General features: G+C 38.3%; 1 protein-coding gene across 1 annotated transcript; it reads left to right on the top strand.

Annotated features, from left to right (window-relative positions):
* The first annotated feature begins 314 nt into the window (after positions 1 to 314).
* LOC140172442 (uncharacterized) lies at positions 315 to 83224 on the top strand. The gene is made up of 13 exons (XM_072195590.1): positions 315 to 410; positions 6138 to 7198; positions 7941 to 8001; positions 9035 to 9252; positions 9865 to 10327; positions 11888 to 12058; positions 13343 to 13406; positions 14253 to 14384; positions 19573 to 19743; positions 19779 to 19927; positions 20638 to 20855; positions 22493 to 22681; positions 78922 to 83224. The coding sequence occupies exons 3-13, from the start codon at positions 7994 to 7996 to the stop codon at positions 78975 to 78977; spliced, it is 1839 nt and encodes a 612-aa protein (XP_072051691.1). The 5' UTR covers positions 315 to 410; positions 6138 to 7198; positions 7941 to 7993; the 3' UTR covers positions 78978 to 83224.
* The last annotated feature ends 31924 nt before the right edge of the window (positions 83225 to 115148 follow it).

Raw genomic sequence — 115148 nt, 5'->3', positions numbered from 1 at the left:
CCCACAAACCTAAAAAACAAAAACAAAAACAGGGCCTGAAAAAAAATTGATAGAGCGCCATCTATTGGTATTAAATACCAGACGCCAACATGCACACGGACGCGTACACATACATATTTTTTTTTATTAACCTAGGTGGTCAAAAGGTATCAAAAATACTATAATTCTAAAGTTATAGTTTCATTTTGATCAAAAAGTGAACATGTTAGCTACCGAATGTAATTTTATGCAAAAATACAATGTATTAAGCTAAATTATTTAGAAAATATTTCCCTAAAAATTAGGCAAACCACCTAGGTTAACCAAATTTTTGCCAAAAAAATTACCATATTGCAGCATGGCGGATCATTATGAGAACCGAGCGCTGCAGCGGCTGTCAGCTTTGCAAGATGAATTACGCTATCTAGAAAGTAAGAATTTAATAATTGTACATTGAACATGATTCTTGACATTACAGAGAACAAAGTTTTCAAACAATTGGTAGCATTTTGTGTTACTGTTGCGTGTATTAATGTTTTTCTTGTACACTCTATTCATTGTATTGTCTTGATAATCATAAGCTTACTCACACAGTCACATTCTGCATTCATCATGCATGCATTACCCGGGGGCCACTGCCATTAGGCATTACAAGGTGGACACCATGCTTGTGTACAAAAAACGCGCTAAAAGGGCAGTTTTTCACGGGCGGGCGATGTACGCGCGTACTGTGCAAAGGGTGTCAGAATTGCCAAAATCGGGAAAAAAGGGTACTTTTTTATTATTGTATCCCACTCCCAGGCAAACCTTAGCTTAAGGTCCGTTCATACTACCACCGCATTTGCGATGCGGTGCTTTGCGATCGCAAAGCAACGCATCGCAAATGCGGTGGTAGTATGAACAGACCTTAAGTTAAAGCCTCCATTCCTCCGCGATACGGAAAACGGGAAAAAATCACGGAAATTGGAATTTGAGCACGGAAAATCGAAAATGAAAAATTCTGAAAAAGTAAGCTTAAAATTGACAGAAAAATAGGAATTTTCTTGAAAAAATATTTAAAACTATCCAAAAATTTGTCAAACATGAAATAGCTGAACTAAAAATACAATTTCTAAGCATAACAACTCACTTTAAATCACCCAATACAACCCCTTGTCTCAGTACATTTGCGCTGCGCTGTTGATGTTGCATCACATGGTTGGAAAATAACTGGGCCAGGTCGATCATGACAGCTCATGACCGCAAACACTACACTGTACATGTACATTGTACATGTGCTGTACTGGTTTACTGTGCAAGCGTACCGTGCTTTACGTATGACCTCCTCGTGGCGCATATAATTAGCAGTGATATACTTCAATGGCGATGTTGAAGGTCGGCTTCAGTAAGGTAGGACAAATAACTAACAGGTTCGTCATCATGTTGTCATTTTGCTTTGTAAGGTGTTTTTAAAGGGGGTAACCCTATTGGTTTTGGATATGGATTGTCTTTAAAATTACATAATAATATCAAATATCTCCCCCTTTATGCTGCTTTGTGAAAAAACGAGAGCATTTTCAGCGTAAATGTGAATAAATAGCCAAATTTGCAATCCAATACCTTGTATACGTGAATTGCATTATGGGTAGGCATGCAACAACAACAATTCCCGTTCGTATGACGAATGCTGACATGCTGCAATGCCCGGCCCGTATTGAACGGAAAATATTTTTTTGTTTTTGTTTTTTCGCACCGTTTCAGAAAAAAAGGAAACAAAATATATTTCCCCTGCAATATGTACATTTCAAATGAATATAAAAAAGTTTGGGTTAAAAATGTAGAGGAAAAAACCTTCCGATACCGGGTTTTGAACCGGGTACCTCTAGGGTAAAAGAACGGCGCGCTAGCCAATTGAGCTATTTCACCAACTGAAATTATCAAGGAATTGTTTTAATTATATACGGCGGACCGTCTCCTCAGCACTTAGCGTAGTCTCGAGCCAGACTGTATGTGGCTATCGACGAGGATCGACGAGTGTCAGACCGACGCAAACTGGCTGTGTAGGAGACTACACTTAGCGTAGTTCGCTTTTTCTCTTCCCATGATCCAAGTAATTTTTATTGTTTACAAACTGGTATACCTGTAAAACCGCTGTGATTCATGATTTCTCGAAATACATCGACTTGGAGCGTCAAATTTCAGGATAGTAATGAGAAAAATAGTATCTATTATGTGATACCAAAACCTCATCAACAATGAAAAAAATCGGGGGATGATGCTGTCGATCGGGTTACGGACCTTTAATAGGATTTATGAGTAAAACGGAAAATCACGGAAAATGGCAAAATTGCAAAACGGAATTTTGATTTTGTAAAACGGAGAAATGGAGGCTTTACCTTAAGTTAACACATTTGCTAGTCAGCGAAATTCGCCTAGACCGGGGGCGGGGCCCAAACACAATGCATATTGTGTCGGTGAAGGAAACCTACATTTAATATGTTTTCTATACTTCACTTGACCCAAATATATGATTTTTTTATGGTGATGAGCCACTCGCACATAGAATTTTAGAGGATTTTGATAGCAGTTCCATTAAAAAAAGCTGCTATCGCCATGAGACTAAGATCTAGAAACACCCCTAAATGCTGTTTTGGGGAATTTTGCTAGCAGAATCTTTTTGATGAAAGTCAATCTTTGACAAGATGTAACTTTGTTACGGAAAGTGCTATGACAAAAATGTTTTCAGTTTTGGCTTTCTTTACTCAAGGGCTTTAATTTGATATGTAAAATGATGCAGTTTGATGGCAAAATTCACCTAGCATACGTACCGTATACTTTTACAACAGCTTGGATGCGTGTAAAGGGTATATATTTTACTATTCATGAAAATAAAACATTTGAGACATAACCGGGTCGTAATCAATCGTGTTTTGTGCCGGTGACCCGGTTCGGTGACAATCCCGACTTCTGTTTACATTCTATGATTCTATTTTTAACCCAGCGAGGCAGCGACTCTGGGAGAGTTGTCGCAATTGAGCAATAGCGGGACCCCTGATAAATTAGTGATAATCCCCATACAGGAGAAGGTAGGCCTACTACGCACACTGTCTCTGTATATTTCTGCGCGATATTGACCTGGGAACTTAGGCTAACATACGGTGGTTCTCCACGACATAAACGGGAATTCATCCAGCAAAGGCTTACTTGAAAAGGGTATGATTTCAGACTTGATTTAAAAATACTTGTTTAGGGTGGGGAAAACAGGACAAAATACTTGTTCATACATGTAACGGCGCGCGTGATTGGTCGAGAGCCGGGCATAAACAGCGTTTATGCCCGGTGTCCCGGATGTGTGATCGCCGGGTAGGAAAAATGAAGGAAAATCATGACTTTTATTAATGTTACTTGTAATTTTTTGTTATTATTTTGATGAAATAAGAATTACAAAATGTTCTTGTATGTATGAACGGGGTTCATTCATATATTTTCATGACTAAACTGTTGTTTATGCCCTCGGGCCGCAGACGATGAAAAATAAAATTGGGATCTTGTTGGCGCATCTTTTTTTGATGCAGTAAAAAGCCCACATTGTGCAGCGAGTGGGAAAAAGAGGTCAAATTGACCTCCAAAATGAGGCTAAGTCCATTTTCAAAAAATCAGAAAAATATGAAGATCAAGAGATCCCAAGCTAATTTTTTCAGTTCTTGCAGAGAATTACCTCTTCTTTGATGAAATCCTATTCGGAGAGTCAGGTGACGTTGGCGCGCAATAATACAGGCGTGCAAAAATGTGCAAAAAATTTTGACCTTTGACCTCTGTTAACTCTGTGCACCAACGAAATCCCAAAACATTTTTGCTGAAAAATGAAACTTGCCATGGAGGTCTTTAATTTCAAATTTGTTCGGACTTGGGATCTTGATGGCGCAGCCCGTTATGATGCTTTGAAGTTTGCACGAGGGCGCTTTTCATCAAATCATTGGATTTGCTGATTTTGTGCGCCATCAAGATCCCAATTTTTGTTCTTGGTTTTTGTAATGTAACCATTTGGTACTTTAAAAAAATGCAAAATGCAGGTTGGGATGATGATGGCGCACGATGTTATGCACCTCCAAAGTTTACCATTTGCAAGTAAGGCTCAGAGAGGCTGAAATTTCAAGAATTTTTAAAGCTGAACGAGGGCGCTGTGCACGCTCATATTTTACATGTGAGTTGTTGGTGCTAATATGTACCAAAATTATTTTTTAGAGAAAATCCTATTTTTTTTTGTATCACAACCCCCCTGATTTGGGTACATACATTGTAATAAGGGAGACTGGTTCTTAAAAACACAAAACATCGTGCATTATAGGCAATTTTACTCAAAAGATAATATTGCAGTATACATGTATCATCCAAATTTCAACATTAATAGAATAAATAACATCCGTTGCTATCCAACCAAAAAACAAGCAACATACTCTAGCATCAAATGCGCAACTAGCGTGTGCAAATTCGAAGCTTAGTACTCCATATTTAGAAAATGACAGAAGTAATTTTTTGGGATTAAAAAATATTATCCCATTTTGCCAAATGAAACATGGTCGTGTGTCTTGAGCTCGCCACCAAAAAAAGGTGGCGACGTTACATTTTGCCAAAGTCGACTCAAAACAAATGATGATATCTCTGTCAAGCAAGAAGGTAGGCCCTATTGTCATGCTTGTGGTCTCATTTTATTGCTAAATAAAAACCCTGTAAAAAGAAATACTTGAAGTTTTTTAATACTGACACTGTGCTTCATAGAATTCAGAATGGGCAGGGTGGCGGTGGTGGGGGATGTGGTACACACAAACTCTATGGAATTGGTATTTTTAGTGCGTAATCTGCTTCTGTAAAGGCTGTAAATTGGATTTGGGCTCTATTTAGCATCTAAAACACTCATGGCCTTACAGCTAAACAATTCTACTAATTGTTTTTAATAATTTATGATTGATATCGTCTAGAAAATACCAACTTTTCCATACAAAACTACCCGTTGTCATATTAAACACTGTAGTAAGTAATGCAGATGTCTTCAAAATCTAAAAGTTACTGTAAAATTTTAATTACTTATCCTATCATAGTCAAAGTATAGATTTTCTGAAGGGAAATTTGACGAGGAATCTAAATTATATGGACATATTTTTTCTGTATGGGTTAGGAGGAAAATGTTTAGGTTCAAAATATGTTGAATTGTAAAAAAATCTAACATACTTTGGGACACCCTATATTCCTAGATTACCAAACTGCTGTGATTTTGGTTTCTTCCAAAGTCAGTTGGCTCTCCATATCCTCTAACCAAATGAATGTTGTTTACTTCCAGTTTATTACTGTAAGTTGGTAATAAGCAATGCATTGAGTGACCAATTTTTATCAAAATCTTTTTATTCCACTCTATATAACTTGCAGGTCACCCTGTATAATGAGTTGAAATGTATATATTTGAATTGCTTATGCCGTCACCGTCAGCTTTCCAAAAATGTATACATTTGCTAGTTTAGGGTTGATGATTGTCGAGATAATCTAATTAGAAACCCGGTTGGTGTAAAAATGCATAATATTTGTCATGTAACGCTAAGGGTGGCGAGTTCAGGACACACAGCCACATAGCTAAATCCCAATCCTTTAGTTAGTCCTACACTGTAACTAGCAATTAAAGTCAAATTTTAATATTTGGCCAATTTTTGGAAATAGGGTCAAGAACATGCGCTTTTAGGGTGTTTTTTGTATGCTGTGACAATCAAGCCCAAAGACAAATGTCAGTTTATGCATTCTAATTTTAGAAAAAGACATGTTTCATTCTAAAAAAAAGTGAAAATTAGAGCAAGATTTTGGCATATACTCGAGATCTGTGATTTTAGTGACTCCATTGTCAGAAAACATGCCGAAAATGCATGTTTTTGGTTCTTTTTTCAAAATATTAGTAAAATAGTGAACTTTTTCTCTTATCTCAAGATTTCCGATTAAATGAATGAATAGGATTGAACTATGTTTCATTTGGCAGAACTTGATAATATTTTTTTTAATCCCAAAAAATTTGTGCTGTATTTTTCTGGAATGGGGAGTAGAGACTACAAATGTGAGGGCATCCATGAGCAAATTCGTAGCTAGTCATTAGTGTTTCAACCATGTTCTTGTAATTTGTGTTATTTTGTTTCTTTCAGATCTTATTGATACTCACAAGGAGCGGGATTCATACGCTGACCGTAATTTTGAGAGAGAAAGTCGTCGTTTGGGAAGAGAAGGAAGAGGTGGTGGAAGTGGATCATACCGTGGTGCTCGCGATCGCGCACATCCATACGGGCAAAGAGATGAGTTTGGGTCACGCAACCAATCGCAGTATTCATGGCGCAGTGATAGATCAGGAGGCTCTAGCAGTTTTAACCGTGGGGGTGATTCTTTTTCCGAAAGTCGTTTCAATGATAATCTTGGGTCTCTTAGGGGAAGGTCATCTATGTTAGAGTCATCATCTTATGGTGGTCAGAGGAGTAATTACGGTTTGGGTAGCGGATTTGGTAGAAGCAATCTTGATAGTCTTGAGGATTCCCTCTATGGTGGTAGCAGTGATCTGGGCAGGTTTGGTGGCAGAAGCGATCGTAGTAGTCGTAGTTTCTCTTCTGGGTTAGGAAGCAGTAGTTACAGCAGCTCCAGGCAATCATCTCGTTCATTTGATTCCCTTTCGTCCCGCTTGTCCGATGAGCGTTCTTCTAGAAGGGAGGATCAGCCTACCGCTTTTCAAGTTCAGATTCGTCTCGTCGATTCGGCAGTACTAGAGATTCGCCACCAAGAAGGCGCGATAGGCAGCGATCACCACCTACAAGGATTCACCAATCACGAAACAGGATCATCAATGATACATCTCGGGACCGCCGTCGTAGTTCTGGCTCAATAGCTGAAAGGAGGTCTAGGGAGACTTATTCCAGCAGGGGTAGCAGCAGCAGAAGTTACTCAAGCCGAGGATCACGGGGTAGTTACTCCAGCCGTGGAAGCAGTTATTCCAACAGGTCAAGGGGGTATGTCCGAGGCCGAGGAAGATCTGGCTACAATGACTATCGTAGCAGTAGTTACACGCGTGGTAGATCCAGGGGTTATATACGTGGGCGTTATGCAAGAGGACGCGCATACTACGGCGGCAGAGGTGGCTACCGAGGACGTGGGTATTTTCGGGGACGTGGATACAACCGTGGACGAAACTTTTACAGAACCTACCCAAGTCGTCATTCTTGTGAGTATTAATGTGAAATATTAACAAATCTTAGAAAAAAATAACTGAATTTGTTCATCAGAATGACCTGCAGGGAAATGAGGGAATAATCACAGATAATATTCATGTAGCATTAAAAAGTTAAAATTTACAATATTTCAATAAACACAAGGAAAACAAGTTTTTGGACAGTACATGTGGACGTCAAGATTATAAATTAACGTAACAGGTGGATTTCAGAAAATATTGTGAGGTTTATAGTACTAAGGAAAATGTGACACTTCAGCCCATAGTAGAAATCGTAAAACGTTTTGAAATTAAAACCATAAATTATGATAAATTGCCTATAGATCAGGGGTTTTCAATTACACGTGCTCAATGGCCATAAAGGGCCAAATATATTTCAAATGTGCTTGCTTGAGGGCCAAATGCAGTTTGCATTTCTGACATTTTCTTATTTTGGAGCAATTTCTAGGTCACACACAATTAGTTAGCAGGCTGGAATAGGCCTGTTTGAATCACTGACTTGAAAGTAAGGCTCTCACCAATTCGCGGTACCCGAGTTCCTGTCCACCCGGGTCAAAATTCCAGTTATAGGTTAACCGAAAAGAAGTTCATGGTAGTGCATTACGACTGCTCAATGACAGAAGTGTATTTAAGCACAATATACTATGTGTAACCAGGAATCCCATCAGAAAATTCAATTGTGTAACCCCTGTTTTATATTGCATTCATCAAATTTCTATTGTATTTTTTTCGTTAGATTCTGCACGATTCCGTCATGACGAAGCGGAAGAAGATACTTCCGTGTCCTTCATGGAGAGGTGAGTTATTATTACGATTCATGTCATTTGGTCATGCAGTGACTTTCCAAATGATAGAAGTGGCAAGACATTTACCTACAGTGTATACTTATAATTAGTTTTGGTCAACATTTTAAGCCAGTTAATTAAGTTAAGTGCTTGACCATCTGTAAAAGCTCCCAATAAGTAATGCTTGGTATGTTTCTCATGTTATGAGAACAGGCAAATTTAAGTCGATGCTAAAACTAGCTAGCTTAAAATTGAGAAATTGAACTTTCAGCTAAACTGTTATTGTTAATCAAGAAGGACCAATTTCTCCATCAATGAGTTGAAAGGAATAATGGGTATATTATTCATTTGTGCAGTAGCAGTACATTTTAAAATTTCTAAGAAGGAATGGAATGTTACAAACTTAGATTGGAATGGTCGTATTGTTTGATTTCCAAGTATAAAACAGCATATATTCTTACTCAAGGAAGTTACGTGCATGGTCTGTACAGGAGGAACTTGAAGTGTTCCTGTCATCATGCAATGATTACGGTACACTTGCTGAGGAGGAAGAAGAATAGAATGGCCTAAAGATCAGCTGATAGTTAAGTTAGCTAGAATCCATGCCAGTATTAATTTGGAATTTAGGGAAATCTTGAAAGAAATTTTTGCTCAAAAACAAAAATTCAGTTTTCAAGGTCCTTTCCAACTGTGTGTAAATCATGAAAGCATTTCTACTTGCTAGTTCTAAAAGTGAGTTAAGGCACAAAATCATCAAAATGGAGCTAGTGTCAGTTTCTGCTACACAGGGGCTATCGACACCATCTGTGCAAGTTTCATAGTGAAATAATGCACCAGCATGGTAGAGCATTGAATCGGCAAGGACAAAACCACCTACTTGCATTTAAACTACATGGTCATAAAACTCTTCTTTGCCATATCTCGAAATGCACTCAATATGACTTCACTGCCTTTGAGAACTAGGATCTTCAGTTGCTAGCTTTGTAGATTTGTCAATGTTTGCAGGTTGTAATGAAATGCTTGTTTACCATCTTGTTTTCAATAGGCGCATCAAGCATGTAATGGACCACACCCCATACTCATTGGTCAAGCGAACCCACACCAAGAAACCAATGGTGAAGATGACTACCAGGCAGAAGGCTTTGGCTGCTGCCAGGCACCGTGTGCTGAACAGGCAGAGAGCCAAGATTGAAATCGTCCAGAGAAATAAGGAGGAGGAGAAGAAGGAGGTCAGCGATGGAAAGGAGGTGAAAGATCCGAAAGGTAAGAAGGAGGGTTCTTTGGGGGTTAATTTATCAATACCATGGTAGGCAGACTCTTTAACCTGTTCATGATGTCATATTACTTCAAAGTGGTTGAAATTTGTAGAAATTCACCTGTTAAGGTATCAGAAAAATGAGACAACAAAAAATTAAGACGAAAGGTCAATTTATAGTATTTGTGTGAGGTTTTTTGGGTTTTTTTTTCATCACTTAGTTGGGCATTATCTATGTGTAAGTAAACTTTGCATAAGAAATATGACAAGAAATTGGACTTGCATTCATTTAAAAAATAACAATCAAATCAAAATTAAATTAATTCTTTTGTGGCACACAAGTTTTCGGAAAAAAAAAACCAGGCTGTTCAAGTAACCAAGATATAAGGTAGGCAACATTGTCACCTGGCAATATTTTGGAACATGTTTAGATGTTGAAAGAGATAGTTTGTGTATTTAAGGATGAGGTGTAGGCTACTGAAAACTTCCCACAAATCAGGTACGTGTCAAAAGCCTAGTATGTTAGCTGTGTTGTTGTTATTTGTCTGTCTCGCAGGGTGTACTGTTTTGTTGGTTGCCATGGCAACATGAACTTGACTCTTTCTGTTGCATTTTTTCAGCAAAGACAGGTGGTAGGCCACAGATGCGTGGCTCAATGGTGAAACTGCGCGGTGTTCGATATCATCTCGTGGTCTCACGCTATAGCAAGTCGCTCAACCGCATTCCAACTAAGAAAAAAACGGGAGACGATGAAGCCGGTAAAGAGGCAGCCGAGAAGGAAAGCAAGGAGAAAGCAAAAGACGAGGCTTCTGAAGGCGCAGAGAAAGACAACAGCACTACGGAGGATAAGGTTGAGGAAAGCAATGAGGATAAATCGGGAGAACCAAAGGAAACAAAAGAAGGAGACGCTGCCGCGGATACAGCAGCAGCAAAAGAAACGACGGATGATACAGGAGCAGATGGATCAGCGGGTGGATCGGCTGAAAAATCGGCCGATACAGAGGAGGATCAACCCGAATCAACAATGCCTGAGCTTAAAGCTAAAATTGAACCCAAGATTTCAACAAGTCAAATTACGGCCAGGTGGGTTCAAGGTATTCATTCCCTGGCTCCTTTTTGCTAGCCAGGACGTATTTGCAACCTTGCACAATACACAAAAGGACCAATAAAAGGAGAAGGTAAAACCAGCAAAATCTATGAAAAAAAAAGTTGATAGGATGCAGCCAATTTGGCACAAAGCCAAACGTAAGGAGATGTAAGAATCCATGAAAAAGTGGAAGCAGCCATAAAAAAAAATGCAAAGAAATGCAAATGGACCAGGCAAATCAAATTATGTATTTCATGGACCATAAAGTCCTATGAATATGGACCCAGCTATAATAATCACATTGGTGAGCAGGGAAAAGAAAGAAAATGCCTGTTTATAATATATGGAGCCCAGCTATAAAATTGCATTCTGGGAGAGTTCCAAACCATTATTAAAAATGGAGATGTGTATTGGACTGCATGTATCCACACTATTGGCTTATATTTACGAGCCAGATCTAGTGATCAACTTAAATCCACTCCCAGCTACTAAGCTGCCTAGAAGAGCGCAAAGAAAGAGCGCCACCAACAACCTCTAAATTGAAATAAGAATTATGGCTGTACTGCTTGTTGCTGAATTGGGTAGAGAGAAATATAAGGTAGCGACGAAAGGACTTCAGAATATTTTGAGTATAAGAGAAAGTGACACAGCAGAAATTTTCTAAACGTATACGTCAAGTTTGCGGCGCGGAGATTCAACTTATTTTGCATGAGGACATGTCAACAGCTAGATGAAATCCAAAATGCAAAAAACAACCACCTGCTATACAAAAATCGAATATCATGTAATTTCATTGTAATTCATGTAATTTAAACTTCAACACAACAAAAATAACTAGTTGTGAAAATAGAGTTGATTCTCAACCAATCAAAGCGCTGCGAACCTGTGAAATAACTTGTTTTTGTATTTGCAAGTAATTTCACAGAATAATTATTTCTTTTTTTTAAATTATTGTCCACAATGTCACTTCACATTTTGCAATTATTTAGCATACACATAATCATTTCACATTTAAACCATTCTGGTATTCTTTGGTTCTTCTCACGTTCGGTAGTGACATCATTCTTTTTTCGCAGTTGCGCTGCAAGCATGCCAACAAACCACCCTTGTTCTTTCGATCTGCTCAATTATCTTTACATGCATGATTCAATATTCGATCAGTGAAATATGCACCTACATCACTACTGAACATGAAGTCGAACCAATGTATAGTTAGTAGTATCTTGCACAAAAACGATTAATGTACGTGCGCCGCATCAAATTGTGTAACAACTAAAAACATTCTTATATTTGCACAAAACAAAACATAGTTTTGAACAATTGGGAGTAGCCCTACGTTCCACTCAAGTTTTATTTCATCCTGTTAAGCAATTCACTTCCATGAATCCTGACACCACCCGTAACCTTTGACATAGCCCCAAATAGGAACCATTAACTTTGACCTCTATCAATGGAATTAAGTGAATGAGTTGGACAGTTTGAGCCCTTATACCTTTCATATATGCATAAATGACGGGAATTGACACATTGCCTTTGATTTGCTTTCTATGAAATAGTCGTCTGCGCTTGCGGAGTATCCATACCAGTATTGCCGCCAAGTACAAGAAGGAGAACAAAGGTGCCGAGGCCAAGCGTTATTGCATGTCCTACAACCGCTTTGGACGCTGTACCCGTGGAGAGAACTGTCATTTCATTCACGACCCAGAGAAGGTTGCTGTGTGCACCAGGTGAGATAGAACTGAAGTAAAATTGAAAGAATGGGGATAGAAATTAATATATATGAAGAGCTTTGTTTCAAAACCCCTTACATCCACTTGAGCAATTTTGAGAACACATAACAAAATCATTAAAAAATCATTGATATAAGGGGGTTTGCAATAAAAGTATTTTTGGTGGGATGCTCATCCTACCCAAGCATCCTGCCAAACACTGCTTTTGTTGCAAATCCCCATATATTAATGATTTTTTTGATGATTTATTTATGCTTTCTCAAAATTGCTCAAGTGGATGTAAGGGGTTTTGAAACAAAGCTCTTCATATGTGAAAGCAAATTCTGTCCGTCAATGTAGGACACACATGGGAAAGCTGTGTGTAACAATTGAAGCACAGGGACCAGTTCTTTGATGAGCTGTAACTAGGTCTCAAATAGAATAAAAACACATTATAAATAATGTTCACAGTTAGACATGCAAAGTAAGTCAGCACTACAGTAATAACAGTTCACGGTACTTTAAGGTGAATAACATTCAATCATGATAACTGAAAACAGTTTTGGCGTGTCAAAAATTTGACATTATTCTCTGGACAAAAGGTTGAGTCAGAAGTGCTAGAATGATATGTAAAGATTTTGATTTAATTTTCTGACACTAGTCAGTTAAAAACCCAACTACAAAAATGAACATGCAAGGCATTTGGGTTACTCACACTGATCTAAAATTGTTACCCGCAAGAGGGGCAAGTATGTTTCAAAAAATGTACCTGACCAATAGCAATGCTACATAATCACAAATAATTGATTTCCTCTAGCTTGCTCAAGCTTTTCCTCTGGGTAGAAAGAAACTAGACTTCTGAGACTCCTGACCGGCACTCTTACCAACTGAGCTATTGAGAAAGCTTGAGCTATCAAAGAAACAACTTAATAACTATTGTAACTATAATAAAGATTGGTGTTAATCCCCCCACTTTTCTCAAAAAAAAATAAAGATTTTTATACCACTGGAAACCTGGATACATAATGTTTATGTACCAAAAATTTCTTGCAGATTAATTCGTTTAGCAAAAATATCGTCAAATTTGAATTTCGTTTTGGTATACCAGAACGAAATTTACAACAGTAGCCTATGGAGCAGTGTAATACACATAATCATGCATAACTCACAAATGCAAAATCGGAATCAACTGAAATTTTCGTGGATATCTACTGAAAATGTCTTAAAAAGGATGCTAGGATCACGAAATCCTTAAGATACTGAAATTGCTTATAATCATAAAATGTTTGTAATTTCTTTCAGGTTCCTGAGAGGTACATGTAAAGGGGATGCATGCCCATTCTCCCACAAGGTTTCCAAAGACAAGGTAAGGACCTGACACCTGCCTCAGAAAAGTAACAGCTAAGAAAGCTGGCATTACCCTGCCTTCAAATAATGAATTACCAAAAATAATTTTTTTCTGAAAATATGTGATTGCAAACTCAGAATCAATTTTCCCGTGCCTAATTCGCTGTCGTAGTGCACGTTAGAATATGACCAATGCTAGGTCAACTGGATTATGCTTTCTTTGTTACGAACCACTGATCGAAATGATCACAACACAAAGCCTATGGCATATCAAAATTCGGAACATGTGTATGAGCCCAGGCTTGGAGCAGTAACCAGTGGTTACTAACTTGCACTACGACAGCGAATACTGTTACAGATTCATGTGATGATTTAAAATCCATACTTCAGAGATGCCACTTCTCCTGATTTATCAGGAATTCCTGATTTTTGCCATTTTTAGACATCAATTCAGGATTTTTTGGGCAATGTGTGAGTGGCTATGCTTTGCAACTTCCTGATTTTTTTCAACAAGCAAGTGGCATCTCTGATATTTGTGTAACAATCAAACCAAGTACTCATGGAAAAAGGTTTTGGAATAATTAACGGCAGTGTTTTATGAAAGGGCATGAGCCACCTTGTGGAGCACACACACCATTGTGATTTATAGTGTACTTCGCCAACCCATAGGCCTCAGTACACTTTACAGAACACTGCTAATCACTATGGTCCAATATGGACCTTATTGAACCATTTACCAGTTTAGTAAAAAAATCCTATAGGCCTTTGAAGTTTGAATAATAGTTTTACAGTATTTATACTGTACAAATCATTAGGTGTGCAAAGTAACTAATTGGTGATGAGTGATTTTTTTTTCTTTCCAAAGATGCCGGTGTGCTCGTACTTCATGCGTGGGGTATGTAACCGTGACAACTGCCCGTACTCTCATGTTAAGGTCAGCAACCGTGCCGATATCTGCCGGGATTTCCTGAGAGGATACTGCCCCTATGGCAGTGAGGTGAGTAAGGGAAAAATACAAGTGTTGACTGTGTTGAGCCAAATGGACTAAGTTTGGTGACTACGGGGTGTCTCACAATGATAATTAATACTTGAACATGGTATGAAAACATCATGGTATCAATAAAACGGTGGAAAAAAAAGGTGCTGGGATATATCCTGTGCTGTGCACTGACACAAGCACACTTTCCAAGAATTTACTGACCGCTGTACCCCAAGACACAGGTCATATAAACCATTTGGTAATAGCAATCATGGACTTGCAGCTAAATAGTGCACACCCTATACACACCACAATAAACCATCACAGCCAGGATCAGCTCCCTGAGTTCTTATACGGGTAACCGAGACCAGAAGTACTTCCTTATGCAGGGGAATCTCTAGTCCGAGGTTGCACAGACTGATATTCTTCAATATATTGGACGTCGATGTATCGGAACTGAGAAGATATACACTTGAAAATTCAGGGTTTTTGGAGCCCACGCTACTGCAGTTTTTAATCAATGTTTTCTGTGACTTTTGCTTTAAAATATAAATCAAGAATGGTGAATTCCTAAAGTACACATTCTAAACTGCAATCCAAATACTATTTGGCACATTTTCCATCTTTCATTATCGCAAAATTACAAGAAAAACGTTCCCAATGCGTCAATGCGGACCTGATGACAAGATGGCGACTTTTTGGCGAAATTTGAACTGGCTGTACCAAAGAAAATCATCCAAACGCCATGGAAAGTATGTGAAATTTTTTAAAAATCAATTGTGAAATATTAATCTTGACAATATATGGAATCGATGCATACCAAAAACAGTTAAGCATATATCGTAGTAAGTAAGTTATTAAGCTTTCTTCTTGGGTCTCATTGCCAACCAAATCTGTATTTTACACTGCTCCAGACTTCATACAGAGTGGAGAAGGCCAGAGGAAATCAGTTAGGGAATCTCAAGTTAATTATTTTCCATGAACAAACAGGGATTGTGCAGAAATTCAATTGTGTACAAATATCTCAGTTATTCGGCAAAGAAAGGATATTGTTATTGTTATTGTTATTGTTATTCAAATTGTGTGGATGGCAGCTATCACATACAGATGAGGGGGTATTAGTTTGGGACACCTTGTAACAGTTAACATATAAACATATAGTTCTTTTTGTACAATTCCAAGAAAAATGAAGGTGTTAAACTAAAATATTTTTAGAGATGTTTCACCACTACACTATTGGTTTCATCAGAATTCTGACTGTTTCCTTTTATAGACGACAGGAACCCTCGCAGAGGGCATAATATCAGAGTGAATAGGCCCCATGTCCTTGATTACAAACCACTACATGTAGTGTAGTGGTGAAACATCACTAAAAATGTGAGTTTATTACATATTCCAAATGAACTTGTTCATAGACACCTTGTAACAGTTGCAGTCTCTTGTTAATGTGTCTTCAGGTCGATAGTCTGAAGGGTCATTGGTGTGAAAACCCAGTAACTTAGTTATAAACCCTACTCTTTACACAAACTTATAACTTAAGCCCTAATCCTAACCTTAAACCTGACCCTTAACATAACCCTGACTAACTATGACCCTAATCCAAGACTAACTTTATCTGTAACACGAACCCTAACCTTTATCCCTACCCCTAATCCAAATCTAAAATGCCCTACTTAAGCCCTAATCCTAACCTTAAACCTGACCCTTAACCTAACCATGACTAACTATGACCCTAATCCAAGCCTAACTTTATCTATAACACGAACCCTAACCTTTATCCCTACCCCTAATCCAAATCTAAAATGCCCTACTTAAGCCCTAATCCTAACCTTAAACCTGACCCTTAACATAACCCTGACTAACTATGACCCTAATCCAAGCCTAACTTTATCTGTAACACGAACCCTAACCTTTATCCCTACCCCTAATCCAAATCTAAAATGCCCTACTTAAGCCCTAATCCTAACCTTAAACCTGACCCTTAACATAACCCTGACTAACTATGACCCTAATCCAAGCCTAACTTTATCTATAACACGAACCCTAACCTTTATCCCTACCCCTAATCCAAATCTAAAATGCCCTACTTAAGCCCTAATCCTAACCTTAAACCTGACCCTTAACCTAACCATGACTAACTATGACCCTAATCCAAGCCTAACTTTATCTGTAACACGAACCCTAACCTTTATCCCTACCCCTAATCCAAATCTAAAATGCCCTACTTAAGCCCTAATCCTAACCTTAAACCTGACCCTTAACATAACCCTGACTAACTATGACCCTAATCCAAGCCTAACTTTATCTGTAACACGAACCCTAACCTTTATCCCTACCCCTAATCCAAATCTAAAATGCCCTACTTAAGCCCTAATCCTAACCTTAAACCTGACCCTTAACATAACCCTGACTAACTATGACCCTAATCCAAGCCTAACTTTATCTATAACACGAACCCTAACCTTTATCCCTACCCCTAATCCAAATCTAAAATGCCCTACTTAAGCCCTAATCCTAACCTTAAACCTGACCCTTAACCTAACCATGACTAACTATGACCCTAATCCAAGCCTAACTTTATCTGTAACACGAACCCTAACCTTTATCCCTACCCCTAATCCAAATCTAAAATGCCGTTAACCCTAATTTACACCCTGTTCGTAGTAATGAGTACTGACCCTTTGGACTAGTGGGCAGTTCCAATTAATGTAACCATTCTTGAAATAATAATGATAATAAAGAAGGGATTTTATAGGATTTAAGAAATAAAGGGTAATGCATTATCCTTTATCACAAAAATAATGTGTCGAGACAGTAAAACGTAAATAATGGGTGAGGCGCAGCCGAACCCATTATTTAAACGTTTTACTGCCGAGGACACATTATTTATGTAAAGGATAATGCTGCACCTTTATTTCTATTCTATTACCACAAAATAGTGCGATTTAAAGAGAAAATATCACATTTTTTGCCCAAATATCTCAAGTTGTTTACCTCAAGGTGGAGAGCCTACGCGTAGCCAAAGCGTAAGTGATAGCGAGTATTGCAGAACGCGTAACCAAGCGTAATGCTTTGCGTAGAATGCGTAACAACGCTAATATACTGCATCGCGCTTTGCTGTGCGCTGTGATGCGAGAAGAACATAAAGTTCATTGCCCTGGCCACTTTATTGCTAAATGGGCTTTCACGTGACGCGTTTCAACAAATCACAGTGCGCGATTTTGAATAATGGGTCGTGGAGGTAATAGAATTAAAAATCAAGGGTCCACCTCTGACAAGTACCATGTTTCACGATAAATGTAATAAATGTAATAATTGAAAGTGGAGGGAAGAGTCCTGAACACTGTGGGTACTTGTTTAATAGTCTGTGTAGTTTGAGACACTGTATAGAAGTTGTTTACAAAGAACCAAGATCACCTTGAGAAGTGAAAGTGGCTTCTTGTGGGTGAATGTTTAACTGATCCAAGGACAGTAAACTGGCTGAAAGCCAGCAGACTGGAGAGTGCTCTGTTGGCAGTTTTTTATTCCTCCCTGAACATTGATGGTACATATTGTTTGGATGTTGTTCAGGTTTTGCTTTTGAGATGCTGGAATCTCCTGCCAAAATGACATCATTGTCTCAGGGGGTATTGGAAACTTGCTGAGGTGGACAAAGCCAATTTAATCAGGACTTTACTTTGGTGTTGAAATTTAGTTTGGAATTAGAACTGGTGTGGAAATGAGCTACACCTATCTGAAAATATCACCTCACTTCATAGCAATTTGGTCAAGTTACAGCTCAATAGGTAGTCATGTATTCAAAGTAGAAAAATTATGGAATACTCAGTTGATCAAGGATTTTGCAAACAAAACGATGTTGAATGCGAAAGTTTCTCAATTCTTGTGTTGTTGAAATATAACTGCCAAGCTGCTTTCTCATGTGTAGCTGAACCAACTGCCAAACTGCTCGATCACAAGTCAGGAATATTATGTGTTGCACATCTGGAGACATGGTGTGGATTTTGCTTCAATATTTGACCCGTATATTGATCACCGGAAATGTTACCACAATGGTGTAGGTGGATATGGTGCCATTTTTCAACACCATCCCATCTTGGTTTGCATGGTTCATTGATCGCAAAGGATGGAAAAAAGTAGGGGTGATGTGATCAATGGTGATTGACCGTGATTGTTTTTTGGCAAGAGGTGGGTACGGAAATGTCAGTGTTTCAACACATCTTGAAATGTTGGTGTCATCTATTAAAGGTATCAGCTGAAATGAGAGCTGCATATGTTATTGGATCAGGGGTAATTGGATCAAATTATATCTTGTTGACACAGAGGAGGATGAAACCTTTTTGTTTGAAAACTGTGTGGTGTCAAATACCATCTATGTGAGTGATATAACAAATTGGTGAAATGGGTATGCACAAAAAGCATTCAGGCAAGTTTTATTTTTTGTTTCAAGGAACATCAAATGACTATATTTGACTTGATTATTGGCACGTTCCTAGTTACACACCCTTGGATTAGTCTAACTTATGTCTGTTTAAGGGTACCCATAGTTGATAGTCCACCTTTTAGAAAGGGTGCTGGTCTGGCAGTCGGAAAAGGGTCTGTATAATTTGTGGGCTGATAAAAAGGGTGGGGATTGTTTCAACTAAGAATAAAATCAGCTTAGTTTCTAAAGTGCCAAATACACCTTAGATAAATTGCAGCAGAAAGCATCTGGGACCTCCAGGGGCCCTGAACCCCTGCTACACGTATGAGGGGCTTCACCCTATGAACACACACATGTGTGCTTAGCTCATGTTCCAAAAATGTGTGGGTTCAGAGTAAAGGTACCTTTATAAAAAGGGTGGGGCAAAATTAAAAAGGGTAGGAGTCTGACCCCATTGCAAACTGTGGACTTGTGGTAGTTATATTGGGGTGCTAATTATGTGGAATATGGTAGGTTTTGATTGGAATTGGAAATGATTTTGACCTATAAACATAAATGCATGCCAATAATTGCACTGCTTTCACCACCCATGCTTTGTTTAGGTTCAGGTTATTGTAAGTATTTTGTAACAATAATATGAGGATTTTCATTTCTTTATTCAATCAAACCAAATCTATGGCTTCACACTTTGGTAAATAAAGGATCTCAAAGCAACATAAAATAAATATACAAAGCTATATATAGGTCCACTTATTCAACCACAACTTTGTGTATCTTTTCCAACAGTGCAAAAGACGTCACACAGTTGAATGCTCTGAATTCAACGAAACAGGCGTCTGTCCTCGTGGCACAAGCTGCCCTCTACGCCACTACAAAAGACGACGGGAGACTCGGGAACGGCATGTGGAGAAACGCAGAAGCAGCCATGATGGCGACAAGGAAGATGAAAGTAGAGGCGCCGAGAGATAGTGCGGTAGTAGGGATAGGAGCAGAAGCCGAGGAGAGATCGATCTGGATCTCAGAAAGGAGAGAAATCAAGTGATAAGACTGGTAGTGAGGATAGAGGAGACAGGAGCAAGGCAGCTGAGAGAACGGGGGACAAGAGGAGACACTCTGGGGAGCGGGATAGAGATAGAGACAGGTAGGTTGGAAATAGTGACAGTGTTAGACGCATAATCAGCACGCTCATTCTGAGAGGGCATAAGCTAGGTCAATGAAAATTTTGTCATGGTTGAAAGGTAAACAAGACTGATTTATTACATTTGCATTCCTTCTGTTCTTATTTCACCACCACTTCCAAAAAAAAATCCCACATGATTCCATGACACAATCACCTTTAAAAGTCATACACGCACGCTTTTGTTGGCCGGGCTAGCAAAGGACCTGCGGCTACCGGTCAGTGATCTTGTGCTTGGCATGCGGGGGTGTCTGAAGTTTGAATCCCGTGGTAGCAAGTAACTTCTTTATTCATCTTCTCTCCTTGTTGGTTACTTTCCTTTCTAATAGCCAAAAACCAGGGGCAGTGTTAGGGTTAAGGTACCCATGTTACACCTTGTGTCACTTCCGAGCTCTTTCATATACAGATGCATATTTTGATGTCACTATCAAACTCTTATAAGCGACATGTGGTATAGGATGTGTGCTCGATGTGCATTTCATGTGGTAAAGTTGTTTGAAAATGAATAAGTTCACAGATAAGTGTACGGAGGCAGCCCAAATTTTAAGTGATGCTTTGTGATTTCTTGTACAATAAGAGATATGAAGGCACTTTATATAGTAAAGGTGCTATGAGACTGATTCATAACACCATTTGATAATATATTATAACTAAAATGCAATTAATTTCCACAGACCTTCAAAAGTGAGACGGTCCTCTTCATCCTCATCTAGGACAAGCAGACCAGAAGCTGGTAGCAGCAGCAGGTCTGCCAGATCAAGAACAAGTAGCGCAAGCAAATCAAGCAGCACTAGCAGTAAGAAGCCTGAATCTAAATCTGATACATCAAAGGACAAAGATGCAACTCAGGAGAAGGAGGATGCTTCAGCAGCTATGGAAACTCATGAATCAGGTACAGACTTGGAAACACTACTACCAGGGCTGCATTATCATTTCATTCGCCCTTTGCACGGATCCGCTATCTTGCTACCAAAACAAGGTTCTTCCTGCATATGCATGCGCAAAATTGTGCATTTTTTTGTTTCTCGCGCTCTTCTAGCAACATGCCAGAAGGCTTTTGGAAAGTGTACGCGGCAATTACAGCATGCGTTTGACAGGCGTACACATACACAGCACACACTTTACAGATATAACTTCGTTTTCAGATGACAGTGCGATTGGTGAATAGGCATATTAAAAGACATTTAGGGGGACAGAAATAAGCTAGGAGGGATGACGTGCACCCAGTTGGAGATTCAGAGAGGGCATAAGCCAAATCCTTGAGAAATTTGTCCTGCTCTTGTTCCAATATCAACTCATCATACAATGATTGCAAGTTCAGAATGAGAACCATTCCCATCTGAAATCCATAATGCCCAGAGAGAAAGACTCTGGTTAGAACTGTCATTGGGTATGTGTTGTGTTTCATGGAAGGAAAAACTGTCGTGAATTATTGTTTGTTCAAATCATAAAGGAATGCAAGGCAGTCTAGCCGCTTTCCAGTCACATGACATGTGTATATACTCTCACAAAATATGGGGACATTGCTATTCGGGTACAGGCCGAGAAAAAAAGTTCATTTCCCAGGAAGATGGGCTCAATTTCGCACAGTATTTTGTGCAATCTCATTATTTGGGGAAGCAAAATTACCCCCAAATGCCAAAATTTCTGTTGAAGGTGCTTCTTATCCACATTTTTCCAGTCATATTGAGGGAACAAATCCATTTATCTGGTTCTAACCTCTCAGCATAATCAGCAAACAGCAGAAATCATGTGTTCTCATGTTGCATTGCATCAAGACCTTCCTATAATGTAATGTTTCCATTGGAATTTCACTAGTGTGTGATGCGTAGTTTTCCCTATTTTCCCTTGTACCTTTCTATACTTTTGTGTATAGAGTCTATGCAATAAACCAACTGGAATGGTATAGTTGGCAGCCATGTTGAAGGACAAACACCCAAGGCACATGATGTTGACCTCTAGATCGATTCCACAATCATATATATTATAGTTAATCACTGCCTGTTTTATTATATTATCATGGGAAATTGAATAGAGGGAGATTTATTGATAAGGATGAGTGACATTGTATTGCATACACTCTATAGCGTAGTTATTATTCAAAAAACATCAACAGGTCACCTGAACATTTTTAAACCACTATCTCAAAACCCATAGCCAAAATAATAATCCTAAGGTGGCAAAATAACAGCTTATTTGATGATTTAATGGTGATTATTATTATTATTTGGTGATTCAAGATGCCGTTCTCACAGATTTCGTTTGCTGGGTGCCAATAGGGCTGTGAATGTGGTCCTGGAAGCTGTTCCATATCAGTGCATTTTGCTATTGTGTCAGTTGGACAACTGCTTGGTTACTGACATATGTTTAGAGTAGAGTATTGAGGCAATCCTGTGTGTAATTTTGGTTAATTTTGATGGACAGGATTTTAAGATACGACCTTGTGAAAAATTATAAGTTTCTTTTTTGGCTTAGTGTATTAAGTATATATTGTTATTAACTACCATTATTTTATCTCCCCATTTTCAGATGAACCAGCCCAAGCAGGTGATGAGGGAGTAGAAGTGGATCAGGAAGAAGAAATAGTGGATGCTGAATATGTGGAAGACCTTGGTGATGAAGATGGCATACCGCCCTCGTTCATTGCATTAGACACCATCACAGAATCTGATGATGAGCAGGAAGGGGAAAAGCAAGAGGAACAAACTGAGGAGCAAGGTAGGTGATAATGTTCCTTTATCTGCTAGAATAGAAGGAAAAAATAAAGGTAATTTCCGCGAGGGTTTTATTTTCGCGGATTTTGCGAATGGAGTGTTATCCGCGAAATACCTCACAAATATATGTTTAATATATAGCAAGTAGTTCTATAGGGCAAGATTAAGCAATCGCGAAAATAACAATCGCAAAAATGTCTTTCTCACTCCAATTAACGAAAATAACTACGCAAAAATAACCACTTACCGTAACCACTTGGGTATAAACCCGCCCCCAAGATGGCAGATTTCACTTCAAAAATGGGGGTGGGCTTATAAGCGGTGAAGGGCTAGTGCTTGAATTTAAAAATAAGAACAATCATCCCCCATTTGTATATGCCCAATGTACCAGTAATTTCTATCATCTATGTCAATTTCTTAAAATTATAAGTGTGGAATGTTAATTATCAACTGATATTTTTTTATATATTCCAAATAGAGGTGAAACCATCTAAAAATGGTAAAGTGCCCTACCATAAGGGAGCTTATAAAAACATAAAATTTGGACTTGTACTACTTTTCACAAAATCGCCCCCCCTTGGAAAAAAAGTCCACTTTTTCAAAATCAGCACCCCAAAAAAAAAAAATCCTGCGTACAGGCCTGAATATGAGAACAAAGCATTGATTTGATTTAAGAACTTGGCCAAAATTTAGTACTGGGCTTATACCTGAGTGCACCCTTGTTCCCAGAATGTTTTGAAAAATAGGGGGTGGGCTTATAGTCGAAGGTGGGCTTATACCCCGGGTGGTTACGGTATATGCAGAGCTGCTCATAGCCAGAATATACTTGTTGATGAGGATATTTGGGATAAGATACAGGACTTCCAAACTGTTGGATCCTTTTTTGAAAAAAACAAAATTGGCAAGTGAAATTTTGGGTCATTTTTTGAACATCTTCACCCAAGAATGTAGGATCTATGTCAATTGTTCTTATTAATTCTGACCTTTTGGGGGAACATTGTTCAATAGTCCAAAAAAGTGGATTTTTTGGTGGACAATCAAAGCAGTTGTCTCTTGATAGACATGTTAAGATATTCAGGTGGCTTTTTCTTTTATAACTATCATTTAAAATAATTGTACTTAAATGAGTGATTGTGTGTTACGTTCATAAGGGCCATTCTTCAGTTATATGTGTGACCAAAAAGGTGGGAAATTTGAACTTGTTTCAAGTTCACTTGAGTTTATAACCAGGGTCAGTATTTCGGCATGAATAGAGAATCGATTCTCGCAAAGATTCTCCTAAACATATTAGCGTGAATCCAAGTTGATTCCCGCAAACATTTGTAGTTTACACAGAAGTTGATTTGCGAGAATCAAATGATTCTCGCAAATTTATTCTGCAAGAATCAAGATTGATTCTCGCATTGTGAAACGAAATTCTGACCCTGATAATAGATTGTATCAAACCAGGGATTTCTTGGTCAATGTAGCATTGAATTGGTAATGCCTATTTCCATGGTCATACAGACGAAAGATGAAATTCTGAACTTATTTAGTTCAGAAACAAGTCGGTAACATTTTGGGACATCACAAAGAATATGGTTTTGTGGAAGGACTTCCTCAGCCTAAAAATGAGCTGCTGAAGTGTTTGGGATTTTCTCAGCTCCTGCTTCTGGGCTTATCAGCTTCACAAGTAAAATGTTAAATCTTAGGTTGTAATATTCTTACTGTGTCATTTGACATGTTACTTCTGGTATTAATCATTGGTATAAATATTGACATAAACTTGAATATATCACAAGGTAAAATCTGGACTGTTCCATTTTCACCAGGATTCTAATCTAGATTTTTTGAGCCAATACATTAAAGTAAATGGGGGAGATTCTTAAGGTTCTCATAAAATGCTGTTGCTAGAATTCAAATGGATTCTCGCAAGGTGAAATCTCATTGGATCTTGCTTTTCTCAAATTAAAGTGAAAACAATGTCTTAAAATGAGGTAAATCAAAATTAATACAAAATTTTCTGAAAAGATCATACATCCAGACAGGGAAAAAAGTTCATTTTGGCATCAGCGAGGGCAGCCAGGCATTTCTGCTAAGGTGCGAAGGCAATCACATGCTAAAGACCCAGGGCTAAAGAATACATCCAAAGTTACACAAGTCGTGTTCACACTTGAGTTACACCCGGCGTAAACTTACGCTAACATTGATCAAAATTCCACAAATATTTTCCTTACTCCTACCGCGTGTCCACACCTAGCCTACTCCTAGCACTACATGTACGCCGACTAGTTCCACCAAGTAGTCACTTCTGGTTGGCGTAAACATTGGCTACACTTCCGGTGTTTCTGTGACCTTTATCAGGCCTTTATCAACCACGCGATATGTAATTTCTTAGTTCCGACCAACAAAGGTCAAACTTACTCCGGGTGCCAGGCGTAATCTGCGTTTACATTGCAACTTACACCTGGCGGAAGTCACACCCAGCTCGCTACTCCTGACATTTGTCAGGAGTAAATTGTCGGACGTACGCCTGGCGGAACTTACGCTGACCATCGTTCACACTGCACCTACTCCTGGCAGCACCTACCGCTACTCCTAGCAACTTGCGCCGACCAAGTTCCGCCGGGCGTACGTCCAACAATGTGAACACACTACATTTTGAGGAGCACCAAGGCAAAGGCATGGGGCAAGGTGCCTCTGGTTATTTTTTTCCCTGGCCAGATTAGAAGAGACCTGTATTTTTGAGGTAAAGAAGGGGGCAGAAGGGAGGTTGAACAGTATTATTACTATTTTAAATAGGAAGGAAGACTAGTGGCAAATGGTGGTCATAGACCACAAACCTAGCTGGGCGTGTTGGTATTGTGGAGGTATCTGACCCCTGCAGGATGTTCCAAAAATGTTCCCCTGGTTATGAGGTTCGTTGTCACCGAGTTTGAGTCGCGTACTCCTTACAGATGTCCAGAAAATGTCATTCTAAGATTTGACCCCAGATGACCTTTGACCTGACCCCTCTATGATGTTCCATCACGTTCCCCAGGTCATGAGGTTTGTTGCCAGTGAGTTTGAGCCCCGTACCTCTTACAGATGTCCAGATAATAAATTCTAAGATTTGGACCCAGATGACCTTTGACCTGACCCCTGCAAAGTATTCCAAAATGTTCCCCTTGGCATTAAGCCCCGTACCCCTTACAGATGTTCATAAAATGCATTTCTAAAATTTGACCTCTGCATGACCTTTGACCTGACCCCTGAAAAATGTTCCCCTGGGCATGAGATTTGTTATCACTGAGTTTGAGCCCCATACCTCTTACAGATGTCCAAAAATGAAATTATAAGATTTGACCCCAGATAACCTTTGACCTGACCCCTGCAAAATGTTCCCCTGGTCATTAAGTTTGTTATCAGCGAGTTTGAACCCTGCACCTTACAGATGTCCAGAAAATGCATTTCTAAAATTTTGACCTCTGCATGACCTTTGACCTGACCCCTGCAAAATGTTCCCCTGGTCATGATATTTCTTGTCACTGAGTTTGAGCCCCATACCCCTTACAGATGTCCAGCTATAAATATAATTGTAAGATTTTACCCCTTAATGACCTTTGACCCCAATTCTGTGTGCAAGGTATGGGCAGTGGGTAAAGCCGATGCACATGTGGAAGGGACGTCATTGTGCTATGTAATATGTGGCAGAAGAAGCATTTTGAAGATATTTGGTTATATACCGAAAATGCCCCTTTAATGATCTTTGATCCCAATTCTGTTTGCACCCTATGTGCACTGGATATAGCCGATACATATGTGCAAATTACGTAATTGTAGGGTGCAACATGTAGGAGGAGAAGCATTTTGAAGTTTGTTGCCAGAAGAAGAAGAAGAAGAAGAAGAAGAAAGAACTAGTTGTCCGCAGACAACAAACACAAGACGGCATGAAGGGCAGATGGCTGAATGAACTTTGACCCCAAACTTTGACCTTTTGGGTCGAGGTTATTATAGACATCCCCACCATGCACCATCAATGGTGCATCACTGTAACATGTCATCCGCAATTTTAAACATTTTACCGTGTGTCAGAAATGACCTTAGAAGACCTTTGACCCCTACCCTGGGTCACAAATGTCATTAAATGTATTTCCCTTGTGTTCAGAGTGTCACAAGGAACATTTATATTAATTTTCAGCTTCATCCAAGCATGTTGGTCGATTAAAATTTTTGACCTTTGACCCCTATAACTTGACCCCTGTGTCGCGGATGTGGTTAACTGCACTTGCATTATGCTTAGGATGCCATAAGGAACATTTCTGGTGATTTCCAGCTCAATCGGAACTTGTATATGGATTTTCAACTTTTTGAACTTTGACCTTAAACTTTGACTTTTTGGGTCAAGGCTATTATGGACATCTCACACCATTAATGGTGCATCACTGCAGCATGTAGTGGCTTTATCCGTCTTCCATAGACTGATATACAGCTACTTTCCCGTAGTTTTAAACATTTTTTTTGCAAATTTGACGTTTTGACCTCCTTAATGACCTTTGACCCCAATATAAAAAAAACCTTATATACACCGAAAAAATGCATTGTTACAGTTTAAATAAAAAAAATCTACTATGCTTAGTTATGGAGATAAAAATTCTTAAAGTTATTTAGCTTAAAACCGGAAATGACGTCTAAATGACCTTTGACCAAAAAAATAACAATACCGTTCATACCTCGAGTAACACTAATGCATATATAAAGTTTATGTCACTCTGGTCTGGTTACGCTTTTGAGATAAAAAAAATGAACATATTTGATGATTTTTGGTTTTTGACCGAAGCGACCCTTAATGACCTTTTGACCCAAACTGTAGGCACCCCAAAGACCCTGGTTAGTAGTAATGCATGTGTGCTAATGACAACACTCTGCTATGTAATTTGTAAAAACAGTGATTTTTGAACATTTTTAGCTTTCAGACCGAAATGACCCCCTTAATGACCTTTGACCCCTTATCTGTGAACAATCTATAAACACCGACCAAAGTCAAGTCACATGACTAAAGCATATCACCATCACATGTTATTTGTGGAAGAAGATGCATTTTTGCCATTGTGAGCAGGTCAAAGGTCAAATGGAGTTCAATATCATGTCACATGTGGGGACATGGTCAGTGGTGTTTGTGACCAAGTATGGTCAAAATCGGTCAAAGCATAACAGAGCTAGGGCGAAATGTCATGTGTTGCCAGAAGAAAGAAAGAACTAGAGTCAATAGATTCTGGGTACAAGCCGCCGGCCAGGAATAATATTAATAATGGGTAAATTTTGACCAATTTCAAAATTTGACCTTCGATCCCTAAACTTTGACCATCACCATTGACTTTGTTTTGTCTCACTAAGGTCTATCATATGCAGCACTCAGATTTGCCATACCTCACTGTTTGAAATTTTACACATTTTGACCTTTTGACCCCAAAGTAAGCATTGTACAAAGAGGTCACCATTGACTTTTTGTTTTGTCTCACTAAGGTCTATCATATGCAGTACTTAGATTTACCATACCTCGTTGTTTGAAATTTTACACATTTTGACCTTTTGACCCCAAAGTAAACATTGTACAAAGAGGTCACCATTGACTTTTTGTTTTGTCTCACTAAGGTCTATCATATGCAGTACTCAGATTTGCCATACCTCGTTGTTTGAAATTTTATACATTTTGACCTTTTGACTCCAAAGTAAACATTATACAAATATGTCACCATTGACTTTTTGTTTTGTCTCACTAAGGTCTATCATATGCATCACTAAGATTTGACATATCTTGTTGTTCGAATTTATTTTGTATTGCATACGGGGTTAAAGGTCAAGCAATGGTAAAGGTGTGAACACCCTGAATACCCATGCCAGTACTGACTAACATGCTTTAATGAGAGCTTTAGCGCATTTTGTTTGTAGAAGAGGCACATAGCCAGAAAGAAAGAAAGAAATTAATGGGTCAATTTTGACCAATTTTAAAATTTGACCTTTGACCCCTCTACTTTGACCTTTGGGATCATAAATATTTTAACCTGTTTAGAATGTCGTAAGAATTTATTCCTGTTGAATTTAAACTAGGTTGGACCAATTTTAAATTTGACCTTTGACCCCTATAACTTGATCCCTGGGTCACAAATGTCACTAAATGCATTTTTCTCGTGTTTAGAGTGTCATAAAGTCCCCCAATCCAAGTATGTCGGTGATTTAACCTTTGGCCTCTGTAGCGTGACCTCTTGGTCACGGATGGGGTCAACTGCACTTGTTTTGTGTTTAGGATGTCACAAGGATTATTCCTGGTGAATTTCAGCTCAATCGGAGCTTATTTGTAGATTTTGACTTTTGACCTTGAACTTTGACTTATGGAGTCGAGACTATCACAGACCTCCCCTACCATTAATGTTGCATCAATGTAGCGATAATGGGCCCTATCCGTCTTCCATAGGCTGAGATACAGCCGATTTGGCTAAATTTTAAGCATTTTATCGAGTGCCAAAAAAGACCTTAGATGACCTTTGACCCCAAATCTGTGACTCCCCAGTAGACATCAGTCCAGAGGAGGCTTAAAGGCATTCCTACAATGCACTATGATTGGGAAATTTGATCAATATAACCTAATTTTAAAGGCAAAGTCCCCATTGCCACACACACAAAATGGTAATTTTAAAACTGCAGCCAACGAGCTAATAGTTGAGACTTAGGACTGATATTTGATTTTCTTACAGGAAACATTCTTATTGTCCCACTGTATTAATTTTATTCCTAAGTCTCGATGTTTTGAATGTTAAATAATAGGATGAAAACACCAGATATTTGCACACAATCCCAATGCAAGGCATTATCAACTGTACCATGTGTGTACAAAAGCCAGACATAACAAGGTCAGAAACCCCATTGGGTTGTGGGAATGTCTTTAAACATCCTCTGACATCAGTCAATGGCCATGCATGTGTGCAAGTGACTTCACCTAGCTATTTCACACATAGCAGATATGAATTTTTGAAGTTCTATACACTTTGATCGGAAATGACCCCTTAATGCCCTTTGACCCCTTATCTGTGAACACCCTATATGCACCGACCAAAGTCGAGTCACATGACTTCGCCATGTCACCATCGCATGTTGTTTGTAGAAGAAGATACGTTTTAAAGCGAAATCACGTTTTTGACCATTGTAGCTAGGTCAAAGGTCACAGCCAGGTCAATGTCAAATGGGAGGTTTGGCCTAGCCCAGTGGTCATTTCGGTCAAGTATGGTTGAAATCTGTCAATCCCTGGCGGAGCTAGCTCGTTGTTTGACATTTTACACATTTTGACCTTTTGACCCCAAAGTAAACATTGTACAAGGAGGTCACCATTAACTTTTGTTTTGTCTCACTAAGGTCTATCATATGCAACACTAAGATTTGACATATCTTGTTGTTCAATTTTTTTTTTGTATTGCATACGGGTTAAAGGTCAAGCAATGGTCAAGCTGTGAACACCCTGAATGCCCATGCCAGTACTGAGTAACATGCATTAATAAGGGCTTTAGCGCATTTTAATCAAAGAAAAAGAGGCAGATTGCCAGAAAGAAAGAATTAGCGTAAAACAGAACAAGCCGACTTTGTCGTCGGCTTGTAACCAGTAAGAAACAGAACAAGACGGCAGGTCTGCCGTCTTGTAAAGAAGAATCGGATAGCAAAACAGTACCTAGCTCGGGGGGTTGTAAACCCCCCAGCTAGGTAAAAACCAAGTAGGATTGTTTATGTTAAAGGGAAATATGGATCAAGTTACTAGTATGACTGACACATAAATTAATCAATTTATAAGGCTTAAAATTTATGGGGAAAAATCACATTCCATAAGGAGAATAATTCATGTTGACCAGGTTACCCTGGCAGACAGTTTTATTCATGTTGACCATGCTACCCTGGATGTGTTTGAATTCTACAGATGTGTTCAGATAGTCATTTAAATCTTGAGGATCGGTGTATGTGAGAATTGTGATCCTCAGCAAATCCTCGATTGTGTGACTTCTTTGAATGCTGGAATCAGGCCCGTAACCAGGATTTCATTGCTGGGGGGGGGCAGATTTTGAAAAAGTGGACTTTTTTTCAAAATTTTGACTTTTAAAAAACCAAAAATGGCTAAAAAACCTCTATTTTGCTTCCAAACTTGCAGCCTCTATTTAGTATACTTCTTATATCTCACTTGGGCTAAACATCCATCTTTGAGTGAGCGGTAAACAACAACATGTTTTACACTTGAAAGTTATAAATGAATAATGAAAAAGTTCCCTCATTTGTTTTCAGAATTATGTGACAAGAATTAAATGCAATCAAGGTTGATAGTCAGTAGCCTAAACCATATTAAATATTGTAATAAAACCATGGTCATGGGGTAAGCTCAACAGGTTGGAGCAATCAGATACACTTGAGGATCACTCCAGTATATAGCCAAATCCCCTAGATTTCTTCAGGGATATGAGACCCTGATTTCTTGGAGATAAGGCCAAAAAAATATTGTTGTGTTGCCTGCCCTCAAGTGGAAAAGTTGGGTCGGGCGGTTGGATTTTTTTTTAAGCCATCAGTTTTTTAAAAATCCCCTCAAATATTAAATAATGCTTCTTCAATTAGAGGACATTTGTCAATTTTGACTTCTGGATACTTGTTAGACATATTAGATAATCAATATAAGACTAGTCTTTCTATAAAATATTAATTTTAAGTGAAAAACATTGATGTTTTGATCATCATTCAAAAAAAAAATTGCAACCCTGATTTTTCAGGATTTAGGGTCGGTCAGTTGAGGGCAACACAACAATTTTTGGGGGGGCCTAATTGGGGGACAATCTCTGGGGATTGGAATCCTCAAGACCGCTCACACAGGAGATTTTCTTATGTTTATGCTTGAGAATCGCATAACTTAAGCATAAAGCCTTCCATGTGGATGTGCCTGTTGATATGTTATAAACGGAGAGTGTTGTTGACATATTTATAGGGCAGTATTTAACATGCAGATATTAATCCCTTATGGGGGAAGTGAACTTTTCCTAAGTATGCCCATGTGACTATATGGGGATGAGAGATTGTACATGTGCATGTTGGATGATATGAGCAAGTTGGTGATGGGCTGTTTTATACTTTGAAAGGATGAAGTTAAAATGGGTCATTTCATTTGTTTGTTCACTGATTGTGTTTTCATATAAATATGAATTTTATCAGAGATGCTAATAATAATAATATTTTTAGGATCTTTTAATTTCATCTCCATGTAGGCCTATGTGTTCTTCTATTCTAGATCTCTGTTTCATAGGATTCTGAGCACTAAACGACCCCTCCCTCTCCGCCTCCACCCTCTCCGCCTCCACCTTCAGGTGTTAAAAACATGTGTGTTGTTCATTTTGTTTGTGTTTTAGTCACTTGGATATATAGCCCATTAATGCGCTTTCCGTTCCCCACTTATTATAAATGCTTCACAGCTCACTGATCATTACACATTGAGCGTGGGTCATCACATTTGGGGGGCCACGAGGCACCGACCATGATTGGGGGGGGCACCAGGTCTGATTGGGGGCACAAGCCGTTTTTCGGCAATTTTCCTATGGGATTTAAAAAATTTCAGATTGATGGGGGGCACGTGTCCCCGTGCCCATATGACGCCACGCCACTGTTCTAAACATTCATACTCATAAAGGAGGGCCATCTACAAAGCTGTGAAATGTTTCAGGGGGAAGAGTCTGTGGAAGCTTCAACCTTTTCAACTCAAGTGTGTTCTTGTGAATGTAGGCCTATTATTAGGGATGACCAATGAACCATCAACTTGATTAGAACACTCCCATAGACATGCAGGGAGCTCAACTGTGCACTGCTTGCACAGACATTTCTAAATTGAGCTCATTCTTTTATTTTTCATAATTTTTCTGTAAAAATTGGAGATGTTAATGCCAATTATGTTTTGTAACTATCCTGCAAATTACAGCATCATAACTTATTTGGTTTTTCTGTAAGTGTGAGTCAAAATTGGTCAATCGCCACAGTGCGCTTAATTGCCAGTGGCCCAGTGCAGCACTGCTCAGAATGGCACAAAATAAACAAAAGAAAAAGATCAGGTGAACACCTTGACCTACTGAGCTGTAATTTGGCAGAGTTGTTGTTATTACCTCTATCATACCCTCTGTAAAAAGGAAAAAAAACCGGACAAGTAGATCTCGAGTTAAAAATTAAATCACCAGCTTTCCTTTGGAATTTCCAAACACCTTTCGAATCATGTTAAATAGACACCTTTCTGAACATAAATGTGAAGTTTCATGCTCATTTGTTGTATTATTCACCTGATCTCAACCCTAAACATTTTCTTATATTTATACCATCTGCACTGACTTGCTGCTATACACGCACAGGAGCTGTACTTTTAAAATACGCGCCTACTCAATAATGAGTCTTTCACTCCATTGTTAAAGTACTGTGCTCTCTGTTGCATATGGAGTGACCAGGCCCTGGATGTGATGGTTTTGTAGCACATGACAGTATTCATTCAAGCCTATCAAGGTCTGTTATTAGCCACTTGCTGAATGGCTGGGCATTATCAGCTATCAAAGAGATACCTTATGCTGCTGCCAATCACAATAGAGGTTAAACATTTTGTTAAAACCCCAGAAGTGATATCAGGATAAAGCTGTGCATGTTGGTACTTGATTGTTTGGAATCCTATGTTGAAAATCCTTGTAGTACATTAGTATTTTTCTTATGTGTAGTGTATATTGTTGTGGAAAAAAAGTTCACCTGGACTTTTGATTTTGTGCCACTTTGGCCATTATGGATGATTTTTGGCAAATGTTTTCTAAAAGCATGATTTCAGTGCCTCGGTTTGAAGAAATACTTAATGCTATTGACTAGTAAAGTGCCATTTCATAAGAAACCCTTTGATACTTTCACAATATGCTTGTTTCATGTTTGCATATGGTCATTTTCACAGTAAAGGGTGTAACTTTTGATTTTTAGGGTCAAAATTTCAAACCACTTAAATATGTTTTTGTTTACTGAAATCATGCATAGGAGCAACTTAAATTTCAGTAAAATAATGTTTCAAGGCTTAAACCTTTTGATTTCTAATAAAAATTTGACATTTCCATAACATTTTGGTTAAAATCCAAGAAAAAATGTATTTTACATAAGCTCAGAAAATTATGACATGAAAGCTGGAATACATGTGAAATCCCATTCCAAAGTAAGTCAACAGATATAAGTTACATTTTATACCATGTTTTGCTATGTTTGTAATTGCAGTTTTGAAAATTTTTATCATTAAGTGTCATTTACAATGGAAATTTCCCAACCTTAAACATATTTTTTAAGTTTTAATTGGGTTCCTAAAATAATTTGAATGTCTAACTTCATGTACAAATACTACTTGATAAAAGGAACCTCCCAGCCAAGTTTCACAGAAATTGGAGTTATTTTTTAGAATTGGCAATTCAAGCGATTTGTGTTTCGGAGGCTTCAGTTAACAACACAGGTGATCATAAAAGTAAAATATTTGGCTAACTACTGCAAGTTGACATGAAAAAATAGGTAAAAAATATCACAATTACCTATTGTCATGCTTTGCTTCCAAGTATTGAATTTCAGTTGTGACAAAATTAAATTATCACAGCAAGTCATGTTTTTTGTTTCGAGGCTTCATGTTAACAATGGCTAAACACTGCAGAAGTATTTTTTTGAAAACAACACTGTTGGGATCATCTAAGCTGTTATTTTCTTGTGTGTATTGAATCAATGATTCTATGCGGCAGATATTGTAGATTTATAGCATGTTAACTTTTTCACCCATTTGTTAAGTATGGTGTTTTTTGCATGTGAAGCCTCCGAAACAGGCTTTTTGGGTATCAGTATATTTTTCAAACATTAACCATAACATCAACATTTTTTTAAATTTATGACATTCTGCACATGTCAAGTAACAATTACAATGCAGATATCAGTATGAAACACCAATTTAGATATACATAGATGATAATTAATCTTATTGTTGTTTCGGAGGCTTCATTTGTTTCGGAGGCTTCAACTGTTAACGGAAAGTTTGTATTGGGTCCCATTTTCAAACGGTGATATATATCTCCACGATTTAAAAACAAGTGACTTGAGGATCTACTTTGCTACATTTTGATAAATAGATTGGATGAGCTCTTTTATTTATATTTGCCCAAGCTTGCTGAACAGTTTGTTTGGAGGCTTCAAAAAGTTAACGGAAAAATGGCTCCTTGAAGTCAAGATTTTATAAAAATTTTAAAAGCTTGCAAATCGACTAATTTTTGTTACCCATTTCAAGTTAAGATATCAACTGTTATGAATCAAGAAGAAGTGAAGAAATAACCAAGAATTATGAACCAAAGCTATACCCACAAAGTTTGTTAACAATTGTTAACGGAAAATGAAGCCTCGAAACGACAAATCTCAAGTCCGGTTCTCAAAAATACAGGGCTGTTCACAATTAAATCTAATGTGGCAGTGTTTACTGAACATATGACCGTACTTTCAGGATAAGAAAAATTATCCATGAACTAACTGAAGAAAACACAGGGTTTTACAAAAATGTTACTGTTTTTTACAGTTTTTCAAAATGGCAATATTAGGTACATTTAAGCCTGCTAAAACTGAACGCAGTAACTCCCGAAGATGAGTATGCTACCCAAGGTAGCTGCTAACTAGATGACTTATGTGGCCAAAAATCATGGAATTCTGTGGCTTTATTAGAACACTACGGATCAAAATGTTTAAAATCCAAAGTTACACCCTTTACCGTGAAAATGACCATATATATTAAAATAAAGAAATATAAAAAGGTAAATATATGCTTATACCAATTTTGCTCACATTGCTATATTTAGACTTTGTCAATTTATTTCGTTCAATGACCGGTCAGAATGGGAAACTTTGAAAATTCATAATTCAAAAGTTTTTGACCGATTTTGACCATTTAACCACCAAAATACTTCTGTTGATGAGTTCTTTCCAGAAAACAATCTTTTGTAGCAAAAGGGGCAACATGAAATTATGATGGTCATCCCTACTATTATAGGCCTAAGTGAGTGAATGGATTTATTTCTGCACATAGTGTAGTCAATGGCCTGGCAGCATTTTGTGGTTTTGTCCCACTGAGCCCAGTATTCATACCACAGACAAGACCACCAGGAGCATAACAATGAACTGAAGCAAAATATAGGCCTACTTGGTTACAATTCCACTGATTGTATGTCACTCAGATCTCAAATATATAGAAACCATGAAATTGGATTTGAATTGATATGTAGTCTCCTATCAGTCCTATGTTAAGCTCTCTTGTTTGTTGGGAATGAAAGATGAGCTACAATGTACTGTAAAAGAATATAGCATTTCCCAATTTCCAGATTTATAGGCCTATCCTCAGATACCACCTTAAACAGAGGGGTGGCCTCATAAATGGGCCAGACACTTAAAAAATACTCTGATTTGAACAGAAATGATCTCAAATTGTTTGTTATGTTTTGAAACAATCAAAAAATGAATAGTTATCACCAGCTAGGATGTTTGGTTGAACCTAGAAAACATGACAAAATAGGTTGAATGTGTTGAATTTTGCTTGACCCTAAATGCATTTACATGTAGTGCCACCATTTAATGTTGAAAATGTGTCAGATCTGGTATTAGACACCCACAGTACTTATCATAGGGTGTCATTTAATCTCAAGAGGGGCAGTGATGGTGTCACAGGGGTGGGGGTATGGGGGCATTTCAGAACTGTTGCCCCCTGTAATGAAAATTTCCTCTTTTTGCCGTAATATTTTGCAAAATTTGTTGATTTTGTCCCCCTGAAATTCAGGAGGGTGCAAAGTAGCCCCAACTAAATAAATCAATTTTTTTACGATGCACATCAGTTTGAAAGTTGTAGGCTACATGTAGTATAAATTGGACCCGGGGGGGTCACTCCCATTGTGGCCTGTACACCATCCGCGATAATGAAAATGCGTAAAAAGGGTAGTTTTTCGTGGGAATGCACGATACTGGCGTAACGCGTTTAGGGTGTCAAAACATGAAATATTGGAAAAAGGGTAGCAAAATTGCAATTGCTAAATACGTGAAATGAAATTTAGGTATGAAATTGGATGCAAGGAATAAAATCCCTGTTTAGGGTATCGTTTTAGCCAAGTGTTAAATCCTTGTTTAGGGTGCTTTTCAAAAGTTGATTATCGCGGATGGTGTACAGGCCGCAATGGGAGTGACCCCCCCGGGAAATTGGAGCACTTCTTATCATTGCATTATGGATTGCCTGCCCTTCATTCAACAAACTTTTATACTTCAGAGTCACTTGGTGTGTAATTGAATGTCAGACCACAAAACCACATCATAATCCACTGCAATAGTTGAGTTTACTAGTGTTTTATACTGTCCAAACATTCAGTACCAGTTGGTGAAACAATGCGTTAATAGTACAGTACAAGAAAGGGGCTCACAGAAATTTGTGTCTCAAAATAGAGTTCATCTGTAATGCATTGCACCTGACCAGTACATGACATGTCCACTAGAGATGTTTTAGTTTACATAGTTCTCTTGCATATCAATGAAGATACCTTGCAATCCATGCTTGGTATGTGGGTGACAAATGTAGTGCTATCACCACAAGACACTTTTAGCACAGTCATAGTCTGGACTTTCGACTGCATATCTTGCCGAGAACGCCATGCTGTTGCTAACAAATGTCTTCATACAGTGTATGTCTACACATTGGTTAAGTCCGATTCTTACTCCACATCGCAGCGCGATGTGATTCTGCAATGCTTTTAAAACATCACAGCATCGCGCGATGAAATTAAAATGTAAATTAAAATTTCATTGCGCGATGTTGCTATGTTTTAAAAGCATGTGGGGTCGGCATCTCCTTTTAAGGTTATTCTGCCGACCTTGATTTTCCAGCAGCCAATCACAAGCGCGCACGGCTGCGATATCCCAGCGTGATGCTATAAAGTTGAACAAAATCCAACTCTATCACGGACCAAAATTTCCACCGCGCGATGAGTATTTTCACCGCCGAGCTCGTAAAAACATGACTCAGATTTCAGTTTTATAGCATCGCATCGCGCTGCGATGTGGAGTAAGAATCGGACTTTAGAACTGTTTTAAGAACTATTAAACAATTTATGTTTCGCGTTTTAGTCTTGCCAGCTCATGTACTATTCATTTGAATAAGTATATCACAAAAATAATATGTGACCCGCTCTGACAAAACCAGGAACAAGTCGCATTTTTGACATTTTTGAATAAAAATGTAAGCACTAGACAATAAGCTTTAAAATTATAGCAAAATTATGTAAATATATCAATACTTTTTAAGATATGGCTAATTTTGTAAAAGATATCTTGATATTTTTGGGAAATAGCTATTCTGAGTAATGGGCCAATTAGTTTCCTGCCTTACACAGGATTGAATAGGGATTACCATAGTTAAATTCTTATTTATTGATAAGTCCCACTCAAATACTGTAAAGCTACTTAATTTCGCTAGTTCTTAATTTTGCTAATTCCCAATGACCACCATTTTCATGGGTATTTAATTTCGCTAATCCAGGAATTCATGTTCACAATTCAATGTAAATTTGCCAAATTTATGAATTATTTAATTTCGCAATTTAGGCCTCTAGCTTAAATTAGCGAAATTAAATCCCTAGCTTAAATTAAATCCCTAGCTTAAATTAAATCCCTAGCGAAATTAAGTGGTTTTACAGTACCATGAAATTAAGAATTCCAAAATTTCATTTTTTATGGGAATGTCATCTTTAATGTGTACGCTCCCTTCGTTCGACGAAGGAAAGTGATCATGTGACAAGTGACCCTCGCTGGCTTAAATAATAGCCGGGTGTTAATAGCTTTTCGAGCTTCATTAATTTTCATGAAATGTGTACAGTGCAATGTCTTTGTTCGATCTTTGTTCAGCGTAATGTTTACGCATGCTTAATTAGTTAATCAAGATTAACATATCTTCATCGAATGGAGAAATTTTCTAATGTGAACAGGATCTTAGTCAAGACAATTGTAAAGTTCTTGAAGAGGTTCATTAGGTTTGTAGAAACTCATACCGTAACATGGGGTGGCTTTGGACAATTTTGATGTATTGTCGTAAATATTTTGATAATGATCAGTAGAATTCTGAGTTTCATGTTGGGTTTGGCAAGTACCAATTAGAGGACAGTTCATGCCCATAAGGTCAACTCGAGTTTATTTTATTTTACGATAATTTTTGGGGGGCAAAGTTTGTCCAAAGTCACCCCTGGGTTTGGGGTGACTTTAGACACCATGTAATCAAGTGCATGTCCAAAGTCACCCCGACCTAAATAGTACAGCAATGGAGAGGGTGGAAGTAGTTGTGAGGTGGGTAGGAGCACAGAGGACACTGTTGTGGTAGGGCATGGTCACTGTGGTGTATTTCTAACAAAGTGTCAAATTTTTTTGTATTCATTTGTTATGTCCAAAGTCACCCCAGAAAGGAAGCCAAACCCTGGGGTGACATTGGACACAGCCTGCTTTTAAATTCTTAAGAGTGGCTAGATATCATGACTATCCAGGTAGGTTCTTCATTCATCTGTGTTTACTATCCAACCAACAGGCTTGAGTTTCCACTCTTATGTTCTGGTGGAGTACCAAAAGTTTGACCACCACAAAAATCCTGTATTTTATGGACCCCGCTACAAAGTTCTGAAAAACATATAAGATAACACATTATACTGGAAAACTTAAGTCATTTGTAATGCCCATACATTACCACATAAGAACATACAAAAATATTCTTAGAAATATTAAAAGGTAAAACAGCCTACATGAAATAATAGTTTTTCCCATGTGTGTCCAAAGTCACCCAGTGTCCAAAGTCACCCCATTTTACGGTAATATACATTTCATCTTGTCAAAACCAAAAGTTATTTACTGACCTGACAGTTTCGAACGGACTGCATATATGAAATTCCTTGTGCAAATTGTGATAATACTTATGTTGGTGAAACTGGGCGGCGTTTTGAAACAAGATTGAAAGAGCATAAAAAAGAAACTGAGAAAGTAGCCCATAGTAAAGGAACATTTACTCGTCAAACAAGAAAACAGTCGGCTAGCGAACAGTCCAAATCTGCTATCGCGGACCATCCCGTTCAACAAAATCATGTGATTAACTGGAAAGATGCTCAAGTACTTGAAAAGGAATGTAATTCGGGAGCCCGCCGTATAAGAGAAGCCATCTGGATACGGAAGAGAGCACCGAACACAATGAACAGAGACGAGGGGCCCATTATCTTAGCCACGTATCGACCCACTTCTGGGCGCTGGTGCGCCTCTGTTGGTAAACAGAAGGTGGGAGAAAAACATCACTCTGAAGATGATCATCGTCCAAGATGGTCGAAACTGTCTGGTCAGTAAATAACTTTTGGTTTTGACAAGATGAAATGTATATTATGAACAATTGTGAAGTGTTAATTAATTCACAGACTGACCGACTGGATAAAAAATTAAGCATGGTGAGATGAAAACTGGATGACTGTAGGTTATCTCTGCAATCTGCATGTTACTGATACAAACATTTTTATATCCATAATTCAAAACACGGTTTGTCACATACTCAAGGGGCGATTATTTTTGTGGGCAAATTCTCAGCCCCAGTTTTTCATATTACCATCACTGTGGGTGCCGGGGTATCCAGGATGGGTCTAAACATGGTCACATTATGGAACTGGCTGGTTGAATACTTTCAATCTTGAAATATTTGTGTGCATGACAATTTTCATGCACATGAATATCTGTTCTTTTTCGATCAGTCAGGATACTTTGCTACGACATGGAATAAATGTTGTTGCAACTTTATTACGGTACTGAAATTTGCACCGAACATCAGAACATTGATTTTCAGATTTTCACATTCTACACACAGCTACCACGAAAATCAAAATATGCGAATGTGTTCATCGGTTTATAAAAAATCACGTTTCATTTATTCTTTTGTAATGTTCATTGAGAGAGTGCACAGTTGGGTTCAGTAATGTTTATTGATTTGTACATGGGTGGTAATATATTTTAATTTTTCAACAATGAGGAATTTTTTTCGGGGCTTGGCCCCTTAATGTTTCGGAACATGAACAGTATACATTTAAATTGAACTGTTTTTCAATTTCTATTGTTGTATAAGAGAAGTTTTTATTGAATAACAGGTTTCAATTTTTATCAATCATAAAGAATTTTGATTAAATTTTTAAAAACAATGAAATTGACAATAATTTGCTGTTGCCATCAACAGTGTCTCACAGTATTGTTTTTTGTGACAGTACGTGAGTTGATTTATTCATTTTTTACATTGTCTTCTCAGCATAAAAAATTGCAACGCATCAATTTCGTGTTGAAAATAACTAGGTATAGGCCTACTGCATTAGCACCGAGCCACACAACCTCTCTCAATCTAACCATCAATCAATCAGGGGGGGCCGGCCAAGATTGGCTCAATTTTGACGTTGTCATTGGTTTTACACGTAAACACAAAAATGTCTCAAATTATTCCAAAACTGTACGTATGTAAGTACTGTTTTTATATTTTTTGTATGAATAACGCATATATGTTACGATATATACTGAAAATTTCCCCACGTGTATCAATGAGTTTACGTGGTGTAGTGGTTACGGATCTCGCCCACCACGCATAGGGTCCCGAGATCGATTCCCATCCCCGGCGATGATTAAAAATTTTTCTTCTTCTTTTTTCTTTGAATTTAAAATTATTTATTTTCATGTGAAAATTTATATATTGCACTGGGAAATATATTTTGTGCATTTTTTTTCTGTAAATGTGGCCACCCGCCAATAGAGCTAAAACGGAACTTGGCTCCGGGAAAAAAATAATTAGCGTCCATCGTGCAGGCAGTGTTGCCGTCATATTGTCTGTTTTGTTTACGCTTTTGGCTGTTGCCACATTGAATAATGTAGTCCACCATCGTCTGAATCAATGGTCTTTCACTATCTACATACTGTACTGGCCCACTGAACACGCACATGTTAAATCCTGAATTTTGCCACCAAATCCGAGGACATTGGAAGCGTTTCATATGTTTTTTGTATAATATTTATGACATTTTACTTATTGACACAGGACTGATTGCATTTTTTTGACCCAGGACTGATTTTTATTAGTGTTGGGCGATACTCGATACCGCTGATACCAGTATCAGTATCGGATAGTCGATACCATTTGGTATCGACCATTCTCCGATACGATACTTTTGACAGAATATAAAAAAATGTACTAATGGAAAACAAAAATATTCAAATTGACAACTGTGGCTAGCATCTTAAAATTAAACTTTGAGTCAAAAGTAAGCTTTCGTAAGCTTTAAGATTCATAATCCCATGAAGAGTAAGTTAGTTTGTTAATGTGGTACAGCCACATGTACCCCCCCCCCCCCACACACACACACATCCACCCCTTACCTTTTGGTATCGAAAGTATCGGAGTATCAAAAGCTGGTATCGCCCATCCCTATATTTTGATAAGGGTTACACCAGGAGGGTGAGCGTTCATAGGGACAATGTCGGGAACTACGTCACGCTATTGTTCGACCTAGGCTACATCATTTTTAACAGATGCGTGTTTGTCAACACAGCTTTAGTCTCCTCCACCTTCGCAACACGGTATGTGGAGTGACTGGAATCACACTGACGGCGGAGGAGAATACTAGCTGGTCGGACAGTTTAATTCTATCAAGCATATAATACATGAACAATCACCGTCATTTGATCGATTTACTACCGAATATATTGTATACTCAAAATATAATTTAAAAATTGTAAACCTGTGTACTAAAGTATATCGACACGTGAATAACATCATGTAGAAACAAAATGGCCGCTAATCCGGCTATTGTCTAGACCTAGGCTACATCTTCCGGTTTGGTTACATCATTTCAGATGCCCATTCCGACTATATCCCTGGTTACACATTTTTAGGTTATTTATAACCCATTACTTAAACAAGAGAACAGGGGATGGTCTCAGCTGGCTGCAGGGACGTACCTGTTGGACTGTCAAATTTGATAAAAACATCCACGTTCAAGGTGACTTTTAAGGTTTACAAAGGAGACATACATCAGTGGGTGCATCTTTTGTGATTACTGCAAATCAAAGTGGGCCAATTCTGTTGCCCTGTGGCACACCACAATTTATTTGTTTCCACTCACTATGTCTGTAATATCTCACACATTGCTCCATTCCATCAAGGAAACTGCCAATCCAAGTTACAACAGATGGTCATCAAGCTCCATATAGGGCTAATTTCTATCAACAAGATCAAATGCCTTACTAAATTCATTATAAATCACCAGTTTTGCAGCGTTCATGTGTATAAATGTGTATAAGTAAACTTTCTCTCACAAATGTAAGATTTTAGAATGCTGAATGATATCTCTATACCAAACTAGCAGAGACACGTAAACCCCAGGATGTAAACATGCAAATATCAAGTCATTTTTGGTTTATTTTTATTTATTTATAAAATCTCTGGCACTATGGGAAAGATTGCAACTGAAGCTATCCAAGACCACCTGCCACCCTAAAGCAATCACAACTGGCACTTCACTTTTTCAATTAGACACCAAGACACCAAGAAATCAAAGTGAATTTCAAATGTCCAACTGGCATTTCACTTTTCCAATTAAAACACAGACACTCAGGAGTAGATATTGAGTGAGGGGTGTTCACACAGTGCTCAAATATCTTGAGATGTGTTACAGTATTAGAGATTGCAAGATGTAATGATAATGATAGTGATAGATTTTATTATGTACGAGTTTACCCTAAAGTAAATCAATGGCCAAATGTACTGAGTATAGATTAGTTGACTTCTGACATCAATGCCTGGCAGTATGCGCACGCATCATCACAATTTCCATTGTTTCTTGCCTGGCAGTATGCGCGCAAGCATCATATTTTGTTCAGGGCTTGTGTTTTTAAAAATCCCGCCACATCACAATAAGACTATTGAACTGTGTAATGGTTGCATGGGGTTCACTCAAGCATAAAGATATACCGGTCCCTTGCCTTTGTTGATAAACATTGAGGTCAACTCATCTATACAGGCATGTTACATCCTAAAGCCAAAAGGTATACTGGGAATTCAATAGGGCCTATAAGTTTTCAAGTTGCCTCTCCCTGTCAAAAGCAAAACAAGGGATTTTTTTCTTTGAGAAAATACGTTTATGAAGAAGGGGGTTTGTGATGTTATTCTCAGCAGCATATCCGCACTTTCATCAATCAAGGGGTGGGTAGCAGGGAGGGAAATCAGTGTTGGGGAGGGTAGATTTGGATTGATTGATTGGTAGCCTATTCAAGGGGGACTGCACAACTTAAAGACTCCTGGCAGGTGAGGTACACCCCCCCGCATCTTCAAGAAAGTAAACATAAATATGTTATGCTTTTGGGTCATCTCCACATGTGGAGTCGTCATCCCAAACAAGTTGTCACCAAACTTGGTGTTTCAGTAGATTTAATATCATAAAATCCTAAAACAGTGAAATCTTGAGAATGTGTGTCCACATGAACTTGCCTTTCTTTTTCATTTTAAGATAATATCACATTGATAGATCATGACATCTTTTTCGGTGATTATTGAGGCCACATTGTGAGGTCAACTTAAGGTCACCATTCAGATAAAAAAAGAGATAGAAATACACTTAAATTTTCCCAAGATTATGTCTGTTGATGAAATCAGTGTTCATTCAATTTGTAAATTACTCAGAGAGGAGTGTATACATGGACTTGACATGACTTGCATAAACTATGACCTGTGTTTGAAGACATTATGAAATACACTTGGGCGCATCCTTTATTTTCATAGAAGAGTCACAATGAAGCTCAGCCACAGTCTGTGGCCCTCATGGACTTGGCAAGCGCGTAGTGTGAGTCCAGCTGGATGGCTGGACCAGCACACACTTCATTCTCTGCATAGTATAAAAGCAACTAAAGAAGTGCTTTATAATGAAGCCAGCACACATCCACACTGAAGCACCCACTGACCCACCCCTGCATGCACAGCACAGGAACACGCTGGCGTCCCATATACACCCCCCACACACACACACCCCACACCCCCCCCACAGGCTCTGCGCTGTACTCTGTGATACCTATGATGATCCAAGATACTACACTCGCTTCACTCGTTATTCGAGAGGCGTCATGGTTTGTGAATGGGGCTAGTTCTAACACACCCCAACAGGCCCAACACATGCTGTTGCATGTGCTCCCTAGTTGTGGATTGACCACATGTGTTTGGGGTGCAAGCCTCAGTATCTGTAAAATGATTGCAAAAAGACTATAGATACTATTTTGCTCACCGCTTCACCCCAACAATATTTACAAAAACATATAGGTTGGACTAATTAACAACAACAAGCACCCTTGCCCCAATTTGTGAGAAAATGCCTATAGATATTATTTTCTAGTTCTACATTTTAGTACACTTTGTTTATTTTTCTGTTTGGCCATGGCGGTGGGTAGCAGTAATTCATGCATGAAATTGGGGCCAGAATAACCTTTTTAGAGATGAATAAACATTGATTTTGTTCAAAGTCAATTTAGAGTAATTAATTGTCAAAATATCAGACTAGATATTATGAACAAAAACTGGTGGAATTAAACCTATGCCTTAAATATTAACCCTATTCCGCATGCATGCATCCTATGCGATGCCATGATGCAATCACCCCAAGTCATAGGGGGCCTATACATTTGTATATGTACAAAATCGCTGGCCAGGAAACACCTGTGGCTTCTGGTCGGTGATTGTGTGCTAAGCACACAAGGGGTCTATGGTTCGAATCCTGGGGGTATCAAGTGACTTTTCTCCTTTTTTTGTTTCCGCAGCAAAAAACCATGGGCAGTGACAGGGTTAATGTGTGTGAATGCATTTATATGTCTCTATGTTTGTTGGTTTGAGGGACTGTGGTGTTTAGGTTCAAATTCAAACTCCAAATCACTGGCTGATGTAATATAATATTTGAATATTTATCACAAATTTACCATGTTTACAGGGGGTAAAGGTAATTTGCGATTTCTAAGGATTTTCTGGACAAGAAGGAATCAAAGTGTAGGCTTCTGCAGACTAAACTTGTGCCAAAAATCTGCATCTTTGAGACATAATAAAAATAACTACAGTAAAATTGATAATACTAGAAATTAAACCTGCAAAATTGGCCATGGCTTTTTCTACCTGTTTCATATCCCCCCCCCCCTTTTCCTGGGACCCCATTGGAATTTTCTACACAGGAAGTTAGACTTTATGCAGTAACCGCGGAAACCCGCCCCCCCCCCCCCAATAATTTTGATGGCTATGAAAAAGTGCCATTGCTCCCCAATAATTTGAGCCAGGTGCCATTGCCCCCCCCAATATTTAAAATCTTCCAGAGCCTCTGTTTATGGGTCATCCTGACAATTCGGCATTTTGGTGTCTATTTTGATGTGTGTATAACTTTTCATTGTTTTGTTTTATGTATGTGTGATTTTGCAATTTTTGCCTAATAAATATGAATGAATTGCCCATCAATCAGTCTTCTTTACCCTACCCAGCTTGTAAATCAAATCATGTCACGTTCACAAACTTTTATAGGCATGTTCACACAGAACGCCATTTGGAAAGCAACAAGGTTCTTGAGTAGAAACTTGGTGAAATCAGCAACAGTCTTGAGGATTCCAATCCTTAAAAAGTTTCTCCCCAAATGTTTGGGGATTTGAGTGTTAAGCCCGATCCTGACTACACATCGCAGCACGATGCGATGCTATAAAAACTGTAATCTGAGCCAGTGGTGAAAATTCTCATCGCCCGGTGGAAATTTTGGTCTGCGATCAAGCCTTGAAATAAGCAGACTGGAACCAGGAGCAATTTGTTTTGAACATTGCTCCTGGTTCACTGGGATTTTACAAGAACCAGGAGCAATTTCTGAAGACACAGGAGCAATTTTCAATATTAAATCCTTTTCTGCATATACAATACAGCATACCAGCACGACTGCATCAAGTGCAAAACTGTAACCAGGAGCAATTTATTTTAGAAAATTGGTGGCTTTACGAGGGTAAATTTGCTCCCCGCGCCCGCTTTATATTTCAAGGCTTGTCTGCGATGGAGTTGAACAATGTTCAACTTTTTCGCATCGCACTGCGATATCGCAGCCGTGCACGCTTCTGACTGGCTGCTGGAAAATCAAGGTCGGTAGAATGACCTTAAAAGGAGATGCAGACCCCACATGCTTTTAAAGCATCGCAACATCGCGCAATGATATTAAAATGTATATTTTAATTATCTTGTGCGATGCTACGATGTTTGAAAAGCATCATCGCTCTGCGAAGTGGAGTCAGGATCGGGCTCACTGTCGTGTGAGCAAGCCATTTTTGCGATCCTCAACTGCTGATTTTAACTTATGTCCTTGGATTAATTTTGATTTAATATGGTTCAATTTGGCATGCCACTAGATCTAGGTAAATTCCAAATGTTACGTCATCAGGGCATCGCAAAACTTAAGGGGGTACTACACCCCTCGATATATTTGTGCCTATTTTTGCATTTTTCTCAAAAACTAATAACACAGTGGTAACAAAAGTTATGTATATTATAGGGGCAAGGAATCCAATTACTACATTGGAATTTCAATGACCCAAAACAAATGGTTTGTTATTTATGATAAGAAATAAGGTACCGCTAGGATGTACCTCGTTTCCTATCATACATACTGAACCACTTGACTTGAGTCACTGAAATTTCAGTGTAGTAATTGGATTCCTTGCCCCAATAATATACATAACTTCTATTACCATTGTGTCATTATTTTTGAGAAAATGCAAAAATAGTCGACATTTACCACAGGGTGTAGTACCCCTTAAGGATTCCGTCTTCTGTAGATCGTGTGGACACACAGTCGAGGATTGACTTTAGGAATCGCAATTCTCATGTACGCCAATCCTCGAGGATGCAAAGACTATCTGAGCACATGTACAGTGCTAGTGATGGTCTAAGTCAGACATTGATGGATTAATGTTTGGATGATGTGAAATCATACTGAAAATGAGAATGGGTCTCCCTGGATCATTGTATTCTAGCAAAGGCTGACTGATAATGTTTGATTGGAGGAGGATGGGGCAAGTTTTCAAATCTGGTTGCTATTCTTTCGTGATATTTTTGATTATATTATTAGTTAGGATGTGTGCATGCTTGAGGCATTTTAGTTCTTATCATTCTTTGTAGGGTTGTGGAGAGTTTTCTAGGTCATTACGCATGTTTCCGTTTTTAGCTTCTTTTTGTCCGATTGAATGTATATTTTTGACCTGAGGGACACTGGAATGGGCCTAGGTTTTATTTTTTTCTGGGAAAAGGGCAAACTTGTGTAAAATGCATAATTGGGTTCTACTAAATTGGCGAGTTGATAGTAGGGAGTTACCGCTTATGAGCAAGGACAAACATCTGGCTGACTACACATCTGACCAGACATTTACATTTGTTGATTAATCTATTAGGACACGCATCATCAGCGCTCAGTGCCGTCCACCAATGCTATTTTGTACCATCAAAAATCACATCCCATGGCCCTGCTAACACTGTATCTCACTAGTTCCAAATATAAGGCACGTTCAGACCTGAATTATTACTCGAGTTAAATTTTTTACAACCCGTGATAAAATACCATAAATATTACTCGACTGATTGTCTATACGTAGGTTACCCCGACCTTTTAGCACGACCCGCCGACGTGATTTACCACAACCATTTTGTACCCAGGGTTAATTTCCGGAAGTTGCGTTGAACCTGTTGGGCTAAACCGCGCGGGTAGAGCTCTAAATGATTTTATGTAGAGCTCTAAATGATTTTATGCTCTAAAAACTTTCAAATTAGCATGCCAAACATGTTAACTTATTCCAAAATATGAAGGCGATTGCATAAACATTTGGATGTACGTGTGATGCAAGTTTCATCGCAAATTCTGAAAAATACCACAGAAAAGTCCATTTTTCGTTAGCATATCATCAATTTACGATCTTAAATTCACAAAATATGAAATGAAAAACGGTTTTGTACATAAATACCACGAAAAAGTTATACAGATTGATGTCAAACAAACCAGAGGTAGACACTAGTAGACACTTATCGGCGCAGAGGTAAATAAGTCTGGTTAAGGTTTGGATAGGATGCCCGAGTCCTGTCCAGACAGGCACAACCTCGACCTTTATCACAAGCTTACCTCAACTGGGCACTTTACTCGAGGTAAATACCCCTTTACACGAGTTAAATACCCAACGTCTGAACACGGCTATAGGAAGAAACTGTTCAGTTAAACTTTTTGCTGTCCCTCAAGACATTCTCAACAACACAAACCACAAAACCATGTCCCTGGGATGACACCAGGATAGCCCTAGTTTAGAGCCATGGCAAAATCGTAATCAATCGAGCATCGATAGCCAGTACATGTAGTAAGCAGCCTGAGCATACGCTGATGCGTGGGTTTTGCACTGACGCTGCTCAATGCTTGCACTACACACTCGCAATTTTGATGTTGAGATTGGATGGAACTGGATGCATAGGTTTAGCACTGCTGCAGTGCATTATAGCAGTCTTTATCAAAGCTGTGGACATTCAACCAAGCACTCTATTCATAGCACACAAATGTCACCACAATACTGGAAATGTATAATTGAGGTGGCTCATTAACATTTGCAGGGGGATCCAAGATAACCTATAATTAAAAAAAAAATCAGATGATTGAATATATGTTACGAATCATGGATATAAAGACATTTAATTCTTCATTCTTCATCCATTGGGATCAGAGAGTCAACCCCTCTGTAGGGACTTGTTTTTGAAAGGTTTTGTATGAATAACGACACACCTTACATAACGGTTACAAGTACGTGTCATTATAGGCTAGTGAACCGCTTGGGTAAGTATTGCCGCATTGAGCAAGGTCACATAGGTCGGCCTGCATAGTCTGATCATTTGAAGGAAAGTAAGAAGTTCCTCGGTTCATGTCTGACTTTGCAGACACAAAAATTGTGGTTGTTCATAGACCTGTGTATAAAGGTCTGCGGGTTGGTGATGCCTATATCGATTGCAGTGATGGAAACCCAATTCCCTAGTGGTGCTCACACGGTGGTAGCGATCAGGCAAATGCTGTCGGAGATCAGTGTTGCTAGCGATTGAAATGTGCGTCATTTTCAAGTTGACTTGAGTTCAACTGGTATCGATTTGATACCTCGTTAGGGACCTCGTTGGCCTGCTTATGACGTCTGATGGATTAGCTAGTTGCTTTTTCAATAGAGGGAGTGGATGCAGCAGCGCTATGCCCCATGCTACTGTGTAGTATGATGCGGGCCCAGGGGGTCACTCCCATTGTGGCCTGTACACCATCCGCAATAATCAACTTTTGAAAAGCACCCTAAACAAGGATTTAACCCTTGGCTAAAACGATACCCTAAACAGGTAACACGTGCCTGTTTTCACACCCTAAACAGGGATTTTATTCTTTGCATCAAATTTAATACCTTAAATTTCATTTCCTTGTTTTAGCAATTGCAATTTTGCTACCCTTTTTCCAATTTTGCATGTTTTTGACACCCTAAAAACGACACGCCAGCAGATCGTGCCTACCCACCGAAAAAAAACTACCCTTTTTACGCGCTTTTATTATATCGCGGATGGTGTACAGGCCACAATGGGAGCGGGCATGTATGTATAGTGGGAGAGGTACGGGAGAGTACAGGCTCGTGACGCTTGAGGGGGTGCGCCGCACCCCCCAAATTTGCTAAAGTCTAACAAAAGTCCCAAAATATCAAAATTTGCGAGCGTAGCGAGGAAAAAAATCATGTTTTTTATGCCTTTTTGGCCAAAAAAGGTCCAAATTTTGGGAAGAAAGTCCACTTTTCTCAAAATTTCCCCACCCCTGGAAAAAAAGGTCCACTTTTTCAAAATCAGCACCCCCCAAACAAAATCCTGCGTGCACGGGCCTGGGAGAGTATAAAACTTGGACTGACTCCACAGACAATTGTATTGCCTAAATTGTTAGTGCAGATTGGGGAGAGGGGCAATTTGAGGCAGGGTCCATATGGAATCATGGGGAACCCTTGTGGAAAATTATTATCTACAGCATGAATTCATATCTGGATATAAAAATGTTCCCAATACTCTCCCTCCATGCTTTTCCCATGATACTAATACATATACTTAACCAACCACCTGTTAATGTTAAAATGAACCCATAAATGATTACTTTCTTGTTCCTTCAATCAAAAATATATAAATAAATTACAAAGTTCCTGAGCAGTAGCAGCTCCTTTATTGGAGTAGAACATTGTAAACATTATTTGAACATACTGGTAGCAAATTTGAACATTAATAATATCCAATCTGTCAATCTGCTTAGACTTGGAAATTGAAAAGTATTCTATACATTTTAATTTGAAATCAATTTAACTGTAAATTAACTTGATTTTACCAAAATGATTTATTTGTCTGAAAGACCTGGTTATGTCATACCTTATTTGACAAAATCACAAATATATAGGCTATGATTTGTTTGTATTGCATGATGCTGTCATTGATTGCATGGCTGGCTATCACTTGATATCCATGAGACACAGTTTCTCAACTGCTGGTCCACAACTAGTCCGAGGTGAAGTTTTCTAAATCAATCATGAAATATTTTAATCTATACTCAATCATACACTCATATGCATGACTTATGACATCATGGATTGATCCGGGGATTGATAGAATGGTGTACACACAGCTGGGCGCAGCACCTACTCGAACTATGCTTCGCGTATTGCGTGAATGATGGCGCTTTTGAAATTAAGCGGACATAATTCGGGGCTTTGTTGACTCAAGCACAGTACCAAAACCTCGCCAATACTGAGCTGGTCATAGACAGTTTATGGAATCGATGCATACCAAAAACAGTTGAGTAGATATTGTAATTATTAATATCTTACTTTCTTCTCGGGTCTTATTGCTGACCAAAAGTTTTGGGGAAACCCCGTTTTTTCAATACATCGCTGCTGTAGCCTGGTACTGACTGATTGAGGCTACAAGAACTGAGCTAGTCCAGAACATTTAGAATAGGCAAACACTCAAGAGGAAACTCAGAGGATCAGAACATTCACTATGGACCGCAATAGCCTCATCCCAATGGCATAGTCCAATTACATAATCATAGTGCAAAATTTGACCTCAAGTTGCAGAGTATGAATTTTTGTACCCAAATCTTCAGAGGTTATTCAATTAATGTACAAATGTATTGGGGTTTAAGAACTGTGCCCCTGATAGATGAGCATGCTGTGGAAAAAATTAGTATTTTGCCCATACAGATGCACCTTGGAGGTTTGACACTCAAAGGAAACCCCCTCCCAGGGCCGTAGTAAGGTTGTAAAATGTGGGGCGGACATGACAAATGGAGGGAAACCAATATAAAAATATATTACCAAATTGAAATAAAGATATAAAGAAAAACATAACAAATTTCTCAAAAAGTGGGCGGCCATGGCATCCCGGCTGCCCCGCTTGCTATGGCTCCTGCCCCTCCACAACCCCTTCCCCAATAATATTTAGGGGTTCTGTTGAAGCACACATAGAGGAAACTTGGAGGTTCCCCCTTCCTTTGTGGACAAGTTTGGGGTTTCATTCAGAGTTTCACTCTATGAGTGTATATAGTGATTTGGCAATTCCTATTGTTAGGGGATAAAGCTGAGGGGTAGAACTGCTTCAGTTCCTCTGATCGTGATCTGCACCCACAGCCATAGAGCCTGCCAAGGCGAGAGAACAACTGGGGGAAATTTATAGAGGGCTTGTCATCTTGGCACTGAACAAGTGCTAGGATAACTGGGGGGAATTTATAGTGCCAGAGAGAGGGCCTGTCATCTAGGCAGTAGGCACTGAACATGTGCTAGGACTAGGATAAACTGGGGGAAATTAGTAGTTTCAAAGTGGGCCTGTCATTTTGGCACTGAACAATGGCTACATTGTGTGTCCAAGGGTCCAACCTCTGAGAATTATATGCTTGGAGGTTTCAGTTAGAATTTCAGGTTGTTGAACACATTGATTTGGATATCCCCCCCCCCCCCCCATTAAAAAGTAGTTGGTTTCAGCTAGACCCAGTGCATTTTTTGATATTTATCAATATATTTCCTTCAAATACCAAATTTATCTTGGCAGACTCCAACCCTACTAGCCATGATTCTGAGCACAGAAAATTCCTCTTCTCTATAGAGGCATTTTGAATGCTGTATCTTTGGTGTCAGAAAAGTACATTTTCAGGTAAATGTGCTTCTGACAGTTGTGGCTTATGATGAGGTATTGTTGTGTTTTGTGAATGTTGACAAGGATACCAGGTGTGCATGTTCTAGAATTATGAGCTACAGGAACTGATTGTCTGCATGTAAACAACCAATACCAGAAGCTTATTTAGCTGGTTTCCATTTTGTTTTTGTCATGTTGTCTTGTGGGCCATGGTCACTTGTTGCTTCTGTTGCTGGGGTTGGTTTTAAAGGGATTTGGACTTGATTTGATCAACATGCTTTTTCTCTCCTTTAAAAATGCAAGAGATGGATGAAGATACTACGATGTAAAACTAGAGTGCAGTGAATGAAGGCTGACTATTATAAAGTCTGATTCTTACTCCACATCGCAGGGCGATACGATGCTGTGATGCTATAAAAATTGAAATCTGAGCCAGGTTTTTACGAGCTCGGCGGTGAAAAAACTGAAAATTCTCATTGCGCGGTGGAAATTTCGGTCTGCGATGGAGTTGAATTTTGTTCAACTTTATAGCATCGCGCTGCGATATTGCAGCCGTGTACACTTGTGATTGGCTGCTGGAAAATGAAGGTTGGCAAAATGACCATAAAAGGAGATGCAGACCCCACATGCTTTTCAAACATCGCAGTATCGTGTGATTGAAATGTACATTTTAATTTCATCGCGCGATGCTGCGATGTTTTAAAATCATCGCATCTGACTTTATCCCTGGAATGTCTTGCCACCCCAACCCAGACCCCAAGTGCATGTAGAGGCCTACCTATTTCGGTGATCCTGATCCTATTTGAGAATCTTGCCAGTTGCAGCAACCCACATGATGAGAGCCTATGCTTGTTAACTTCTATTGATAGTTTCTTAGAATTTAGACCAGGTACCAAACTTGCTAAATCGATGGCCTATTTTTTGAACAGTTAACACAGGATGGAACTGAATAATATGGTAAATTGAAAGACAAATTGCACACACAAACAAACCCTAGAGGTGAAACATGTGTACTTGTCAATAAATGATTAATTTCATCATTGTTAGAGTTACATGGATGGCTTAGCAACAAAAACTGTTTGTATGTGAAGCATGCGTGCCCGAGTTTGTTTGTTAACACTTATATTTAAAGGAAATACAAAAATCACTGTTAATGAAAGATCCAGGGGTGTTAAAAATCTACCTTTGAGTGAATTCAGAGTTAACAATGCTGCATTACTGTATTGAAATTATGGTGCGGCCATGCCGTTCGAACTCTCTTTCTTTGGATACTGGACTAAGTAATGTTCTTCTGAAAGTGATCCCCACACACCCCACATCCCTACATGTTCCTGTTAATATCGTAGATATTGAGTAAAAACTCTTATGCAAAGATGTAACTTTTACTATCTGGCCATGGACACACCTTTTCAAACTGCAGTGGACCACTGGGGGTGGGGCGCATCCCACACAGTGACACACACATACCACCATATCTAGGTAGTTGAAATGCACAAGTGTCAAGTGTGTTAAATCGCTAGTCCAAATGTTGAAGGGGTCCTTTAATGGGTTTCTTGCAGCTGTTATGTATTGCTGCTGCATAGTATAGTATAGACTTGTACATGGGTTGGAGCTAACAAGCTGCATGGAACCATTCTGCATCCTCCTGATTGCATCACAGATATGTGTTCCAATATCTGTGATTGCATGCAATGATCCAATGTTGTTAAATTCAGGACCTTGGCCCCGACTCTCTTTCTGCTTTTTGCCTAAAAGTGGAAGGAAGGAAGGTCAAAGGAAGAAAGAAGATTAATTAAAGGAAAAGACCAGTTGTTTTCTCCACCCCGGTTTTGAAATGCCGACCCCTTGGGTGCCATGCGTGAAACTGTCGTCCAGCTATAAACGATTTCGTATGTAGGCCTATGTTAGTGGTTTGGCAGGATTTTATATCTTGAGGTCTATGCATATTATTATTTTACAGTCTTAATTAACCTAGACTGCTTTGCATTGCCTTTTTGATAAACAATTTGCACCAGCTATGCCATTCTATAAAACGCAACACACCCCTCTTTTTTCTCCACAAAAACAAAATATACAATTTTGTCAAACCTTAAAAAAATAAAAATAATTCTAAAACATTTTCTCTCACAATAAATTAATTTTTGAAAAATGGCTAGTTTTCCCAATGAATGATAAGGTTGTAAAGGCCGGGTGTAAAGGGCATAAAATATCTGGAGAAAAGTGGAAATAAAATACTACCAAGGGAACCAATTGACCATAAACATGTTATAAAGCCTCTATGGGTCATGTGTGGATTAGGAGGTTCAAAAGATGGGGTCACTGGGAAAGAACTTGGAGCCTTGTCATGTTTATGTTGCTGCATGCTCAATCACTGTTTATTGGGTGTTTGTTATGTTTATGTTTGGTATAGCACAGCAATGATAAACAGCAAGGATACAAATAAATTATACTGTCTCTTTTGGCTTGGGCTGACTGACCTTGTTCAAGGTCAAAAACTTCATAATTATTAAGTCTGATCCAGACACCACATCACTGTGGCAATATCAGGACTGGGATGAAAGTTTGTCCTATAGGGCCATTTAAACATACTATATCCGAGAACCGCTAAAACCGACTAACCGCTCCACCCGAATAAAAGGGGGAATTAGCAGTCATTGGGTTTAGCAGTTCTCTGGATATAGCCAGGTTTTATGATCTAGCATGGTTTTGGATCACCACAGTCAAAAGGCCCTATACTAGTAGTAGGGCTAATGAAAGTATCAGTGGTAAAAATTCTCATCACACAGTGGAATTTTCACCATGCACGCTTGTGATTAGCTGCTGAAAAATCAAGGTTTACTATGGAAGAATGAAAACAGGACAGCAGTACTTTCATTGGCATCGCGATATATATCATGGTAGTACCTTTAAATTTCATCACGCGATGCTGCGATGTAAAAAAGCATCACACAATGTTGCAATGTAGAGTCTGAATCAGACTTTATGTTTGTTTCAAATGATCTTCCCCTATTCATGGAAGTGCTCCACAACAACAATGGTGTTTGAGACATAGAATCAGTTCATCTTTTTTTGTTTACACAAAAGGCTAGAATAAATATTGTACCAAGACGAAATGGCACTATTACCTGAAAGATGTAAAAGTTTATTAGAAATTGGCCTAAGTTGTGCCAGCATGGCGAAGACCAGGAATGGGGGTAGTGCAAGCTGTAACCCTCTCTTATTATTGGTCGTTGTTGAGTTCCTACAGGATGATCATTTAAAACAAACAAACAAAATCAAGTAGGAGAGGGTTATGGCAGTGGCACTTCCCTGGTTTGCTAGTACTACCCCATACCCCTACTAGCTTCATGCAAGGCCAATTTCTACAAACTTCTACATCTTTCCAATATATTTGCTCTTGCCTTTTGGGTAACAAGAAAGAACTAATTCCAGTCTCCATCTAAAATAACACCATGTACGTCACTAAGGACTCATCCCAGGTGTCATAACACTCTTTTGACTCCAACCACAGATTATGTGTTAACAAATTGGCCTAACAGTTCTATATTCTGTATTATCACATTATCAGTAGGAATGGTGATGGTTTAGGGTGCCAAGCCTGGAAAAGGGTTGAAATTAGGAAGAGCAGCTTCCCGAAAAATGTTGGCATTTTGAGAGAAATTATGGGCCTAGTTACTCAATGTGCTCAAGTAACAAGAGGCGATGTGGGAAATTTGTTTAAATCTCCATGAGGCTACTTTTTCCAGGCTGGGTGGCTCCCGGGATATGTGATGGCTGCTAGGAATGATACAGCGGACATGAAAGTGGTAGTAGGCCTATGCTTTGAAAAGCATCCCCGATATGAAGGAAGACACTGTTTGTCACAGCATGAAGGTAGTAGAAAATTGTGTTTCATTGTGAACTTAGTATGTTGTCTTTATATGTAAAAGTAGACTGTTAATCATTTAAAACAAACAAAATCAAGTAGGAGAGGGTTATGGCAGTGGCACTTCCCTGGTTTGCTAGTACTACCCCATACCCCTACTAGCTTCATGCAAGGACAATTTCTACAAACTCTACATCTTTCCAATATAATTGCTCTTGCCTTTTGGGTAACAAGAAAGAACTAATTCCAGTCTCCATCTATAATAACACCATGTACGTCACTAAGGACTCATCCCAGGTGTCATAACACTCTTTTGACTCCAACCACAGATTATGTGTTAACAAATTGGCCTAAAACAGTTCTGTATCATCACATCATCAGTAGGAATGGTGATGGTTAGGGGTGCAAAGCCTGGAAAAGGGTTTATTTATTTATTTATTTATTCTTTCTTTAACCAGGGTTAAGCCCCTTCAGTAACTGGTACTGATCTCCAAGGGGGCCCTGAGTGACAATTTACAGCACACAATATAATAAAAGAAGTTGATAACAATTAAAAGCAATGCATGGAAGCAAAAGTTACTTAAATACAGTATAAACATTGTACATCAGGTCAAGTAATAATTACATTATACAGTATTAGAATAACCATGGAAGTAGTAGACGTACTACTTCCATGGAATAACATTGTAAAGTTTTACAAGAAATTAGGAAGAGCAGCTTCCCAGAAAATTTTGGCATTTTGAGAGAAATTATGGGCCTAGTTACTCAATGTGCTCAAGTAACAAGAGGCGATGTGGGAAATTTTTTTAATTTGTAAGCCCATCTCCATGAGGCTATTTTTTGCAGGCTGGGTGGCTCCCGGGATATGTGATGGCTGCTAGGAATGATACAGTGGACATGAAAGTGGTAGTAGGCCTATGCTTTGAAAAACATCCCGATATGAAGGAAGACACTGTTTGTCACAGCATGGAGGTAGTAGAAAATTGTGTTTCATTGCGAACTTAGTATGTTGTCTTTATGTAAAAGTAGACTGTTAATTAGTGCCTGTGATTACTGTTTCGATACGAAATATGCGTCAATTGATGGAAACCATACCACCTCCTACCAACACCACATTTGGTAGGAATGTCATCTAAATTACAACGTAAATGATCAAGGCGTAGATTATTAATTAGTGCTAGAATATTCGCAATTGCTCTATCTGATAGAAACCAGTCTTCTGGCTAGATCAGAATTTGGTATAAATAGATTAAAATACCCCCTACATAAATAGCTATTTCATGGCTAACATGAAACATCTGCACCTAAATGGGGTTCATGCTGTGTGATTTGTTAACACAAAGATAAAACCGGCCTAATTGATTATAGACAGTGGATTTTATAAATATCGTGGGATGTGGCGCTTACAATGTTTTAATCTGCTCATCAGTGAATCTGTAATTAATTTCTAAATGTTGCTGTGGAATCTCAGCAGTTTTGTTTTTCACTGAATTCGTCCAGTTTAATTGTGATTGCTTAATTAGCGTGTCAAAATGCTACCCTGGGAACGTCTGAAAGCTCTGCACAGGGGTCAGTGTAGAAATGGAGCACACTGGTTTAAAGCAGTACATAATGTATTTTATTTTTTGTTGAGTTGAGTATGGTGAAGAATTTTTCATCAAAAAACACATGAGCTTTTGGTTGTATTTTTGTTTCCGGATGTGTCATCGGCGTCATCATAATCATCTTGCAGTTGTCCTCATTGATCAATAAACGTGTGAAATTGGCTAAAAAGCATTTCAAATTTCCAAAAATAGTTTTTACTGTTTTATTTTGTTGTTTGCCCTGTAGAAGAGCAGTTTATCTGCTCAAAACGTCTGTTTGGTTTATACAGCCGTGGGCACTGGAATTGGTACATTTTAGCCATCAAACTTTACCTACTCATGTACACTACATTTGGTATTCCTTGTTTTTTGGTTCAGTTTATCTGCCTATGTGCATAGTGGTTCTGATCACTTCTTTCAGTGCATTTTGTTCAGCAGGTTAACACTTCTGTGGGCTGTGGAATTGGTAATGTTTGGCTATTGAACTTTACCTACTTCTGTGCCTACATTGGTTGTTTGTTGTCCCCTCTGCATACCACTGTGTGTTTATTTGTCTCTCCACATCAAGTTCATGTAACTGACTCTCTTTTCAGTTGTTTGCATATATTCAAGATACTCTCTTGTATTATTTATTGATTCTTGATGTTTTTTGGCTGTTGGATTCATCATTATCTACTGTATTACAGTAGAGGAGGATGCTATCAGGAGGTTAATTGAATTCATTTACTACAGTCCAGGGAAAGTGCATCCGTTTTAAACCAGAACATTCAACCCACTTTAGGGGGACAAACTAACAAATGCCGGGTAGGTTGTTAACTTTGTAAACGTTGATGTTATTTTGACCCTGGAGGGGTGGGCAATATAGTGAACATATGATGCCACAATACACAACACGCGATGTTTAAAGAGTACTATGCCTGTATTGAAAAATCGTTACTGATCCCAGACGGACACAAGGTTATGTAAGGCCTACGTGCTGTGATGAAAAACCCCTTCACTATGGTAGCATGAATGGAGAAAAGGGCAGAACATACCTGTTTGTGTGATCACAGATATTTCTAGGATCTGTGGTGTGATGTAGGCTATATAATGTGTCTGGGAGGAATTTGTATAGACTGTACTAGTATAGTAAAGGGACTGAGATACTCAACGCCCAACGCATGTCTCTTTGTCTTAAGTCCGATGTATACTCCACTTCGCCACTTCGCGAGAAGCTGTGATGAAAAAATTTATTCGCAGCTTCGCGCGAAGGCATTCATGTATACTTCATCAAAATATTGCAGAGTATCGCGAAGAATTGTTGCCCGCTCTGTGCTTTCATATAGAAACTTCGCTGGCCTACCCCCAAAAGTTGAACCAAATCCAACTCTCCGCTTAAGAAACCTGCTTCATGAAGGAAATTCCTTCATGAAGTCATAAAATTTCAGCTCAAATTACTGCGCGGCATGCGAAATCGCGGTCGCGAAGTGGAGTATACATCGGACTTTATGGAGTGAGGGCAGGACCATAGCAAGTGGGGCAGCCGGAGAGGTCATGGCTGCCCCTCATTTTGGTGGCTGCTCCACATTGTTCAACCTTGCTACGGCCCTGGGTGAGGGTCATTGTTCCCGCCAAGGCCGATTGGCCCAACGCTTTCAAGAATTGGCAGAAGGCCTCCAAAAAGAGCAGAAACAAAGGGTTTTTTTCCACCAGGGGCCCAAACTTAGGCCCTGAGCTAGATATCACTTGCAGCTCAAATTGGCCCAACAAAAAAGTTTGGGTTCGAGTGGTTTTTTTTTACTTGCATACATGTACATGTATGTAAGAGAGAGTGGGGTAATTCCTACCCCTTTGCCTTTAACCCAGTTGTAACATAGACCTATATGGTTGTTACCATACCTAATGCTAAACTATCCTTGATAGGCCCCTATATGGTTACAAAGGGCCTGGAATTATCCCAGGGTTGGAATTACTCCACTCCCCTATTTGAGGTATATGCTGCTCAACTGGGTAGATTTTTCCATTTGGGAATGGTAGCTATATAATATTGGTCCGTTTTGAAGAAAATAATACCTTGGACATGGGTCACCTTTAAAAAAACACAGTAAAGCCAAGCTAAAAACACAGTAAATTGATCATTTCTTTACCTAAAGTTCCTTTTATTAAAAACCGTCAAAATATTGACAGGTTTAAAATCCAAATTCTTTTAGCTCTCTATTTTTGGTATAATGTTGCCTTTTAGCAGCTCGAGTTGCACCCCCATAAAAAAAAAAAATCAAATTTGTAAACTTTACGTAAAATTTAATAAATGGTAGTTCCTAGCGCTAGCAGTTTAATCAAATTAAAGAAATATTCATTCATACATAGCCTCACAGGTACCTTTCATCACACCAATGACCCTGTTCACATTCGAAAATTTTCTTCTTCCGACGAACCTCAAACAAAGGTTAAAATTTGTTTTTTCCTAATGTGTATGCACTTTTCTTCATTCGACGAAGATTAAAATTGCTTTGAAGGAATACTTCATTCGACGAAGCTAATTTTGTAATGTGTACGCTCGATCTGTTCAACGAAGGAAAGTGATCATGTGACAAGTGACCTTCGTCGGCTTTAATAATAGCCGGACGTTAATAAAATAGCTTCGTTCAAGCTTCATTAATTTTCATGAAATGTGTACAGTGCATTGTCTTCGTTCGATCTTCGTTCAGTGTAATGTGTACGCATGCTTAATTAGTTAATCAAGATTAACTTATCTTCCTGGAATGCAGAAATTTTCTAATGTGAACAGGGTCATAGGAGATCACACTTTCTGCTTGCAGATTATATATCTGTGTTCTGCTCTTGTCCACGTATCTTTAATAATCAATTCATTCAGCAATTGTCATTTTGGTGTGGGATAGACTATATATCTAGCAGCATTTCTGTTCCTAAGAGGGCCATTTACAACTCTTTGAGTGATTGCAGCTGTTGTGACATGGGTTTCCTCCCCTGGGGCTGCCAGTCCATGAGGCTGGGGTCATCACTGGGCCAGGTGTCTATGCTGCTGCTAGTAGAATCGCAGGTGGTGTTGGATGCATGGAGCAGGGATATCCCTGGATGTAGGAAGCTTGGTTAGCAACGGTGCTAACAAGCATGCACATCCATCCAGTCTACAGAGCACATGTATGGGTTGATTGAAAGTAGGGTATTCCACTATCATGACTATAGCATGGTCTCTACCATGCCACTACCAGTCTACTGTAGTAGACCACTTTAATTTATCATCCCCTCCCTCTGACCATTATCTCGATGCTCTGACCATGGAAAATCAATCCTGTTCAGATCCAACAGCTTGGCCATCCATTTCTCTGGGCAGGGCAGTCACTGGAGATGTATTATGTTTTATGCATGGAAAGGTATGAATTGTTTATTAAAAAAAGGGGGGATGCAGAGCAGTCTATGCCACTACTAGATGTTTCTATTTCTGTGTTCACATCTACTCCCACATCTCTGGTTGACAACGGACATATCCCCGGCGGAACTTGGTTGGCGCAAGTTGCTAGGAAGTAGTGATAGTTGCTGCCAGGAGTAGTGGCAGTGTGAATGATGGTCAGCATAAGTTCCGCCAAGCCTACGTCCAATGATTTACTCCTTATTTTTATTCCTGACTAGTGAGCTATATTGTAATCTCCGCCAGGCGTACATGTATGTTGCAATGTTGCGACTGGCATCTGGTGTAAATTTTTGCCAGGCTGATTGATAATAATCGCATGGTATTGCATATCGTATGGATTCCCTCCTCCCCCTCTCTCTTTTTCCTCTCTCTCCTCCTTTTTCCTCTTTTTTTTCCTTGCACTAGGGGGGGCGGGGCCCAAATAGGCAAAAAGCGTGGATTCATCACGGATTAACAATACTTGACTCCTGTACAAAGGAATAGGAAGAGTTGTTGAAACATCCATATGCCTTCAAACACATCCATAGGCCTTTGTGTTTGAAGGCCTATGATCCGGGCCTATACATCACACCACTTTGAAACGCATACCAACACGTTATCACTTGTCAATTATAGGCATTTTGTCATTTGGAGACCTGGATGCTTTTGTGTATTTCTTTGCTTGTGGCATATATATAGTACTATGTTACTCTAAAAAGAAAAAGAACATTTCAGATTGCAAGTCTATACCAAAATATATGTGCATTCCAAGTGAATCGAGTTCTGGCAGGGCTACCCGGTATAGTACATGTATACCCACAGTATCACAGGCAATGAATTAGAAGGCCTGGGGTGCACTTAAACTTGCACATCTAGACCTAATGATGAGTTCAGGTTGTAGGCATATTTTCTCTATGCCATCCCCATATCTCACTAGCAAATGTGTGTGCTATAGCCAAAATATTAAATTCTTGATCATGAGAGCCAACTTGGGTACGCACAGTTATTTGCGTCGAGCGTACTACGCAAAGACCGGGCGCAAACACAGCTTTTGAGAATTGACCAATCACACGGTTGTTGCTAGGCAAGGTCAAGGTTGGGTCATGCAGGTCGCGCGATCGTGTTATTCTATGAAAAGTACGCTGGCGCAGAAGGTACATCCTCTCATGATCGAGAATTTGTTATTTTGGCTATAGCGATCAAATGCCTGTAGTTACAAACTCTGCTTGCATTTAATTGCGATTATATAAGTCAGCTGATGAATTAATCGATATGCCTGTACATGAAGTCGCTTTTCCAATAAGCCGCAGAATTAGTGCTCAAAGAATATGCGGTGAGGTTTGATTCACATGTGTATTGTACCGTAAACGGTCGCCTAAATGGCGCTTATGGGCTTCCTTGACATAACTGGAATTTTAGACACAAACTAACAGTGCCCTCCCATAAAAGTTCCACCAGCAAATAAGGGCACATACCCTTAATTCTTTTTGGGATTTTTAGAGGAGGGAGCTCTCTATTTGTACATGAAATTTACACCAAGGTAAAGGAGCCCAGTTTCCCCATTAGGCGAACGTTTACGGTATATGAACTTGATTTGGACCCAAATTTTACATTTTAAATATTGATTGAAGAGATAATATAGTTGATACAAACAGGAGTGGTAATTTTGCAATGTTTTTAGGGGAAGAAAAGAGAAACCCTGTTAACCTATAGAATTGACTGAGATTCAAGCTGTCCCCTCACATGTATTGCTTAACCTTTGTTACCTACTTTGCTGGTTTTAAGGAGTTAATGATATAACTCTTGCTGTGTACCTCATCCAAGAAATTGGGTCATATTAAACCTGTCTTTTGGTACAATTTCATTTTCATGGAAAGATTTTTTTCTCCACTTTGAAGTTTCATATTTCATAAATCGGAAATGTTGAAACATAAAACCGGACATGATGTTATTTAAATTTGCTGGTCAAAAGTTGTGTGAAATTTCTTTTGGCGAATGTCCCATGTGTAAATCTGGAAAAAATGTGCGATCCTTTCTGATGAAACGTGTTGTAAACCTAGATTTTTGAAAGCCTAAAGATACAAACCCTTGACTTTTAGGTGTGGTATTATGTGGCATCTATTTATATCCATAAATTTAAGTAGCAATAAGATTTTCTGTAGAAAATAATTCAATTTATGTCTAACTGCACCATAAATCGATCAACAATCATACAAGTTTATAGCCACCCCATAACACCCCTGTTGGCTGATTGGCAGGCCCGTACGCAGCATTTTGGGGGGGGGGTGCTAATTTTGAAAAGGTGGACTTTTTTCCCAAGGGGAGGGGCGATTTTCTGAAAAGTGGACTTCCTCCCCCCCTGTGTGCGGGTCTGATAAAAGGATGTAAGATCTCCCTCTGTAAGTGTAAATTGGGCTATGCCAGTTGACATCCATACACCCCTTATGGAAGACTTGATCTTAATCTCCCACACAAGGGGCATATATTTCAAATAAGAGTCGCCCATTCAGGTAACCCCATTTAAAACTTGCACTCCCTGTGTGGAAGATTAAGGTCAATTCTTCCATAGGGGGTGTATGAATGTTAACTGGAATAGCCCATTTTATCCTTATCAGATGCTTTCATGATTTGTTCGGTTCTTTAGCACATCTATGATTATTCCATAAAGGTGAAATAACTGATGCTCCTTTAAACTGCCAAGTAAAATTAGAGTGTTAAAATGGAAAAAAGGAGGGGTGTTCAGATAATCTCTACAAATAAGTGGAATGGGGGATGATCATTTTCATTCAAGTGAAGTGTCTTGTTCTATGCATATTGACTACCTATACATACCTTTAATAGAATATGGTGTCTCCTCTCTGTGTTGCCTACAAGAGAAAACAGATGTTACATAACGTAGGCCTACTCATGTAGAAGTGAAAATGGTGAACCCAGCCCCGACTTGACTGCATGATGTGATGGGGGGTGAAAGTGGTCAGATAAAGTACAGTGTGCACAGTCAGTCAGTCAGTCAGTCAAGTCGTGTTCACATTATTTGTTACACCCGGCATAAACTCACGCAAACATTGATAAAAATTTCACAAATATTTTCCCTACTCCTACTTGCGTGTCCACACCTAGCTTACTCCTAGCACTACACAGACCAGTTCCACCAAGCATTCACTTCTGGTCGGCGCAAACATCGGCTACCATTTCCGGTGTTTCAGAGACCTTTATAAACCACACGAAATGTATTTTCTTAGTTCCGACCAAAAAAGGGGAAACTTACACCGGGTGTCAGGCGTACGTAGCAGCGTCACATTGCAACATACGCCTGGCGGAGATTTATACACCTAGCTCGCTACTCCTGACTTTTGTCCGGTGTAAATCGTCGGACGTACACCTGGCGGAACTTACGCTGACCATCATTCACACTGCTGCTAATCATGGCTGGGCGTACCACTACTCCAAGCAACTTTCGCCGACCAAGTTTCACCGGACGTACGTCCGACAATGTGAACGCAGCTTCAGTCAGTCAGTCAGTTAAAGGCATGCAGGCAGGCAAGGGAACTATTAAGTGAATGTTATCTAGCAGGTGGCATTAACATTGATTTGTAGGGTGTAACATGCTAGTGAACTTGTAAATAAGAACATTATCCATGCTCAATTTAACCTGAATGATGATCCTTGTCACAAAGAGGAAAACAAACATATAAAGTATGAAATATTAATACCCTTCTGTCTGTTATGATGTATGTTAAATGTTCAAATAACAAGGGCTTTGGATGAAAACCCCGGATGAAGACCTGCAAACATTTCGGTAGCAATTTTACATTCTACTGCTTATGTGCAAAGGCTTGGAGGGATTAGGGGTGCAACTCTACTAGTCTCATTACAAGACTGCCCTACCCCAACCATAAACCCTAACCCTAAATTTGGACCTGGGCTCAAGTCTAGTGAGATATACTCAGTTTGGTATTGTACCAAAGGCTCTGCTATACTAGGCCAAGGCACTGACCATGAAGGCCAATGTCAAGGCTTTGACCCTCCCTACAGATCCAGGCCAAGCAAGGCCAAGGCTATGACCCTCCAGACATATATCCGGGCCAAGGCCAAGGCTAAGGCTTTGACCCTCAAGGCACAAATGTGTGATTGATTTTGTGTTCCCAAGAAATTTACATAAATTTTAGAAAACACAAAAATTGGCTTTGAAGTTGAAAAACCTTTTGCCAGACATTGATCTTCAAGCTAAGGCCAAGCAAAGTTTTTGCCCTCAAGACCAATGCCAAAGCTGAATACAAGCCAAGACTGAATGCACTACTTCACTAGAAAAAGCATCAATTTCATTTTAGTCTTCAAACCCTGAAATAAGCGTTAGGGTTTAGATAGGAATTGGAGGTTGCATCCATTTATTTATCTGAAGCTGGCCAAAATATCTTGGATTGTATTTTTGAAAGTTGATAAGATTTCTGTTATTTTCTTGAGACAGTCAGTCAGCAGCTTAGGGGCTGTGCAATAATTATTTATAAATCTATTTATTTGGTGTCCCAACAGAAATGTTCATATTTGGAGAGAAAATTTGGCTATTTGGAGGGATATTTTGCATCCTAAATTAACAAAATACATAAGAAATTGTTTGAAATATTGCTACATTTGGGTGAAATCTGACAGGAAAAGCTTGTTTGTCAATCATGTTTGCTGCCTAATCATTCACAACAAAGTGAGCAATAGAATTGTTGAAGAGAACAAATCATTCTTGATAGAGAGTTGGGTAAATTGTACATTTTTTTTATGGGCAGAGCACTTCATGCTTGCTTCTTGTCATTCCTCGGTGAGTCACGTAGAATTCAAGGAATTAAGCCATGTTGGTTATGATTTTGATATTTTTAAATGTGCACATTTTCATGGGAGGAGGACAGGAGGCTGTGTGGCGAGCCTGTCATCTCCCCACTGCCTCATTTTCATGTCTGACCACGTTCTGGACATTAAAATCTGACTCGTGCGCTGATGATATGCAGGATATTTTCAATCAGATACCAAATTTCAGTCGGGTTTTCATGTCCTTTTCTCAGCAGCTGATGTAGAAATCGTAATTGAACAATTGAGTGGTATCTTAATTTGTGTCGTCACCTTAGGAAAGCCACTGATGCATGGTAGAGTGTTGTGCCACGCCTCTCTAAAGCCCAGTACATACTCTTTACTTTGCAATGTTGTCACTTTTTGTAGTTAACTTTGCTACAGGAAATGTCACATTCTTATCCTCGCTTTGCTCCACAGTAGAACTAGCCCCGTTCCACAAACCGCGACGCCTCTCGAATAGCGAGCGGAGGAAGCACCAAGCGTATCCAGGTATCAGAGTACAGCACAGAAGCCAGTGCTACTCCACAGCCTACTTAAAGCAAGGATGTAAATCTTCAGGAAATTTCCTGATTTCAGGAAATTTTGCTTGGACCTTTACAAATATAGGGAAATACACAATGTTAAAGCTATTTCAGGAAATTATATCAGTGCTTGTTTTCATCCCTGTTAAAGACTTCACAAAAGTAACGCAGCCGTTACAAAAACGTCTATAGCTTCAGAGCTATTAATCGTAAACATTGAAAGACAGGTGGTTATTTAATGTATCTGAAATCCTTAATTTGAGAGCTCATTTTGGACATTTCCATGATTTTTCATTCATTTAATTGTATTTCTGTAAGCCTTTTCCAGTAACATTGGCTTCTGGAATTGTGGTCATTTTCAAAAAGCAAACTTTGAAATCCAGATATTTCCTTTATTGAAAAGTAGGAGTGTGCACTTATTTTCTGGAAAAGCCCATTGTGTGACCTTATTCTTGTTTTGGGCTTCGGCCAGTACTGAACTTCTATGGAAGAATCTGTTCAAACCGTAGGTCTTCCTCCCTCCCCACCAGACAGCAAAGATTTTGAGCATATCTTCTGAAACTTGAACAAAGCCGTGTTTTTACAGGATGCTGTTTGAAAGCGCTCTTGATACTTTGCACTCATAGTGTAGCAAATCTAGTAATATTCCCACCCATTGTTTTTTGCAGTCTTCTCTGGTGGAAACAAATTCTAGGCTCAGTAAGGACAGAGATTAATTTTAGAATTCAGAGATTTCTGTCACTACTTTGAAATACTTTCTTGTTTCACTATCATAGACCTTCCTTCTACTTCTAGTGTCTGTGTTCAGACCCTATAATTTCATTTAGTTTTCCATAGTTAAATGTTAAATTTGGAAATAATATTATGTCAATATTATGAATTCTCTCCACACTGATGTCGACTGCAGACGACATGTTACAAATTTTCTTTTAAATTGAACAATTTCAGAATTGTATATTTTCATGACCGTATTTGGAATAGACATAAAAAATGCATCAAAATGAGTACAAACAAGCCCATTATTGGTTCGCTGGTTCTTGAGATAGCTCTTGATTATTTTGAGAATTTATCTCAAATCTTTATGTGTTGAACTTGAAGCCTATGGCCAGCACGTCAAGCATTAAGATTGACAGACAGCAGGTATCACGTTAAGGTGAGCTGAAAGGTTACTATCAGATCACATCTCGTGGATATCAAATGATACCGCACACGACATGAGATGTTTAATGGATCTATTTACACTTAAATTCATACCGATAAATGATAATGTTGCGATTGATGCACCTGACTTGTTAGCTGGTTATCATGGTTATGGAGCAAGGAGCTGTAGGTTTAAATCATAGACTCTAGAAAGGAAATGCAAAGGTTTAATTATTTTAAATTCTTCCACCTGCTAAAACTACATGAAGTGTCAGACTGTCTGTCATGAAAGACATGGAACTCATTTGTTATAAAGAAGTTGACACAGAAGATGAAAGGGCTATTTTGGCAGGGGCTTGCTCTTATCACAGATGTGGTCCTATGCACTTCATGGGTACTCTGGGTCCTACAACGGGGCCTGGGGTTTTCACCCACATGTGTATGCAGCCATGATCATTCTGAAATCCAAGGAAAAGGGGGTACATTTTCAGGCCTTGAGCTAGCATAGGCTTCTGTGCTGTACTCTGATACCTGTATGATGATCTAAAGATTTTCCAATGCTCGCTTCTTGCTCCCTGTTCGAGAGGCGTCATGGTTTGAGAACGGGGCTAGTTCTAGCCTTCAGCATGTCCAGTCAGTGGATATACTCTTGTGAAACGGTTTAAAAATGCTCCTTTGAAATGCCAAAAATAGGGTTAATATTAGATAAAAAAATCCTTGAATGAAATACCAAATAAAAGGTATATTCTTCATCAAAATTTCCCATGTTTATGCATGAATTAAATACAAGGGGGGGGGGGGGAGTAATTACATAAAATGAGGTGGATGTTTGAAACTTACAGAACAGTCCTGTGTTGCACGTTTCAATGCAGAGTGAACACCCGGGGTAATGGATTGGAGAAGACAGGGTTCAAAATTAGCAGGAGACAGGAGGCAATTTCACCCCTGCTCAGCCTGCGAATACCCCCTGGTTTCCATGGAAATCTTCACCATGACCAGGGCAACCTTTTGTTGCAAATTGCCCCAGATTGTTATATTGTAATCATCTTCAGATCAGCATAACTTGATATCATTTTTGCTCTGCATTTGCTCTAGGTTTATGTGACAAATGCTGGTTTCATACTACCCTGCCACTTGCATTGCAGACAAACGGGCACAATCAAGGCTTGTCATTGGTTGAAACGCCCTGCCGGCAGGAAAGTCTGACGGGGGCATAAGATGTGAAGCAGGGGTAGTTTTCAACAAGAAGTTCCCCTGGTTCTGAAAATCAGTGAAACACACTTTCTGTTAATGCAACAACAAAATAAAGCATTGTGTAATACTGTGTAAATAATAATATGACTATTATAAGAACAACAAGCTAATAGCACAGACCCTATAAAATGATTATATGTGATGCGATCAAGCAGAATCAGTCGGAACTCGGAAATATTAAATTTTCAGATTCTTATAGGCTACTAAATAGCATTTACAAAGCTGCTTTTGCAGAAAAACCCATTGAAATTGGACAACCAGTTCCAAAGATATTAGCAATTAAAGTGTTTCCAAAACAAGAGGAAACAAAAGGAAATATTCGCTTTGTTTGGCCATAGACTCTAGGGTCTATGGTTTGGCTATATCTTAAAATCAATATTGCCAAGTTCCGACTGATTTTGCTTGATCGCGTCACATATGGAGTTCATGCTGGAGGAGTAATGAACGCTGAAGAAAATTACAGCGAATAACGGGGGCCTGGTTGTGAGCTCAGCTGTAACGAAATGACTGCACATATTTGTTGTTTTTTAAATCCATTCAACTTGACACTTGCGATAGCAGAAGTGACAAATAGTATTTTTGTTGTGCACTGAAGTTGGTGATTTCTTTTTAGAATATTATCTGGTCGATGCACTCCAATAACTATTTGAGGATCAGGCCATACAGATATCTACATATGAAAAGTGAAAACTTTTTGGGAAAGTTACATCTCTAAAGCTGGACTGGAAATTCTAATTTAAGTCCAACAAGTAATAGGTATTCCACGAGTGGCCTATTTCTACCTAAAAAAATCTTTGAATCTAAAATGACCAAAATTGACAGTTGGATCAAAAACTTTGAAATGTAGACATTTAGCTTGAACATGATTTCAAAATTTACCTGGTCGAGTGTTGTTGCTGTATATTTATGCTTTGGGTATAAAATACTGTGGAATTTTAATAATAGTTGAGTTCATTATAATCTTTGCAGCAGAATACTGTATAAGTGGTAATTTTCGCGTACAGTTATTTTCGCGATTTGTAGTGAGAGACACATTTTCGCGAATGTTATTTTCAAGCGTTTGCAAAGTCCTCCCTATACTTGTAATACATTATTGCATATATTCGCAAGGTGTTATTTTCGCGGTTGGAGCTCTAATCGCGAAATTCGCGAAAATAAAACCCTCGCGAAAATTTCCACTTATACAGTATTGCCGGGGATATAAGCTGGAAGTTTCATATTTGGTAGTCCAACTGGCATGTAGCATTGGGCCAAACAATGCTTAAAGGGGGGGGGGTCTGTCAGTTGTAGAGCAATGATATGTCGGGAGGGGCACTACACTGCTAGGTTTTACAGTGATGGGTTTGAGCCCTTTTCACAAGTTCATTGCCAAAGGTCAAGCAGCATGTGGTAGAATTTGTTCATTTGGGTATTTGGGTCAATATTGACAGAGACCCATGATGTGTAGGTGGTGTCAGTGAGCTGTGATAAAAAACTACCAAAGGACTTTTTGGTTTGGCTGGTTACCAATCACAGGAAGCAATCCATTTTGTGAATGAATGAACGAATGAATGAAACTTTATTAAAATACTTAAATAATAATAGTGTCAATATAAACTTGGGGCACAGTGCCAATTTGACTTGGGTTGGGAAGAGTGCCAAAATTAAAGGCTGAAGTTGGGTGTATTGGGTTGTAAAGCTTGGTTTCTGTCTGTCTTCAGGACCTGCCTACTTGGTTGATCTTGATAACATAAATTCCAAAAAAACAATGCCCGAAAGTAGTGCCAGCTCCACGCAGTTCAGTGCCTGCCGCCATCTTGAATTTGAACCTGAAAGTGAGTGATTCTTCTGAAGCCCATGTTCACCTCCAATTTTGAAGCTTTTTAACTGAAAATTCACTTCTAATAAATGCCCCTTTTGGAAAAATGCAGCACCCGGGCATTTAAATATGGTATTCACTGTTGCCCCAAAAGTCACTTTTTTGACCCAAATTTTGAAGAAAAAAAGTCTGCTTTTTCAAAATCTGTCCCCCAGCCCAAAAAGGTCCAAATTTTGAAAACTTTTTCAAAATCAGCCCCCCCCCCAAATAAATCCTGGTTCTGGCCCTGAAGTACCTAAGCATTTGCCTCTTGTTTATCTAAATAATATGTAACCTGCGCCCATGCAATGAGCTTAGAGTTGCAAGTTGGGAGTTCGGACTGTTCAGTTGATGTTCTTTACAGTGGTTTGTATGTCAATGGGGACAGAATTGAATACAGATAAAGTACATGACCCATTCATAAAGGACATGCTACTGACTATACAGGTGTCTTCAACTTAAAGCAAAGAACAACAATTTGACAATTGGAAAGGTCTCAAAACCACCAACTTGCGACTTTATGCTTATTTTGTGGGAGCAGGTCGCATATGTCATCTCATGTGCATGGTATTTTGGCAGAAGAACCTTTTTTTAAAGAAAAATTGGCAACAACTGAACTTTTTGCAGGATGAGAGGTGCAGGATTACTTTCTTGGGTTAAGGGACTTACCAGTACCACAGTGTCTTCACCACTTGACTGAGGAAACTGATGAACTTATCTAGGCTAGTACACTTTGAACACCATCACGTTCGGTGGCGTGATGTTTTGTGAATAAAGTAGTTATGGGATGAAAGCCAAATGGCATTACAGGATAAAGATGCTGTTAACCTAAACCTAATAATGCGAGGAATCATCTCATATCCATCATGTATCTTCATATGTCAAAGATTCTAGGGATTGGGGGAGGCGTATCTAGTGGTTTTACCAGGTAGATGGAATGCTTCAATGAAATTGTAACGGATGGATCGGATATACCTAAACCTCAAAGCCAGATGGGGAGACTATCTAGGGCCTAATTGTAGCCTTGATCTTTATTATTGAAAAGATACATTTATTGATGAAAATAAAGAGGATTGAAGCTCTGTGATCATGTGACCATGGTGACATATTTTCCTTCCATAAATGTGGCGTGATGTTGGGATTAGTTTGGGGAAAAGCCAAAACCTGACATTTTGTTTAGAAAATAGCTTTTGTTAAATCAATCTGTGTAGAAGTTTCAACTTTTTTTCTTGTGAGGTAAATGTTTTAGTAATGGGGCTGAACCTGTTTGCTTGTGATGTAGGCAAAGTCTAAGCTGGAGCCTTAAATAAAGTTCAGAAGTTGGCTAATAAGAAATGTTTCAAGAGGAAATTGGGATATAGAGGTTAGGATCAGGATCAGTGATGTGATTTGAAAGATAACCATGATACTGTAATATAATAAAAATTCCTTTAAAAAAGGAATGGGGCGCCCAAATTATGTGAGCTTGGACGTGATATGGTGAATTCCATGGCATGGTGTTTAGATTTGGTCCCGGGGATTTGGTATCATAATGATTTTTTCTAGGGAAGAGTAGAAGATGATCAAATGCAAGACAAATGTGTTTGATTGGGGAAGGTGTATCACAGGACCGCTTTTGGATGAAATAAATTGAATCTGGAATGAAGCCGTCGTGCAATTACGTGCGTTAAGGAGCGGGGGGGGAGTTCAATTTTGGGGCATATTGTAGTGATGATATTGCTTTGGATATTGAATATTGTTGATTTCGTTATGCAGGGGGGTATATGATGGATAGTATAGAAGAGGATCTACCCCTATGTTGACCAAAAGAAAAGTTTTTATGAATGTATAACGTCTGTGATACATATACATCATAACGTCTGTGATACATATACATCATCTACTTGCTAATACACTGAAAATCTAATAGAGATGAAGGATAAAAGACAATTACAGAACATTCATTCTTCAAAAGTAGCTATATGGGTATACAATGTTTACAAGATAAGAACGTTAATGTTTTGTACATGAACGTAACATCTTTGAAAAAAATACATAGTTGTTAACACACTGAAAATCTGACTAGAGATTTACAATTTGATGATATCCAAAAGAATACTTACTAACTTAGCATTGAAGAATTAAAATAATTACAGAACTTTCATTTGTTAACATACACGTAGCAATGATTAACAATGTTGAAAATACAAACGTAACGTTTTGTTCATAAACATAACATCCTCGACACATCTAGGATCCGCATAATTTGTTGATTAATGTCATAAACAGTCACAAAAGATTTATGGTCTGATCATTTTATCATTTTAAGGGGAACCCGATATTGCATTTGGAAGAACCAGGCTTTTCAATTACTATCAAAACTGCTGGGTACCAAACTTTTTGATACAGCTTGTATAGTAATTTGTTCTAATTTCCATGCAAAATGAGCCAGTTGTTTCATCCTTAAAACAAATAGGCTACACCATAATTTCCAATTACCCCATGCAGATAGATAAGACCTTGGTAAGATAAGCGTGTTAATTGTTATGTCACTATCACTATCTTGATCTTGATAAGATGCCTGACTTTGAAACTTTGGGTACAAAAACTCATACTCTGCAAGTTAGGTCAAATTTTGCACTATGATTGTTTATTTGAGCTTATTGGACTATGCCATTCAGATGAGGCTATGGTAATCCATAGTGTTGGTCACCGTCTCATCGGGTTCTAAGAGGCGGTAAACTGGTTACAAAGGTCAAAGTGGTTACAAAGGTCAAAGGTCTCGATTTATTTGGTGTTTTTACAAATCCATTAATTTTGTCTTTTAAACAAAGAATATACGCACACCATTTTATCCTGTGCATAACAGAAAACAATAATAAAATAAAATCCAAGCATATTGTGGATTTATTTCTGAGCAAGGGCATAATTTTAGCAAAATAGCACAACAATTGCGGAGTAAATCTAGTAAGACTGAAATTAGAAGCTACTCACAAGTACATGCCAATATTGTGGGACGCCTCCGTAGAGGGCGCCCCAAAAATGGGTCTTGTGTATACAGGTATAAATCTCTGCACATGCTGCGATTGATATCCTGTTTGAATTATCTTCGTGGATGCAGAGCCATCGCTACAAAGGGGTTATGGGGCGGGGAGGCACCCCCCGGGGGGGGCGCACATCGAAAAATTTTGGTGGGTATGCTCCCCCAGAATTTTGAGGGGGTGGGTCTTTGGGAGCTGACGGCGTACTGATAAAAAGGGGTCTTTTGGAGCTGCGAACAAGTAAAATGGGGACTTTTGGAGCTGCGAACAGTCCAAATCAAGGGTCTTTCTTGGCTTTCTGGTTGAAAATCGCCTGAAAAAACCTTTCAGAGCTGAAATTGTCAAAATCAAGGGTCTTTCGGAGCTCTATTTTGGTCAAATATAGGGGGTCTTTCAGAGCTGCGAAATCCAAAAAGGGGGGTCTTTCGGGGAGCATACCCGTATGGTCATTTGTGTTGAGTGCCCCCCCGGGCACCCCTACATATGTATATTGATGTAGCCCTGTGTGTGTTCTAAAGGTACAAATTTGTAAGACAGAATTGCCATCTAAAGGTCCACTTTCTTTGAGTGAAAATGTTCAGAAAAGACTCTAAAATGATGGGTTTAAAATAATGACTTTTCAAATGCATTTTTTTATTTTTGGCCCCACACATGTGTGGGGCTTATGTTATCATCCAAATGGTTGCCTGCCTGGTTGTTTGTTTCTTTGTTTGGCTGTCCAGGCGGAAGCAAATTCATTAATCCACTGTGCAGCTCCAACGCAATAACTGATTAACTTAGTATGGTGATAGGATATGGTGGCCTGATGTGTTGTATAGTTTTGTGTCATGTTATTTGCATATTTATGAATATTAATGAACTTATTTGCATGTTTTGCCTACATACATACATCATCATTTTATTTCATTCAAATCAACATACAAAATTTATATAAAAGACACAAAATTTGAATATTGAATATTTTTTTAATCAGTTAATGAGCTTATTTGCATATTATTTGTTTTTACAAACCTCTGTTATTTACACACCTTTAATATGACGAGAACCACATAATTCTAGTCATGAAAGGGCAATATTTTGGATTTAATAAAATCCTGCCCCACCCCTCTGTAATAAAGGTCCACATTTTGGGTGTACGCACCCACAGCAACTGATGAAGGGAATATCCCATTATGCTTTGTGGTACCATTATAGAACTGATTGTGCCATAGAAAATATACACAAAATCCCACACTTCAACTTTCAATTACTCTCTTAAAACAGGGAAGCTTAGACTTTTTGAAAAAATATCACCCATAGAGTATTGTGAATCTATCAATAGCTCTCAATATATAAGCGGCACTTGTTACAATCGCAAATTTCCAATTTGCGAGTGTTCTGTTTTTGGTCAGTTCTTCTTTCTTTCTTTCTTTCTTTCTTTAAGTTAGGCGTGCAGCCTAACTTATTTCTTTCTTGCCATTTCTTTCTTTCTTTCTTTCTTTCTTCTTCTTCTCACAATTGGCTACTACTTCCACAGCCTTGATCGGATTTCGACCAAATTCGGTCACAAGCAGTATTGGGTAGCTGGCTACAAAAGTTATGGGTTGTTTAACGTCAGAGGTCATCCAAGGGGTCACAGAAAAAAAAAAAGGTCATTTTAACCGAAAATGCTCCAATTGAGCTGAAATTTAAATGCAATGATCCTTATGACATTCTAAACATGTTTCAAATATTTTAAAATTTATTTAAGGTCATTAAGGGGCCCATAAATGGGTCAAAGGTCAAGTTTTTCAAAATGCTCCAATTGAGCTGAAATTTAAATGCAATGATCCTTATGACATTTGAAACATTTAAAAAATATTTTGAAATTCATATAAGGTCATTAAGGGGTCATAAAGGGGTCAAAGGTCAAGTTTTTAAAAATGCTCCAATTGAGCTGAAATTTCAATGCAATGATCCTTATGACATTCTAAACATAAAAATATTTTAAAATTCATTTAAGGTCATTAAGGGGTCATAAAGGGGTCAAAGGTCAAGTGTTCCAAAATGTTCCAATTGAGCTAAAATTTGAATGCAATGATCCTTATGACATTCTAAACATGTTGAAAATATTTTAAAATTCATTTAAGGTCATTAAGGGGCAATAAAGGGGTCAAAGGTCAAGTTTTCAAAATGCTTCAATTGAGCTGAAATTTAAATGCAATGATCCTTATGACATTCTTAACATGTTTTAAATATTTTAAAATTCATTTAAAGTCATTAAGGGGGTCATACAGAGGTCAAAGGTCAAGTTTTCAAAATGCCAGCTTTCCACGATTAAGGTTTATTAAAATGGCAATTAATGAAACAATCTTATTAAAATTAATACTATTCAGCACAGTGTTGTTGCTTGATCAAATCATCACATTCATCCGCCTAACTTACCTCGTGCCCTTGCAAAGGGCACAGTTGCTCTAGTTCTTTCTTTCTTTCTTCTGTCAAACTTTTAACGAGCCATTGTAGCCATATGCTTTAGGCCAATGTAACCATATTTGGTCACAAGGACCATTGGGTAGGGGCACAAATGTTACATGACCAACTCGAGGTCAAAGGTCATCCAAAGGTCATTATGGCCAAAATGTGATTTTCACTAAAAATGCTTCTTCTTCCACAAATTACAAAATACAATGACGTCACTTGCATACCTGCATCGCCTTTAGCCAGTGTCTAAAAGTTGTACAAAGAATTGGGGTCAAAGGTCATTAAGGGGTAAAATCTTACAATTGCATTATCTCGACATCCATAAGGGATATGGGGCTCAAACTCGTTAACAACAAATATCATGACCAGGGGAACATTTTACAGGGGTCAGGTCAAAGGTCAGCAGAGGTCATATTTTAGAAATGCATTTTCTGTACATCTGTAAGGGTAATGCAGGACTCACACTCTGTGACAACAAACTTGATGACCAGGGAATATATTGGAACACTTTGCAGGGGTCAGGTTAAAAAGGTTATCTGGGGTCAAATCTTATACTTTCTTTTTCTGGACATCTGTAAGGGGTATGGGGCTCAAACTCAGTGATAACAGATCTCATGACCAGGGGAACATTTTGCAGGGATCAGGTCAAAGGTCATGCAGAGGTCAAATTTTAGAAATGCATTTTTGGACATCTGCAATGGGTACGAGGCTCAATTTTGATGACAACAAACCTCGTGACCTGTTAAACATTAAGGTTAAAGGTCAGATCAAAAGATCATTAAAGGGTTACATGCCTGGCGATTGTCTGCGCTCTGTGAGCGCAAATTATCTCTAGTTTTATTATATTTTGTAACATTTGCTATGGAGCAAGCAGATATACTGCAATACATGATGGGATACTCCTTTCAGCTGCTGTGGTACGCACCTGCACAAAAGTACTGGCTTTGGGCCTGGAGAAACCTCTAAAAGTCTATAGCAGGGCAGGGCCGTAGCAAGGTTGTAAAATGTGGGGCGGCCATGACAAATGTGGGGTGGCCAAAATACAAATATATGACCAAATTGAAATAAAGATATAAAGAAAAACATAACAAATTTTTCAAAAAGTGGGGCGGCCAATGGCATCCCCGGCTGCCCCGCTTGCTACGGCCCTGTAGCAGGGAATGTTGTTCAGTACAATTCAGTGTCATCTTTCTATAGGCTCTGTCAGTGTTAATGAAATGTCATATGTTGGCAAATCCACCAGAAGGTTTTGTATATCCTTGGTACATATATGTTACTTGAATGAGCACAACCACATCAGTCACAGTTCATTGACCTGTACAGAGTAACCTTATGTGGCAACTGACCCACCTGTTTCTGGCTACAGGTATTTAAGTAGGGAGAAATATGTAGGAAGGTTTGGTAGCAATTTTTGAATATGTGATGTTTCTGAAATGAATGTGTTGAATTATTATTTCAAGGATGCAGCACACTGGCCATGGTGGGGCTCCAACCCACAACCTTTTGATTAGGCCAAGTAAAAATAAAAACATGTTTCTCGTCCGGGTTTTTAAAAATTGGAGAATGAGGGGCTTTTTATTTTTTATTTTTTATTTGAAAACGACGCTAAATAACTGTATATTTGGCACCATGTTTGGTATTCGACATACAGATTGATATCTGAGAAAAAGGAGGAGGCCCTTTTTATTTTATTGTTTTGAGAGGTATAGTGATCACAAAACTCTTCTTAAATGATGTATTATGCATTTACAAAACCGTAAAATAAGTTTCAACTTCTGAAACATCTTTTCTACAAGTTATAACTGAAAGTTTACAAAATAAAAAGAAATTTGAAAAATCTTCAAAAAATGAGGAGGGCGCGGACGAGAAACATGTTTGTTTTTTTACTCGGCCTTATGAAGCTCGCGACCTAACCATTAGGTCACTGTGTTTCCCATTTAATACTGTGCCTGCTGGAGCATGTACTATTGCCACTGCCTCAAGGAAGTATGAAAACTGCAGTTTTTATTCAAGCAAATTATTTTAATTTTTCTCTTGATTTTGCTTTTATTTTTTGTCTTCAGATGACATCCAGATACGTCCCAAGTTTGAAGATGACGCTGCAGCAGAAGATGCCTGATGCTACAAGTGAGATAGATAGGTATAAAAGAAAAGTGTACTAAAATATATGAAAATAATCAGCTGTACAGGTCTATGTATGTAGAGTAAGACATTATTGTGTACAAAGTTATAGAATTAGAGTATTGAGTGAAGCAATACTTAGTGGTTCTTCAATTCGTTTTGGTCATTGTGTTGAGGAACGTGAAATATACAGTGAAAGTGGCATAGGAGGAAGAAATGGAAAAAGAACTCTTGCCTAAGGATGTGATCACATTATTAGTAACTTGTGAAAGTCATCATCCTTACCCCCAAATCTAATGTCAAGCCCTTGTAGTTAACAGCAAACAAGCTATCTTCACGAGGAATGAAAGTCCAGAGGCTTAGTGTCAATCCACTCGTAAGCCTTGTGCCACAGTCAGAGTTGCTGTATCTGCATTTTGATAGCCCAATTGGGTGACTTTTGAGGATGTTAAGCGCAACTTTTGTCTGTTTCCTGTCCCTTAGAAACAAATGGTTAAGCAAAATAAATTGGGTGAATTTGCGACATTGGCCATACAATTTTAGTTTACTGTCCCGTAGAAGCCAATGTTTTCAGAGGACAATGTGTGACTATTCGGTCATTGTACCCATGATTTGGGTGAAAATGTTCGGTTATCCTAGCCACAGACAGTTTAGGGTTCACCGTGGATCCTTCATGTTTTATATGTGCCGCTGAAAGCAATGCAGAGGTGAGTGAATGACACCGTGATTTCTTCTACAGTGATTTATTTATTCCAAATGGAAGCTTTTGATTTCAAGAGACTTACAGAGCTCTCAAAATCGGAAATTTATCCAGATTTGTCCTTGAATGTGGCTTATAGAGGTGGAAGATTCGATTAGTTTTGTATTGAAATTTGCCAGAAGTAAGTTTTGATTCAGTAGAATATGAATCTTTTATGGATAGTAAATTGCCCGGGTAAATTGGTAACTCCATATTGTATTGGTTGTTGCAAGAATTGCTTGCAAGAGTGTGAGCTACACTTTTGTAAAATGGTAAAAAAATGCTGATCATCTTTTGTTTATTTATTTACTAATAATAATGGTTGAAGGTGGCTGTCATTGTCATTATATACCAATAATAAGCAACCTCCCAAAACCTTGCAAAAAAGTACATTTTCTGTTCAAAATAAAAGGTGCCTTAAAATATCAAACATTTGAAAGAACAAAGAAAGAAAAATCCACATTTTTTAAATCCACAAATCCCTCCCCAATTCTTTCTCCAGACCTAGTGATAAAGCCTAACACACCTTATGACATCTCGATGAATACTGAAATGACATACATAAAGAAATGGAATACATAATTAGATGCTTACCTTTTATTGAAAACAACACTTAGGATATTTTACACTTTGGCCTGAAAAAGGTAGCTCACATAAACCTAGAACCCTAGAAATGTCTCAAAGATGCACACATACCGAAGAGACTTTGTGCAACAGGTGTCGTTGAAAATTAATTTGAAAATTAATTTGAAGCTGCTCTCTTTATGGTAGAGGACTATGTTCACCATCATCAGCATCATATTTTTACAGTCTTGGGTTTTGCCACATTCTTCTAATATTGTCACACACAAGTCGGAACAAGGCCTGGGAATGTGGGCCGTATATAGTCCTCTATGTGTTTGCAGAGGTGGTGGGGGAAGCCAAGATTGACTAAATGTTGACGTATATCGTCATTCAAAAGTATTTTTACGTTATCAAGCAATATTGTTCTAGTCTCAATCCATGGGGGCGTTATAGTGCACACCAATGTTAAGTCTTTTCACTCTTTTTTGCACATGGCCACAGCTTCAATATTGAATGTTTATGTAAATGTCATAATCTAGAGTCCAGGGTTTTGATCCCCAGCGGTGAAACTTCATTTTGTTCTATCTACTTGTGAACCCAAATTGTAACATAGTGCACTGGGAAATTTTGTGCCATTTTTCCTGTATGGGTGCTATACTAAGAGCCAAAATGCACCTCAGAATTGTGTCCAGCGTTAAATTTCAAACAGGCAGTGTTGCCTGTTTGCTTGTGATATTTGCTGTTGCTGCAATTAACCAAGCCTGGCCACCATCCTCTATGTTTATGTGTGTGTTTCACTGCTGCAACTTTTGTACAAATGATTAGTATTGTTCCTCTTTGACTCTGTATCGGCTTATTATTGCTCACAGCAGACAAATGTGGCATCCAAATTCTGTTTCAACAGCAACACGCACACAAAGTGTCAAATTAACTGAAATGAAAAATGAAATACAACAAATATACTCATTTTGATGCACATGTTGTTTTGACATAAAACACACACAAGAGTGTATATTAGGCTATTCTAGTTGAAATCCAGTACACCCCCTGTGGCAGACATGACCTTAATCTTCCATACATTTGAAATTCACGGCATCCCTTGTGTTGGAGGGGATGGTCATGTCTTCCATACCGGTGTAATGGATTTCAACTGGAATAGCTCTAGACAATAAGCAAGTTGCGTTTTATGTAATTGGATGTGTTGCTGACTTCTGGTGTCTAGTCTGCATTAAAATGTACATTTATCAGTTTATACTTTGTTTCATCTTGAAGCCTTGTGATCTTAAGATTGGTATTGACGTGGGTGCGTATGTCGCTGGACATAGTATCAAATCTGTCGTGGAAACCTAAGCAGGCAGAGCATACATGTAAACACACGTACAGGAGCGGTTTGTTGGCAGTGCCACTGGTATGCCAGTTGGCTGTAGTGGTGCTACCTTGTAAAAGCACTGATGCCAGTACCAAACTTGAAACAAAGTATAGAACTGTTCAGAGACAGGGTCGCTACTGAGGCAAGATAAAATTCTCTTTAAAAGGGAAACTGGCATCATTGACAGGTCTTGGAATGGGTTTTAAGATGGGTCATGCAGCATTTCGAAAATGCTCGAAGCATGGTTTAGTTCCGAAGGTATCTGTGCACTTTGTGTGGAGCTCTGTTGTAGTTTGTATGTCCTACCTGTTTTGTCTTTGTGATTATGTGTTTTGGGAAATGTCATTTTGTAGAAATTGATAACAGGATAATGCTATTTGAATCTTTTTTTGTATTAAAAGACCAGATGGTATTTAAAACCAGGATTAAAACTAAACATTGAAAGCTTTTTGTTAAAAATATTAATCATGTAAAATTTTAACAAATGTGAAACTGAATTTGTATAATAAGTTGAATTGCTGTAACATTACAATACTTAGTATTGGGAGAATCACCTTGTAAACTTATTTGAGAAATAAAGAGCTATATCAAAGGAACATAACACAGGTAATTAGTTATGGTACTACCGGTAACTTTATAATTTTGTTTAAACATTACTCGGTTGACATTTTGTTCCTCTCAAAGTTCATTTGCATTTTAATAATTCATAACTCATTAATAAGCTATTTAAATTAAGTTATTGGTTAGTAAATTTTGGAAATTTACATCAACAGTGCCATAAAGTTTTTGTTTCATATTAGACATAAGACATTTGTACTGAATTAAAGCTAAAATTTGGAATTATCATGAGAAATAAAGAAAACAACTACATTAATAATGTGGTGCTATAATTTGAGGTTGTTTGAGAACATCTAGATAGAACATATTACTACTCACGTGAAATTATTATATAATTTACAATTTAACCACAGCTCAGAAGTAACTCTTGGTATGTGAAAAAAAGACTGTACAAATTTACAATTATGTCTCTAGTTATTGTCATGAAGTTAAGGTAACTAATTTTTTTCCTTAATGTGCTGTGTTAAAGAATGGTTTTGTTCATTTAGTAAATTATTTCATATGAATGTTTTGTGTAAGTTTATGAAATTGCCAAATTTAGGTGAACTGGGACAACTGATTGTTGTAATGGTACATGTTTACATTAATTAGCTTAAGTATTTCAATTCAAATTTCTGAAATGTTGTGACTGGAGTTAGGGACTGTTCACAAACACTTTTAAAGGGGGCCCTGATGCAAAACGGGGGGCCCTGAAAATGTTTGACCCTCCTAAAGGGGGGCCCTGAAAAAAATGACCACAAATTTTCCAGGAAAAATTAAGTTTATATGCTTTTCTATGGGGTTGACCCATAATTTTCATGTCAAAAAGGGGGAGCCCTGAAATTTTTGAGGTCTGTTAATGGGGGCCCCGAAAAATTTTCGCGATAAAATTTTTTTGCATCAGGCCCCCCTTACAAGTGTTTGAACGGTCCCTTATCTCAGGAGTATAATAAAGCCGGGGTGAGATACAGAACAATGGTAGTTTGTTATCTTTCTATTTGTGTCTTAAGATTAATTAATCGCTTGAGTCCCCAGGAATTAACAGATTCCCTACCCATATACATGATTGTATGTCGATGATACCACTTTCCAAGTTTTAACAGCTGGTTCTTGTCCATGTTCCATGAGACGAGAGCAGCGTTGGACATTAGATATGTTTTTGCGTAGCATTATCAGCTTACACTACTTGATTTTTGTTACATTTGCACACATCACTTTATAAGTCTATGGCATAAAATTGCTATACATTTCCAAAAGTGTGTAGCAAAGTGATCAAAAGACACAGCTGGTAGCTGGTAACCCAACAAACACAGAAATGTTCTAAAAACGTTATACAAAACCTTTTAATAACATTTAAATGTCATGTTATATCTAGTGTTATTTCGATTCAGAAAATGAATTTCAATTCAATTCAGATTCAATTCTTATTTTATAAAATCATTTTGATGCAATTTCAATTCAATTCTTCTCTGGTTTAAATCATGTTGATTCAATTCCAATTTAATGCATTGAAATTAATAACTGCTAACCAATTTCAATTCCAATTCATAGCATTTGAATTCAATTCATGTTCAAATTCAATTCTTATTACCAACACTGATACATTTTACCGGGCATTTGGCTAAAAGCAGTTTAGGGAGAAAGGTGAATTGGCAGAATCGAAATACATGTTGTATGCATTTTCGATTCAATTCATTGAATCGAAATGAACAAAAAACACATTTCGATTCAATGCATTGAATTGAAATGAAAGAATAAAAACATTTCAATTCAATGCATTGAATTGAAATGAAAAGAAACAAACATTTCGATTCAATTGAATTGAAATGAAAAATGGCCAAAATCAAATTCAATTCAATTCCTATTCCAATGCATTGAAATAACACTAGTTTATATCCGGCAATACACGGCTAGGTCTAATAATATTCTCCAAAATATACCGATAGGAAATCAGTCTTTAGTTTTCCTAAATAAATTGTAAATTTCAAATCTCGCCTACTTGCAACTGGTATGATCATGAATATGTGGACATATTCTACCACAAATCTTGATTCAAAATAAATATTAATAATCATTATTAAAAAAAATGCATTTAACACCTTGGTTTTTGGTAAACCATTAGGAATAATGCCCGAGTTCTGGGAACAGTTTTTTGTACACAAGTAGAGGGAAATTCCCATTTTTACAAGCATTTTCTACATGTATATTTTTTTTTTCAGGCTTCTAAAACAAAAATACTGAGTGGCATCACTGGCACAAATGGTCTATGACCAAACACACACACACACACACCATTAGATTGTGTTTTAAAGCAAATTTATATACATAACTTGCTGAAAATTGGAGTACACTGTCATTGTGATGATTGTCAGCAAGTACACAGAAACTGTATTGAACCACAGCAGAGGTCATCCCACCATGCTTCACTCCTGGGTCTTTATAAACCAGTCTTTTACTCATGCTGAAAATTGCAGAAAAGTGTAACTGAGGCAGCACTCCCCAAATCCAGAATGGTCCACTTTTTGCTATTTTTTGCAATAATAAGGTCCAAAAGTGGGAGAAAAATAATTGTCAAAAGGTCCACTTTTTGGCGATAAGGCATTCGAAAGGTCCAAAAAGTACAATTTTAGGGGTAAAAAAATTGTGAAAGCACTTTTCAGTTCCATGTTTAATTTAGCATTAATTAAGCAATGCATCATGGGATAGGATGATTTTCTAATGTGGTATTGAACACAACCATCTGTTGCCTGTTATAACACATCTTTCCATGTCATCAATGAATTAAAGGCCCTCTGGTCCTGGGGCATCCCTTATGAAAATGCCGAGCACATTTTGAGCTTGTATACGAGCTTGTTATGAGCTTGTTATATATGCTCGTTCAGAGCTTGTTACGATCAAGAAAAAGCTCGTAATGATCAAGAAAAAGCTCGTATTTGAAACAGAACGAGCTTATTTTTGAAACATTACGAGCTTGCATTTTGATGAGCTTGCAAATTACAAGCTCGATATTGGAACTGATGAGCTTATTTTGGAACAAAACGAGCTTGCACCCCAAGCGAGCTGAAACAAGCTCGCAGTTTCATTACGAGCTAATATATGCTCACAAATACGAGCTTGTAAATTACAAGCTCAATTTTGAAACAAAACGAGCTTATTTTTGAAACATATCGAGCTTGCAACATTTGTGAGCTGGAAACAAGCTCGCAACAGCAATTTCTATCGAGCTTACACAAGCTTATAAATGTAAGCTCACAAGCTAACTTGTTAACGAGCTTGTAACAAATGCAAGCTTGTTTCAAGCTCAATTGAGCTCCATATCACAAGCCAATATTCGTAATTTCTCGATTGTTGTCTTTTCCAAAAAGCACATTCTGGCTAATATGCAGGTCAGCTGATGGGCATCCTGTTGTCAGGTCAAAGGGCTTCATGTGGTCCTACACCTGTAGGTATATTATGATGTAAAAAAAAAAATTGTGATTGACTATTGTAGTTGCAACAATAACAAGGTAAACAAACATCTGTATAAAGTTAAAGAACATTTAATTTAAAGAACATTTAAAAGGTACATCGAAATACAAAAAAGAGTAGGTGCAATATGCAACCTTTCAGTGCATCACCTACATGACTGATGTACATTTCCAGTTATTGAAATGTTTTTATGATAAAACTTAATAAATGCTTATTTTGCACTAAACTAAACCTATACCTACATTGTGTTTTTAGTTGATATATTCTTATGTGCAGTGACAGATAAAGCTACAGTATCTCAAGCTAGTTTGGGTGTGTAAATCCCGGGTGTAAATGCACTGGGTGTGAAAATTTAAGATATTTGTGTACAAAGTATAGGCCATGTGGGCAAAATCTGGGTGTGTATTTACAAATTTGAGTGTGTAAAACACACTCCCTACCCGGCTGGCTGCCTACGCCCTTGCATCCAACGACCGACCTCGTTGAATTCACAGTTATGCCCGTACTGATACATGACCAAAGGTGCCAAGGCTGACGAATTCGGCAGTTTTCTTGCGACTCGTAATTTCAATTTAGCAAAAAAAACCCTTAACATACACCTTACTTTTACATATTTAGGCAATCGTGTGATTCTTAAATGTCTCGTTAACCATTCCTTTTAAAAATACTCTACACACACCTGTAAATTGGTTGAATTTGCGTGACAAATGCTCTTCAAAATAGTCACATACACGTCACGCACGGATTCCATAAACTTCCTATGCAAATCGTTGCTAAGGCTTGTGCGCATGCGTGGAGGTTAACTTGTCGGCTCGTTCTAAAACTAAGATCTTTCAACATAATATATTTGGTTAGTAATCTTTTATAATGTACAATTGTTGTTTTAAATATTTTTTTTTTTCGCATTTAAATATATTTTTATGTCAAAAATTGTGGCAGTTTTTGTTTATTGTAAATATTTTTTTTCAGCTGTAAAAAGATTTGTGACAATGCCAAATTGAAAATCCAAGATGTCAGCGCCCAGTACTGTTGAAAATATTTTGAGCCAATTCAGGTTTGTATATATTGTAAACTCACATTTTCAGGGAAGGTAATGAAATGATGAGTGTTTAAGTAAGAGCTCCTGTACTGGAGCTTGTGTCAATTGAGAATGAATGCACCATTCATTAATTTAAAGACTGCTGATGTCGAATTTCTAAGTAATCTTAAGCCTTAAAATTGAATTGTGATTGATCATGTGATAAACAACAACTTTTTTTTCTTTAAATGTTTTGTTGCATTTTTAGATAAACAACAACTTGTTGAATTTGAAATGATGCTTAGTACAGGGAACCCCGGTCCCGGCACTCGGTGCAGCGAATCCACAGATATATAGATATTCATGCTAGTCGGTGAAAAAACACCTTTTTTTAGCGATTTCGAGAATTATTTGCCCTTCGACAATACCCCTTATTTCGCTAAAAAATGTTAATACATATATTGGAATTAAAAATGTAAAAAGTGATGTGATGACAGCTATGTCTATATGAATCATTCAAAGGAGAAATTGTCACTATCAAGTACAACATTTATGAGCTTACACTTTTACAAGCTCACAAATTATCATAGTAGAAATTTTACAAAAGTACAAAATTTACGAGCTTGTATGCGGTCATGCGAGCTCACATCAAATTTGCAAGCTCACAACATGTTTTAGAAATATGAAGTACAAAATTAATGAGCTTGTATGTGCTCATGTGAGCTCGCGCCAAATTTTTGAGCTTACAAATTTAATAGAAATTTTACTTAAAAATGTACAAGCTTGTGTGAGCTCACATGTAAAGTTTATGAGCTCATGTGTGCTCGTGCAAGCTCACATATAAGAAACGAGCATTTTGAGCTCGTAAGGTTTGTGTGGGCAAGATCGCAATTGACTACTTGTGCTCGTAATTTGTTTGTATTGTGAGCTCGTGTTAGTAAATATGAGCTCGACCTTTCGACCTACGAGCTTGAAGGAGCTCAATGTTGCTTACACAAGCAAAATCAATCACATCTGAGCTCAAAATAAGCTCACTCGAGCTCGAAACAAGCTTATTCGAGCTTGTTTTTATGATTACATTTTCGTAAGGGATGTATCAACAATGCCTTTACATTAGGCCCCTTACAACTGATTCTTAGTTTCCTGTTTCATGGTTGAAAACAAGGGATGAGGCGACTTTTAATTATTAATTATTAATTATCTATTATTTTCTTTATTTTAAAACAAGTGGTCGCAACCTACATCAACCCGTTTTGACTAGGAACATACATTTAATTATTTCACAACTATGTTTGATTTTATACATAAGTAATGATACAGTTATGTTCTTTGTTTATTCATCATTATAGTTGATATGATCAAAGTCAGAAAGTAGCAAATGGAAGTTATTAAAGTTATTTTAAAAGAGAAAATCCAAAATAAAAATAAAATAATTAAACATTTTGCAATTCTCTGTTTTGGACGCGGGCGGGAAACAGGAAACTAAGAATTAATTGTAGGGGCCTTAACAAGAATAACTTCAAACAGAATGTAACATCATAGAACATCAAAACAAGGGGGAAACCCAGCCCAAGTAAATTGGTGATGCTGTCTTTTTCTAGGGTCTGTGGTCACATCAACTCCAGTGCAGAAATTGGGACAAGAAGGGATGGTGCAGTATAAATTATGGAGGGGAGGCAAAGCTTTTTGGGCACTGTTTTGATATTTATACGCCCGAAGGTGTAGAAAAAAATATATCATATATCAGACAATTATTTTTAAGGTATTAAATTTAGGTTCCCAAAAATGTGTAAAAAGGTGACAAAAAGTTCAAATATATGCAAAATTTCCTTCTTGCTGTGTAATGCTCGCATCATATATCAGACAATTATTTTTAAGGTATTAAATTTAGGTTCCCAAAAATGTGTAAAAGGGTGACAAAATGTTTTTGCCATGGCCAAAGGGGAAGCGGTAAGCAATTTTTGGCGAATCACTTTGAGAATTCACATTGTATCAATAAAAATACTATCATCAGAGTTATCATCTTCGGTAATACAAGCTGAGACTATCATAAGCTTTACATCTCATAACAAAATGAAATTCATCTTCAACTTCATTTAAATCCCATATCAAGTACATAGGCCTATCTTTTTTCAGGTGGAACTCCTGGATTCATATTGGTATCCATACATACTTACATACATACATCATCATTTTATTTCATTCAAATCAACATACAAAATATATATAAAAGACACAAAAATTTGAATGAGGAGATGCTCAAAAGGCCCAAAGGCCTGAAGCGAGCACCCCCTTACACTACCCTAAGTTACAACATACAAGTACACAAACTTAACAAATAAAAGAAAAAAGAAAGAGGAGAAGAACATGCAAAGAAAGAACCAATATAAATATTTATAACATTTCAATAAATAGACATTCCACAGTTCACACAAGAAATTGATAGTTGGGGTTGGGGAGGTCATTAAATAATGCCTAAATATTAGATGTAATTTTTTATTAGACTTTTCTTTATTTGTAACTTAAACTGGTTTACTGATTTTGCCATCTTTATATATTTATCAGTAATATTCCATTTCCTAGGACCGGCAGCTCTTATTGTTTTGTGAGCAAATTCTGTTTTTGTATGACATATAATAGGTGCCTTTAATGCTTAATTCACAAACATACAGAACCATGTTGACATAAAATATAGGTGAATGTCATATGACATGTATGTCAATACATGAACTTCCGCTCTTATAACTACTCTACCAAATAAACACCAAAGGTTTTGGCCTGATGCCCCTAGCTTTTGTCACATAATTGGATGAGTGCAATATATAACATGGTAGAGTTATTGCAACCATGTGATGGGATAAAGAACATAATCTGTCATTCATTCATGCGCCCACACATTATTTGGATTTCTTGGAAGGGAATGGAAATGTTTTGGTAGATACATTAGTTCACAGATAAGAACCTGACACAGTATTCAAGGATAAATTGTAGGGTATATAGGCTTACAAATTCAGAAATTGCCTGAAGTAAGGTCACTCACTATGTAACTTGCTATGCACCCATGTCCTCAAAGGTGTTGAAATGGAAGGATGTCATTTTCGTCATATTGGGGATTTGGGGTACCATTATGTTGCTGTTTTGCTATCTTTTTAATAAGAAGGGGTGCTTTAAACAGGAAGCCCCACTTGGTCAATCTTTACAGAAGAACTGACAATACACCTGTTTTACTTTGATGACAGAAAGGCAATGCACTTCCTGCACTTTTAAAATTCTGTGACTTGGATGTCAAGAATGTACAATGGAACATGATAATGTTTTTAATTTTTTTTTTGGCTGGGCACTTGGTACTATGCACATTTTTTTAAAGGAATGTTGTCTTATTTTATGGCCTCCAAATACCCAATATCAACTGAGCCTGCCCCAGAACCAACCTGCCCAGGAATGGATTCAGAGGCGAAAGTAGCCTAGATTTAAGCACTTGCAGGGACAGTTTCTCATGCCTTTGATTTGAATGGAAATTGTTTGGGCACTTTCCACCTGTTTGGATAGTTGCAATGTCTGTGCTTGTATGGAGCTAGACTTCAGAGGGCCGGTCAGCACAGATATCTGTGGAGGGAGGGTTACAGAATTCACATTTCTTTGATTAACAACAGTGTGTTTAAATTTAGCATCAAAACCCTGGGACCTTTTGACCCCCCCTCCCACCTAGGGAAAGTCCTGTGCAGCCAGTCACGTTTCAAGTTCAAAGTTAACAAGATAATGGGGCAAACAGGTGAATGGGCAATAATATAACTTGAGATATACACTCAATGGAAGTTCAACATGGCAACTGCAAACATACTGGAACATGTGTCCTTGTAACATGCTGGATCTCATCTCCCAGTCTCATCTCACCTTAGCTGCAGTCTGTGCACCCCCCCACCCTGGCTGTGGCCCTCATGCATGGACTTAGCGAGCGCAAGGAGGTGGAAGCAGCTAAGCGTGCAGCGCGATGTGTTAATCCCCGACCCTAACTTCCTACCCCCCCTCGAGAATCTAATGGTGCGTCCCTAATCTCCCCTATAAAATGTACGAGGGGGTATCAAAAAGTTTTTGAAATCACCCAGAAATAAAGGAGCTATATCGATGAAATTTTGTCACTGGTACATGTACTTATGTACATTATTGTCCAAAAATGGTCTCATTGTTTATTTTCCTAACAGGTAGCGCTAGATTTAGTGAAACCATGTTCTAGCTCAATAAAAAAAAATTTTTCCCTGACTTTTAAAGCTGTATTAAATTGTGTTTGATATAAAAATTGGAAATTTATGTCTTTTTGGTTTTTTATGATTTTTTTTAGGTCAGGCCTACTTTTAGGGTCAGTCGGGTTACACCAATCAAACTTTTTTTAGGCCTAATGGGGGGAAGCATGTGAATGATCGATAAATGTAATAATGAAATGTAATTGGAATGGAAGCTATCTTGACAACTGCAAAGGCCTTGCCCTTGCTGGTGTGACATTCTGGATATGAATACTGTCAAGTACTGTATAAGTGGTAATTTTCGCGAGGGTTTTATTTTCGCGAATTTCGCGATTAGAGCTCCAACCACGAAAATAACACCTCGCCAATGTATGCAATAATGTATTACAAGTATAGGGAAGGACTGGGCAATCGCGAAAGTAACATTCGCGAAAATGTGTCTCTCACTCCAAATCGCGAAAATAACTGTACGCGAAAATTACCACTTATACAGTAAGCAGGTTGAACTAGTTCTTCTACAACTACCAAGGTGAAGGTGAATTTAAAAAGTCTAGTCAACTTCTTTTTGGACATTTTAGGTAAAAAGAATCTAGTGATACTGATAATTGCATTTGACCCTTCATTTTTCATGACCATTGATCACTTAACAAGTTCAAAGTTACAAAAATGACAACTGGAAATAGTCCCTGCCCTTGAAATAGTCTGGATCTGGAAATGGTAGAAGGTAGATCTGGTCTACCAACTTTGGTGGACAGGAGATAGCTGGTGGAACCATAGACTAACTTTTTACAGTCTATGGTGGAACTCTTTATGCAGCACCATTTGATTTCCAGGGGTGGGCTGGAAGTTTTTTGAAGAAAAATGCTTTGCCCACTTGTCACGGCCCTGCAAGGTGCTAACACTTCAAAGTGGTCATAGTTCTGGTCGCTTGGGTTCAACTCCCCGCACCGTGAGGCATGGAACCCTACGTAATATGTATCATGTTCGCTTCCATCTAGCGATCAATAAGCTGAATAACACACAAGAAATCCAATTCAATGCATGCAAGCTCATACACATGTGATTCTTTGATATCAACTGCAAACAATAAAAACCTTGATCAATAATGAACGTTGGTCAAAAGACGAGCTTACTGAAGTGAAAAATTATGTAAGTTGCCAGGAGTAATGGGGCACTGCTAGGAGTAGTTGCAGTGTGAACGATGGTCAGCCTAAATTCGGCCAGGCGTACATTTGACGATTTACTCCTTACAAAAGTCAGGAGTAGCAAGCTAGGTGTAATCTCGGCGTATGTTGCAATGTGAAAGCTGCTACGCCTGGCACCCTTGTAGGAGTAAGGAAATAGTATAGAAACTTCGCTGGCCTACCCCCAAAAGTTGAACCAAATCCAACTCTCCACGGCGAAGAAACCTGCTCATGAAGGAAATTCCTTCAGCAAGTCTTAAAATTTCAGCTCAAATTACTTCGCGGTCTGCGAAATCGCGGACGCGAAGTGGAGTATACATAGGACTTAAGCTAGGTGTGGACACGCAGTAGGAGTAGGGAAAATACTTGTGGAATTTTTATCAATGTTAGTGTAAGTTTATGCCAGGTGTAACTCAAAATGTGAACCTGACTTTTATAAGCCATGATCACACTGGTGCCTACCTCTATGTTTAGTGTAATACAGAGGTGGTGCAAGGTCATCCTTTAACACAGATACTTGTTCACACAGTCCCTTCATGTGGAAGTGAAGTTACATAATCTGTGAGACCCTAGAGTGGTCACTGCACTAATTTAATTTAAATTTTAGACAGACAGTGTGAAGAAAAAAAGATCTTCTTCGACGCCAGTGGGCTTCAAGAGTCACTGACCTGGAAACACCATATCTAGGAATTTCCCAGGGACCTTGATAGGTATTATAAATAAACAGCTTTCCTATTTTGGTGGAATAGTAAGGCCTATTATAATGTATTGTCTTTTTTGGCCACATACAAGTTCACCACAAAATTCCATGGTAAACAATGATTTATAGAGTTTTTCTTAGGCTTGTTTTTTAATATATCAAGAGTTGTGCAGTACAAATTATAAACAGCCAAAAATGTTCATAATCTTGTGTATTTATCACAGAAAGCTTAAATAATCTGGATTTTTTGAACACATATTTTGAAAATGTTATTTTAATAAAATTTTCAAAATATGTGTTCAAAATATGTGTTTAAAATTCTTTTCACAAATGTTTAGTCAAAATCAAGAAATTTTGACCAAAAAAAATGCAGATTTACATGATTTTAGCTAAATTCAAATTCAAATCTCCCAGGCTCGTAGAACCGAGTGGTGTTTTTTATATCGCCTTACGGACTTAATCAGGGCCGTAGCAAGCGGTGCGGCCGGGGATACCATGGCCGCCCCACTTTTTGAGAAATTTGTTATGTTTTTCTTTATATCTTTATTTCAATTTGGGCGTTTGGCCGCCCCACATTTGTTATGGCCGCCCCACATTTTTCAACCTTGCTACGGCCCTGGACTTAATAAAGCTATTTCTACAATTCAAATATTTTTACACTTTTGCCAGACCTGGATCATTTGAAGTTCCTGATGAGGCTGAAAGTGATGTTCCCTGTCTGACCACAGATCTGTGGTCTGACCTGCATGAAGTGTTTGTACTCCATATCAGCTCACAAGTAGCACTTTTCAATTTAGGATTGAAATAGTCTTAACCTATGACATCATCAAACGTTGCCTCAAGTAGGTGGTGATGACAACGTGGTACAGTACCTGTGGTGATACAGTGGGAAAAAAAGTGTATTCGCCAGCGAAGTGTTATGTGTAATCTGATTATCACTATGTCAACTGGATCACGCTTTTGAGTTCTGCACCACGATCGAAATGATCGCAACACAAAGTCTATGGCATGTACTAACAATACCAAAAGGTGCATGATCCAGTTACCAGGGAGTTATGTAACCACTTCGCTGGTGAATTGGTAAAAAATGTAGAAGTGGACATTTTTGTGAGCTTTTGTCCAGGGCTTTCATGCTATATTTATGCTGCAAACAGCTATAAACTGCAAAAATATGTAGCGTGATATAATTATTTTGTTTATAGGCTGTACTTGTAGATCCAGCCACCGGCGGGGGGGGGGGTACTCAGTACAAATGACCATACGGGGACGTGCCGCAAATATGGGTAGCACTTTCAGCCTTTTGGTATATCAATGACCCCTTTTTCAAAGCCTATTTTGGTATATGAATGGGTCCTTTTTTCAAAATGTTCTCAATTTTTTGGAAAATAGCCCAATTTTTCCTTAATCTAGCCAAAATTGTCAAAATTTCCCCAACATTTTGGGAAAATTTGTAAAAACTAAGACAATTTGGGTTAAATTCGGCCAAAAATTTTGACTTTTGGTATATCAATGGTTCCACTTTCAAATTCTCAGCGGCACGTCCGTACCAAAACCAAACTTGAGTAGTGCCCCCGGGATCCATCCCAAATATTATAAAGGGATACAATATTTCTAATTGGCAAAGTGCAAAAAAAATGTTTTTGCACAAATATATGCAATTTTACAGTAGTTGTGAAACGGACAAATATAACCCTATTCCAATTTAAAGAAATAATACACATAAAAAACTCAGTAATGCTAAGCTATTGTCAGGGCTATTGTCATGTTTCAAAATTTACATTAGCAATTGCAGGTCCTCAAGATGCAGGGGGAAGCCATGGCTGCTCCACATTTTGAGAACAATTTTGTTTGTATTTTAAGGTTTATCCCCCCAAATATGTTCTCGCCCCCAGTTTTGATTTTCCTTCCCAGAAAATCACTTTGCCAGCCCCATTGCCCCCCCCCTGAAAAAAAAATCCAGGTGCCGCCACTGATGTCAATTTGGGCATATATTTGTCTTTGGGCTGCCCCACATTTCTGATATGGCACATCAGCCCTGAGCAATTGTCAACTGCAATACACTAGGATCCACAACATGCTCATCTATCAGGACACAGTTCTTTAACCCCAATACAGTTGCACATTCATTGAATGACCTTTGAAAATTTGGGTACCCAAACTCATACTCTTCAACTTGGGGTCAAATTTTGCTCTATGATTGTTTAATTGAGGTTATTGAACTATGGCATTGGGATGAGGCTATTGTGGTCCATAGTGATACCATAGCAGTTGAACTTGAATGTGACAGAAGATCAGACAGGTCATAAAATATGGGTCAAAACAGAAAATAGGTCAACATCAGCTATTTTTTCTGGTATCTGATCAGTTTTTGCACTTCATTTGAAACTATTTTTGGCGGGCTGAAGGGTGTTCGAACCCCTGTGCATAAATTATTGGGGATGGGCTGATCCCCCACTAGCCCCCTGTTCCGGACGGAGCCTGATATACTTATCTATTGTTTCTAATGTTTTCTTTTAATTAAGTTATTTAAACATAGGTTAAATGATATGATGTTATTTTATACACAAACAAACAAACAAACACATGTTGTCTTATATAATGGATCAATTCATTTGGGTTAATGGCCTGACCAAAAAAATCGAATTGGCAATGAGGGAAAGCACAGGAATCTTGGGTATAGTACAAATCTTTTAGGCCTAGTTATCCATGCTTTGAAGTCTCTTATAATTTATGTTTGCAAAGTATATGGGTCAAATTATGTGAGGTGATTTTATACACATATGTTGTTCTATATATAGGATCAATTCATTTGGGATCTTATATGGCCTGACCAAAAAGTGACCAGATAAACAGATGTTTGCATCATTGATGTAAAGTGATCCTAATCCACGTAGATTACAGGCCTATGTGAAAATCAGGTAACCTGGTCCTGAATGACACCAGGATTTAGTTTACTGATGTTATACCCTGGCCTTGCTTACACCAGTTTGAAATCATTGTATAGTAGCCATGCGCCAAGGTGAAATGAACACAATGAACTGATGGAATAGCGGCAGTATCACGAACATGTTGATGGCGAGAATTGTGCGTGAAGCGCAACCCTCTCTAGTGCCGCTACCTGTCATGGAGAGGAACTTAAGCTTCTACACCCTGTGTCAAAAGTGAAGCTATCTTCTGCTGCTCTTTTGAGCCATTTCAGACTCAATCAGGATAACAGGGGGAAGAACTGGGGGCTTCCCCCCCCTACCAAAAATTTAATTTTAGGTAAAATTCATAATTTTTTTAGGGTCAACTTTCATAATTTTAGGGTAAAATTCATATTTTTTTATCTCACTGTTACAGACCATGTAGGCCTAGGCCTAACTATATTAATTTAATATTATCCATAGGCAGAGAAACTACCACACCCTGAGACTAAAATGATGACATGATACACGCCGGCGTTTGTGGCTCAAAGCTGCTCGGTCGTGCCGCTCCACTCCATGCTCCACTCGTCCCCCCCCCCAATCGTGACTAGCTGCGAACTCACCCCCTCTCAATCATAATAGTAGTCTTTGACAAAGCCATGGCACATTCACTGCCAGACCTAGGGTCCCTAAGGCACATGACTAGACTGTTGGGCTAGAAAATATGGGTGAAGTGGGAGGGAGGGAGGGACACAGAATACTTTACAACATGTGCCAGGATCCAGTGGGTGGAAATAATTTGTCCAAAAACAATTGTTCAGTGAACTTTGATCCATACTTCAGTTCCGGCTAACCATATTTTGTCCCCCTTCCTTTGTCCCACATATTTATAAATATTTAAGCCAAAATAAACTTGGACCAAATTTGGATGGACCAAATAGTAGGCCCCCATAGATAAAGAATATCTTTTGGACCAGCTGTTTTTGGACAAAACATGGACCATAGATCATGTTTTGGACAAATTATGTTATACCCACTCTGGGACCCTTTTTAGGTGGGATGTGCAGCTTTTGTTGAAAAACTTTGACTTGGTATCATTTTATAAATATTTGTGTTGTATCATTTTATAAATATTTGTGTTGTACCTCTTAGAGGTCAAGAGATGTCTCAACTTGTAAACTGAAAGGTGAAAGGGATTAGCCTTGTGATGTGATCATCATGATCATGGCTTGGTGCAACAACTGGAGGAGCAGAACTCATGTCAATTTTGACCAAATCAAATCATATAATAAAGGTGGTATTGGAGGCATTTTCTAGAAATTAGGAAATACTTTGAGCATGTTTTAAACAGTTGGGTAAAGTACACTGATCAATATGCCTTTTGTTTGGAGCAAATCGGACATAATATATCAATTTATATTTTCTTTGTATCCTATTGTTTTTGTCAATAATCAATATAGTTATTAATGAGCTAAAAGGACTGGAGAGGCTCATTATTATGTAATTTTTGCCAATATTTTGCTAAAATCAATGCATAAATGTTCAGAGTACTTTTATTTTGCATACTTTTGCCCTGAAACTTGGTCAAAGTGTTTCTAATATGTTCTAATGTATTAAATAGTGAAGCTGCCCTCTAAATTTGCATAATTAATGAGCTTATTTATATAAATGCTAATTAGTTATGCAAATATGCAAATTAGGGGGCGGCTTCACTATATAATACATTAGAACATATTAAAAGCACTTTGACCAAGTTTCAAGGCAAAATATGCAAAATAAAGTGCCCTTAACATTTATGCATGGATTTTTAGCAAAATATTGGCAAAAATTCTTTTCCAGTCACTTTAGCTCATTAACTTTATTGATTATTGATAAAAACAATAAGATACAAAGAACATATAAATTGATATATTTTGAAAACCGTATGTCCGATTTGCTTCAAACAAAAGGCATATTGAAAAGTGTGCTTTGCTCTACTCACTTTTTACTGTTTACTGTTTAAAACATGATTAGAGCACTTCCATAATGCCTCCAATACCACCTTAATACTAAACCATGTCCTGGGAACCAAGTTTTGCCAAATTTAGGCCAGAATGGGTATCATTTTGAGCAAAAACTTACTTTGGTGGGTCTATGGTGTAACATTTATAGCCTACTTGCTTGTAAGGGGTATTTTTTGTTGGTAGGGTACGGGGAAGTGCGAAACCCATGTACACACTAAAAACTACGGGGTTATATTTTCCGTGGTCATTTTGAATTGACCACGTTTGGGGTTGTTTTGACCCTTCAAGGGGGTTGTACTGTTTTAATTTGACCACATTCACGAGGTCATTTTAGCCACTGACGAGCGTGGTCAAAAACTTAGTGGTCATTTTGCCGATACCGTCGCGCATTGATATCAGTTTCAATCTTTCGCTTTGAAAATCTCAATTCATAAATGAGTTTAAACATGAGCTGCAATTAATGTTTGTTGATTAATAAATAAAACTCATTTTTTGACCGAAGTTACCCAATTTGTCAACTTTATAATGACTTGCATTTGAACTATTTGCACACACGGTGTGCATCGGCTCACGTGGTCACATCAGCGCCATATTTGTTCTGATTGTGCAGCTCAGCGGATTGTCGTGTGTGCTTGTCTGCATGATGGAATATGAAAAGTTAGTTGAAAAGTGAGACTGCAAGGATGCATAGACCCTTGTCTATGCACGCAGATTCATTCCAATTTCATGCTGTCGTGGCTGGTGTCTTGGCTGCAGTTGTTAAGCTTATATCATGTAAGCTTAGGCCTATAATACGTGAACTGTCATAGGCGATGACTGACTGTGTGTGAGTGTGATACACAGATGCATTTTGCAGTTTGCTGTTTATGTAATGCTTTCTCTGTGCAGAAACACACTTATGTCCTGGTGGGACCAGCATGACCATAGGCCTACTAAAAAATCCAAACAACCCCTAAATGTGGTTATTGAGTAACCCTATAAAACAACCCTTTCAAATGGGTCATTTCATTTGACCCGAAATGAGGTCATTAAGTAACCCAATAAGGCAACCCTTTTGAAGGGGTCATTTCATTTGACCCGAAATGTGGTAATATTTTGACCCCAATGGGGTTACTATTTGACCCAAATCACGTAGTCATTGCAATGACCCGACCAATGGGGTCAAAATGACCCCATTAGTGGTATGGTGTTTAGTTGATAACTATGCTGGGGTCAAAAATGACCCCGTTTGGGTCATTTTTTGACCCCGTAGTTTTAAGTGTGTATGTGTGGACCTCCTCCTCCACACCAATTGTATAATTCAATTGTGCTAAAAAATGTCACTTCATTAGGTAAAAGTGCAGGGTTCACTCATTATGAAGGGTGCTAATTAGACCTGGGGGCACTTGTATTCAAGTTGTACATCAAGAAACTTTTGGAAAATGAAGACCCAATTGAAGCCATTTGGTGGACTATTTTGTCACTATTACACCAACTTCAAAGTAATGCGCCATATTGCCTTAGCTCCAAAGCTGCAGCACCCATATTTATCCAACAGTCCAATATGTTGTAAAATCACTCATGAACTTTCATGTACATTTATTTTTCAGATTCAAATTATTGTTAAATTATTCAAATGCTTATATTTACCCCATAACGTATTTGAGATTAAACATTGACTTTGTTGTATATTTTACACCCTGCTACGATTGGTACACTCAGTCAGCAGTACTAGTGTTTATGCATGCAGCGCGTGCATAGCTGAACCCCACCCCCACACACACATACTCACACACAGCGGCCATGCGAAAGATGGATTTTTAATGTCACAAAAAACAAAAGATCCGCCAAACTTGCAACGGATCCCCCTCACAAGCTTCAGCGCATTCAACGCTACGATAATACACGATGTTAATTTGAGATAGACAGTGACATTCATACACACAAAAATTAAATATTTGCAATTAAACACTTGTGTTTTTGAACGATTCTGAATTTTATCAATGGAAATGCAGCGATGACGTCATTGGGTTAACGATTTTCCAACTGCTGATTGGTTGATTGCGTCACTGTCTGTGATCTGTGCATGCACGGTACGGTCCGTACGGAATGATTTTTCGTATGGGTAAAATACACTGTGCAGCAATACCCAAAACAGCTTGATTTAAGGAGAAATTAAGTTTTGACCACATTTTTGAAGTTATTTACATTGAGGTTGAGCATATCTGTACAAAGAAAACATTTGAAAAATGGTTTGTATGAAAAAAAAACTACATCAATATTTTTAAAATTGTGTCAAAATGTTGTTGCAAAATGAAACACACTGATAGTGATAATACTAACTAAGTAGCCTCATTTACACCTGTCACTATGCCACCGTGACTGAACACATTTGTCATCTCCATTGTTCAGACACTTTTGTGAGGCAGATGACATGTGTTAATATTTTTCATTGCTGTTTTGAAAATCAAAATAATAAATTTAGTAATAAACTAAAGGAATCAAAATTGATTTCATTTTTTCAACAACATTGGAAGCTTGTGTTTGTGACTATGTAAACATGGTAAAGGCCTATTCATTACTCTATATTCGATGCAACAGGTATCAACTGTTTAACCTGTTTTAAATAATTTTGTATCTATTTATTTGTTTGTTGATGAAAAAAGATTTACGGTAGGTATCAAATAAGGCCCATTTAGTGTTGATAGTCCCAGGGAAGTATTCAATGTCTAATATTGGATGGCAAATATTTCGTCAACAAACGTTTCCTAGGAGATAAACATCAGATTGAATAGTGAAGTCTTGTTAAAAGTATTACTTTTCGCTACTTGCATCATCAGGTTCCGCCATTATGCACTATGTGCGGGGAGAGCCTCAAACTGGCAGCATACATGAATGGGAATTGAACCAGTCATATAACATTCTGTGTAAGGTTACATAATTCTTCCTTTCATGTATACTGCCAGTTCGAGGCTCTCCCTGCACACAGTACATAATGACGGAACCATGTAAGTAATGAATTAGGCCTAATTGGTAAAAAAATGACATGAAATAAAAAATATTGCTCTAGGTCTATTTGTCAAAAACTACCAAAGGTAGTAGCGTCAGTCATGTGATTATCAATTCATTTCACAGGTGATTGCTGATGTATGTCTTATTTTGCTGTGATCTTTTACCTTGCCCTTCTGTAATATTTAGGCCTTAGTATCTTAGGGGCTGTGCAATAATTATGAAGACCGGGGGGGGGGAGTAAAATATCCGAACAGCCCACCAAAAATCGCTTTCACCTCTCTTGGCCTGCCAAAAATCGCTTGCCCCTTCTCGGCCCGCCAAAATATCTTTGCCCCCCCCCTTTGCACATGCCAAATTTTTGGGATCCCAATTTGCAAATCAATGGTCTAGATTAGTCCGATGAGTAGGACCTTTTTTTCCAAGTTACCAGACTATACTCAATACACACTATGATCACTATCTCACATGGCGCAAGAAAGACGACTCGCGAAAGTCCAGTGACCGCGGCGGTTAGTAGAGTCAGTATAGTTGGTAACTAAGAAAAAAAAACAGGTCCTACTCGTCGGACTAGTCTAGATATATGTTGCCAGCGCAGCAAGCAGGAAGCTTTGCATATGAAAGTGTTTCCGTACTGTTTTCCCAAGCCTTTTAGAGCGTTTTATTTAAAAGGCGCCCCATGAATGTGTGCCAAAAATTGCTTGGCCCCCCTGCTCTTGGCTCACCAAAAATTGCTTCCCCCCCCCTTTCGGCACATGAAGAATTTCTTCCCTCCAACTTAGTGCCTACCCTCCCCCAGGGCTCATAATTATTGCACAGTCCCTTAATAAGCATTGCTGTAAATAAAAACACTCAATTTTGACAGTCAGGTGTAGACTTTAACCTATTTTCACACTTCCCTGGTTACAGCATAATTATTGGAACCAGTGGCGGATCCAGAGCAGTCAGAGGGGGGGGGCCCAATTTTTGAAAAAAGAATGTAAGTAATGGTCATGAAGCGGCATCCCGGAGCGCTTGCGACGCAGGGGTGTCTGAGGGGGATGTGCCCCCCTCAGAAGTTAGAAACTTTTGGAAAATGTAGACCCATTTGAAGCCATTTGGTGGACCATTTTGGCCCTATTATTGTGTAAAATTTTAGTTTGAAAAAGCCTAAAATTTGAGAAAAACAGCCCAATTGAAGCCATTTGTGGACAAGTTTGGACTTTTATTGTGTGAATTATTGCTTTATAATTATGTACCAATAAAGTTGCATAGCATGAGGGGTTGTCTGAGGGGATGTTCCTCCTCAGAAGTGAGAAAATTTTGTAAAATGAAGGCCTAATTGAAGCCATTTGGTGGACTATTTTGCACTATTTTTTGTGGACAAGTTTTGACTTTTATTGTGTGAATTATTGCTTTATAATTATGTACCAATAAAGTTGCATGCGCAGAGGGGTGTCTGAGGGGATGTTCCTCCTGAGAAGTGAGAAAATTTTGTAAAATGAAGGCCTAATTGAAGCCATTTGGTGGACCATTTTACACTATCATTGCTTTTAAAACAAAAAAGGGCCCGAACTCGATTTGTAAAATTTTAAATATAACACTGACACTTTATAGGCCTAAGACTTGAGATTCGCAATTAAAGCATGCATGGTGTTGTTGAAGTCGGCTCAGAGTCCGTCTTAATAGGCCTACTGACTTTGGTGACAAAATGTGACGGGCCCTACATATCGGTGGACCCGCCGTAATTTTCACATGCTTTTAGGCAGAGGACCCGCCTTCAAGCAAAATAATCACATACCTATATAGACTGACCCGACTGCGATTTAGGCATGGGCCTACTATACGTGCAATTTAACCTTTTCCCTTCTCCTTTTCTCTCTTTTTTCTTCTTTTTTTCTCCTTTTCTCCTCTTTCTTTCTCTTCTCTCCTTTCCTCTTTTTTTTTTTTTGGGAGGAGGGGGCCAGGGCCCGCCGGGCCCCCCCTGAATCCGCGCCTGATTGGAACACACAGTCTGCTAGGCCTATTGTCAATTGACATGAAGTAGACATCATATTGTGATTCAATTTCTAAAAATTAAAATTTCCAAAATATGTAAAGTTACTAATGTGCTCTGTACATTTCCAATACTGATCTTGAAATCCTCATGTCTTTAGAATATTTGGTTGCAATGATATGAACTCTTATACGTCCATTTTCTTCAGCTTTTTATTGTTTTTTTACTCCCTTTTTTTGCTATATCTCAATTTTATCATTGCCGACTTTGGTCTGATAAATTCTGATTGGATGAGATTTGTAACATTATTAGGCCAAAAAAATATTGTTGTGTTGCCCTCAAGTGGGAAAAATGGGAAAGTTGGGTCGGCAGTCGGATTTCTTTTTTCTTTTTTTTTAACCATCAGTTTTTAAAAATCCCCTCAAATATTAAAAAATGCTTCTTCAATTAGCAATGATTTAAGTGACATTTGTCAATTTTGACTTCTGGATACTTGTTAGACATATTAGATAATCAATTTAAGACTAGTCTTTCAATAAAATATTAATTTTAAATGAAAAACATTGATTTTTTGAACAAATCTGTAAAAATCATCATTCAAAAAAAAAAAATCTGACCCTGATTTTTCAGGATTTAAGGTCGGTCGGTTGAGGGCAACACAACAATTTTTTTATTTGGCCTTATCATGATAACATGGTTAATGACTCTTTATGCTTGATTGGATTGAATTGGGTTTTTGTCTATTGTTATGTCTATAACTTAAAATCCTTTTGATTTTGTGTAGGTGTTATCAGTGTGTTGTGACAAAGTCAATGTTATTTCTGCATTGATCTTACCTTCAATTACACATACCTGTGCAAAGAAGTGATACATTTGTTGAAAACAAGATTTAGACGACTAACGAGTAGTTTGTACTCCCGGGTTAGTACTTTCCTATACCATCAAGCAGGGTTGTCTTTACACATTTAAAGGGGTATTTTGTGATTTTAGGATCGTATTTGTAGACTATTGTTCAATAATATAAATTATCCACAACATATTTCCAAAATTGCAGTTGATTTGAATATTGAATTTGCAAGTTACGCATAATTACGCATAATGTATTACAGTGGCCCTGAAAATACAAATTGAATGATATTTTTGTGAAATAACTGAATTTGCAAGAAAGCTTTAAGTTTGATGTATACTGTGCTTTCTTCCCAGAAACTTCGCTGGCCTACCCCCCAAAAGTTGAAATCCAACTCTCCGCGAAGCGAAGAAACCTGCTCCTTGAAGGAAATTCCCTCGCGGAAGTCGTAAAATTTCAGCTCAAATTTCTTCGCGACCTGCAAAATCACGGTCGTGAAGTGGAGTATACATCGGACTTTATGCATGCAATCATGTCGATGAAGTCCTGGGTTTCTGCTCGGGCTGTTGGTTTGGAGTAAGTTGGGATGAGGCTGTGATTTAGGAAGTGCCCCTTTAATGTGGGCAGTGGGCCTATAATTTAGGCCTACACTCATCATGCTCATTAAATACTTTATAGTTTGTCTCCATGTCCTCACACATAGGCCTACATGTATCTTATGGAAATATCCGCAATTATACCACTCTATGTGAAAGTGCAACCAAATAATTTCCTAATGCCCCAAACAAGTTTCACCCGACCAGAAAAATTACCCATAATAAAAATACCTTGCATAAATTTTTATCCCAATAAAACACTTTTTTCAGGGAAATAAGTATCCTTCTAGGTTCAATTTACAATTATTTAAATTTTATGGTCATAAATGTGGTCCAAAAATTAATCAAAGGTTGATAATCCTAATGATATTTTTCTTCCCCCCTTGTTTGCCCCCTCCCACTTTTGAAAAAAAAAAAAAAATACATAAATTTCCCCCTTTTGCAGCAATTGTGCGCAAAATATGTCGATTTTGCCCCTCCCTGACATTCATTTTGCCCCCAAATGCCCCCAGCTTCCCCCCCCCCAACAAATTCCTGGTGCTGCCACTGCCTAACCCTATCCCTAACACTTTAATACTCTAACCCTAATTCGAACCCTAACCCCAACAATATCCCAAATCCTAATGCACTAGACCCCGGCTAGACCCTAGTGATAACCATTGAAGGAAAATGACTCTTAGGACTAATGTAATGGGCTGTTCAATGTTCATGTTCCCCCAAAATCGTAACTGAATAATTTTGTTCATGGCCTTTGTTTTCAAAAAGTCTGGTGACGGTCTTATTTGATCTTTGTACCAGCTAGTAAAACGTTACCGAGTGATGATCTGTAAAATATTCCAAAGCTTTTGTTCTGTATCCGAAATACTAATTTACCATGATTTCAAACTAGCCTGCGATTTATCCACACTTTCATAAAAACTGTGAAAGCAAAGGGCTAGACCCTAGTGATAACCATTGAAGGAAAATGACTCTTAGGACTAATGTAATGGGCTGTTCAATGTTCATGTTCCCCCAAAATCGTAACTGAATAATTTTGTTCATGGCCTTTGTTTTCAAAAGTCTGGTGACGGTCTTATTTGATCTTTGTACCAGCTAGTAAAACGTTACCGAGTGATGATCTGTAAAATATTCCAAAGCTTTTGTTCTGTATCCGAAATACTAATTTACCATGATTTCAAACTAGCCTGCGATTTATCCACACTTTCATAAAAACTGTGAAAGCAAATTATCTGCATTGTGCACAGGGGACAAAAGTTATTATTATTGATAACAGTTTTCTATTGATGGCATTCCTTGACTTTTCACTGCATGAGATTGGAGTGTCCAGCTGAGACTTGACTTTGTATAACCACCGAATTCAACACCCTTGTATCAGTGGTGTTAGAAGACAATAAAGGAGAAAATGAAATCATAAAAGAACATGCAGTACATCACCTAACAGCAGCTTAACATTCTTTTTCAATTTCATGGTTGCTGCAAGTTTGGTAACATTTATGCCTGAATGATTTCATCCAGGACAAAACAGCTAGGTAATGGCTGCAATACTTGATACAATATTTTATTATTATTTTAAGCTATACATATATCCCATGGGGAATGGACCATCCATATTTTGAAGGAAAATTGCCCAAAAGACATCAAAAGTAGTTTTAAGGGGGCTGTCATTTTCTTCGGAAGGGGTGGGCGCAGGGTTCGCAGGTTTTTGCCACAGGTGGAAAAAGCCATGGTTTTAACCGCGGTTTTTTCCACTTGGCAAAAACAGTTACAAGATAATTTCCTAGATTTAATACGACAAGATTTGGTAATTATAAGTAACATTTTAAGAAACTTTATGTATGGATTTTCATTGCTCACTAGTGCACTTAGTGCATATGTCATATCATATCCAAAACATTTTCATTTTAAGGGCTTGATGAGACAAAAAATATGTTAAATGATTCATTAAACGTGTGTGTTACTGTTTATGAGCTTTCTGTGTTACTTTTTAATACTTGACTGACTATATGTCTTTTTGCCAGTTTTTGCCACTTTTCCGGCAAAAACAGGTTTTTTCCGGCAAAAACTGAACCCTGGTGGGGGTCATGAATATACTGGGGGGTCAAAGAATTTTAGACCAAAAATAGTAGGGTCATAATATTGTTACACCAAAAAGTAGGGGGGTTATTATTAAGGGCTGGCGACTCATTATTTTTGTGCGCTAAGCGTGTATGTGTACACAATCTTTACATTTTACCCATAGGAAAATTGCCGAAAAACGGCTTGTTCCCCCAATCAGATCCGGTGCCCCAATCATGGTCGGTGCCCCCCTATGTGATGACCCACGCCACTGGAGCTGATCAAACTGTAGGTCTGTGTGCATATTTCAGGTTTTGTTGGAATAGGTCACATATAGTATTTATTCCCAAAATCTTCCTTTGGTTTGCAGTTGATTAATTTATTTTTAGTTCAATTCCCTACAGTGATCCATACAGCAAATAAATATTTTTGTTTCCATTTGTTACGATTGTGAGCTTAATTGGGAATGAATAGCGGAAAAATTAATGTAGTGTATAAAACCAGCAAAGTAAGGCTGTATTAAGGATTCAGGTACTGTAACCACAAGATCCCAAAGAGAGTGTTATATTTACCTACTCAACTTTGACAAAAATGAAGAAGCCAGACATTGGATTTGGTATTTATTTTTTTTTTAAATAAAAAAAAAATACCCTGTTCTACGGACCCCGTCGGCCCAGATTTTGCATTTTTGTGAATAACAAAAGTTATATGTTTGCTGCAGGGTCATGTAGGTCTGCTGGGTTTTTTTTTTTGACAAAGTGGATTGACTTGATTTTGACTGAATAGGAAAGTGAGAAAAATTAAAAGAGTAAATTTGTACAGATTTGGTAAATTTTTTGGGTCAATATTTCAGACATTTGCCAAAAACAGCAACAGCAACAACAACAACAGAAAACACACATGTGCAACTGACCCAAAATCTATGATTAAATGAAGAGCTTATTTTCCAAACCGTGTTAAGTCCACAACCCCATGTGTCTCATTTACTTGTGAGATACAATCATAATTACTTTGTCAAGTTTGACATTACCAACAATGAGTTGTACCATCAGCAAGCTATTATTTACCATAACAATGCTGCATAACAATATGCAGACTATTGTTCTCATTTGGGAAACAAAAGCCTCACACAGTATTATTACTGTGCGTCCATCCACTGTTTGCAGAAACATGGGATAGTGGACTTTTTAACACAGTTTGGAAATAAGCTCTTCAAATATAGAATATTTTTTGTTTTGTCCCATGCATCTTTTTATGCCTCCACCGCGAGGCATACTGTTTTTGCAATGTCCGTCCTTCCGTCCATCCGTCCTTCCGTCCGGATGCGATATCTCGGGCATGGATGGGCGGATTGACTTCAGATTTTCAGGATAGGTGGGTCATGGTCAAAAACTCTGGCTACTTTTTTTTTGGGTGAGGTTCAAGGTCATATACTGAGGTAAAAGGTCATTTGAGGTCAGAGGGCCCATTTTCCTTATTTACCTCTTTTCATGGAGACTGGGGGTCGCACGTTCCTCAAACTTGGTGGGTGGGTGCATCTTGACCCCAGACAGAACAAGTTTATATTGGTTAGTGGGTCATGGTCTCCTGAGGTCATGCAGGGGTCATCTGAGGTCAAATTATCAAAAATAGTCATATGGCCATGAAACTTGGTAGGTACAGTCAACATTTAGAGCCAAATTTTGGAAGGTCATTTTGGTGTCATCTGGGGTCACCCAGGGGTCATCTGAGGTCAAATTAGTAAAAACTGTCATATGGGCATGAAACTTGGAAGGTACAGTCAACATTCAGAGCCTAATTTTTTGAAGGTCATTTTGGGGTCATCCAGGGTCACCCAGGGGTCATCTGAGGTCAAATTAGTAGAAACTGTCGTATGGGCATGAAATTTGGTGGGTACAGTCAATATTCAGAGCCAAATTTTTTGAAGGTCATTTCAGGGTCATCTGAGGTCATCCAGGGGTCATCTGAGGTCAAATTAGTAAAAACTTTCGTATGGACATGAAACTTGGTGGGTACAGTCAACATTTAGAACCAATTTTTTGGAAGGTCAGTTTGGGGTCACCAGGGGTCATCTGAGGTCAAATTAGTAAAAACTATCGTATGGGCATGAAACTTGGTGGGTACAGTTAACATTTAGAGCCAAATTTTTGGAAGGTCATTTTGGGGTCACCAGGGGTCATCTGAGGTCAAATTAGTATAATTACTATATGGGCATGAAACTTGGTGGGTACAGTCAACATTTAGAGCCAGATTTTTGGGCGGTCATTTTGGGGTCACCCAGGAGTCATTGAAAGGTTGTTTTGGGGTCATCCACGTGTCATCTAAGGTCAAATTCAGTCTCCTCTTTTAGGCTTGAAGCTTTGTATCAACTTGTGAATTCCACATCACTCCCTTTGGTGGAGGCATCACGGTCGACGCTGTGCGTCGAAAACCGCGACATCCGAGAACCGCGGTCCATCTAGTTATTTCAGACTCTGTATCAGCACAAATAAAAATACCACAATATCAAACTATGGAAATTCGATTCACCAATTCTATCATAGTAGATTCACCTTTTATAAATACATACAATTAAAACTTGAAACTGCAGATGTTTGTGCTGATCCCCATTTGTTATGTAATAACCTTTTTTACGGACACTATTAATATTGCTCATAACTGAGTAAATATGAATGAAATTATTCAGAATGCTGTTATAGGTTTTTATTACTGTTTACAATGAATTATTTTATTAGTTTTCAATAATTTAAATACATGTGCATTTTTTGAAAGTGCTTTGATAGTCAATGCCCGTGATATTCATAATAGATTTGCTGCATTGGAAACAAAGAATATTTCAGTTTGTTGTTACTGCAGGAACAAACGTTAAAAGGATTTGTAATGTGCATATGACATATCATACCGTAAATATGGCGAACTTCTCAAATGCATTCAACAAAAGCATGATTGCAATCTACCGCAACAGTTCGTCTCACACACATAGCAAGTGCACTACGATCAAATAGGTTGATGACAACATTTGATTGAATGGACTGCACTGCGCCATGGTTATGGTGAAGGACACCGGTCAAATCCTTTGTTTGAAGCCAATCGATAAAAGCATGCAGGGCCTCTATACTTAAAAAGTAGGTTTTATACGACAGTATATGTATTGGTATTCGCCATGTAATAAGGCTGTATAAATATGTTTGGTTCTCGTCCCGGCCCGCATCATTTTCTGAAGTTTGTCCATATTATATTTCTTTTCTTTTTTAAATTTTCAATGTTTGATTTTACAGCTCCAGCAATGATAAATTGCCTGAGTGAGCATTTAGTGTGAATCCATCTGGAAATGTGAGGGGTGCAATTGGCCTAATTGTCAAAAAATGGGTAATTTTGCCAAAACGTGAGGTGGGACACATCCCCCTCTGAGAAGAGGGTGGTAGTGTGCACAAGGATTTTGAGTGTGGCACAGGGCAAAAAAGATATGGGCATGCAGGCCAGGCATATTAAAGCAATAATGTGTGATTTGCAAAAAGAATAGATTCCTATTTAAATGTTTGTTTTCACTGATCACACTATCCCCTTTTAATTTCGAGCCAAACAAATGAGGTATAACGAACAAAATTACGATTTCAGACCAGCGCCTACATTATGTGTGTACTAAGCTCGCCGATCATAACACTTAATACTGCACAGAGCATCGCGCTCGACGTGTGCACACATAAGCTGAGATGCATGGGAGATGTTACCTAACAAGTAGTCGATTGATGAACTCTGAATAAAACCGGGTCGACCCGGTTTTAATATAAAAAGTTAAATTTGACTGTTATTGAAGCACTTCAGGCTTAGTCTTTTACGTGGTATTTTAGTACACCACTGGGTATTATAATTTATATGCAAAAAGTAAAATTGAGGGCGTCGCTGTGAAGCAAATCACACATTATGGCTTTAAGTTGTCTAGGGCAGGGCTGGTTGTCATGCAGTTATGGCATGGGCAGGTGACCAATGGGCCCATGTCTTTTCTCCTTGTGGAAATCTGGGATCCCCATTCCAGTGCTGGTATATCCTTCACTGTGCTATATAAACAGTCCAAAACCTTGCACATATGAGCGTGTTTGTACAGAGCCAAATACCGTTATGATGACGGTATGGAACCGTTAATCACTCCTGTGGAAACAGCCTCCAACGCCTTTGCGCAACGCCTTTTCAACGCCAACGGAAACCTCGGTTTGCCGTTGACGAAGCGGGTAGATTTTCTGTAGAAACAGACTGAAGTGGTAACTCAACCAAAATCAGGGCAAAATGGCTGTTAATCAACAGGTAAATTGGACGGACGACATGACGAAAGCCTTAATAACAGCCTGGGCAACACAACAAGTCCAAACTTCAAAGCGGAACGCAGATGCATACAATATAATAGCACAGGCAGTGTGTGATGCATGCCCCAATGTGGCGCATGTATCCCGATCACACAGCTACGGAAATCAGTAGGCCTAATAAATAAGCTGAAATCACTGAGGATGCTGACCGTTTGCTAAAGTAAAGGAATGCAAATAAACAGCGAACTGAACCCAAGAGATCTCAAGAGGACCATAGCTGGGTCACACAACGTCATTCAGCTTAAACGGTAAGAAACGGTAAAAAACGGCAAAAAGCTGTCTGTGGAAACAGCAGCTTAAACGGTAAGATACGTTATCTATTTAGCGGTAACTTAGCGGAGCACCTGTAGAAACACGCTCTATGTTGTGTTTTCAGAACCTTCAAAAAAATTTGCATGGTTGTTTTCCATGAATGCATACAAAAAGGATTATAAGTTCTAGAAAAAAATCATGTCCTCGTCAATTCATGGAAATATTTGGACTGAACCAAAACATTACTTTTAGGTGGCCTAACAGCCTTATTACTCTGATCTTGCGATGTGTGAAGAACTTACTAAAAATGAAATTTACATTTCACATTTTTGGTTAAAGCATAATGGTTAAAATGTTTGACATTTCTTTGCACTTTTATGTTGACCCATTATGAGTTCTCAGGTGCACCTCGGTTCATTTCACACAATTTATTGATAATTCAACCAAAACCTACTGTTTTTAACCAGTGTATGACCATGATGACTTCAATCACCAATGAAAGGGCTTGTGTGCCCTTTTCAATATTTAAGGTAAATGGAGGGGTTTTTTGTGATCCACAGCCTCATCCCCCACTTTTCTCAAAAAAAGTTGAGATTTTTATATCACTGGAAACCTCTGGCTACATAATGTTTATGTACAAAATATTTCTTGCAGATTAATTCGTTTTGCAAAGATATCGTGAAATTTGATTTTCGTTCTACTGCACCAGAACGAAATTGCAACGCATTGTCTATGGAGCAGTGTAATACACATAATCATGCATAACTCGCATAACGCATAAAATCGGAATCAACTGAAATTTTGGGAATAGGCTTTTTTCGTGGATATGTACTGAAAAATGTCATAAAAGAGGATGCTAGGATCACGAAATCCTCCTTTAACACTGAATACTGCTTGCCACTGGCGTAGCCAGGATTTTGGAACCGAGGGGGCACAACTTGTAAATGTACCGACGGAAATATTTTTTGGCGACGGAAAGCCAAACAAATATTTCCGTCTGTAGATTTACAAGTTGTGCTCCCTCGGTTCCAAAATCCTGGCTACGCAGAGTAGTACTGCAAGGCAAAGATGCTACATGTATCATGCCATTTACACTTGATGAGAAATAGTATATCCTCCACGAGCCTTAAATATGGACATGATCTATATTGGAAAGTCCAGGGGTAAAATCCCAAGGCAACACAGGAAGATGAACTTTACACCCTGCCATGTTTAAAGTTAGGTGGGGTAACATGGGAAACAGTTTGGGGAAGATTTGTAGGGCTAGCCATCTGCTATATGGCACCAATGTGTCCAAAGGTTAAATCAAGAACATAGGGTAGATGTCAATGGAAAAAGACCAACAAACTTTTTTTATTAAAAACTGAAGCATGCATGTGAAGCATGAAAAGAGTAAATTGTGAGGTTTTTCTGTTTTGGTGTGTTTTATAGGCCTATATCAAATTTTCATGTTTACTGAAAATAATTGTATTATTGCAGGTACAGTATTTGCACAGATAAATCTACACATTCCAGTTCAGTGTTTCATATAAGATAATCTGATGTGTTAGGCATGAAAATGATTTGAACTGTAAAATAAGGGTATTTTTATTTATCAAATTTCTATCTGCAATAATAATGTGTTGTATTTTGTGGGCATGGGTACCACTTGGGAGAGGGAGTGGGGGATTGTCTGGCCATCTGCTATGTGGTTTCAATATGACCAAAGGTTTTCAATGGTAAAAAGACCAACAACATTTTTTAGAAACTGCAAGGGGTATTAAAAGTGTATTTTGTTTTTATATTTTTTTACATGTTTACTGGTAGGGAAATAATTGATATATTGCAGGTACACTATTTGCACAAATAATGAACAATTCAATGCAATATTTCATAAAAATGAAAGAATAACATTTAATTTCTACATGCAATTTAATAAGAATGTGTCTTATTTTGTGGGCATGGGGGTTGACATGGTTGCGTTGGCAACACCACTAGGGAGAAGCAATGGAAAATTATACCTAAGTTGGGCAAAAAAAATATCCAGGGCGTATGCAGGATTTGTTTCTCTTTTGGGGGAGGGGCGGATTTTGAAAGAGTCCTTTTTTTCAGGGGGGGAGGGGACAATTTGGTAAAAAGTGCCCTTCCAAATATTTGGACCTTTTTTGATCACCACTGACTGCATGGAGGAAATGATTGTGGAAGGAGTGGGGCATGTGGTATGAAGCAGTTAATCAGGGTTAAAGGAGCAGTGTTAATGTTGGGTATCTGAGGGAGCTGGTGTGTATTGGAAGCAGAAGCCTTTGAAGGAGCAGTCGGTAGATCAAGCGTATTGAAGAAGTAGAACCGATAGACAAGTACTAAGTAGGCCTATACTGTTCGAAAGAGCAGTGGATTCGGAGGAACCAACATGACTTTTAAAGGAGAAGAACTGGACATTTGAGCAGAGTTGGACTTAATTAAGCAGTAATGGACATTTGAAGACACACTGGGAAGACTTTTTCAGAAGGTATGTGTATATTAAAGCTAAACTGTGCCAGCATGGTAAGGCCATCAAATAATTATTTACAGTTAGACAACACTAGGCCAAACTGACGTGAATGCGCAATGTCAATTTGGTACTATTCAAAAGTGCTAATGGGTTACAGCGGCATCAGTAGGGCGTAGCCAGAGGGAGTTGTAGGAAAACTGCCCCCCCCCCCTACACACACACAGAAATTTTTTAGGGATAAAATGGGGATGGCCTACAAAGAGTAGTGGTCTTAAAATAAAATGACTAATGGGACAAACAATTGACAAATGGTGATGGAAATTGTGCTCTGCCCCCTCACACTGACTCAAATCCTGGCTATGCTACTGCCTACCCCGGGTGCTACTGGCTTCACTTGACATGTACAGCGTTCACGTTTGTTCATCTAGTCCTCGTCTTTGACCATGCGCAGATCTGGATGGTCAGGAAGATATTTAATATCCCGAATTTATAATATGCCTACCAGTTCCATCGTATAACCGATTTGCTAGAGAATATTTGTTGCCATGTTCAATAAATTCGTATTTATCGTATAATAAAATGTGGCCAAATGTATATTTGTGTACATAGTGTGTGGATCCACTCTTCTACGGACTTGGCTACTAAGCATGTCGGGAAGGATATGGCGGTATGCTGACCTGGGTCAATATGTTCTGGGCAGATGAGGTCCGACCGATTGCCTACGACCTTGTGTGCGATCATGTGTGACAGGCAATTCCCGATAATAATAGAAGTTCCCTGACTTAATTTGTGCAAGGTCATTAAAGGTCATCCAAGGTCATGTGAGGTCAAATTAGTAAAGATGGTTGGAGTTTTCAACACTGAAGTTTGACTTGCCAGTTTATCCCATCATTGAGTGAAATTTGATGACAATATCATGATATGTTTGACACAATTTGAAGGTCATTTCAAGGTCATCAGGGGTCATCTGAGGTCAAATAACAAAACAACTTGTTTTGCTTGATCAAATCATATTTTGGTCTCATGGCAGATTGGTCCAGTTTTGGTGACACTATTTGGTAATAAGTCATTTAAAAGAACAATTTATAAGACTGAAATGCAACTTCATTATAACCAATATTATAGTGGTATTAGTGAAAATTTTGGCACGCTCTGTGTGCAATTCATTAGGCGGAGGCGACTTACGCGGGGTGAAAAGTCAATAATTAAATGTCCAAAGCTAATTGGAAAGGTTTCATCAAAATATCTTCCAGTCGAGTTCTATCCTTGGGTGAGATATACTAGTAGTAGGCTATTCGGCAATGTCCATCAGCAGACAGGCTTTGAGTTTTGAGGAGTGTGAATGCTATCACACTCCTCCGCCCCGTACTCCTTAAATGATCATAAGGAGTGCGATTTAAAGCATCCCTTAATCTTTAAGCTTAGGTGTAATCACACTTCTCATTCACAAAATAGTACTCCTCATAAGTTTGAGGAGTGCTATTTATCACACTCCTTAATTTTTGAAAACCAGGTCTAACTTTAGACCCGGTCTAACTCTTATATGTATGGTTTACCCAGAACTGGCTCAGTTCCCTCTGATCGCGATGCCCCGATTTGGGCTTTGCGGCTGTGATCGCAAAGCGGAATTAGAAGTCATTGTCATCATGGTACATTTACTGAGCACGGAACTAGTGCTAGGTTTACCTTGAAGTTGTCTTTGGTGGAAATTCTGTGGTCAATGAGTGTTTTACATACAAACAAGTACTTCGCATTATACTTTTGGTATACATGAAAAATAAAGATATAAAAAAACCTGTTTCCGACCGACCCAACTTCTGAAAATGATTTATGGAC

This window comes from Amphiura filiformis, chromosome 16 (genome assembly GCF_039555335.1).
Source record: "Amphiura filiformis chromosome 16, Afil_fr2py, whole genome shotgun sequence".
In the NCBI taxonomy this organism is placed as follows: Eukaryota; Metazoa; Echinodermata; class Ophiuroidea; order Amphilepidida; family Amphiuridae; genus Amphiura; species Amphiura filiformis.
Note: the sequence above shows the minus strand (reverse complement) of the source record. Positions and strands in the feature narration are given on the sequence as shown.

Coding starts and splice junctions, on each gene's coding strand:
- LOC140172442 (XM_072195590.1), top strand. Junction 13,407..14,252: donor ACAAGGTTTCCAAAGACAAG/GTAAGGACCTGA, acceptor TTCTTTCCAAAG/ATGCCGGTGTGCTCGTACTT. Junction 20,856..22,492: donor TATGGAAACTCATGAATCAG/GTACAGACTTGG, acceptor CCCCATTTTCAG/ATGAACCAGCCCAAGCAGGT.